We start from the raw sequence: 144,179 nt of genomic DNA on the forward strand, positions 1-144,179 counted from the left end.
GCTTTGCTGGAGGCTCAGGGTCTCTCCAGGGAGAGCCCAGGTCTGCTGAATCAGTTGCATGTTTTGCACTGTCCTGCAGTAGACTCATGCTGGCCTTTATTACAGGAAAATGCATAAAATATTTGGAAGGCTATTAATGGCTCCCAAAGATATGTCCACATCCCAGTTCCCAAACTTGTGAATGTTACCTTCATTTGAAAACAGTATTTATGCAGATGTGATTAAGGGCCCTGAGATGACACTATCCTCCAGAACGAGGGTTAAGCCCTAAATGCCAAAACTGTCCTTATAAAAGACAGAAGTTGGAGATGACACACAGGGAAGAGACAAAGATGGTGGCAGAGATCAGTGCTGTGGCGTGACGCCAAGGAATGGGCTCTCTCCTAGGGTCTCCAACTGAGCACAGCCCTAACTGCACTTTGATTTTGGACTTGAACCCAGTTAACAATAAATAAGAATTTATTTCCTTAATATTTTGAAATAAAGCACCAAAATGACATTTATGAAAAATGAGAGAAACGTTTACATTATGGAGAAGGTATGTGGAGAAACCTTGGAAAGGCACGTATGTATCTGAAAGATGACTTGTAACCAGGCGTGGTGCGCACCTGTGGTCCCAGCTACTTGGGAGCTGAGGTGAGAATCGCTTAAGCCCAGGAGTTTGAGTTTGCTGTGAGCTGTGACACTACGGCACTCTACCCAGGGCGACAGCTTGAGACTCTGTCAAAAAAAAAAAGATGACTTGCGGCCTTGGTGCACCTGGATTTGAATACAAGTTTGCCACCTTGACTCTGAAACAGCCTTCATAGCTGCTGCACAGATATATACAGACCCATTAATTAGAAAATGGTATTTCCATAATTATCCTATTTCCTTAGACTAGTAGCCAATTCCTTACCAAGATGAACATAGAGATGGTAATAAACTGTGACGTATTAGAGAATGAAATCACCGTGCGCCTACAGCAGACAAGAACAGGACTTTGCTCCTCACCATCAAGGATGCTTACTCTCAACTGCTGCACAACTATTTGCCTTGTTTTCTGCCCAGATCTCTGTAATAGTGATTCTTTGCACTCAGCCCTTCTCTTTCCCATCCCAACCCTGCTTAGACCAGGCTTTTCTCTTTTTTCTCCACTCTTGTCACTCTGGTAGAGTGCTGTGGCCCCAGCCTAGCAGACAGCAACCTCAAATTCTTGGGCTCAAGAGACCCTCCCGAGTAGCTAGGACTATAGGGCCCACCACACCAGGCTAATTTTTTCTATTTTTAGTAGATACAGTCTCACTTTTGCTCAGGCTGGTCTTAACTCCTGAGCTCAAGTGATCCACCAGCTCTGCCTCCCAGAGTGGTAGGATTATAAGCGTGGTTCTCCAGATTAATTCTTACATAATTTCATTTACATTCAAGGTTTCAGTTGCCTTTTTTTTTTTTTTTGAGACAGTCTCACTATGTCGCCCTCAGTAGAGTGCCATGGCGTCACAGCTCATAGCAACCTCGAACTCTTAAGGCTTAAGTGATTCTCTTGCCTCAGACTCCCAAGTAGCTGGGACTACAGGCACCCACAACAATGTCCGGCTATTCTGTTGTTGTAGTTATCATGGTTGTTTAGCAGGCCAAGGCCAGGTTTGAACGGGCCAGCTCCGGCACCCTAACCACTGAGCTATGGACGCCAAGCCTCAGTTGCCTCTTGTATGTCAGCAACACCAAGACTCAACCATTCACATACGGCTATCCACAGAAGATTCCTCTTCAAAGCCAGCTGACAAACTGGTTCAGTTAATTTCACCTCTAACATCGCCTCTCCCTGGGATATCTTTCACGTAGCCATCCAACCTGTTGCTTTAGTTATGTTTTAATACTTATTATTAGTCCCATTTGGAACAGTAGAGGGCTTCTCGGTAACTACCCACTCTACCACAGCCATCTGATTGTATTGCATCCCCTGTTTTTTTCCATCATTGGTTAATTTGCTCAGGGAATCTTTTTACAGAGTCTGAGTCTTACTCTGTTGCCCTCAGTAGAGTGCCATGGCATCACAGCTCACAGCAACCTCCAGCTTAATTGATTCTCTTGCCTCAGCCTACTGAGTAGCTGGGACTATAGGCGCCTACGTCTATTTTTTTTTTGTTGTTGTTGTTGCAGTTTGGCCAGGGCCGGGTTCGAACCCACCACCCTTGGAATATGGGGCCGACGCCCTACTCACCCTACTTTCCTGAGACAGTCTCACTTTGTGCCCGGCCTTACTCAGGGAATCTAATGAACTAAATTTAATAGTCCACCTATTTTAATGCAAAATACAATTTTTACTATCAGTCACTTGCATCAGTATGGATAACAGAACATGGGCTAAGATTAGATCTAAGTTTAAGATGTTAGAGATGCCTGGTCTTCACCACCACCGGCCAGTTAAACGCCTGGCCAGCAGGAGCCGGGCTTATTTACTCCTTCCTACTCCTCTGTCCCAAGCCTGGCACGCTGAAGTTCGACAGTAATGAAGTTTACTGTTCTGACATTAGCGCTCACAAGGGACACAAACCACCACACTATACACAGAAATCTGACTGGGCAATAGTGGCCCATCACGGGAACATTAAAGGGCTTTGATTGCTGTGTGTTTAAAACTGGTGTAACCGTTTGACTTAAGTGAATATATTATCCCCATAAAATTCCTATAACATCTGTGCTGTTTAGTTTTCAGGAAAAAACCTGCTCTTCGACCCAAATGCTGAATGTGAATAATTATTTATGTCACTCTGTAAGGAAAATCAAGTTAAAGTAGGTTCATAATAAAACAAAATGTTAAAAGTTCTCTCCACACCTTCTGGAGACATCAGAATAATTACTGCCTATGATACAAATTGTTCAGCAGTCTGTTACCAACAGGGTTTTGTTCACTAATCTGGTAGATACCCTTAATTTTTGATAAAACTTTTAATTTCTAAGGTCAGCAACCCACAGACCACTAATGGATGTTTTAAGGAAACACAAACTATGTGTAACATCTGGAACACTTAAAACTACATTTAGAATACAGACCTATTTGGCAATAAGCATTTTATTTCCACTTTTCAAACATAAACTAAAAAGTGTCTACAGCCTTAGCTGTTCTGCTAATAGGGTTAGCAGTCAGTTCTGGCACGTATTCCAAGACCCATGCATTTTTCTCTCAGTATTAAGGAAACACACATGAACTAAATTCTATTTTCAATCTACTACTGTTCTCTTGTATTCATGAAATACCACATGTACGGATAACAATATAATTATAGAACACATTTATTTTTCAAAAAAATTGAGTTCTGTAAATCACAATGTTAAGACTCAATGATAGTTGAGGCACGCCTGCAAATACTTTAAGATTTCTAAGTTAAAGTAGTACGAGTATTAATTGTAAGACACTAGAACTCCTTTATACATTTACATTTAAAAGAAAGGAGAATAATAGATGGAGATTAAACTCAGTGAAGACACAGGTTAAGTATAAGAAAAAAATGCTGCGATGATGAGTTTTGATTCCAAGTTTGCTGCCCCACATCTAAGATGAAATAATTTAAAAAAGCAAAATTAATTCCATAAACAAAACTAAAACTTTCTATTCATAATGTCCACATATGGTAAAGATTATTACACTTAAGAAAAAAACCTGAATTGGGCGGCGCCTGTGGCTCAGTTGGTAAGGCGCCAGCCCCATATACTGAGGGTGGCGGGTTCAAACCTGGCCCCGGCTGAACTGCAACCAAAAAATAGCTGGGCACTGTGGCGGGCGCCTGTAGTCCCAGCTACTTAGGAGGCTGAGGCAGGAGAATCGCTTAAGCCCAGGAGTTGGAGGTTGCTGTGAGCTGTGTGAGGCCACGGCACTCTACCGAGGGCCATAAAGTGAGACTCTGTCTCTACAAAAAAAAAAAAAAAAAAAGAAAAAAACCTGAATCAACAGTAAAGTCAAACAGGATTTTATACTTTTTAGAAAAATGTAAGTGAAATATCACTACATCACTGATTTTTCCCTAAAATTCAAGTTTCTCCCTATATCCTTGAGGACATGAAAAGGAACTCATGCTTTTTCTGACTGAATTATTTCAGCATTTTTCTATTGAAGTACCAAAAAAAATGTATCTATATAGGATATGCATCACTGAACTGCAGTTACTATTTTATATGGCAGAAAATGGTACTTTTGCAAATGACAGTCCTATCTCTATTAGCAACACAATTTGCTTCCTTCTCTAACTCCTATTAAAGTAGGTGCTATCATCATCTCCATTTTACAGACAAGGGAAAGCAAGGTACCTTACTGAGGTTACATGTTAGGAAGTGTCAGAGCTGGGATTAGAAACCCAGGAAGTTTGGAGCCAGAGCCACACTATTCTTATTCTCTACACTAAACTATCCATCTTTTGACACTCACCTATAACTAATATGTTGTTTCCCACCAGACCAGTATAGGTCTCAACCAGGTGATTTTGATTCTACCTCCAGGTCTGCTCGCCCAACCCTCAGCAGTCCAACCCAACTGGAACATCTAGCAATGTCTGGGACTTTTTTTTTTTAAGAGACAGTCTCACAATTCTTTGCCTAGGCTGGACTGCAGTGGTCCAATCATAACTCATTGCAGGCTTAAGCAATCCCCTCGTGTTGGCCTCACAAGTAGTTGGGACTAGGGGCATGTGCTACTCTGCCTGGCTAACTTTTAAGATTTTTGTAGAGATGGGGTCTCACTATACTGCCCAGGTTCCTGGCCTCAGTCTTCCAAAGTGCTGGAATTAAGAGGCGTGAGTCATCACATCCAGCTTGGAGACATTTTTGACTGTCACGACTTGGAGGTGTTGTTACTGGTGTCAGGTGGGCAGAGACCAGGATGCTACTAAAACTCCCATAATGCACAGCCCCAAGCTACATTGCCCAACTCAAAACATCAACAGCGCCTACAACAGAGCAGACTCCAGGAGGCAGTCTCATAGCTGGTCGGTTGCTGTTGCACCCTTAGGCCCAGAGAGTAAACAAACTACTTTGAGTTGAAAACACATTCCAGGGTGAGGAAGGGGTCAGCATCCATGAGTGGAGAAAGACAGTATTTAGCTGTTCTTAAAGAGCCTAGAACTGAGCCCAGTATGTTGCTGGTAGGCAGCATTTATTAAAAATAATTAAATTGGGCTGGGCGTGTTGGCTCAGGCCTATAATCCTACCACTCTTGAGAGGCTTAGATGGACGGACTGCTAGAGCTCAGAAATTCCAGACCAGCTTGAGCGAGACCCCATCTCTACTAAAAATAAAAAAATCAGCCAGGCATAGTGGCTGGCACCTGTAGTCCCAGCTACTCAGGAGGCTGAAGCAGGAGGATCACTTGAAACCAGGAGTGTGAGGTTGCTGTAAGCTAGGATTAGGCCATAGCACTTGCTTGGGTGACACAGTGAGAGTGTATTAAAGAAAAAAAAAAATAAAGAAAAAATTAAATTAGTGGTGGTGCCCTCAATGGATCTAACAGGACATAGTAACTAGAAGAGATTTTAATGCTCCACCGGAGCCCCTTTTTTGGGCTTAATTTTCTTCCAAATGACTATAATAAAATCAAACTCTGCCAAAACACTTACTGACGTGGGGCTTCTAAAGAACACTTTTTTCTTTAGACCTTTTAACACATGAAATTCTGTGAGTTAGACCTTTTAATACATGAAATTCTGTGAGTTAAGTACATAAGGAATAAGAATTACTTTTCCTTGTTAAAATGGAAGGCTTTAAATGTCTCATTCAAATAGCATGTATTTAGGGCATTAGCAGCTACCCCTAAATTACACAGTATCACAAATTTAACTGATCCAATGACTTGCAGATATCTTGAAAGAATTCTAAGAGGTTCTTTACAAATTTCACAGAAGGATTGAATCATAGCACACAGAAGACAAAGACCTGTTCCCTTAAGAAAAGTAGTACTTGAGTCTGTTATTCAAAGATTTTATAACCATAATATTCTAAGTATAACTTCATCCTATATAAAAAAATCCAAAGTGTAACATCTGTCAAAGCATTTTCAATCCTTTCTCTTTTACCTCCAAGAACTACTGAAAATTACCCAAAGGCATCTACTTGTAAGTAATATTGCTTGATTTACAAAATTCTTTCTCTAGGAAAAGCTGAAAAGGTCATTATGTAGATATTCAAACAACACTAGGAAAAACCTGACATATTTCACTCATCGTTCCTGCATCTGGCTTGCCTACATGTTAAATTATGAAACCACAACACACTGTGTAAAATGTACCTATTACATTTAAAAAGAAAGTTAACATATTTATTTACTAGCACTGTTAAAACATTACACAAACACATTCAAAGTGGCAAGTAATTATAATGCAAGCCCTTGCATGGCAATCCAAATTTATTGAACTACTGATGCTAAGTTATACAAAATTGCACCACTTTAATTAAGGCTTTTAGTTTACATTTGGCCACCTCAAAGTAGTTGTAACATCAGGTTGGTCAATTTAAATACTGTGGCTCCCTGTTGGATAGACACACAATCTTTACATCCAAACGTTAATGCATACAAAGCAACAAGGCATTGTTAAATAAAACAGCAATAGTTACTGCAAATTAGGCCTTGTGACCAATTACACATGATTAAAATTACTTCCCACATTCACATCCACAGTACTCGTCCACCATTTAACATCGCAACCAAAACGTTACACGTGTGAAACAATCACTAACAGGCAAAAATACTAAACCTGTATATTTGGTATTGCAAATACACTTATGCATGAGCAAGCAAGGGATTCACAGTGAGAATCTACAGCTGCAGAAGCCTGGAAATGATTTACAAAAATTGTGAAATCATTAAAAAATTGTTTGAAAATATACACTTCTTGTTGTAGACCCCCACTGTACACACAACTATAAACATTGTTCCCTATGTAAACAAAAAAGGAAACATAATAAGAGATTTGAAAAGTCTGGACATTTCCTTCCCAACAGATATTAAAGGCAACGTCTTTAATCTAAGACATTATACTGAAAGGACTATATTTTAAAGACAAGATCACTGTCTCCACAGGTTTTTTTAAAAATTAAAAAAACTATACAGCTGTGTTAATCAAAGCGCTTATTTTGTACAATACAATGATAATGACCTTGAATTTCTTAAAAAAAATTACAATAAGCTACAAGTATCAAAGAAGCGAAGTTATCTGGAGTAGTCTATATAGGAGCTCTTTGGACTTTCTTTTATTATGCTAAAATAGTGGTGCTTTCAGGATTTACATTATTGTACTCTCCAATACAAAGTATGGGGCATGTTAAAGTATACAGTACACCATTTTCATACATGTACAACATTGGTGGATGAAGAATGTCTCTTAGCAGTAATACTGGGTGTAGCGTCTGGTTTTACCAGCTGCATACTCAAGGACTATTATATAAGTAAAAATCTCTTGTGATACTGGAAAGTGATTAGAATGTGCAAACTGATATAGTAGCTTTCATCCGCCTCTTAAAGGGTACCACCACAGGAAAGTCCATTTAAGATGTTGGTAGGTTTAACAAAGTTGGAATGCTGGCACTGTTGAATTGGGCAACAGTTCTTCAGACCTGTCAAAAGGAAAAAGATATGTTAATTGAAAACACGGGTTGGAAACGGTACACCAAAGAGCCAAAGGGAAAAGTAAGGTAACAGTCTTTTTTTTTTTTTTTTTTTGTGGTTTTTGGCCGGGGCTGGGTTTGAACCCTCCACCTCCGGCATATGGGACCGGCGCCCTACTCCTTGAGCCACAGGCGCCGCCCAAGGTAACAGTCTTGAAGCGCTTGTGCTCAGGGTCTTGTTGGGTCTTGTTTCAGTTGTTACATTAACAGAAATGTACCACAATTCACAGCAGACAAAATAACAAGGGACCTTTGTGCAAGTATTTGTGCATTAATTTCCAAAGATTAAAGAGAAAAAAAAATTAACTTTAAGACAGATGCCTGTAGCTTCCTGAGTAGGGCGCCAGTCCCATATACTGAGGGTGGTGGGTTTGAACCCAGTCCCAGCCAAACTGCAATAACAACAACAACAAAATAGCCGGGCGTTGTGGCAGGCGCTCATAGTCCCAGCTATTCAGGAGGCTGAGGCAACAGAATCACCTAAACCTAAAAGCTGGAGTTACCTGTGAGCTGTGACGCCACGGCATTCTACTGAGGGTGACAAACTGAGACTCTGTCTCTTAAAAAAAAAAAGATGTCAGAAAAAGATGGTAACATGCTAAAAATCACATACAATGTAAAAAAATTGTAATATAAAAGATAAAATCAAAACTGTCTATTAAATATTCATTTACTATGGATAATTTTCAGCATACATGACTGAGCTAAAAAGTTTCCTTTTTTACTGTTTTTCTGGGGATCAGACTTGTTATAAGCTCTAGACTCACGCCCCAATTATACAAGGTGTTAGCATAAATATGGCTGCTGAAATAATTTTCACAAATGCCTAGAACTTCAGGTCCTCATTCTGAGTCTGAATGAGGTTCATAATCTAGTTTTCTACATCCTAGCAGACTAAATGTAGCAAATTGGGAAGAACAGATGGAGTCTGTGAGCTCAGGCACATGTGTGCTGCTAAGCATGGGCACGTGGTCAGGAATGAGAGGACATAAGGATGAAAGGACATAAACAGCAAGTCCCAAGTAGAGGGTAGGGACAAAAGCTCTAAACAGATACAGAATCACAGTGCGAGGATGGGGTCATTCAACATATGAGGAAGCAGAGTCACAAATGTCAGAAGTTCTCAAGGTTAAGGGCACAATAAATGCGTGGTCTATTTTATTTTTTTGCGATAGTCTTACTTTGTCACCCTCAGTACAGTGCCATGGTGTCATAGCTCCCAACAGATGGGCTCAAGTGATCCTCTTGCCTCAGCCTCTCAAGTAGCTGGGACTATAGGTGCCCACCACAATACTTGGCTATTTTTAGAGACAGGGTCTTGGTCTTGCTCTTGCTCAGGCTGGTCTCAAATCCCAAAGCGCAGGCGATTTATCAGCCTTGGCCTCCCTGAGTGCTGGGATTACAGGTGTGAGCTGCCATAACTGGCCCAAATGCATGGTTTAATAACTGAATCAGAAACTATTATCACTGGCAAACACAGCAGCTGAGTGTTTATGAGGTACCAGACACTGATCTAACTGCTTGATAAGTACTGACCTCATTTAATGACTGTTTTCATAACCTATGTAAAAATGTATGTTCAGTTCTCCTTTGCTATCTCTGGGTTGTATTTGTGGTTCTCCCTGCCTGAAATTCTTCATCCCCAACATAGGCTAATTTCTATTTGTCCCTCATATCTCAGCTTACATATCTTTTACTCTGACACATTCCCTAAATCCTCAGTGCATGATTGGCAGGTCTGTTGCCCCAATTACCTGTTCCTACAACATCCATGATGGCACAGTGGTTAAGCATGGTCTCCCTATTCAAATCCTGGCTTTCCTTTACTAATTGCAGGGCTTGAACAAATAAAAATCTTTCTGTAACAGTCATCTCATTTATAATATAAGAATAATAATAGTTCTTGCCTCACAGGCTTGTGTGGGAATCCAATTAATATACAGACAGTATTAAGATTTCCTGGCACATGGTAAATATGTAAGAGGTTTTCATTATCAGCACCATGTTGGATTTGTCCTATCATACCAGCCATCACTTTCTGCAGTCTAGTGTGCATCTATTTCTTTCAAGTACACTTCAATTAGCTTCAGGTAATTAAAAGGCAAGGACAAAAGGTTCTTGTCCACTACTGTACTGCCAGCACCAACCAATGTACCATTAGGGCGTAAGTTATATAATGAATGAACTTAGAGAGTATTCACTTGTGTGGAATACCTTATGATGACAGGTAAATGAAATTATTATTTTAATAGGGGTATCATACTAAGCCACAGATACACTGAAAAGAGGGTAACCACTTTTTTTTTTAGAATTAACCAAAAAAGTTCTATGCTTGCTTTCATGACAATGTCACTAATAAAGTTGTTAGAGGAAAGATTCATTAACATACCTGGCTCAGAGCTACAATGCATTTAGTATATTAAAGCAGCTGACATGATGACTTTTTGCGAGGCTTCCCAGGCACTGGAGTTTTTCTGTTAATTTGCCGCACTAGGTCATAAAAGATCTGCAAACATATTCATTTTTTAAAAAATTTATGGTGAAAAGAATTTGAAAAGCAAAGAATGAAGAAAATGAAAAACTAGTGATTTCCATGTATATAAATTATGAATTCCCAGAAAGCAACTCTTCTGTCCAGATAATGAACAAGTAAAATCAGGTGTTTTACTGACACTTGCCAAGTGCTTTTTTGCGGGATGATTAAAATTGTTCTTAAATATGCAGTTGAAAGAACTGCAGAGATCTTATCTTAGTTCAATTAGAATATTTACCATCACACAAAGAAAAAAATCCTTTACTCTTTTCCACATCTTTTTATGTTTTTATTCTATAAAATGACTTTAAGCCCCTTCAAGAACCATGCATGCCTTTTGAATTTCAGTCCCTTTTATTATGCTTTTTATTATACTTTGGATTCCTGAGGACTTTATCTATCTTCTCTAACCCTATCTTTTCTGTTCAGTCTTCCTTTTCCATGGTAAATTTCACTGTACTAGCTACAGTACTGTCACTTATTTGCTACATGCATGTAGTTAACATTAAGATTTTTTTTCTTGCCTATAAGATCAACGTATCACTCTGAGTACATATTAACTTGGGGTTATTTTAACACGTAAACATTTTTTCCAATGACTTTGAATGTTGTATTCCAAATGAAGAGCTATGTTAAGTATATGCAACCATACCTCATTAACATTTATTTTTGATTTCGCAGAAGACTCTAAGAATGCACAGTTGTTCCACTGTCTTGCTAGATTTTGACCTTGTTCCTTTCCTACAACTCTTTCATCTTCCAAGTCACACTTATTACCGACCAGAATCATTGGAACCTAAAAATACATTTGTGAGAGTAAAAATAAATAAGTAAATATGCTATACAAATTCAAATCAAAACATTTTAAGAGGCAAGCCTAAGGATTACTTTTTATATATAATGCCAAATAAAAATACTAAATCAATAGTGTGTAATAAAATTTAGTTAAAACATGAAAGCCTTAATAGCATGAATTTGTATAACAGAAAGCATTGACTCTCGAGTCAGGTCCACTGCCACCTGTCTCCACTGCCTTCTCTTCTCAGGCAGATGTCAGATGACAAAAAAGATACCAAGCTATGACCTCTACTCATGAAAGAGTGGAAAAAACCTTACAATTATATAGAATGGACTTACAACTAATTATACTAAATAAAACATATAACCTTTTAAAAAGGAAGTATGACAGGGTGGTAGTGTGAAAAGCCAATATACTTCAACATTTAAAAATGTTTCTCTAAAGGGTGTGAATCAACCTCAAGTTTTCTCATTTCTTGATATTCATTTATCAAATAAGCATTCTTAACTGCACAACACGAATAAGAGAAATTTGGGAGGTACCCACAGTAGAATATTAAACTTCTCTTGTATTAAAAAGCTAAAAAATTAAATCAGATTTACTAAGATCAAGAACACTTATTAATGGCATCATGTAGGTGAATTACACCAAGTTCATAATTCATAATTTTAAGTAAAAGAATACTACGGGGGGGGCAGTGCCTGTGGCTCAGTGGGTAGGGCACCGGCCCCATATACCAAGGGTGGCGGGTTCGAACCCGGCCCCAGCTGAACTGTAACAAAAAAATAGCTAGGCATTGTGGCAGGCACCTGTGGTCCCAGCTACTTGGGAGGCTGAGGCAAGAGAGTTGCCTAAGCCCAGGAGCTGGAGGTTGCTGTGAGCTATGTGACACCAGAGCATTCTACTGAGGGTGACAAAGTGAGACTGTCTCTACGAAAAAAAAAAAAAAAAAAAAAGAGAATACTATAGGGAAAAACAAAACTTATTTTATAAAAACCAGTATTAACCACCGACTAATTGGCTTTCTGAAGCATTTTTGGAAAACATCCAAAACTGGAAAAGAATTTTGTCTTGATATAGAGTTCATGAGGCATTTAATAAAAATTCCTTTAATGCAATTGATAGAAGAAAACAATGGCAGTTACTAGAGACAACACAAAACAGATTTACTAACTAAAAAATGCTCGCTCTGGGCTGGGTGCGGTGGCTCATGCCTGTAATGATAGCACTCTGTGGGAGGCCGAGGCAGTGGATAGCTTGAGCTCACGGGTTCGAGACCAGCCTGAGCAAGAGCAAGACTCTGTTTCCAAAAAAATAGCCAGGCATTGTAGCAGGAGCCTGTAGTCCCAGCTACTTGGGAGACCGAGGAAAGAGGATTGCTTGAGCCTAAGAGTTTGGGGTTGCTGTGAGCTATGATGCCACAGCACTCTACACAGGGTGACAAAGTGAAACTCTGTCTAAAAAAAAAAAAGGAAAGAGAGAAAGAAAGAAAACTCACTCGGGGTGTTGGACCCAGAAATCTGTTTTAACCAGGTGATTTTGTTGCAAGATTAATTTTGAGAACCACTGTTATAGATAGTATGATAAGAAATTATCTTTTTGGGGCGGCGCCTGTGGCTCAAGGAGTAGGGTGCCGGTCCCATATGCCGGAGGTGGCGGGTTCAAAGCCAGCCCCAGCCAAAAGCCACAAAAAAAAAAAAAAAGAAATTATCTTTTTGATGTTTCATATAGGATTAAAACCCACTATGGTATACTCTAAAGGGACACCTAAATGAAAGTTAGAATCTAATGTTTTTGATGCCTTATTTTTAAAATTATTATGCTCTGTCATAGCTCCTTGATATATGTACATTTAAATGGCTGATTCTTATTAAAAAGATTCTTAAATCTACCAGAAATGTGGCCCAGAATACCATTCTATTAGTACCATTTGCCTCCACATCCCTCCTCCTCCTCCACCAAATGCATAATTTAAAAACAGGAAGGGTGTAACATTTAATTTTCATATGAAAATTCAATGAAAAGGAGGGAATTTCTCACCTTCCACATGATTTATATTTGAAAACATGTAGAAGTGTTGAAGATACATTTTTGACTGAAGGAAAAAGCTTTTGCCCCCCCATCTGCCCAAATACATGAACTTTAAAACTGAGTTTAAATTTAAACTTTAAAACTGATTTAATAAATGTTTTGAATTACAATGTATTTGTTAGAGAGCAAGCTCACATCATCAGTGTCTTTAACTCGAAGAATCTGTTCTCTCAGATCTTGTAAGTCATTAAATGTGGACTGTGCTGTGATTGAATAAACTAATGCAAAGCCTTGTCCATTCTTCATGTACAAATCCCTCATTGCTGTAAATTGTTCCTATAAAAGGAATATTAAAAAACAAGAAATGTTTTAGCAGTTAATTGACCATTTTCAGAGTTTATAATACTTATGGCTCAATGAAGAATACTATAGTATTACGGAACACTTCTTAAAATACGGTCCATAATCCATGGGAAGATACTATTTGAAAAACTGATGTTTTAAGAAATAAGATTTAAAAATAATACAAAGTAGATTTATTTACAATAAATACATATACTTCAATGGAACAGAAATATTGTTCCCAAAGCTACTCAAAAGCAGTTTTTAAATACATCATAATATGTAAAGCACCCGACTGTCTCCTCAGGTCCCAGTCAGCTCACAGGCACAGCTCCCCAGGGCCCAGCAGCTGCACCCGCACATCAGGTCACTTTCTCCTCCCTCACTGGGCCATGAGCATTGGAGGGTAAGAACATAAGGTCTGGCATATATCAGGTACTCAAATATTAGCTGATAAATAACACATACCCAGAATAAATCTCCCTTTCACCTTTAACAAATCTAGTTTGTTTATTACTACTCCGAAGGGGAAAATAATAAAAAAAACTTTACAGCTGCAAAGGAAAGAATGTATGCTCAAGTATTCTCCACATAATTTGAAATATGGTAATATGTTGTTTCAAAAGTACCAGTGAAGTTGAAATTTTTTCCAACAAATTTTCTAATTAATTTTTCAATAACTGACCCACTGCAATGGTAAAGGACAATATAAAAATGGTAGAATTCAAGAGAATAAGAAAAATTCTTTTAAGACTTAATGCAAACTTAAATAAGCTTCCCTACTACTTGTTTATAGAGCACTAGCATTTATTGAGTTGCTATTATACAAACTACACACGCTTGGTACTTTGCTTTACGTACCGTTCCTGCAGTATCCAAGATCTCAAGCATACACTGCTGTGCATCTACTTCAACTTGCTGCAAGAAAAATTAAAATATACCTGCGTTTTTTATGTGCTTAAGATACCTTAATATACGCAAAAGCTAATATATTATAAACAGGTATAGATTATAGTAACTTTAAAAGCTATTACCAAGCCATACTTTTATAAAACGGGGAAAAACATCTAAGCAAGCACAGTGTACAGACCCCCACATTGTATTGTGTCTACTAGGCTCAAAATCCCTGTGTTCTTGAGTCAACACAAGGACACCTGTAAGACCCAATCTCAATACAAATCACACAGCACTTGTATCTAGAGAGAAATAATTTCAAAATTGCTGAAATAAACAAAACCAGCAATAGTTCTAACAATATCAGAAGTAATCTTGCTTATCTCAACTTTTCCATAATACTTCAGATAGATCTCATTTCTCTAGATAACTATACATCCCAGCACCATACTGGAACAAGATTTCTGGTAGCAAGCAAGCAGTGCCACAGCTATTAAATAAATTTTACACATATCTCTGTTACTACCCCTTTTCACCTAATATTTCCTAGGGAAACAAGTTATTTAGAATTCAGAAAAAGATTAATATTGCCTCACAGCTGGGGTGTTTCCAGTTTTCCTGAGGGACTGTGGACAGGAGGGAGGAGTGGAACAGTATTTGTACAACCACAGGGTTAGGCAGGCTCTACATCAGGTGGGAAGGCAGCTCTCTCCCTACTGCACATTCTTTTAATGTCATACGCCGTCAGTGGACACAGGAACTAAACTTTCTGCAGGATGAGGAGCCCTCATCTAAAAATCACAAATCTGAAAATGCTCCAAAATCTGAAGGCATTTGAGCCACATGTGGAATATGATGCCACAAGTGTAAAATTTCACACCTAAGCTCACATAACAGGTAGAAGTCAAAATGCAGTCAAAACTTTGTTTCATGCACAAAATTATTAAAAGTGTAGCATATAAGTGCATGCAGTGTATACGAAACATAAATGGATTCTGTGTTTAGATTTAATGATTGTGGTTTCATCCCCAAGCTATCTCATTATGTATATGCAAATATTCCAGAAGTTAAAAAAAAAAAAAATCCAAAATCTGAAATACTTCTGGTTCCAAGCATTTCAGATAGAGGATTTTTAACCTGTATTGTAAACAGAGACACATTCTCCAGGGGCTAATACATCGAAAGTTTAGGAAGACCTTGTATGTCTACCTCTAGGCTGAAGAACGAAGTTTGAGATTAGTCTTTCTAGGGAGAAGCATGAGGCTACCACATGAAAGTCCGTGAGTGTGCATGTATTTATGATTTTCCTAAATTGGTAAACATGCAATCCCAGACAATCATTAAGTATAAACTCTCCCCACTGATTGATTAGCTAAAAATCACAAGAGAAAAGGCCTTCTAAAATACATACCTTTCTATAAGAATCTTCTATCGTAGGATCATATTTTTCAACAAAAATCCCTTGAACAAATTGTACAGTCTGAAAAAAAAATCAACACACCTTTATACTCTAAAGAAAAGAACAAATTCAAATTTGTACCTTTTAAACTACCTATTTCGCATAGGTCATTATACCATTGATGAATTATACCACATTTGAATGTATGTATTTGGTGAGATTACCTCAGAAAGCCTGTTTTTCTTTTCTTTTCTTTTTTTTTTTTCAGACAGAGTCTTACTGTGTCGCCCTGGGTAGAATGCCATGGCATCATAGCTCACAGCAACCTCAAACTCTTGGGCTTAATGGACTCTCTTGCCTCAGCCTCCCAAGTAGCTGGGACTACAGGTGCCCACCACAATGCGTGGCTATTTTTTGTTGTAGTTGTCATGGTTATTTAGTAGGCCCAGGCCAGGTTCGAACCCACCAGCCTCAGTGTATGTGACTGATACCCTAACCACTGAACTACTGAGCCAAAAAGCCTGTTTTTCTTAAAAAAGAAAAAAAGAAAATAGTCACTACGCTCCTTATTTAATTCTAAGTTTAAGAATTTATTGTTCCAGTCTTCAGGGCTCAAACTTGATTTTAACTAGATGGCACTCTAGTGGCCAGGTAAGATAGTTTGTCTCACTAGAGAAAAAGTGAAGGTCAATCTATCGGTACCTTCTTGTGGGGCTTTGCTAAATTGAATGATTCATTAAGTTATTTTTCCCTAAATGTCTCCCCTTCTGCTATCCCATTCCTTGATGCAGAAAACATGAGCATTTAGATAATGTAATACTGGACAGTAAAAGATAGTATTAAAAAAGAGATCTTATAAGCTTTGATATTTTCTAACATAAAATATATAGTAAAAGCTGATTCACAGGAAGACCAAAATTCATTCCTATGTGGTTCTGAAATGCAGACACATATTCATATACTCTTATTCTCTGTGCTCAGTTCAAACTATATTCTGGCATACCTCACGCCAGTCCAGAACCAATGTTGCAGGGAGAACACAATCCACCCAGATACAATTAAAAGTTAAGTGAAATTACAAGAAAAATATGGTATTGCTTCTAAAATCATTATGGGATTTCACTTTAACCAAGACAATAATCAAAAACCTAAAACTCAACAGAAAAAGAATGTTTTGGGGTGAAAAACTTAGGTATAGTAAGAATGACTTACCAGAGCAGACTTTCCAACACCTCCTGAGCCAAGAACGACTAGCTTATACTCACGCATGATGCAAATTTGTCAATACTTAGTACCTTATTAGAGAGAAAAAAAAAAATTCTAAGTAACATCTCTGTGTTCATGTGCTTACTTCTTCTACAAACAAGACACTCAGGCAAGTAGATTTATTTAAAATGATTACTATATAACTCTAACATAGAACATTCTGTAAATAGACTAACGGATGCTCCGAGGTCAAAGGAAACTAGAGAATTACAGACATGACTTTCAACCCTATCCTAACTTCAATAAGAATATTAACAAAAACTGGGGAGTTGAAAAACATCACAAAGGGTATTCTAGTGGTCCTAAGATGACAGTGACAGACACACCTTCTTCTTGCTCAGAAACTACCCCAAATAAGAACAGGAAACAAATATAAATATCCTGATGTACCATATGGCACTACGAGCCATAAGCAGCTGAATGATTACTGAGTGTAGGACATATACCCAATGAACAAAACAGACAAAAATCTCCACCCCTAATTGAGCTTGTGTCCTAGAAAAATGAACAAGATAGGATAGGGCTATTAAAATTCATATCTGACCTATCAGCTTTTGTTACGTAAGTTTTACTGAAACACAGCCATACCCATTAACTCACGTATTGTCTGTGCTTCCTCTGTACTCTAATAGCAAAGCAGTTACAACAGAGGCCATCTGGTCCACAAAGCCTAACTACTTACTATCTGGACAACCCCTGGATAAATGAATGGCAAATGTAAATAGCTGGCAGAGGAAGGAAACAGAAGATCAAATATCTATTCCTGAAATCGGGGGGAGGTAGAGATAAAGAGACTGAAAATGATCTTGAATCAGAACTGAAGAATATGAGTCCCAAGACTGAGTAAGTCTAGTTAGTGTTAAATATGATGAAATCGTAGAAATAGAATAAAATGGAATAAAAAAGAAAAAACTCACACCAAGGCTTATGAAATTTCACTAATATATATACAAGGTCCTAAAGGTTTCCAGCATAGGGGATTGCATGAGAATAAAAAGTCCTATAGTCCTAGAAAAAGCTAAATGGCCAGTAGCCCTGGTGCAAAAGTAACGACCAGAATATGTTTTAAACCTTCTTAAGAAATGACGGTTTTTAAGTCATGTAACAACTGCTAGAACTGGTTTAAATGAATTTTATCAGCCAATAACAATTCGCTTCAGTGAATATGCTGTTGCAAACTAACCAATTACTGATGGCTCCTTATTTTCGAAAGCTGACCAATCAAGAATTGGACTCACATTAATGAACACACACATCTGAATGCCAACTAATCAACAACTGACTCACTTGAGTGAAAATGTTTCTATAGCTAAAGTAACTTCATTCCTGACATTAAAAATTTGCAAATCTTTGAACTTTTAGTTCCCCAAAACTCTATAAAGCCAGGGGTTTGTCGTGTTCAGGGGAGGCTCTATCCAATCAAGACAGCTTTTTCTATACATAATCAGGAACTTCAGCTTCCTGGGGTTTTCCAGATATTAAATGTTATTTTGTCATACTCTCACAATCTCACCTACGACTCTCATCAAATGGGTATACTGAATGGTTTCCTTGTTGTAATTTCTGTTTATTCTTTGCATTTGCTATCAAGTCAATCAGTCTTAATGATGGCCGTGCCAATTTGGTTTCTTGAGCTCCCATTGCTAAATTAAAATTGTTTTCTTTTTTGAGTCAGAACCTCAAGCAATAGCCCTGGGTAGAGCCCCCTGGCGTCACAGCTCACAGCAACCTCAAACTCTTGGGCTTAAGTGATTCTCGTGCTTTAGCCTCCCCAGTAGCTGGGACTACAGGTGCCTGCCAGAACGCCCGGCTATTATTTTTGTTGTTGCAGCTGTCACTGTTGTTTAGCAGGTCCCAGTCAAGTTGGAACCCTCCAGCCTTGGTGTATGTGGCTGGTGTCCTACCCACTGAGCTACAGGTGCTGCCCAAATTAATTTTGTTAACCTAGAATATGTAAGCAAGCAGATCTTTGTATAAAGTCCTTTGATTTGGATTTAAAGTTGTACTATTTGGTAAATATTTTTGCTAATATTAGTTTAATTCCTGAGCTACTTGCTTGGCTTTGTTAATCTACTTGTGAAAAGTTTTGCCAGATGATTAACATTTAGATTGTTTCCAGTTTGGAGATGTTATAAACAATGCTTATCAATTTGTTTTTATTTTAATAATTCAACTGAGGATTATTTAATACAAAGCCCAATGGTCAAAAGAAATTTAAGATATTTTAAATTTTGAAGTAGAGAAATATGATAAGGACACAATAAAGACTTTCCACCCATAAAAATATAGTGACAAAATACATCTGATTTACCCCCAGTAAGAAACCTTGTAACAAGGAACACTAATAAGACAGCAATACAACCGAATCATTATCTTTCACCAATCTTTTATCAATACTTCCTTACACAGACCAAACAACCAAAATATCTTTATTCTGATAAAATACCAATGCCATCGAGTATTCTGTATCCTTAAAAAACAAAGCAAAAAACTCCAACAGTATAATAGTCAAAATTTGAACCAAAATCTATTATTTTTCAACTCTGTGCTTTTTACTATACCAGCCTTGAAAAACAGTTTAAAGATTAAAGGACTAGAATAACGATTTTATTGTGAATGCCAACTGTGACTGGCAATACCATTAGTAGTTGTTTCGAGGACTGTGTGCTTACATATAGTTTTAGCAGAAAAGGTAACTGTTCAATTAGCAATGGTACTGGCTGTGTATGTGTATGTGAGAAGATGGCAGACAGTGGAGGCACCTGTGTACTTGAGTGCTCTGGGCATGATCTTCCCTGTTCAAGTGTTCTTATGCCTACAGCCTTGGTTCAGGTTAAGAACGAGCACTTTACCATTTAAGACACTGAGACTAATTGTTCTTCTTCAAGAAACTCCCAACAGGGACAATTTTGATGACACAGCATGGTGGTTAATGGTACCTAAGTTCTGAATCCTGGTTTTGTATAACACTGGTTAATTCGTGAAACCTTTCAGTCTCACTTTCCTTCCAGGTAAAATGGAAATAGTCATATTTTAAGGATGTGAGATGGATGACAAAGTACGTAGGGATTTGTCTGTTTTATTCACTGTTATATTCCCAGAACCTGACACAGTGCCTGGAAAACAGTGTAGTATGTGCTTGAAAAATGAAGGAAAGAAAATGTATCAATTTTTTAAAGTGCCTTTAGTACCTTGCACATAGTAACTGTCAATAATAAGACAGCTTTTAAAATATAGAACCTCCAACTCCTTCAGCTGACCTAATTTTCATCGACCAGACACCCATCCCATGTCCAAACAGGCCTAATTCCTGAGGCTGACCAGTCTGTTACAGTCCCTTGGGTGGTCAACTTACAGAGGTTCTACTATACTGTAATATTCAATGTCATGAAGCACAGCTGTTCTCTCAGTTGAGAATCACTGCTCTACCCTTTCATCTACCAGACGTAGAACATGTAAGAATGCAAATGAGGGACTGTCCAATTGTGGGCAAAAAGATATAAAAACTACTTTCTAAATATACATAGGTCAGTAACTCTCCATGTCAATACAAACAGCAAAAAGCTGAGCATACATCAGTAGTTTTAATTATTTAAAAATGTAGTTCAAAAACATAGAGTGTGAAATAACTCTATTTAGTATTTAAAAAAGACAAATCCTATAATACTGGCATTATCTCTGCCTCCCAATATTAACAAACTTCATTGTATCTAAAGTTATACTTTTGACAGCCTGGGGGAATTTCAATATAACTACCGTAATTCAAGGATACTGAGAAAATCTTGATGTAATAGAAAATGAATTTCAATTCCCTGGAGTTTTAAACATAGGTGAGTGACAAGGTAGTAGGGTGGGTGATTGCTTTTCTTCTCCTTTTGTTTATGCTTTTTCTGATAGTTCTATTATGAATAAACAAGACAAAATTATAAAACACACAAGTGAAAATTAAAGCAAAATCTGAAAGTAGAAGAGCTGTGGAGTTTAATTCCTCAATGTCACTACAATTTAAGAATGTTGACAATTGTTGGCATTTTCAAAAGGCAGCCATTAGAAAACTTGAAAATACTAAGTTTAGCCACTCAACTCTTGAGTAATTATAAAACCTAACAGGCATTAAAGAATCAGATTTCCTTTAATCCTATTTTTAAACCTTAATTACTAGTATGTTTCTACTCACAAGGGGCTTATCGTTAACTATTGAAAATTACAAAATTAAACATCTTAAGTGCTTGATGGAAAAAGAAATGCTTTAAACAACAGAAATACTGATAATTTAGACGTGCTTCTCTTTTACATGAAATTAGTAAGCCAAAAAGTTTATCTAGAAAGAAAAGATAAATAGGTAGCAAAGGAGTTAAATTCTAAGTACTTTAACTGGCATGCCACAGTAAACGATTTATTTGTAAAACTGGAAGCAATTTGAAGTTGTGAGTTAACAATAAAATGTCTATGTTTAAATTAGTCTGCAAATTCAGTATGCTTGCACTGAGCTTTAATCTATGAAATAGACAATTATATTAACTAATGAGAAACTCCCAGATACTCACTTTCCTTGGTTTGTTAAATAGGAAAGAATGTAGCATATATGCAAAATTAATTGAGGAGTGTTATCAACAGTGCCATTATAAGACACATATTAATATTTGATCAGCAAAAAAGTACAACTTCTGCAATAAGCAGGCACTTACACAAGTATAAATACAAAGCATGACTCACATCGTCTCTCCAACACAATGGAAGATTACAGATGAGAATCAATTACATTTCTAAAGAAAACCATTAAAACACTACAAATTCCACTACTGTTAAAACTTGAAGTATTTTCTACACCAATTTTTCAAAAGCATAAATATTTCCGCCATTTATCTTTGAATAAAAATTTTGGTGTAATATCATTTACATTTAAAGATTCCTCATTTACAGGCATGGGGGCTCATGTCTGTAATCCTAGAATTCTGGGAGTCCGAGACAGGTAGATTGCCTGAGCTCACAGGTTTGAGACCAGCACGAGCCAGAGTAAGATTCTGTCTCTAAAAAAATAGCGGGCGTTGTGGTGGGCACCTGTAGTCCCAGCTACTTGGGAGGCTGAGGCAAGAGAATCACTAGAGCCCTGGAGTTTGAGATAGTTGTGAGCTATGATCCCACAGCATTCTATTAAGGGCAACAAAAAGAGACTTTGTCTCAAAAACAAAAACAAAAGAACAACAAAAAAAGAAAAGATTCCTCATTTAAATTACTTATGTAAATCACCTAAATTCTGTGCAATTACAACCAACCTGATCAACGAAAAGCAACTGACAGCTCTCAATATGTTGCTATTATTTCTTGCAAGATACCTGGATACCCACTTTTATTTGTTTAAAAGTTTACTTATTACTTTTACAACTTCCTGTAGCTTTGCTTACATTTTTATCAATTTAAAAGTTAATTTCAGTTTCAGAGTAAACCATAGAAAAGACATGGAAAGATAAAAAACCAAGCCTCCTGGGGCTCCTTACAAAGTCAGGTTTCAGTGGCTGCTTCACAAATGCTTGAAAGCAAAAGTGTAGGAAAACAGACAATCATACTCCAAGTTCAGTAAATTTATTTAAGACAGTATTTCATCAATCAGATATTAACTGGCATTTCCACAAAACTACAAAACAATAATGAATGCTATAGTTATAAGGTAGCAAAAAACCCTGAAGATTTATGGATCAAAGAAAATAAAAATTTATTAATGTTTCAGTCTAAATATGTCCAATATAGTAAAGGACACATCCAAATGCAAACAACTGATTTAATTATCCACCATTCTGGATTGCCTATAACATTCTTCATTAACAAGACCTAAATAAGAGGGCGGCACCTGTGGCTCAGTGAGTAGGGCGCTGGCCTCATATACTGAGGGTGGCGGGTTCGAATCTGACCCCGGCCAAACTGCAACAAAAAATAGCCGGCTGTTGTGGTGGGCGCCTGTAGTCTCAGCTACTCGGGAGGCTGAGGCAAGAGAATTGCCTAACCCCAGGAGTCGGAGGTTGGTGTGAGCTGTGTCGCCACGGCACTCTACCGAGGGTGACATAGTGAGACTATTTAGTGTTGACATTTACTGAGGACATGCTCCATTCTAAGAACTATGCTAGAATCTGATAATCAGAAAACAAAATCTAAGAAATGACAACTTCCACCAAGACTACTATAAATACGTACTGTGTCAGGCACTACTCTGGACAGTGGAAACAGAGCGGTGGATAAAAGACTATCCTTAGAATTTATAATCTAGAAGTGGAAAACAAAATCAATATAAAGTGTGTCAGGTGCAATGAGCAGTATAAAGGAAAAAATGAAGCAAATTAAAGGAGATGGAGTAACAGATGGATTGTTTTATATGGGGTGGTTATGAAGGACTTCTGTTACTAAGGTGAAAATAGTTCAGTAGCCAAAGAGGCCTGTCAATGGACTGATATTAAATCCTGTTTTCAACAGAAGACTTTACCACTGGGCTTTGTTCTGCTGAGCATTTTAAAATCATCTTTGGTGGGGTAAGATGTCAATTAATTTGTGGCTGAAGTTAAATTTAGATTTGGCAATTGAAGACTTATCTAGGATCCACTGGAAAACTTGTGGCTTGGATGCCCCCCCTTCTTCCTCTGCAAACAGGGATATAAATGGGATTTCTGAAGGAGTCTATGTAATGGGTATAGTACTATTCAATGTAAAAAAAATGACCTTCAGAGACTTCTTTTACCAGTGCTTTATAAGAGGGTATTTATGTCCCCCCATCCCCCACATAGCACGGATACAACAAAGATGTGGATCGGGTATTCCAGAGCAGCAGATATACTCAGGATTCACTTCTTAGAAAGGCAGTGGCATGGAAACCTCTCTGAAGTATTCTTGCACTATCTCAGCCATTCTCATTTCTGATGAGCTGTACTAAATACTTTAGGATTTCAAGATACACTATCTTTAACTGTTCTCCAAGAGGAGACAAAAAGCTGTGGAAAGTAACATCTTGGGAGTTAAGAGGCTCTATTTAAAAAGTTGCATATCTTGAGGCAAATCACTTAATTCTTTTTTTTTTTATTAAATCATAACTGTATACAATGATATGATTATGGGGCATCATACACTCACTTCATAAACCATTTGACACATTTTTATCACAGTGGTTAACATAGCCTTTCCGGCGTTATCTCAGTTACTGTGCCAAAACATTTACATTCTACATTTACCAAGTTTCGCAAATACCCCTAAATCACTTAATTCTTTTCTAGGTTCCTTGTGAATAAAGTGACAGAATGAGGAAAGGAGAAATAGCAAACATTCAGATGCCTTTTAACAGCCAGGTGTTGTTAGGTAATAGGTGGCGTATACTCAAATAGAGAGTGAGCGCTATACAGGTGAGTCATCTGAATTCTAAAATTTACCTGAGTACTGTAGAAACCAACAACATCAATTTGAGAGATGGTGGTTTGGCCTCTGGACCAGCAGTTTTTGACTTTTGAACTAAATGATTCTAAACGTCTCTTTTAAAATTAAAATGTACTATTACAATATTGGTGCATGTAGCAGCTTTTGAAGAATATGGATAGAATTTTAAAAACATTTTAATGTTATATTCCTGTTCCTTAATTACTGCAAAAAAGATATAAAACTCTGCTTTGGTAATAAAATTTAATGATAACATATTCTTTCTCAAACTTCATGACAGTAGCTTGATATTTTATCTATCTTACAATCATTATCTTTTAAAAATAGCTTGACAAAAGGGGTTAAAATGAATTTAAGACAACGTCCCCATTCACAGCCTGTGCACAACTGAGAAAACCCATTAAGAATACTGGGTACTCGATGAAGGCAAGATTCAAAATCCTTCCTTTTCTTCCACCTTCTGGCAAGTCCAGGACACTTCATGCAGTGAAAGCTTTCTTTCTAACTAATTTAGGATTAGGGCAGGGGCATGAAGTTTTCTCTCAGAAAATATACTTCTCCAAATGATCACTCCAAATAGACTGACTATATAAGAGATTACACAAAATTATGGGGATTGAGAATGGGAAGTAAAACAAAAGAAGTTAAAGTAGCTTCAAAGAAAACGGTTATATACCAAATATGCAAAAAGGGTAGATTTGGGAATCAAATGTCACTGACAGTACTATGTAACATTAAAGCCAGAGGGGCGCAGCAGCTTTGCTTGTAATCCTAGCACTTCTGAAGGCTGAAGCAGTAGGATTACTTGAGGCCAGGTGTTCAAAACCAGCTCGGGCAACATCTCTATAAAAGTCAAAAAAAGTTAGCTGGGTGTGGTGGTGTGTACCTACAGTCCTAGCTACTCAAGAGCAGGAGGACATTAGACAGGAGGGCTGCTTGAGCCCAGGAGTTCAAGGTTTACAGCTAGCTATGATTGTGCCACTACACTCCAGCCTGAGTGTCAGAACTAAACTGTCTCTAAAAACAAACAAATTAAAGCCAACAAAAGATTATCTTTAAAGACTACTTCAATCCTGCCAAGGATAAAATCTAACATAGCAGACTGAAAGCATTAAGAAAACTTTGTATTAATCTAGTACCAAAATTTAAACCCAAGGTTACTCTAAAAAACTCTTGAGTCTAAGATTATCTCGAAAAGCAAGTAAGTTCATTCATCTTTAAAGAAGATGGACCTATTATTTTAAGAAGATGAAACCAAACAAACAACTGTCACTGTTAGACTTCCTTAACCTAGTGAGGCCAGTCTGTCATCATCAAATATAGAAGTCATGTGGCTAGTTTGAGGACCAAGCTTAGTCTTCCCTTATACACATACAAGTAAATACTATACCCATCTTTGCAATTCGGGGTGGCAAAATATGAAATCTGGAAATAAGGAGACCCAGAACTGGGTTTTGATATAATTTACCAGAAGGTGGTCACTTACTTCTAGACTGGCACCTTAAGGTGTAAAATATGGACAATGATAATACATATTACACAGGGCTGATAGCTGAGGCGATAGGATCACTTGACCCAAGCATTTGAGATTACAGCAAGTTGTGGTTGGGCCACTAAGGGTCCAACTCTAAAAAAAATTTCATTTCCACTGAATGGAGCTGAAACACATTCTCTTTAGCAAAGTATCCCAAGAATGGAAAATCAAATACCAATGTACTTGATACTAATATGAACCCAGTAGTCGATAAAACACATGCCCATGTAAGAGAAAAACTCAATTCAAGTTGTGTGTGTGTGGGGGGAAGGGGGGGGACAAGGGATGGGAGAGGAGGGGACTGGTGTGCTCCTACTTAATGGGCACACTGTAAGGGTACATGGCACACCTGTGGGTGCGGGACACAAGAGGGACTCTACCTAACAAATGTAAACACTATAACTAATGGGTACTTTCACATTAACCTGAAAAAAAATTTCATTTTCAGCAAAACAACAAAAAAACCACTAACAAGCCACCTTTTATGGGTAAATTACCATTTAAAATCACGTCAATTATTGACAAGATGTCATGAATCCCAACTGAAGACAAACCACATAAATCTTGGTATTTTAAGAAACAGTTCTTACACTTGCCCTCTAGGAATTATAGTTCAGTAGAAATGATAATGACTGTCCCAGACTAGGAATAGTGTTGAAAAAACCAACAACATATGGGCTCCAGAGACAAATGCGCTTAACTTTATAATCTGCTTTATTCTTTACACCTATCTCATTAACAAATATAAAAAGTAGGTTAGGTTATGGTAAGAATCACATCTTTGAAAAGTGATAAGCAACATTTAAAAAGCATAATTTCTTTCCATTAAAATGTGGCTCAGTCGGTAAGGCGCCAGCCCCATATACCGAGGGTGGCGGGTTCAAACCCGGCCCCGGCCAAACTGCAACCAAAAAATAGCCAGGCTTTGTGGCGGGCGCCTGTAGTCCCAGCTACTCGGGAGGCTGAGGCAAGAGAATCGCTTAAGCCCAGGAGTTGGAGGTTGCTGTGAGCTGTGTGATGCCATGGCACTCTACCGAGGGCCATAAAGTGAGACTCTGTCTCTACAAAAAAAAAAAAAAAAAAAAAAGTCAAAGGGTTTCCACATAGCTACTGTCAACATAGAAATTTTCCAGATAAGTAATTCTCCTATTCTCAAGTTGTTTAGCTACAGCACTCATCACCACCAACCCATACTCCCCATTTGAAATTCTGTGATCTTAAATTACAAGAAAGGGCTAAGTAAAAACACTTAAGTACTGGTTCCAGAAGTCAAGTGACATTACTTCTCTCCCACTGAACACTTTCTGGAAGAGAAGATACTAGCTTTCTCCTTTTTGACTCCAACTCCACAAGTATTATTTTAATAGCTAAAGAGGATTACTATGTCCTCTTTTCACTTTCAAATAACATTAATTAATTTAACTGTCAGAAGGACCTGGAACTAATCTGTTGGATGAAACAACAGAATTCAAAACATCTGAGTGTATTTAAGAATTATTTTTCAGGGAGGTGCCTGTGGCTCAATGAGTAGGACACCAGCCACATATACCGAGGGTGGTGGGTTCAAACCCAGCCCTGGCCAAACTGCAACAAAAAATAGCTGGGCGTTGTGGCGGATGCCTGTAGCCCCAGCAACTTGGGAGGCTGAGGCAAGAGAACTGCCTAAGCCCAAGAGCCCAAGGTTGCTGTGAGCTATGACACCACAGCACTCTACCAAGGGCAACAAAATGAGACTCTGTCTTTAAAAAAATAATTATTTTTCAAGGAAAAGAAATGAGGCTCAAACACTATCTCTCATATCCTCTTTCAAACATAAATCTTTTAACTACAAAATAAACAGAATACCATTTATATTTACTTTGAATTGGCTGCCTCTCTTATATGAGGACAAATAAAAAATGTTCCCAGTCTTAGTAACTCATTCTGCCAAGAAAGGTCTTCTCTGTGAACAGGATTTCTAAATCTAGACAGATTATCAAATTGTTTATGGTGTTTTTAGCACTATGACCATATGTATAACACCCTTTTAAGTAGGGAAAAATTCTTCTCTTGCCCTTTTCATGAACTAATATTGCAAGTAAATAAAGTTTATTTCAATTAATCATGCCAAGTCTTTCACTAAAATTTTCAATAACATAATTTGACATGTAAATTAAGGTCACGTTTTACAGTTTTATTTCTTTAGTTACCTTTCAGTTCAGTATTTGATTAAGTATGAGAGTGTAGTATCTACACCAGTGTTTTTCAACCTTTCTTATCTCACAGCACACTTGAACCTATAAACTACCCTGGCACACTTAAATTATGTTGATCAAAAAAAAAAAAAAGTAGATAAACCACTGGCCAGACTAACGAGGAATAAAAAAGTAAAATCTCTAGTAACCTCAATCAGAAATGATAAAGGGGAAATAACAACTGATCCCACAGAGATACAAGAGATCATCTTTGAATACTACCAGAAACTCTATGCCCAGAAATTTGACAATGTGAAGGAAATGGATCAATATTTGGAATCACATCCTCTCCCTAGACTCAGCCAGGAAGAAATAGAGCTCCTGAACAGACCAATTTCAAGCACTGAGATTAAAGAAACAATAAAAAATCATCCAACCAAAAAATGCCCTGGTCCAGGTGGCTTCACTCCAGAATTCTATCAAACCTTCAAGAAGAGCTTATTCCTGTACTGCAGAAATTATTCCAAAAAATTGAGGAAGAAGGAATCTTCCCCAACACATTCTATGAAGCAAACATCACCCTGATACCAAAACCAGGAAAAGACCCAAACAAAAAGGAGAATTTCAGACCAATCTCACTCATGAACATAGACGCAAAAATTCTCAACAAAATCCTAGCCAAAAGATTACAGCTTATCATCAAAAAAGTCATTCATCATGATCAAGTAGGCTTCATCCCAGGGATGCAAGGCTGGTTTAACATACGCAAGTCCATAAACATTATCCACCATATTAACGGAGGCAAAAATAAAGATCACATGATCCTCTCAAGAGATGCAGAAAAAGCATTTGATAAAATCCAGCATCCTTTTCTAATTAGAACACTGAAGAGTATAGGCATAGGTGGCACATTTCTAAAACTGATTGAAGCTATCTATGACAAACCCACAGCCAACATTTTACCGAATGGAGTAAAACTGAAAGCTTTTCCTCTTAGAACTGGAACCAGACAAGGTTATCCTCTGTCACCTTAAACATAGTGCCGGAAGTTCTAACCAATACAATTGGGCAAGACAAGGAAATAAAGGGAATCCAAATGGGAGCAGAGGAGGTCAAACTCTCCCTCTTTGCTGATGACATGATCTTATACTTAGAGAACCCCAAAGACTCAACCACAAGACTCCTAGAAGTCATCGAAAAATACAGTAACGTTTCAGGATATAAAATCAATGTCCACAAGTCAGTAGCCTTTGTGTACACCAATAACAGTCAAGATGAGAAGCTAATTAAGGACACAACTCCCTTCACCATAGTCTCAAAGAAAATGAAATACCTAGGAATATACCTAACGAAGGAGGTAAAGGACCTCTATAAAGAAAACTATGAAATCCTCAGAAAGGAAATAGCAGAGGATATTAACAAATGGAAGAACATACCATGCTCATGGATGGGAAGAATCAACACTGTTAAAATGTCTATACTCCCCAAAGCAATCTACCTATTCAATGCCATTCCTATCAAAATACCAACATCGTACTTTCAAGATTTGGAAAAAATGATTCTGCGTTTTGTATGGAACCGGAAAAAACCCCGTATAGCTAAGGCAGTTCTTAGTAACAAAAATAAAGCTGGGGACATCAGCATACCAGATTTTAGTCTGTACTACAAAGCCATAGTGCTCAAGACAGCATGGTACTGGCACAAAAACAGAGACATAGACACTTGGAATCGAATTGAAAACCAAGAAATGAAACTTAACATCTTACAACCACCTAATCTTCGATAAACCAAACAAGAACATACCTTAGGGGAAAGACTCTCTATTCAATAAATGGTGTTGGGAGAACTGGATGTCTACATGTAAAAGACTGAAACTGGACCCACACCTTTCCCCACTCACAAAAATTGATTCAAGATGGATAAAGGACTTAAATTTAAGGCATGAAACAATAAAAATCCTCCAAGAAAGCATAGGAAAAACACTGGAAGATATTAGCCTGGGGAAAGACTTCATGAAGAAGACTGCCATGGCAATTGCAACAACAACAAAAATAAACAAATGGGACTTCATTAAACTGAAAAGCTTCTGTACAGCCAAGGAGACAACAACCAAAGCAAAGAGACAACCTACACAATGGGAAAGGATATTTGCATATTTTCAATCAGACAAAAGCTTGATAACTAGGATCTATAGAGAACTCCAATTAATCCACATGAAAAAAGCCAACAATCCCATGTATCAATGGGCAAGAGACATGAATAGAACCTTCTCTAAAGAAGACAGACGAATGGCTAACAAACATATGAAAAAATGTTCATCATCTCTATACATTAGAGAAATGCAAATCAAAACCACCCTGAGATACCATCTAACCCCAGTGAGAATGGCCCACATCACAAAATCTCGAAACTGCAGATGCTGGTGTGGATGTGGAGAGAAGGGAACACTTTTACACTGCTGGTGGGACTGCAAACTAGTACCACCTTTCTGGAAGGAAGTATGGAGAAACCTCAAAGCACTCAAGCTAGACTTCTCATTTGATCCTACAATCCCATTACTGGGCATCTACCCAGAAGGAAAAAAATCCTTTTATCATAAGGACACTTGTACTAGACTGTTTATTGCAGCTCAATTTACAATCGCCAAAATGTGGAAACAGCCTAAATGCCCACCAACCCAGGAATGGATTATGTATACCATGGAATACTATTCAGCCATTAAAAAAAATGGAGACTTTACATCATTCGTATTAACCTGGATGGAAGTGGAAGACATTATTCTTAGTAAAGCATCACAAGAATGGAGAAGCAGGAATCCTATGTACTCAATTTTGATATGAGGACAATTAATGACAATTAAGATTATGGGGAGGAAGCAGAAAGAGGGACGGAGGGAAGGGGGTGGGTCCTTGGTGTGTGTCACACTTTATGGGGGCAAGACAAGATTGCAAGAGGGACTTTACCTAACAATTGCAATCAGTGTAAACTGGCTTATTGTACCCTCAATGAATCCCCAACAATAAAAAAAAAAAAAAAAGAGTAAAAGAAAGAATATACTCACTGTGCTTTGAGTTTCTTTTGAAAAGAAATTAATGACCTTTAAAAATTTTGGCAGCACCCCTAAGATCCTCTCAAGGCACAGTGGTTGAAAATCACTGATCCAGAGTGTAACAGTTCATCATAATCTGACAAATGCAGAAGAACTCGTTTCTTTCTTTCTTTCTTTTTTTTTTTTTTTGAGACAGAGCCTCAAGCTGTCACCCTGGGTACAGTGCAGTGGCATCACAGCTCACAGCAACCTCCAACTCCTGGGCTCAAGCCATTCTCCTGCCTCCGCCTCCCAAGTAGCTGGGACTGCAGGCGCCGCAACACCCGGCTATTTTTTGGTTGCAGTAGTCATTGTTTGGCAGGCCCGGGCTGGATTCAAACCCGGTATGTGGCTGGTGCCTTAGCTGTTTGAGCCACAGGCGCCAAGAACTTGTTTCTTAATAGATTTCCCAGTTGAGTCAATAGATGACAAGGTTATCAAAAAATGGAGACCAACAATATTTTAAAAGAAGAAATAATGTGGGCTCAAAATTACCTTATTAGTTTCTATAAAATAATTCCAAATAGGTTGTATTTGTGTAGAACACTCTTCTGTTCCCCAGAATTCTCTGGATGTGACATAAAAAATGTCAGTTTTTTCCCCTCTCATTTGAACTAGCTGTAAATTCTACAGGCATGTGTGCTAATTCCGCATGGGCTTTAGATCTGCTCCTCTGAGTTGGAAGAATTAGCTGAGTGACCTTGGTCATGTTATTTTAACCTCTCTGTGCCTCATTTCCTACTCTGAAAATGGGAATAAGAGTGTCTTTGAATTTCTTTGAGTTTTTAAGATTCAAATGAAATATCCTATGTAAAATAATTAGCACAATGAATAACACATAGTAGTCAGTAAATGTTTATTTGTTATTTTAACAAATCACATGTAGCTATTTACAATGCTTAAAATACCATGTCATTTCAATAGCACACTATTTTAATAGGAAACTGTATACCTGGGAGTTGTCACTGATTCTTTTTACCCCATTACCAAGTGTCATCCATTCCACTTTGGTTATTTCTGCAATCAATCCTTCTCTCTTCTACACCATCTTATGACAGCTGTCTTTATTTCTCACAGGAGACAAATACGAAGGGAAAACATTAATTTGTTATACACTTTAATTTCAACAACTAGGTCAGAGATGTTAGTTTGTGACCAAGAGGTGGGGCGTCCCAGAAATTTGAGGAAAAACAAACACAACTATATTTTGGTGGCCTTTAAAGCCCATACATTAAAATGTCTTAAAAAACCAAACAAACACAAAAAACAAAAAGGACAGGGTCTTGCTCTGTCTGTCACTCAGACTGTAGAGTAGTGGCACAATTACAGCTCACTGTACCCTTGAACTCCTGGGATCAAGTGATCTTCCTGACTCAGTCTCCTGAGTAGCTGGACTACATGTGCATTCCATCAAGCCTGGCTAATTTTCAGACTGCTTCAGATTTTACTGTATCTAGTGAAGTACATGGAAGTGGAGCATTAATCATCTGACAGATTACACAATTTCTAATTAAAATTTTGAGTAGCAACACTCTCTGAAAAGACCACCAGATGTGTTATACACAAATATATCCCTAAATAGATAGATAAATTGAACAACTAAACTTCTGTACTATATTTTCATTTGAACATTAATTTCATTTGAACATTAATGAAATTAATGTCTAATTAATTAATTTCATTTGAACATTAATGAAATGTCTCATTTTAGACATTAATGAATTAATGTCTCTAAAATGAGACATTTCATTAATGTTCAAATGAAAATACAGTACAGAAGTCTATCAGAAACTGAATAAATAAACAAAAAGCCCAAGTGGCCTCAGTACTACCCTTCAACTAAATAAAACTACCTAGTCACCTGCAGTTACTGTACTTCTTCAAAACTGCACTGAAACAGTGATATGCAATGGAAATGGCTATATCACGAAGGGGATACAGAGTGACCAACAGTCCAGCTTTAAGCACTGCAAGTCTTGTGTCTCAGGAAATCCTGAGTCCTGAAGGTTGACCATTCCAGACGAAATACATCTTGATACAAATTTGCTTCTCTCATGTTTCAAAAATATGAAAGATGAACAAAACATACTTGCTCTCAAGCTTACAGTTTTGTAGGAAAATGTAAGACATAAAAATATAAAAATATTGTGAGAAGCACAAATACTATAGGAATTCAGAATCATCGGAAACAGATCTATGAAGAAGGTGGGAAATCATGAAAAGTTACAGCATTTCTTTTTTTTTTTTTTTTTTTTTGTAGAGACAGAGTCTCACTTTATGGCCCTTGGTAGAGTGCCGTGGCGTCACACAGCTCACAGCAACCTCCAACTCCTAGGCTTAGGCGATTCTCTTGCCTCAGCCTCCAAAGTAGCTGGGATTACAGGCGCCCACCACAACGCCCGGCTACTTTTTTGTTGCAGTTTGGCCGGGGCTGGGCTTGAACCCACCACCCTCGGCATGTGGGGCCGGCGCCCTACCCGCTGAGCCACAGGCGCCGCCCAAGTTACAGCATTTCAACAGCAAAGAACATACCAGGAATAAGAACAGGAGAGCAATGGCACAACAGGCAGCATACCTTGAGAACAGCAGAAAGCAGCCTGACTAGATCACAAGGCACAAAGGAATAGGAAAATGAAAACAGCAAGGGCATCCACAGTTAAGATCTCTAAGTATCAGTCCAAAGCTTTGACTCATTTAGTAAACAAAAGTGTCCTACACTTTGAAGAGAAGCATATCAATGTTGAGAAAACTAAAAGTACTTTTAAATTAACAAAAGGAGTTCTATGGCGGGGGGTGGAGTGGGGGAGGGGGGTGCCTCATGCCTGTAACCCTAGCACTCTTGGGAGGCCAAGGCAGGAGGATCTCTTGAGCTCAGGAGTTCAAGACCAGACTGAGCAAGAGCGAGACCCTGTCAATCTAAAAACAGAAAAGTTAGCTTGGTGTTGTGGGGGGCACCTATATGTTGTATAGTCCCAGCTACTCAGGAGACTGAAGCAGGAAGATTTCTTGAAACCAAGAGTGTGAGGTTACTGTGAGTTAGGCTGATGCCATGGTACTCCAGTCCAGGCCAGGGTGACAGAGAGACTCTGTCTCAAAAAAAAAAAAAAAGAGAGATAGAGTTTTAACAGTTGAGGCTGGATAATACTTCTAGGAATGTTAAGCATTTTATTAAAATATGATTAATATGTGGTCTACTTTTAAAATGCAACAGTTGGTTTATAACAAAACCCTATATTAGCTTTACTCAACAACACTGTATGTCCACTAAGTGTCAGCCAGTGTAGATAAACGGTGCACACATCTTGGATCCCTGTTTTTCTTTTCTTTTTTGCAGTTTTTGGCTGGGGTTGGGTTTGAACCTGCCACCTCCGGCATATGGGGCCAGCGCCCTACTCCTTTGAGCCACAGCCACTGCCCTTGGATCCCTGTTTTCCATTAACAGGACATTAACTAGGACACTATAGCGTCTAATATCTAAAGTACATCGAGGTTAGTTTTAATTATATGATCACCGTAAACACGAAACTTAGGGTATTTACCTAAGATCTCACATTTATTGACAGAGAATGCAGCTGTATGAGGCAGGTCGTATTTTTTCCTCAAGTGCATAAATAAAATATTCAGTTAAGGCTATACCTCATGGCTTGAGACCTATATGTAATGTTCACTGCTGTGTAACCAAAACTTAACTCAGTGCCTGAAAATACAGAAGACAACTATTTGTTAAATTAATCAAAATCAATTTCTTGCCCTAGAGCAGAGGCTGGCAAACTATAGCTCTCAGGCCAAATCTCATCTGTTACCTGTTTCTTAAGTAAAGTTCTGTGGGAACACAGCCACCCTCATGAAATCTTACTAGAACATAGTTCAGTCGCTGTGGATTGTCTGTACTTGCCTTAGGCTACAATGGCAGAGTTGAATGATTATGACAAAGATTATATGGTTTAACAAGACCTAAAATATTTATTATCTGTCCCTTTACAGAAAAAGTTTGGTAACACCTGCCCTAAAGCCTGGAAGAGAAGGACAGATCTTGCCCATTAATTCAGTGGTGAAATGGGTTTCAACTCAGATACCAACTCAAAATATTAGTGGCTACTATAGTGAGTGCAGTGTTGAGAATGACTTTGAGACCAGTCTAGGCTCAAAGGGAAACAGTAGTTTTCAATTACAATGGTTACTGGGGTTAGGGAAGGAGAAACAGGGTTTTAACATTTGAAAACTTCTGCTACAGAGTATTTTAAATATCTAGGTCTGTTGTCTGATAGTTTTACAAAGACGAATAAGCTGCAAAATACATGCAAAACCCCCCCAAAACCCCAAACCAAACCACCTGAAAGGAATTGCTGAGAATGATTCAGCTGAATGCTGTCTACCAAAAATGATAACTTTGGTTCTGGCACAGTTGCTATCATTCATTTTTACAACATTCATTCAACATCTGTATGTGCCAGGCACATTACTTAGCCAACAGACTCAGTTGTTTAAGACTATTCATGAGGATGATACAATAGTATTATTAGAAGAACCTATAGCAAGGATGTACATCCCCAGTATATCAAAAAATTTCATTAAACTTTACAGATAAAATTGAAAAGGACAGTTTGGGTAATGTCTATCTTACATGTAAAATAGCAATCTAGCCAACCATAGTGGCTCACACCTGTAATCCCGATACTTTGGGAAGCTGAGGCAGGAGGATCGCTTGAGGCCAGGAGTTTGAGACCAGCCTGGGCAACAGTGCAAGAGTCCATCTCTACAAAAAATTTTGAAAATTAGCTGGGTATGGTGGGACTACTCGGGAGGTTGAAGTAGGAGGATCACTTGAGCCCAGGAGCTTGAGGACACCATTGGACTCTAGTCTATGTGACAGAGTAAGGCCCTGTCTCTGAAAAAATAATAATACCCCACTCCAGAAACCTTTTAATTCTGCCCATTTTGATTCCTTAGTGGTTGCTATACATAGTATAACATTAAAGCACTCGTGCCATTCAAGTATCTCTTCAGATTATTTTATAAAAATCCTTTGTTAAACTATATAAATATTCCTGATCTGGAACATTTAAAAATATTCTTTTATTTTTGGGAAGTTAAATAACATCTGTATGGTACTTTCAAAAGTTTGTGTAGTCCTTTCACTTATTAAGTTTCACTAAAATATTAAGATCAACACTAAAGATATTTTAAATTTAGATTACTTTAAATTTGCAGAACTTTAAAGTTGCAGTTCTGCAACTTTAGGTTGCAGAACTTTCAGAATACTATAGAATTAGGATTAGAGTCCAGGATAGCACTGTCCAACAGAAAGAACTCTGTGACAACAATGTTCTACACTAACTGCATCTGCACTGTCCAATATAGCAGCACCAGCCACTTTAAAATGGTTAGATAAATTAAATTTTTCTATAGAATTTTTGCTTGTAAAACTATGGAAGAAGGCATCCAGAGCTTCAATATTGATGAAAGCTTTAGACTCACCAACAGCAACATCAAGGCATCTTTATCTTGGGAAACTGCTTTACTTATAGTATCATGCTTGAATTTTCCTCTCACGTGAGGTTACCCCTTTTTTTCCTCACATAAATATGCCTTTGATGAAAAAGTTTTGCTCAAATTGTTAAGGACAGGTCTTACACAGGATTCCTGTTAGAAATAACAGAAATCAAATTTATATGGAAAAAGGTGTCATTAAAAAATATAAAGCAGGGCGGCGCCTGTGGCTCAAAGGAGTAGGCGCCAGCCCCATATACCAGAGGTGGTGGGTTCAAACCTGGCCTGGGCCAAAAACTGCTAAAAAAAAAAACAAAAAAAAACCCAAAAACTCACAAAATGAATGTGGGGACTAGAGAAAGAAGTTGGGTACTACATAGCCACAAACACCCAAAACCCCATTGCAAAATTAGTCAGGTGAGGAAACTGCTGTCACTACTGCTAACGGATCCTACTGTTCCTATCAGTTTATGCAGAAAGAAACTAATGTGGTGTCCATCAACCATCCAAGTGAGAGAAATCTACCATCTCTTCCATCCCAAGCTGAAGTACATAAAATTTTCCAGGGCTTAGGTCAAATGCCCTAGCTGCAAGGGAGGCTAGGAAAACTAGCAGTAGGCATTTAATTTTCTACAAAGCAAGGCTGTTCACCAAGATGTAGGCCTTGTCTTTGCGGCACACTGGGGAGTCCCCTATAGTATACCCACATGATAAAAGACGTTTGTTAGATGTAGTCTGGTTGGTATGGGCCATGTCCACACATGACCGGAAGGAAGGAGCACTGCACGGGGTATTTGAAGGGCAGTAAATCAAGTCACTGGTGGGAATGATGTCAGGTGAGCTCTTATGGTCAGATCCAATTTAACTGCCAAGGCCCAGAAGTCTGAGAGCACTAGATTTTTACAGTGGCTGGCTATCAAACCATTCACACTTTCAACACAAACATCAGTAACATCTTATTATAGTAGGGAATGGATGTATGTCTGTCAGTTTTAAAAAGCACCTTTGAAAAATTCTCAAGAGATTTTCCCTCTTCCTTACAACCCTAAAAGCTATATCCCTAGCAAAGAAAGACCACAGTCTAGCTATCAGAAACCATCTTACTCATTTTTTTTGCCTGCAAATAAATTTCCACCAATTTAGTACAGAAAGGACAGGACTCTATTGTTCCTCAGTTCTCCATAAATCAGATTCTTCAGTGATTTAAATAAACAATTCATACCTTAAGTTCACAAGTCTCGGGGATGGGGTGGGGGAAGAGACTTCACCTACAAAGGGATGACTATTACGGGAAAAAGGTTATCAAAGACAGTTTTTATCTCCAGAATTTAGAGCTACAATTATAAGGTGCTTGAGGCTCGGGTCCGTAGCTCAGTGAGTAGGGTGCCAGCCACATATACCAAGGCTGGCGGGTTTGAGCACAACCTGGGCCTGCTAAACAAAAACGACAATTCCAACCAAAAAATAGCTGGGTGTTGTGGCAGGCATGTGTAGTCCCAGCTACTTGGGAGGATGAGGCAAGAGACTCGCTTAAGTCCAAGAGTTTGAGTTGCTGTGAGCTGTAACACCACGTACTCTACTGAGGACGACATAGTGAGACTCTGTCTCAAAAAAAAAAAAAAAAAGGTGTTTGATAATGTCAGCTCAACACAGACTGAGATAATTACATCAACTACAGAGACATCTTTAGATAAAATATCTACTTTGATAGCGTTTCAAGGAAATTTTATATTAAATATACTTTGTGAGGTGTTGGGGCAGACGTTTGAGAAATAAGAAGCAAAGCACTTCATTAGTAAATTAGAATTCAAGCTAAGGATAAGGACTACAAAAAAGCACAATTACTTTCATGAACATAAAAACACGAAAAATTATTCCCTAAGTGTCTAACTTTTACAATATACCATTGCCTACAAGGATGGGTGAACGTTTTTTAAAATATAATTTTACAGTTTGTTTCAACATAAAGCTGAATTCAGAAACAAACAGAACTAGTGTTTTCTATGACAAGAACAATTGGCTACAAAAATATTACTTCATTTTACTGTTAACCTCATAACTAGGTATCAAGTGACAAAGCTTAATATTATTGCTTCAAATGCATTTAAAACCCTGATAACAACTTGATTTTAGATTGTGGGTTCATAACTTGCATGCTTAGAATACACATTCTAAATGAAACTTAAGGACCAGGATCTTCCTAATGGAAAATTCGTAGTAAATCTGCCAAACGTTCAGAGAACAAAAATTAACCAAGCAACAAAACCCAGCAGAAACATAGATACTTCCTATAATTTTCTCCAATAATTTTAGTACCTAAACAATTTATGCTTGCTGCTTACTTTACACACTGCCTCATGAAACTAATTTTGTTATATAAGTTGCTTTTGACTAATTTAACAGTTTTTCCTTTTATATTTTATTCTCTTTAGTTTATTCTAACATCTATTTTATATCCAGCAAAATAAAGACCACTTCGAAAAATAAAAGGCATACCATTTTCATACATTCCACTGGAAGCCATAAATAATGCCTACATTTGGCTTTTATATCTGAATAATGCATAATTACTTACTTGTATAATTCCTAGGTCAGTAAACACATTAAAGAAAAAATAAAGTAGCTTTGAAAACATGGCTGTCTTGACAATTCTATGAGGTAAGTCAACATACAGAAAAGTTCACATACATACGTTTGCATTCTTGAACAGTATTATATACACCAAACAAATGGATAAAGGCAACAGGAACCAAAGTTTGGGTGCTGGGCTGCTAGAATAAGCAGAGCATAGGAGGAAAACATGGAAAGTGGGCAGCCACTTCCTGTAATTCTGAATTTCAAAGTAACCCCTTTAGATATTTACTTCTTTCCTCATAACTACTGAGTGGCTCCATCAATAATTTATTTATTTTTTACTCTGTTACCCTGGCTGGAGGACAGTAGTGCAACCATAGCTTGCTACATCAGCAAACTTCTGAGCTCAAGAGACTCTCCTGCCTCAGCCTCCCAAGTAGCGGCGACTACAGGGAGAGCCACCATGCCCAGCTAATTTTTAAATGTTTTTACAGAGACAGGGTCTAACCGTGTTGCTCAGGTTAGTATTGAACTCCCGGCTCCAGTCATCCTCCCACCTTGGCTTTCCAAAGTGCTAGTAGTATAGGCACGAGACACTGTGTCCAGTCCAATCAAACAGAGATTATCACAGTTCTTTTCATAATATTCCTATTCTAACTTTTTACTGGATTACTTTATAATTAAATGCATCATATAATTCTTAGAAACTTTATCAATTGGGGTAAAAACTGATGCAAGACTGATTCTCCTATACCCCTGAAGACTCATCACCCTCAGCATAGCATTCCATCCTGAGTCAGTGTCAAAAATAACTCCTTGGCAGAGACTGTTTCTAAGCTAATTGCTTCAAAGTAACATTTTTCAGTCTTCCACAAAGACACACAGTAATGACTAAAACCTTTCCAATCCATTTCAGACTCATTATTCTTACAGAAATTCTGAAATCCTAAAATCTCTGGAAACAAAGTTTATAACTAATTTGGTGGTAAAATCTGACCTGATAAAATATCTTTCAAATAGCAAAACTTCATCTGAATACTGACATGGGGCTATTTTTACCTTTTATTTATCCCATTTAGTATGGATATTGATACTTCACATTAATACCAAGTATTTGATTACTCTTTATACATAAGTAAGAGATTAAGGCCTTATAATTCACTTAATGAGTATCTACTAGAGAAAGCACTTCTTGAATTCACTTCAATTTCTGCATTGTTGTTTATCATGATACAGTGTCCATCAAAAACTGTACACATTCCAGAGCCTAAGGGTTTTCTTACTTCTTTCTCAAAGTCTGTATGCATTCATCCATATTACTTATTTGGGTATTTAGAACTGCTATTTACATTTTATACTGGTTAACTTTTTTTGCTTCTTCAAATCTTTTGAGCAAAATCACTCCATTTAATCCTAACACACAGTAACTAAGAACAATTAGATCTCAAAGACAGGCAGATGAACTAGTCCTCAAGAGACACGTGACCTAAATAAAAAATGAGGGAATTACAGTTGAACACAGATATAACACTTTAAAAAAATTAAGTGGTGGCTCATGATGGGAATCAATGAGAATAAACCACTGCATACTTTATATGTTTTTTCAATTAAAATAACTTGAGCACTTGCCAATTATTGGGGTAACCGTTTGAAATAGTGGTGGAAAAGCGACATGGTGTTGTCCTGTTAAGTAGGGGGAAGAGAGGTAAACAAATGGACAAGTAAAAAACCCCCCAAAAACAAAAACAAAAAACCCAAATGGACAAGTGCAATTACTGACTGTGGTAAGAAGAATGAAGATAATGAAATGGGATTTTTATACAAGGTGATCAGGAAAACTCCTTTTTAAATGTGACTTATAGGCTGAGAGCTAATGGAAAGATCATCACAAAGAGAAAGACGTAGTAAAGCACCAAAATTCAAAGGTGATAAAGGGCTTGTTGGGTCAAGATCAGGAAGAAATACAGTGTAGTTAGAGCTCAGTGAACAATGGAAATGAAATAAAGTAAAGTAAGCAAGAACTGGATTATGCAGGACCTTGTCAGGAAATGCTTTTTATTTTTAGCCACTGAAGGAAAAACTGGGACCAGAGGGTGTTATTATAGGATCTGGCATATGTTTTTTAAAAGATCACTTTGTCTTCTGGAGACTTTGTCCTTCATGGGGAAGGACAAGAAAGGAAACAAGTTAGGAAGCTCCTGGTAGGAGTCTAGACAAGAGGTAACTGGCTTTAAAAAGGGTTGTATCACTAAAACACAGGATTTAAAAGTGGAAAAAGACCTTGCTGCCATTTAGCCAAATTTTCTCTAAGTAATATCCTAACGGAAGAGTTAATTTGTTCAAAGTTTCATAGCTGGTGCCAGAGAGAGAACTCAGACCTGTCACCAGGTCAATGTTATCACCACTAAACCATGGTCTAGAGATCTAGTAACTACTCAAGTACATGTTTATCTTAATGTGCAAAGGAATCAGCTAAAATTTATAAGGACAATGAAATAAATGTCTAATTTGAGCAGTGAAGGTCCAGAGAAAAGTGTACGAAGGTCTGCTGGGGAGCAGAAATAACAAAAGTACTCTCAACTCATACTGCTCAGTGATAAAACTTTAAGACCATTTTTCTAACTGATAGATAATGCCAATTCATCCCCCACAAAGGTGGATAAGATGTATCAATCACCAAAGCATCACAAGTGCCTTTCAAAGTGGGGCTCATGGTTCTTGTTAACCAGAAATGTGAAGTAAACAGCTGCACAGCAGCAGCCCAAGCCGCTCTTTAGCACCACCTCTGCTCTGCTTCCTTCCCTTCTACCTCTTCACTGCCTATCATCACCACCATCACTTTCATCTAAACAATACAGAAATGTTTTGAACGCTTTTCTATCCTTAAAACTTGTAAATCCTGCCTTACTTCTCTCTGAAGGATGATGAGGGAAGCTGAGAGGACTTCTGGAAGAAGAAAAAGCACAAGTATAAAAAGGTTAAAACACAAGAAATTTCACACAATGTTTTCACCTATCAACCAAACTACATAAACAATAGTAATTTAGATGTTCTGGATATAAAATATGATCACAGTATGTTCTCCAATTAAGAACTGCTAGCACATCTGATTAATTATTTATTACAGGGAGCACTAAAACTTCCTATTAAACTCCTCGCCCCTCACTGTTGGATTTCCTCATGTAATCCAACTAGAAGGCAGGAGTTCTACAATGCTCAATCCCTGAAACTACCTGCAGTTATTAGCTTTTTCATATTATTCCTTCACACCCTTTTCCTCTCATGTCAATCCTTTTCTCAAACAGTGGTGTTCAGACTCAATACTCTCTTTATTCACAGAACACACAATTTTATTATATCTAGGGAAATAATTGGCACAAAATTTCCAAGAAACTGTGCACAGTATAAACTATAATGTAACCATCTTTCTTACTGCTTTCATAATCTGAAAGCAATTCCTTGATCAAAACACAGGTTAGCCTAAAAATTCTTTAAAATTTAGAACTGTCCCATGATATGAGGTTTACATAAATAGTTGTTTAACAAAGATGGCTACAAGTGTTTTTAACTAAACATAATAAAGAAACAGCTTTCTCTCAAAAAGTTAGAAAAAAAAAATCAATGTAAAGATGTTTTTACAAAGTATCTACTTAAGGCAGACAACATGCCAAATTCTCAGATTGAAGAGACTTTTTGGACCGGGAGAGACAGGGTCTTGCTCTGTCACCCTGGCTAGAGTGCAGTGTTGTCTCCATTGCTCACTGCAACCACAAACTTCCAGGCTCAAGCCATCCTCCTGTCTCAGCCTCCCAAGTATGTGCCATCATTCCTGGCTAGTTTTTTTCTGTTTTTTTTTTAGTAGAGATGGGGTCTTGCTCTTGCTCAGGCTGGCTTCAAACTCCTGGGCTCAAGAAATCCTTCCTTCTCAGCCTTCCAAAGCGCTCGATTACAAGTGTAAGCCACATTAAACTTGAAATGGGAAAAATCTATAGCTTCATTGTAGGAAACCTACTAAACATCACAAAATTGAGTAAGTCAACTATTAAAAGCCTACTAATATTTATTAAAACTTGGACATGTAGGAATTGTCTATAGATGAATGATAATAAATGTTTAATACTAAAACCAAAAATAGTCTTAAAAATAATAATCTATTACTATGAAGAAAAGCTTCATGGACTGCCCAAAGAAGACAAATTAACTTAACCTAAACAGATTATATATATAAACAGAAGATAATGAGATAATGTACATGAAAGCACTGCCTCATATTTACCTATGGTTTCCATTCTTCTCTCTTTCCAAAATATAAACAGAATAAGACATTAAACACTGAAAGCAAAGTATGGAAAAATGAGTAATACGAGAAAAAATAAATATCAGATAGATAGGAATATTTTAATACAGCCTTTTCAGATATCATGTGGATATCTTTCTTTGATACCACATCAAAACTTGGAAACTGGTTGCAATATGGAATGGGAAACCTTATCAATAAACTTTAGGTTCTCCATAACATTAAAATCCATTTGTCTAGCTAGCACTTTGGAAGAATTTCTTATCCCTACTCAATTTTAATAATATCATACATTGGTCATTTGGAGATTAACAGCTCAGTTAGGAATATCTTCAGATGATGCATATCATTATACATTTTTTAAAATATGTACACATGTCAAGCATTTAAAAATGCTTATTAATATCACCAATATTGATACAAAAATCTTTTAAATACTGTGTAACTATCAAGAACACAGCGGTTGATAGAGGCTTTCTAAAATTCTAATTTCTGCTTAAAAGCTGGAACTTTATCATTTGACCATAAATACTGTCACTATTTTTAAAGGCTGACTGAGAAAATGTTAGCCTAATACATAATAGTGAATAACCATAGTTTGTCAGGCTTTCTCTCAAGTAAAAGTGGTGTTTCATGAAAAAAGTGACTTGCTCAGTTTGCAGCTCCATCATACAAATGCTTCCCCCTAGAGACAACCTTTACACCTCATTTTGCACCTAAAGTGTCTTAAGCATACTTCTCATTTTACAACAGCCTATTTTAAAAGATGTGCACAGGTAAAGGTTTAGTTTAATTTTTTTTTTTTTTTACTTCTTAATCAAGGGCAGTTAAGTGAAACCTTTTTATAAAAATTAATACAATGGTGCTATTGCAGTATGGTGCTCTAACCTGGTTAATTCTAAAATGCCTTACCCACCATCACTTGTGCCAAATGTCAATTGTACCTAGTGAAAAAGGCTAAGAATTCTTAGTATTATTATAAAAATAGTAATTTTTGCACTTGCAGACTTCCTGAAAATGTCTAGGGGATTTCCGGGATCCCTTGGACCACATTTAAAAATCATCGAGCTAGACAATTTGTTAAACTGTTCAAAAATCACAAATATTCTTAGTCCCTATTGATATCTTAATGGGAATCTTAAGCAAGGCTTTGGGGGAATAAAAGCTTTACAGAACAAAAACCAATACTACATTAGTATATTCTTTCATGGCACATAAAGCATTTAGGAATAATACTCCATTTAATCCTTAACAACTCCAAAAAGTATATGCCACCATTCCCACTGAGGAAGCAAGAAGGCTGGAATCCTTCAGAAAGGGAAATAAACATTCTGCCTTAAAAAAAAAAATCATTGTAGGGATGGGATTAGAGGGGATACTAATTTTGTTCTTCACACTTTTCCATACTCTAATCATTTTAATAAGAAAATTTACAAAATAAACATTTGGAAATCCAGTTACTCTTATCAACACAAATTCAATACAATATCTCAAGTTCAGTAACTTCAAGAGCAGTAGGGAGACACTTTATACGCCTCATTCCTATTCCTGTACAGTACAGAATTCAAGATTCCAGAGGGATTCTTGAGTTTTGCTATTGCTACTGAGAAGCTTATTGTTAAGGTACAAATCTTAGAAACGGCAGCTACCAAGACTGTAGGATAAAGCAATACAAGAGTCCACATTCTCACTGCAAATGTAAAATACAAGGTAACAAACAGCTGGGTGCAAGATACATACCACTTGACACCTAAAAACTACTTATTAAATAAAAATAACACATTAATTTTATTGACACCTTCAATTTTATTAACTGAGAAATTAGAAAGTCTCCTAATTTAGTAGAAAGTAACTTTGAAAAATATATTCCAATGTGAAAAGGATAAATTTTAGAAGGCACAAGTTATGATTTTATTTTACTGAGCATTTCCCATTTCCTCTCCAGAAGTTTTCAGCCAAATACTGCTATTGAATGGACAAAGCATTGTTTTTTTTCCCTTCCCACTGGCAAAGAAGAGGAAAACAACAGGCAGAGGTAATCTATCAATGAGGCAATCAGTTTACTGTATGTGTATATGTTCAAAATAGTTACTTAGCATTTCACTAATTTTTATAAGTAAAAAAAGAAGAATGGACTTCTATGCATTTGAGTGTCCTCATGCCCCCGATTAACCTTTTGGGACATAGGACCTAATTGTAATACAGTTCAGCATTCATTTCCACCCCTCAGTATAAATCACATGTGATGCACAGGAATAAAGCTCTCCTTTTCAAATAATTAAAGGTATACATTTACCAAAATAAGCTTCAGAGCAACCACAGAAAAACTCTCGTCAGAAGCTCTGTTATATAGTAAGTAATGCTGAGTCTGTAAATCAGTAAAGTGATCAAAATTATTTAAATGTTTTTAAGGATGCCCCCTTTAACATCTTTATTCAGTCTATCTGTACCACAGCTAAAAAACATTCAATCCCCTGCCACTGGAAAAGATCACCTAGCAAGATATTTCATGACATCAGAATTCAGTTTAAATTTAAAAGGTCTCATTACTATATAACATATACGAAGTAGCATAACTCTAAGAGTAAGCTTTAAGATCCAGTTTACTATAAAACTCAAAACTCAGAGGATTAAATAATTACTCTTTATAGTTTCTTACCCTCTAAGATTCTTAATTTAAAAGTGAAATTATTTTTAATATTCAAGTACATCATATACAATCAAGTAATTTTAAGCTGTATAGTGATATTCCAGTCCAATACTGACCTTCTATATAATAAAAAAAAGATGGAAATTCTGCAATTCATGTTGCAAATATTTTTACTTTAGAGAAGTAATTTAAATATTATTTCAAAACCTGGTACGTTTCCCCTAAACTTAGAAGTTTGAAAGCTCCTTGGCAGGAGTCAAAAATTTTGATTACCTACTAACAGAAAAGAAAAAAATCTTTTTAAATTGCTACTGCAATAATCAGTTGCTCTGTAGGCTCAATTTGACCAACATTAAGAACAAACACAAAAGTTATTAGGAAGTATGTAAAGTACATCTTTTTGTTGGTGACGGATTTTGAAAAGTGATTTTTTTAAGGTAGCACCAAAATTCTCATGACTTTTCTTTTTTACAGTACAAATTCTTGATACTAGGAGACTGGCCTTAAATCCAGTGCTCAAGTAGGTCTGAACAAAGTACAACAGATTATAAACTAAGTCAGTTTTTCCTGCAAGTGGACAAATTCATTCTATTCTTTCTAGCTATTGCTTTTATTGCATTCATGAGATTTATAAAGATTCAGTAAATTAAAAGATTTATGTCCTCAAATGGTACCTTTCAATACCACTGCAAATCATCTACGAATAGTGAAAAACATCCGCTTTCAGCACAAGGGTAAGCTATGGAACAGCACATTCTTGTTCATACAAATAAAAATTTTGTCCCATGTTAAAATGAACTATTGCATCAGCCAAAATGTCTGTTTCTTAACTTATTCTGAAAGAAATTCAATTCGAAAGGCTAATAGTAAAAACTTCAGCCTGATCTCCAAGACCATGGGATCCTCAAAAGTGATGGGGGAGAAATCAAGGCATGTGTTTAGTTACAACCCTGTCTTAGAGAGCTCTATCTTTACCAAAGTTTTCTATAGAGTAAACATATGACATCACTGCTATAAAAGAAAGAACAGCTTTAGAATAGCTAGTTCATAAATATGCAACTATTCCCAGTACCACTCAAATCTTGACACTGCAAATCAACACAAACATACTCAGGAACACATTATTTCGTATTTTTAGGGAAGTGACACAAATCAGTAAAATCTTGATATGCAGTAATAAAACTGTCGATTGAAACTTTTTTGGGAAAAAATGATATTTTTGTAAATTCTGCCAAATTCTCTGTGTTAGATCCAAGTTCACGGATTAATTTCACTTCCTCAATAAATATTTATCAAGTACTTACAAAAAAGGCAAACAAACTTGAACATGAGTTTTTTATTCAGTTCTGAGACTTTGCATTTAAACATGCATAATTAGTTACTAAATTTTAATTATTATGGGAAGATACACTTGAAAAGATCCCCAAATAGATGGATCAAGTTTTTTGTTTTTTTTTTTAATGATTAAAACTTAACCACCCCTTACCAGATCCTGCTTACAGGGTGGCTCTTCCTGTGGCGACTCACTTTTCCACTGTAAAGGATTCTTTTGAGGATAAAAAGTAAAACAATTTGTAAAATAAAAGAGATTCCAAAGCCATGTGGAACTGTTCTCTTCAAACATCCTCTTTGAGTTTGAGCCCTACCTTTAACCCCTAAATTCAAAGGCTAAACATTACATGTGTTCAGGCAAGGTGCTAGAAACTAAGAATCAGCGGAGGATGAATTGGATTCAGTCATTGTCCTCATCGTACTTACATTTAATGAGTGTTGCATCAACGTGCAAGGTATATATGTACAGTGCTTTAATGCATACAAAAGAACAAATACATATTTTGTTGCTGGAGTTTACAATTTAGTGGAACAGATAATAAGTTTATATAATGGTAACAGAAGGTAGAAAATAAGAGACATGACTTTCAGTGGCTTGTGGGGGGTAGTAGGAGAAGGTAAGAGGACAGCAATCATTTTCATGTCCTATATACCACATTGCTGATTAAGCCAGTTTAGTATTGGGCTCTGCAGTCATACAGTGACACTTGGCACACAACAAACAAACAGTCTCTATGTGTTCCATCCATTTATTTGGGGTCTTCCTCAGATAAGGCAGCTTCACAAAACAAGTGAAAACACCTAATGTAGCGCAGAGATTAAAAGCATAGACAGGCTCAAATAAGATCATTCAGGGTTCTGAGTTCTTGAAGTTATTTAATCTGGGTATTAGTTTTCTCTCCTAAAACCTGGGGATGAAACTACTCAAGTGATTCATCTTACTATTTGATTAAGCTGTCTTTTAAAAGTATGATTTAGGAATAACAGTCTCTGCAAAATGTAATTTACTACAAAAATATTGTATTTCGTCCTCCAGGTTGTCCACCACAGACAGACTACTGTCCTAAAAGTCAGGAGACCATTAACTGGTTATCTTATCTATTCTAGGCCTCAGTTTCCTCCTCCATAAAACGACAGGGTGGGACTGGATGATCTAAATAGTCCCTTCCGGCTCTTAAAAAGTCCCATGACTTCAATATGACTCAATAAATACTATTTCAAGAGTCAGCTTTTAAAAGTGATATAAACTCTAAGTTAAACGAATATCTTCCTTTTCTACAAGTTACTTCTAGCTGAGATAAAGGCTTGTTAAAGAGTCCAAACGGCATTCTAATTACAAAACAGAGAGGTGACATTATTAATTTACGAGTCAGAAGCTTTAAGTTATAAGCACTCGGTATACATGAGATGCTACCAGCAAAAGAAAAATTCTATTAGATGCAATTAACTTTAAAAACGAAAAGCACAACCTTCTTTTGGCGTCAACAGCCCGTTAGTGCAATACAGAACAGTTTCAATTCATACCAATCCGAAGTTACAGGGTCAAATCTTTTTTTCTAAATTATTAAAGAGAGTGGGAGGGGGGACAGGCGAAGGGGAAGCCAACCATCTGCTCTCACTCTCAGAGATCATCTCTTCTCCGAAAGGCATCAGTTTTTCTCAAAAAAAGAAAAGAAACCCAAAACATAAACCCCGAGGACTCAGAGTAGTTTTAAATAATATTCATGGCGCTGAGACTTTTAGAATTAAGACACATAAGAGATGGCGAAAAAGAGAAGACGACAAACTTCCTGCATTTTCTCTGCCTGTGTAAAGAGAAAGAGGTTTCCTCTGGCTGCCGAGGGGAAAGGCCCCTTTAACAGTTATGCGCACGGTGGCTGCTGCCAGACTAGGTGGGGCTCCCTCCGCTGCCTTCCTTCAGCCACTTCCCGCAACAAATGAAGCCAGCCAGCCCAGCCCGGCTTCGGGCAAACTTTTTCCCTGACAGGCTCGAGCCTGCGGGGCGCCGGTAAGTGGTTTCCCCCAGAAGCCGCTCGCCCCGGCTCGGGGCTGCTGGAAGCTCGTCTCCGCAAAGGACAACTTTCTGGTTTCCGCTCTAACTTCCACCCAAACCCGGGAGGGAACCACAACGAACGGCACGGGGGCTCCGGGGCGGGGAACGAGCCCTCGCGGGAGCCGGCGGAAACGGGCAGGCAGCCGGCGAGGCGGGCGCGGGCGTGCGGGAAGGTCCTCGGGCTCTCACTCCCTCCGCCATGTTTCAGACATTTGACCCCTTCCGTAAAGCGCTGTTCCTCGCGGCGGCGGTTTGTCCTCGCCCGCCCGGGAAGCAGCGCGCTCGCTGGCCGCGCGCCGGGCCTCGCGCCACCTGCCGCACGCCAAGGGACAGCCGCCGCCCGGGCCCCGGCCGCTCCGCCCGGCCCGGCCCGCGCCGCGCCCCACCAGCTCCCCTCAGCCGGCGCCCGGCCCCCGCCCAGCGCGGCCGCCGCCGCCGCCGCTCCCCTCAGGGGCCACGCACGCACTCCGCGAACCTCTCACGCTGTCACCGGGTCCCCGCAGCCAGCGTCGCCCCGCGCTTCCTCCGGGTCGCTCTTACCGGCGCCACGGCTATCCTGCCGCTACCGCTGCCGCCGCTCCGGCTGCTTTACACGCCTGACTCTGGGCGAGGTTTGGTGGTGTCGCCTTGACGTCAGGCGTTCGGCCTCGCTCTCGCTTCCGCCTGAGGGCGGGGCGCGCGGGTGCGCGGTTCGGGAAGGGGAGGGTCCGTGGGGGCGGGGCTGCCGCGCGCCGGCTCCCGGCCGCGGGCCCCGCGCAGGCTTCTGGCGCCGCCGGAATGCCGGCCGGCCCGGCGTCAGAGGCCTGGCTTCGGTGGCGCCTGTCCCGGGCCTCAGCTGCGGGGTTGGCCTCGCCTGCGCAGTCTGGCGGGGGGCGGAACCACATGTCGGCTTTTCCCCACCTCGGCGCGGTACGGTGGGACGCAGGACTGAGAAACCCTTGGAAACCCAAAACGGGCCTGTTAATGCGAAGTATGACTTGTCATCCACGCGTGGGAACGCGGGCGCGGGCGTCGCCCTCCGCGCGGACGAAGCAAGCGAGGAATAACCGCGAGCTGCGGTTCCACGCCGAGAGGTCTCGCGACGGCGCCTGGGCCAGGGCAGCCTCCCGCTCCTGGAACGGCCTTGCTCTGGGATAGACGAGCATTTCTTCCTCTTAAGCTGGGCGAACCCTTTCCATATTGCCCTGCCTAACGGTCCCTACCCGTTTGTACCCTGAGCTCAAATCGACACTGTTTATGTGAGTAAAATAAATTGCATATGAAAACGCGGGGCTTGGGCGCCTCGGTGGCTCTGCAGGGTCACCCCTAGGTTGGTTTAGGATAGGACCTAGAGCACCAGAAAACATTCTACTGTTCCAAAGGGGTCTTCCTTCCAAAAGGGCAGGAACTTAGGGAACTTGAGTCACACAAGCAGCTAATTTAGAGCTTTTATTGAAGAGTTTTTTTTTTTTTTTGAAACAGTCTTACTTTGGTGCCCTTGGTACAGTGTTGAGGTCACAGCTCACAGCAACCTGAAACTTCAAGCGATTCTCTTGCCTCAGTCTCCGAAGTAGCTGGGACTACAGGCGCACGCCACAACGCCGGGTTAGAGAGGAGGTCTCACTCTTGTTCAGGCTGGTCTCTTAACCTGTGAGCTCAGGCAGTCCGCCTGCCTCCGCCTCGTAAGTGCTGGGATTGCGGGCATTAACTCCTGCGCCAGGCGAAGAGATCTTATAGGCAAACAGATTCAGAGAAAGCAAAGCTCCGGGAAAAGGGGTTGAGGGTCATTGAAGAGTTGCGTAGTTTGCAGTTTAACTAGGCCCCGGGTAAATTAATTCTTGAAATACATCTTCGCAAACTTGATAAATTTGGAAGATAACTAAGCTACCAAGTGAATAAATAAGCATTGGTAATAATTGTCTTAATGGGTTCATGTGTGTCTAGGTGTTTTGCAATTTAGGTTAATTGAATATTTTTCCTATTTAGATAATTTCTACTTCTTTAGACAACCTTTCTTTTTTCAAATTTATTTAAATATTTTAAGATTGACCGATGAAATTCTATGTGTGTATGATGTACAACATGATCTTTTGAAGTAATATGTATATATAGACAGTAAAATATATATACTTTATGTGTATATGTACATATATGTACATATATATATACACACACACACATCATGGAATGTATTAAATCCACATGGTTTAATCTAGCTAATTAACATGCATTACCAACACAAATCATGTTTGTGATGAGAACACTTAACATTCACTCTTTTAAAAAACTCTAAATGGAATTTTCAAAGGCAAATTTAAGAGCACTCTGTTGGAATTGTTATAAATTCTGATAAATAATGACAAATAAATTTGACTTCACTAACTTTCAATTACTGCATGAAAATGTGAGAAGTCTGAAAGCCTAAAAGTTGGAGCTCGTGGACATGATATTATGTGTTACCTAGGAATACTGTGTTTTTTTCCTTTCCTTCCTTTTTTTAAAAAAACTTTCTTTAGCCTTTGGGCAATTGATTTTTTTTTTTTTCAGGAAAAAAATCAGTTTTAGAAGATTGAAGCTAGTATCGGGTATTTATTTATTTATTTTTTTGAGACAGAATCTTACACTGTTGCCCTGGGTAGGGTATCACGGCGTCATAGCTCACAGCAACCTCAAACTCTTGAGTTCAAGGGATCCTCAGCCTCTCCAGTAGCTGGACTACTGGTACCAGGCATAACACCTGGCTAATTTTTTTTCTGTTTAGTAGAGATGGAGTCTTGCTCTTTCTCAGGCTGGTCTCAAATTCCTGAGCTCAAGGGATCCTCTCCACCTTGGCCTCCCAGAGTGTTGGGATTATAGGCGTGAGGCACTGCGCCTGGGCTGAAGCTAGAATCTTTAGAGTTTGAGAGAATGTTTAAAATAATTTATTTAAAATAAATGAATAAGCTATTTTGAATGGTTTATTTAAAATAAATAATTTTCTTCTATTACACCAGAAATCATTGCATTCATATAATATGGTTACCCGTGAGCAGGGAATACTATGATCCGCAGCATTTAGCACTGAATTCACTTTTGAGTTTGAGCCCTTTGTTTCTGTTTTTTTTTTTTTTTAAATGATGGGGATTCATTGAGGGTGTTTCTATTTTCTTGACATCTGCACTAGTATATTCTACTAGCAACTTAACTGGTCAGATGACAAAGATGAACTCAACATCTTTGTCACCAAAGCAGTTTCTTTTCCTTTTCCTTTGTTAATGGTATCATCATCTTTCAAATTACCTAGTCTTTAAGCTGACACTCCTCTCTGCCTTTTCTTGAATAACCCACCAACTGGCACATCTATCAGATAGTAATTTGACAAGGTCTTTCATTGTTTCCTCTTTTTCTTTTCTAAGATAGTACTTAGTGATCTTTACCTGCCAGCTTTAGCCTGGCACAACTTCTCACCTCCTGGACCTCTGCAGCCTGGTGGACCTTTTCAGTCTGTTCCTGCTGTGATCTACTCTACACATTGTTACTGGATGAATTACCTTGAAGCATATGGAGCAAGTAACTCCCTTCCTCAAAGAGCCTCAGCTACTCCCCTGTTCTATCAAAATAAAGTTAAGCTCCTTGTGTCTCACTTTTCCCTTTCCCTTAAAACTGCTTTACATTCAGAGTAGACTGTTTATCTTGCCAATATAAATTGCTTCTCTACCTATTGGTTGTGCACAGACGATTGATCCTCCACCTAAAATGCCTCTTCCCACCCCATCTTGTTCTGTAAATACCTTGCCCATTGCTCAAGGCTTATCTACTTTAAGAAAGAGCATCTTTCCTGATATGAGTAACCTAATGCGGCCTCTTTTCTTTTGAATCTCTGTAACACCTGATTGTTCCTTTCCTTGGTTACTTACATTATTCCTACTAGAATGGGGGTTTTCAGACTTTTTCTGTCAAGGGCAATATAGTAAATATTTTAGGTTTTATGGGCCAGACAGATGGTCTTTGTGGCAGCTGCTCAGCTCTGTAACCACTCAACTCTGCAATGGTAGCACAAAAACAGCCATAGGTACACGAAGAATGAACCTGACTGTATTCTAATAAAACTGTTTATGGACACTATATGAATTTGAATTTCATATAGTTTTTTGTATGTCACAAAATATTTTCTTTTAACCATTTAAAAATGTGAACATAAAAAAAAAAGTGAACATAATTCTTAGTTTATGGCTGCATAAAAAAAGGTGGCAGCCTGGACTTGGCCAGCAGGGCATAGTTTCCAGAGCCCTGTACTCAGGGCCAGCTTCTTGGGCATGTGACCATGTGGTAACCTAGGCCCTTGATTGATGTAATGCTCTAATATCACTATCTGATGTTTTAAATAATTTTTGAACAGGAAACTTGCATTTTTGTTTTGTACTAGGTCCCTCAAATTATGTAGCTGACCCTCAAATTACTAAAAGATAAAATCCAGATCAAGAAGCCTATTTCCTTTCCTTTCTTCTTCTTTTTTTTTTTTTTTTTAGATGGGATCTTGCTCTATTGCCCAGGTTAGAGTTACAGTGGGGTTATCACAGCTCACTGTAGGCTAAAAGTCCTGGGGGCTCAAGCAATCCTCTTGCCTCAGCTTCCTAAGTAGCTTGGGACTATAGGCATGTACCATCATACTCAGATAATTTTTCTGTTTTTTGGTAGAGACGGGGATCTCACTTGTTGCTCAAGTTGGCCTTGAACTCCTAAACTCAAGTGATCCTTTTGCCTTGATTTCCCAAAATGCTAGGATGGCAGGCATGAGCCCCTGCACCTGCCCCAGGGTGTATATTTCTTACATTTGTCTCCGTTAGCACCTGGCATGGTGCTTTCTATGTAATAGTTATTCAAGATATAGTTGTTGAATTTTCTATTCCTAAGATAATGTGGAATAGTGAAAGATATGAGAGTCAGTGCTGAGTCTTAGTTTTCTCATCTATAACATGAGGGTAATAACATCTACCTTACAGAATTGTTGCAAGGTAGTGTGTAGAAAATAGCCATATCTTAGCCTATGGGACAAGAAGAAGCTCAAAGTTAATTTTTCACCTGTTAGAGCAGTAGTTCTCAACCTTCCTAATGCCACAACCCTTTAATACAGTTCCTCATGTTGTGGTGACCCCCAACCATAAAATTATTTTTGTTGCTAGTAAGGGGTCACCACAGTATGAGCAACTGTATTAAAGGGTCGCGGCATTAGGAAGGTTGAGAACCACTGCCTTAGAGAAAGTGATTTAACAGTATTCTCACTCATAACTGGTGCTGTATTTAACCTAATACAATATTTCTTTTCTTTTTTTTTAGAGACAGAGTCTCAGTTTGTCGCCTTCGGTAGAGTGCTGTGGCATCACAGCTCACAGCAACCTCCAGCTCTTGGGCTTAGGTGATTCTCTTGCCTCAGCCTCCCTAGTAGCTGGGACCACAGGCGCCCGCCAAATGCCTGGCTATTTTTTGTTGCAGTTTGGCTAGGGCCAGGTTTAAACCCACCAGCCTTGGTATATGGGGCTGGCGCCCTACTCACTGAGCCACAAGCGCTGCCCAACCTGATACAATATTTCTAGTTTTTCATGTTATTTGCTTTCTCAAAACTTTAAGTAACATCTATGCTTTTTTAGTTTTATTTCAAAAGTTCACATAAGTAGCTGTCTTATTGCAAATCTAAAGTTAGATGGTGAAAAGATCCAAATTGAAAATTTTCCTAAGTGACAGTTAATGTTTACCTGCAGAGTCATGGTATTTAGCTTCCAATTAAGAATGGTTGTCAATAACATTAATATTCATTAACCTTAAATATTATTATATTCACTTACAAATGAATGATACTGAATTTGACCCTTTCAAGGTGCTTTCTCACTGGCGTTCCCTCTGTCGTGTGCGTGTGTGTGTACGCATGTGTGTATGTGAATATATGTATATGGATGTAGTGTGTGGCATATAAACACAGTTCTGCATCTTTGCAACACCATTTGTTGCTGGAGTTGGAGATGGAGGAGGATAGAAAGGCTGCTTGTTGGGTGCAAAAGAGGAAAAACCTTGGCTTAAATTTCTAGGCAGTTTCATTCTGTTTTTTTTTTTTTTTGTCAAATATTGTATTCCAGACTCTATGTACTTATTTTATAAATTTCATTGCTTAATCACACAGGAGACCAGGTAAAAGTATATTGAACTACTGCTATTATGGAAAAACAACTTAGAACTTAACATTCTCCTACAGTAGTTTGTATTCCTCTAATATTGCTGATTTGGAGAAAACATGTACTTATGTATAAGAAAAATGAAGCAGCGTCGCATGTTTCTACTCTGTTATAACTATAATAGCTGCTTATTTGTCTCAAGATACATTTCAAATTCTGTCTGTACTCCATTTTAGCACTTGTGGGCTTGACCACCAAACTTGCTTATACCACATTAAATAAATCTAACAGTTTTATAATTTTGTCATTGCTAATGTCTGTGATGTAAGGAACAGATTACACTTAAATTTTCCCCTTCTGAAGCCTTAGCTGAGAAAAACCATAAAAATGAAATTTCCAGAGCTACCATGAGTGAGTTAAATGCAGAAAACCATTGGAAACGGCAACTTCATAAAATAACCCCATCATAAAATTTTCAAAAGAAATTTTAATTATCAAAAGCTTTTAAATCCATGTACAAGTACTTCCAGAATCTTTCAGGTGGTCCCCAAATCAAAACAGCTCACATGCCTAAGGCATGCAAGAGTCAGACACCCCTGTGACCCCATCGTTAGGATAGTATTTAGTTTCTGGTCCCCCAAGTCCTGTGTATGAATCACATGCCTCAATAAGAATTATCAAATTCTAAAAGGCGAGTCTTAATGGCCCTTTATACAGACAGTGAAATTTGTATTTTGTGTTTATCTGAGTCTTAGCCATTCTTCACGACCTACTGGTCTCTCCCTTTTCTGAATTCCCCTAATAATGGTTTGTAGCCCCAGTTTGGAACTTATCAAATAATAAATAAGTAATTGAATTGCTTTTGTCTTCTCTCAATTCTCAGGTCCTCAGACCTGAAACTATATCCTACACTTCTTTGCACTTACTGTACTGCTTGGTATTATGTGTTGGAATTAAAAAGTAGTTTGAAAGGATCTTGCTAACCTGGGTTAGATTCTCCAAACTGTTTATAATAGATCTGTGACCTTGGGCAGTTGTTTAGCCTTTCCGGGTTTGTTTTTATTAGTCTTTAAAATGAGCATAACAACATTTATAATGTAGGGCTTTAAAAAACATTTTAAATAGGGGATCAGGTATAAAAATGGAAGTATTAGCATGAAATGGTTAAGTGGCCCAGCTTTGGAGTCAGACTACAGGTGTTCAAATACATGCTTTACACAGCTTGAGGCGTTTACTTTCATATTTGAGTTTTCTCATTTGCAAAATAAGTACAATACCTATGTTATGGGGCACTCTGAGGATTAAATGAATTCACAACACAAATAGAATAGCGTTCACCACAAAGCAAGCACACTATGACTGTGAGTTGTCATCACCTAACAGATTCTCAATGTGTGTTGGTTCCTGCTATATCCTCTGGCCTAATAGTACTTTGTGCCCACACAGTAAGAATTCAATAAATGTTTATTAAACTTTCACTTTGCTTTGCTTATGACTATTCTCAATTAAGAATTGGTTATGTTCTAAAGTAAGGATTGGTTGGGTTTATGTCAGTAATTTGTAGCTTAGAAATACTTAGGTGGTGGAAACAGTGCTATAAAGTTTATAGCATAGGTACATTAAAGTATGAATGGATTATTAGGGAAGCTTGAAACAAGTCTGTTTTAATCTGTAAGGACTAAAGCATAGTTCTGAAAGGGCCATTTCAGTTAGTACTGAGCAAATTTGTGAGGCTGTTCCCTTAGTGTTCACAGCAGCTCTTTCTCACGGTTTCCTCCACTCTCTTTGGCCTCTCCTACCTCTTCCTCCTCCTGACCTTTGAGAGTTAGAGTCTTTCTGAGCTTGGTTTGGGGCCCTTTCCTTGTAGGCTTTTTCCTGGGCAGTTTTATATCCTTCCCATGACTTTACATGCCGTCTAAATGCCACTGATTCATTCATCTCATCTGCAGCTCAGACTTCTCTGCTGAGCTCCAGATGCAGAGAGCCACCTGCTTCCTGGAAAGCTTTCCCTGGTTGACCTCCTCAAGCCTGTCCTTCCCCCAGACATCCTCATGTTCATAAATGGCATCAGCTCCCTAAAACAGAAATCTGACACTTCCCTCTACTCCAGCCCACATACCAGAGTCTTCACCAAATCCTATTGATTCTACCTCCAGGTCACTCAGATCTGACCACGCTTCCGTTTACGTTGTTTGGTTGATGTCCTTTTACTTTGTCCCTCTCCACATCTATTTTCTAAGTAGTAGTGTTAATTTTTTAAAATGTTTTATTATGGAAAATTTCAGACATACATAAATACAACAGTTTAATGACCCCCATGTCTTCATCACCCTGTCACAACAGTTCACTCACTTTGCTAATTTTATTTCATCTACCTCTCCCCCAACCCCACTGGGGTAGTTTAAGGAAAATCCAAGACGTCATTGCATTTCATCTATAAATAATTCAGTATACATGTCCCATGGATAACATTTATAACCACAAAGCTATTATCACATCTGACAAAATTAAAGATGATTCCTTAACACAATCTAATATCCAGTCTATATTTAAAATTTCCTGATTGTATCAAAAATGGCTTTTTACTATTGGCTTGTTCAAGTCATGATCCATACAAGTCCAAACATTACATTTATTTGTTGTGGCTCTTAAATTTCTTTAAATATCTGATAGTTTTTCTCCCTTTCTATTTTTCTTTCATGATGTGTCTTTCCTTATTTTTCAGCTTCTGTGCATATGGCACCATTTCAATACTTTCATAAGCCTATTGTGGCAAAAAATCTTGAGACTTTTACATTACACATCTTTATAAATACAAGACTAAGAAAGTATTTCTCTTATACACGTGTATTTTATATTATATGAAGAAAACCTTAATGATATATTAAAAATTAGTCTTCAGGTGAGGAGTGAGAGCAAGATGGCGGCCGAGTAACAGCCTCCTTGCATCTGGGCACCGTGAGTCTGGGGAGATAGGACTCCAGGCATCTCTGGCTGGTGGGATCTACCTATCATCACCCCTGTGAGGATACAGGGAGTCAGCAAGAGACTTCTGGACCCCAAGAGGAGGACTAAAACAGTGGAAAAACGGCAAGTGGTTGCGTGTGTTTAATCGGTCTAAACCTGCCTGCAACTGTAAGTTCAGTAGCCGCGAGAATGCAAACCAGAAAGGCCTTACCTGTGAACTGTTTTGGTGTCTTTGGACTTGGCACTCAGTTGAACTGCCTTGGGGAGAGCCTGAGCTGGAGTGCGGAGAACTTTGGCTGTTGTTAGGGTCCCAGTCTGAGCCGCTGAGCCAGACGGAGCTAATAGTGTTTGGCTGTGGGCCACAGGGAGCCACTGTGAGTGATCTGCCCTGGCAAGCTTCACCCTCAGGGTTGCAGAGCTAGAATCCGGGTGGGAGCTGGTAACCTAGCAACTGAGTAGCCTAAGGGTGAGGCCTGAGCTGCCTTGAAGCCCTAACCCTCAGGGGCAGAGTGAGACTGGTTTTGGCACACTGGGTAAGTGGATAGCCAGTGATTCCAGTGACAAGCACTTTCCTGGGAAAGCTTCTGCTCAGCAAATTTACAAGTTCAACGTGCCTTTTGAGTGGGCTGAAGAGAGATTTAGGGTGTTTACCTGCTGGGGTTTGAGAAATCAGCAGCCTCCAGTAGTATCAGAATTGTGATTAACATCTCATACCCCAGAAGACCACGTGTTGCCCAGACAATATTCAACAACATATACATACTGCTTTGTTTTTGGTTGTGTTTTTTTTTTTTTTCGTTTGGTTGTTTTTTGGTTTATTTTGATGTTGTTGATGTTGTTTTGTTTTTTAATTTCAACCTTTTCCGTACAGATCTTTTTTCTTTCTCAATTTTTCTAGTTTAATTATAATTTCCCATTGCTGCCTTTTTCAATAACTAGAACTTCATTTTTGCTACTGTTTCTACCGCTATTATTTGGTTTTTCACCCACTTTTATCCTGTAACGTTTTCTGTTTGCTTGTTTTGGTTTGGTTTATAGCATTTTTGTCTTTCCTCTCTACTTGGTGGAGGTGGGGTACTGTGTCTGATCAGGTTAGCAAAGAGCAGCTGACCTCAAGGGAACCACCCAACTGGGCACCCCCGGAAGGTGTGTGTTTTTTTTAAGGTTGTGTCAAAGTACCCTACTTACACCTATATTGCTCTGTCTCCCTCTTTCTGTGCCTCTCTTCTTTTTGTCAATATTCCTTTTACCCACCCCCTCTCCTTTATCTATTTTTTTTTTCTTTTCACTCAGTCCTCCTTTCTTTCATCCCTTTCTTGCTCTTCAACCTTCTAACTCTTCTGGTCCTGTACCAAAAGGACTCCTTGAACCCTTACTCCACAGGCACGAGAACTTAAAGAGCAAGAGGAAGTGATAGGAAAATTAGGGCAAGGAAACAGATAAAAGAAATCACTCATGAGGAAAAATCAGCAGAAAACTCCAGGCAACATGAAGAACCAGTCCAGAACAACCCTGCCAAGGGACCATGAGGTAGCTACTGCAGAGGATTCCACCTATAAAGAAATGTTAGGAATGACAGAAAGGGAATTTAGAATACACATGATGAAAACAATGAAAGAAATGATGGAAATAATGAAGGAAATTGCTAATAAAGTGGAAAATAACCAAAAGGAAATACAAAAACAGAATCAAATAAGAGATGAACGATATGAAGAATATAAAAAGGATATAGCAGAGCTGAAGGAACTGAAACAGTCAATTAGGGAACTTAAAGATGCAATGGAAAGTATCAGCAACAGGTTGGATCATGCAGAAGAAAGAATTTCAGAGGTAGAAGACAAGGTTCTTGAGATAACTCAGATAGTAAAAGAGGCAGAAAAGAAGAGAGAGAAAGCAGAACGTTCACTGTCAGAATTATGGGACTTTATGAAGCGTTCCAACATACGAGTTATAGGAATTCCAGAAGGGGAAGAAGAATGCCCCAGAGGAATGGAAGCCATACTAGAGAATATTATTTTTTTTTTTTTTTATTTTTTGTAGAGACAGAGTCTCACTTCATGGCCCTCGGTACAGTGCCGCATACTAGAGAATATTATAAAAGAAAATTTCCCAAATATCACCAAAGATTCTGACACACTGCTTTCAGAGGGCTATCGGACCCCAGGTCGCCTCAACTCTAACCGAGCTTCTCCAAGACACATTGTGATGAACCTGTCCAAAGTCAAGACAAAAGAAAAGATTCTGCAAGCTGCCAGGAGTAAGCGCCAGTTGACCTACAGGGGCAAATCCATCAGAGTGACCGCAGACTTCTCTAATGAAACTTTCCAAGCAAGAAGACAATGGTCATCTACCTTTAATCTACTTAAACAGAACAATTTCCAGCCCAGAATTCTGTACCCTGCTAAGCTAAGCTTCAAAATTGACGGAGAAATCAAATCATTTATGGATATAGAAACATTGAGGAAATACGCCACAACAAGACCAGCTCTACAGGAAATACTTCAACCTGTTCTGCACACTGACCACCACAATGGATCAGCAGCAAAGTAAGAACTCAGAAATTAAAGGACAGAACCTAACCTCCACACTGATGCAAAAGATGAAACTAAGCAATGGACTCTCACGAAATAAGACGAATAGAATACTACCACACTTATCAATTATCTCAATAAATGTTAATGGCTTGAATTCCCCACTGAAGAGACATAGATTGGTTGACTGGATTAAAAAACACAAGCCATCCATTTGCTGTCTGCAAGAAACACACCTGGCTTCAAAAGACAAATTAAAGCTCCGAGTCAAGGGTTGGAAGACAATTTTTCAGGCAAATGGAATTCAGAAGAAAAGGAGTTGCAATCTTATTTTTAGATACATGTGGATTTAAAGCAACTAAAGTCAAAAAAGACAAAGATGGTCACTTTATATTGGTCAAGGGAAAAGTACAACAAGAAGATGTTTCAATTCTAAATATGTATGCATCCAATTTAAATGCTCCCAGATTCTTGAAACAGACCTTACTCAGTCTGAGCAATATGATATCTGATAATACCATATAAGAGGGGACTTTAACATTCCTCTTACAGAGCTAGACAGATCCTGTAAACAGAAATTAAACAAAGATATAAGAGATTTAAATGAGACCCTAGAACAACTGTGCTTGATAGACGCATATAGAACACTCCATCCCAAAGATAAAGAATATACATTCTTCTCATCACCCCATGGAACATTCTCCAAAATTGATCATATACTGGGACACAAAACAAATATCAACAGAATAAAAAGAATTGAAATTTTACCTTTATCTTGTCAGACCATAAGGCACTAAAGGTGGAACTCAACTCTAACAAAAACGTTCAACCCCACACAAAAGCATGGAAATTAAACAATCTTCTGTTGAATAACAGATGGGTGCAGAAAGAAATAAAATAGGAAATCATTAACTTCCTTGAGCATAACAACAATGAAGACACAAGCTACCAAAACCTGTGGGATACTGCAAAAGCTGTTTTGAGAGGAAAATTCATCGCTTTAGATGCCTACATTCGAAAAACAGAGAGTGCATCAACAATCTCACAAGCCATCTTATGGAATTGGAAAAAGAAGAACAATCTAAGCCTAAACTCAGTAGAAGAAAAGAAATATCGAAAATCAAATCAGAGATGAATGAAACTGAAAACAAAAGAATCATTCAGAAAATTAATGAAACAAGGAGTTGGTTTTTTGAAAAAATAAATAAAATAGATAAACCATTGGCCAGACTAACGAGAAATAGAAACGTAAAATCTCACCTGGATGGAAGTGGAAGACATTATTCTTAGTAAAGCATCACAAGAATGGAGAAGCATGAATCCTATGTACTCAATCTTGATATGAGGACAATTAATGACAATTAAGGTTATGGGGGGGGAAGCAGAAAGAGAGAGGGAGGGAGTGGGGTGGGGCCTTAGTGTGTGTCACACTTTATGGGGGCAGGACATGATTGCAAGAGGGACTTTACCTAGCAATTGCAATCAGTGTAACTGGCTTATTGTACCCTCAATGAATCCCCAACAATAAAAAAAAAAAAAAAAAAAAAAAAAAAAAAAGAAAAGTAAAATCTCTAGTAACCTCAATCAGAAATGATAAAGGGGAAATAACAACTGATCCCACAGAGATACAAGAGATCATCTTTGAATACTACCAGAAACTCTATGCCCAGAAATTTGACAATGTGAAGGAAATGGATCAATATTTGGAATCACACCCTCTCCCTAGACTCAGCCAGGAAGAAATAGAGCTCCTGAACAGACCAATTTCAAGCACTGAGGTTAAAGAAACAATAAAACATCTTCCAACCAAAAAATTCCTTGGTCCAGATGGCTTCACACCAGAATTCTATCAATCCTTGAAGGAAGAGCTTATTCCTGTACTGCAGAAATTATTCCAAAAAATTGAGGAAGAATGAATCTTCCCCAACACATTCTATGAAGCAAACATCACTTTGATACCAAAATCAGGAAAAGACCCAAACAAAAAGGAGAATTTCAGACCAATCTCACTCATGAATAGAGATGCAAAAATTCTCAACAAAATCCTAGCCAATAGATTACAGCTTATCATCAAAAAAGTCATTCATCATGATCAAGTAGGCTTCATCCAGGGATGCAAGGCTGGTTTAACATACGCAAGTCCATAAACGTTATCCACCATATTAACAGAGGCAAAAATAAAGATCACATGATCCTCTCAAGAGATGCAGAAAAAGCATTTGATAAAATCCAGCATCCTTTTCTAATTAGAACACTGAAGAGTATAGGCATAGGTGGCACATTTCTAAAACTGATTGAAGCTAACTATGACAAACCCACAGCCAATATTTTACTGAATGGAGTAAAACTGAAAGCTTTTCCTCTTAGAACTGGAACCAGACAAGGTTGTACTCTGTCACCTTTACTATTCAACATAGTGCCGGAAGTTCTAGCCAATACAATTAGACAAGACAAGGAAATAAAGGGAATCCAAATGGGAGCAGAGGAGGTCAAACTCTCCCTCTTTGCTGATGACATGATCTTATACTTAGAGAACCCCAAAGACTCAACCACAAGACCCCTAGAAGTCATCAAAAAATACAGTAATGTTTCAGGATATAAAATCAATGTCCACAAGTCAGTAGCCTTTGTATACACCAATAACAGTCAAGAGCAGAAGCTAATTAAGGACACAACTCCCTTCACCATAGTTTCAAAGAAAATGAAATACCTAGGAATATACCTAACGAAGGAGGTGAAGGACCTCTATAAAGAAAACTATGAAATCCTCAGAAAGGAAATAGCAGAGGATATTAACAAATGGAAGAACATACCATGCTCATGGATGGGAAGAATCAACATTGTTAAAATGTCTATACTTCCCAAAGCAATCTACCTATTCAATGCCATTCCTATCAAAATACCAACATCATACATTCAAGATTTGGAGAAAATGATTCTGCGTTTTGTATGGAAACGGAAAAAACCCCGTATAGCTAAGGCAGTTCTTAGTAATAAAAATAAATCTGGGGGCATCAGCATACCAGATTTTAGTCTGTACTACAAAGCCGTAGTGGTCAAGACAGCATGGTACTGGCACAAAAACAGAGACATAGACACTTGGAATCGAATTGAAAACCAAGAAATGAAACTAACATCTTACAACCACCTAATCTTTGATAAACCAAACAAGAATATACCTTGGGGGAAAGACTCTATTCAATAAATGGTGTTGGGAGAACTGGATGTCTACATGTAAAAGACTGAAACTGGACCCACACCTTTCCCCACTCACAAAAATTGATTCAAGATGGATAAAGGACTTAAATTTAAGGCATGAAACAATAAAAATCCTCCAAGAAAGCATAGGAAAAAACACTGGAAGATATTGGCCTGGGGAAAGACTTCATGAAGAAGACTGCCATGGCAATTGCAACAACAACAAAAATAAACAAATGGGACTTCATTAAACTGAAAAGCTTCTGTACAGCTAAGGAGACAATAACCAAAGCAAAGAGACAACCTACACAATGGGAAAGGATATTTGCATACTTTCAATCAGACAAAAGCTTGATAACTAGAATCTATAGAGAACTCAAATTTATCCACATGAAAAAAGCCAACAATCCCATATATAATCGAACCTTCTCTAAAGATGACGGACAAATGGCTAACAAACACATGAAAAAATGTTCATAATCTCTATATATTAGAGAAATGCAAATCAAAACAACCTTGAGATATCATCTAACCCCAGTGAGAATGGCCCACATCACAAAATCTCAAAACTGCAGATGCTAGCGTGGATGTGGAGAGTAGGGAACAGTTTTACACTGCTGGTGGGACTGCAAACTAGTACAACCTTTCTGGAAGGAAGTCTGGAGAAACCTCAAAGCACTCAAGGTAGACCTCCCATTTGATCCTGCAATCCCATTACTGGGCATCTACCCAGAAGAAAAAAAATCCTTTTATCATAAGGACATTTGTACTGGACTGTTTATTGCAGCTCAATTTACAATTGCCAAAATGTGGAAACAGCCTAAATGCCCACCAACCCAGGAATGGATTAACAAGCTGTGGTATATGTATACCATGGAATACTATTCAGCTATTAAAAAAAATGGAGACTTTACATCCTTCGTATTAACCTGGATGAAAGTGGAAGACATTATTCTTAATAAAGCATCACAAGAATGAAGAAGCATGAATCCTATGTACTCAATTTTGATATGAGGAAATTAATGACAAGGTTATGGGGGGTGAGGAAAAGCAGAAAGGGGGATGGAGGGAGGGAGGTGGGGCCTTGGTGTGTGTCATACTTTATGGGGGCAAGACATGATTGCAAGAGGGACTTTACCTAACAATTGCAATCAGTGTAACCTGGCTTATTGTACCCTCAATGAATCCCCAACAACAACAACAAAAAAATTAATCTTCATTCAAGCCAGTAGTGGTGGCTCACACCTGTAATCCCCGCACTTTGGGAGGCTCAGGAGTTGGAGACCAGGCTGAGCAAGAGTGAGAGACCCCGTCTTTACTAAAAATAGAAAAATTATCTGGGCGTGGTGGCACATGCCTATAGTCCACACCCTGGGTAGGCTGAGGCAAAAGGATCGCTTGAGCCCAGGAGTTTGAGCTCCAATGAAGTTCCATAGGGAACTCTACCCAGGGCTGCAGAGTCTCTAAACAGCAACAAAAAAGGGGAAAAAAATGAAACAAAACAAGCAAACAAAACTATTCTTTATTCATTCCCAAATCCAGAGGAGAAGTGCCATTAGTTACTAAGCCATTTGTATATACAAGGAATTTATCTCATTTGATCCTTTCAAAAATACTTCATGTTGGGTATTTTAATCCTCATTTTCGGATTAGGAAGCAGGTTGAGGAAGACTAAGTTAGAAATATGAGGCTGTCACATCAGCCTGAGGCCCCTTTCTGAGAGCTTCATGGTTTTTCCTTTGTATCTGGTGTGGTATCATAGCAATGAAGAATATAATGAAGTACGGCTTAAACAGGGGTGAAAAAACTACCCAAAGACAATTCTGGTAGTTGCTTTACTAGATTAAAAAAAGAAAGAAAAGGTCCTACTTGGGTGTGTGTCAGGGAGTAGGCTATTTTGGCTTAAGGTGAATATATTTAGGAAAACAATTACTCAGTAGGAGTCTAATAAAAGTGTAACCAAGTTTAACAGGGACAGAAACAGCCTTCTAATGGCATGTATTTTTTGGTGCTCTGCTCTAGCTGATTCTGTCAATTTCTTTTTTTCTCTTTAAAATTACATCTTTTTGCCTTTTTTAAAGACTGACTTTAAATCACTAATGTGTTTATACATTTCCTTTCTGCTTCACAGTAGACCTCAGAACCACAGGATTTTTTCTTTAGGATCCCTTTTCCCCTCAAACTATATCTACATTCTTCAGAGGCTTGCCATTTCCTTACTGCTTAAAAAAGCATGTCAAAAGGCCATGTTAGTCGAGGAGGGAAATTATGTTTAAAATATGTTTGGCCTGAAAAATTTTGTCTGGTTTGCCAGTCTACCGGCATGCACCTACATCACCCATGACCTGAGCCACCCAGCCTCTTCCTGCTGCTCTTTACTGTACTAAAGCTTGAGAAGACATGCAAGCATCTCCCTAGATGTTTGCACATTTGAAATAGCTTCATAAATGGAGATATCCACAAAAAACAAAAGCAAAGAATAACTAGTTAATAGCAAAGAGAAGAAAGGAATTTAAAATACCTTAGTTAATGGATATATACCAAACATAATTGAAAGCAGGTCTGGAACAAATATTTTCACTCCTACATGTATAGCAATACTATACACAACAGCCAAAAGGTGGAAACAGCCCAAGTGCTAACAGACAGATAAATGGATGAACAAAAACTGACATAAAAGCAGGGGAGTACAGTTGTCCTTTCATATCCAGGACCCCAGCAGAAACCAAAGTCCATGGATGCTCAAGTCCCTTATATAAATTCAGGTTTGTGAAGTTTGCTGGAAAGAACAAAGGGATTGGAATAATTATAAAATATTCCGTTGGCTGGGTGTGGTGGCTCATGCTTTTAATCCCAGCATTTTGGGATATTGGGCCAGTAGATCTAGGTCAGCCTGGGCAATATAGTGAGGCTTTGTATCTACTCACCCCCTCCCCCCAAAAAAATTAGTCAGGTGTTGTGGGCACATGTGTAGTCCCAGCTACTCAGGAGGCTGAGGTGGTAGGATTGCTTGAGCCCTAGAGTTGGAGATTACTGTGATCTATGATGATGCCATTGCAGTCTAGCCTGGGTGACACAGGCAGACTCTGTATCTTTTTAAAAAATTCCTTTATATTTGAGAAATGAAATTTTCAGCTGCTTTCTTTCAACTATTTGAGAGCAAATAGCAGAGAAAAAAACATTGATTTTGAAGCTTTAATTTTTTTATTATTTATTTATTTTTTGAAGCTTTAATTTTTTATGGTAGTATTTGCTATGTAATCTACTAGATATTATCCAAGTCTCAAGCACAGGAAAATCATTCTAGCCTAGATCATGCTTTTTAGAAAGCAGGCAGGCTTTAGAGAAGCAATGTAGTATATGAATTATAGGTATCTCTGAAGGAGAAGAAAATAGAGTTAAAAGTATTGGGAATCTATTTGAAGGGATTATTGAGGAAAACTTCCCCAGCATCTCCAGACAGCCTGACACCCAAATACAAGGTGGTCATCAAACACCAGGAAAATTCACAGCAACTAGGCCATCTCCAAGACACATGGTAATAAACCTGGCCAAAGTCAAAATGAAAGGAAAAAAATTCTACAAGAAGCTGGACATAAGCAACAACTAACCTACAAGGGCAAACCCATTCACCAGGTTAGCAGCAGACTTCTCAGTGGAGAAGCCAGGAGGGAGTAGACCTTCATCTTCAATCTTCTTAAATAGAATAACTGGCAGCTTAACATTTTGTATCCTATAAAACTAAATTTCACAATTGATGGAGAAATTAAGACTTTTCCAGACAAGCAAACATTGAGGGAATTTATCACAACCAGACCTGCCCTGCAGGAAATACATGAATCAGCACATAGACCCACCAGGGTAAAATCACCCAACATAGCCAAAGCTCACAACTCTATGAAACAATAATACAAGAAGAAAAAAACAAAGCCACAGAATACAACCTACTACCACTTATTAACAGGACAGCATCACACATATCAATTATATCTCTTAATGTTAATGGCATAAATATGCCACTCAAAAGATATAGGCTAGCTGGATGATTGAAAAAACACAAGCCAAGTGTCTATCTGCTGCCTCCAGAGGCACACCTAAACCACAAGGATATAAATAGGCTCAAAATGAAAGAATGGAAAAAAAAATTCCATGCAAATGGAAACCAAAAGAGAGCAGGCTAGCAATTCTCATATTAGATAAAATTGACTTTAAATCAACAATGGGAAAGAAAAGCAAAGATAGTCATTGCATCTATGGAGGGAGCAATTTAACAAGAAGACATAACAATCCTAAATATTTATGCATCTAACACAGAAGCTCCCAGATATGTAAAACAGATTCTACTAGAGTTAAGCAAGAAAATAAATAATAGCATCATAATTGCTATGAACTTTAATGTCCCAGTATCAGAGCTGGACAGATCATCAAAGCAGAAAATAAATAAGCACAGGACTTAAATGGGAACCTAGAACAAACAGACCTAACAGACATTTATGGAACATTCTACCCCAAATCTACATTCTCGTGGGACATTCTCCAGGACTGATCATATCTTAGGCCACAAAATATGTCTCAACAAACATTAAAAGAATCAAAATCATACCTTGTATATTCTCAGACCATAGTGGATTAAAACTGGAAACAGTCAGTGAGATTCAAGCAGTAATAAAAAGTCTTCTAACAACAACAACAACCAAACCAGATAGATTCACAGCTGAATTCCACCAGAAATCCTCCCTAACTCGTTCTATGAGGGCAGTATCAGATAGATACCAAAGCCATGTAATTGTTCTATCCCTTACGAATATTGATGCAAAAATCCTCAATAAAATACTGGCAAACTGAATTCAATAGCACATCAAAAACATAATCCAGGCTTGGTGTCCGTAGCTCAGTGTAGGGTGCCAGCCACATACACCAGGCTGGGGGGTTCTAGCCGGCCTGGGCCTGCTAAACAATAATGACAACTCCAACCAAAATATAGCCAGGCATTGTGGTGGGCGCCTGCAGACCCAACTACTTGGGAGGCTGAGGCAAGATAATCACTTAAGCCCAAGAGTTTGAGGTTGCTGTGAGCTGTGATGCCACAGCAGTCTATCCAGAGTGACATAGTGAGACTCTGTCTCAAACAAACAAACAACAAAAAACATAATCCAGCATCACCAAGTAGGCTTCACTAGGGATGCAAGGATAGTTCAACATAAGTAGATAAATAATGTGATTAGCCATATAGACAGAAACAAAAACAAAGACCATATGATCATCTCAATAGACACAGGAAAAGCATTTGACAAAATCCAGTCATGATAAAAATCCTCAACAAACTAGGCATACAAGGAACATATCTCAAAAACATAAAGGCCGTATATGACAAACCCACAGCCAACATCATACTGAATGGGAAAAAGTTCGAAGTATTCCCAGTAAGGACAGAGGCAAGACAAGGGTGTCCACTGTCACCACTTAACATTCAACATGCACTGTGGGAAGTCCTGGCCAGAGCAATCAGGCGAGAGAAAAAAATAAAGGATATCCAAATAAAGAAGGAGGAAGTCAAACTATTGCTTTTTGCTGATGATATGGTCTTGTATCTAGAAAACCTCAAAGATGCCACTAAGAGTCTCCAAGAATTAATAAATAAATTCAAAAAATTCTCAAGATATAAAATCAATGTATACAAATCAGTAACATTTCTTTCTACCAATAACAGTTGAACTGAGAGTCAGTTATAGACTCTATATTGTTCACAATAGCTACAAAGAAACTAAAATACCTGGGAGTAAACTTAACCAAGAAGGTGAAATATCTGTGCGAGGAGAACTATGAAGCACTGAGGAAAGAATTGCGGATGACAGAAACAAATGGAAAAACACATCATGCTGATGGATTGGAAGAATCAACCTTGTTGAAATGTCCATATGACCCAAAGTGATTTACAGATTCAATGCAATCCCCATCAAAATGCCAATGGCCTATTTTACAGGTCTAGAAATAATAATACTACACTTTGTTTGGAACCAGAAAAGAGCCCAAATAACCAAAGTAATCCTAAGGAAAAAAAATAAAACGAATCTGGAGGCATCACAGTACCAGACTTCAGTCTATACTCTAATGTGAGGCTATAGTAACCAAACAGCATGGTATTGGCAGAAAAATAGAGACAGAGACCAGTGGAAAAGAATAGAAAACCCAGCTATAAAACCATCTACTTGTCGCCAACTGATCTTTGACCATACAGACAATACACACTGGGGAAAAGGAATCAATAAATGATGCAGGGAAAACTGGATAGTCACATGCAGAAGAATGAAACATAACCCCTATCTCTTGCCATTTTCAAAAATTAATTCAAGATGATTAAAAGTTTGAAATGTAATGTATGAAACCATACAAATTCTAGAAGAAAAGATAGAAAAAAAAAACTCTTCTGGTCATTGATCCTAGGCAAAGAATTTATGACTAAGACCCCAATGGCAATTACAGCAGCAACAAAAATAAATACATGAGACTTGATTAAATTAAAAACTTTCTGATCAGCTAAGGAAGTGATCAACACAGCAAATAAATGCCCTCCAGAGGCCAGGTGTGGTGGCTCAGCCTGAGATCCCAGCACCTGGGGGGCCAAGACCGGTGGATCACTTGAGCTCAAGAGCAGCCTGAGCAAGAGTGAGAGACCCTGTCTCTACTAAAAATAGAAAAACTAGCTGGGCATCATGGTATATAGTCCCAGCTACTCGGAAGCCCGAGGCAAGAGGATTGCTTCAGCCCAAGAGTTTGAGGTTGGTGTGAGCTATGATGACACCATGGCACTCTACCAGGGCAATAGAATGAGATTCTGTTTCAAAAACAAACCAAAAAACCCCCTAAAGAGTAGAAGAAAATATTTATAATCTACACTTCTAATAAAGGGCTAATAATTAGAATCTACAAAGAGCTCAAACAGATCAGGAAGAAAAACATTAATAACCCCATAGAAAGTAAGCAAATGGCACGAAGGGAAGCTTTTCAAAAGAAGATAGACAGATGGCTAAAAACTTGAAACAATGTTCAGTGTCACTAATCATCAGGGAAATGCAAATTAAAACCACAATGAGATATCACCTTACTCCTTCTGTAATAGAATGGCTGTTCTTAAAAACTTTGATAACAATAGGTGCTGGCATGGATGCAGAGAGAAAGGACACTTCTGCCCTGCTGGTGGACAGCAAATCAGTACAATCCCTGTGGAAAACCGTATGGAGATTCCTCAAAGAACCCAAAGTAGACCTACCATTTGATCCAGGAATCCTACTACCAGGTATCCACCCCCCCAACCCCAAGAAGTCGTTTCATCAAAAAGACACCTGCACTGGAATGTTTATTACAGCACAATTCATAGTTGGAAAGATAAGGAACCAACCCAAGTGCCTGTCAATTCACGAGTGGATTATATATATGACGGAGTACTTCTCAGCCACGAAAAGGGGGAATTGATGCCTTTTGCAGCAATTTGGTAGGAACTGGAGACCATTATCCTAAGTGAGGTATCTCAAGAATGGAAAAGCAAACACCACATGTATTGTCTAATAAAATGGAACTAACTGATGGGCACATAAGTGGAAATCAAGCAGGGGAGAGAGGGGAGGAGAGGAAGGGCAAAAACCAACCTAATGGGAGCAATTAACACCACTTGGGTATGGGCACACTTAACAGCCCTGACTTAAGACGTGTAGCAAAAACATCTGTACCACCGTAATAGTTTGAAATAAATGAAAAAATAAATAATGAAATAAAAAGAAAGCTGGCACTGGTATATATCTGCTGACTTGAAGAGTTATAGAACAATAATCATGAAGTGTCTCAATTTTACCCTCAGGAGTATGATTCTTTTGTGAATCATTTTGGTGCATGTGAGAGAGAAACAATAGCAAGAAGTACAGAGTTTCAGCTTTTCAAAAGGGGAAATGTGAATAATACGGGGGAGGCAGTGTGCCAAGCCTCTTACAGACGAAACCCCGAACCTTCAAGGGTGCCTTGTCATCACTTCAAACCACATGCTCCAAACTGGAACTTCGGCTGCTTGTTACTGTTGCTGGAGCTAGTGTCACTTTTGGAGTTGCTGCATGTTCTGAAGTCACCCTTTGGAACTCTTAGTGTCACTGATGGACTGTGGTGGTGGCTCTTTGCTTTCCAGCCTGCACTCTGTCCAGGGAAAGGAGCTGCCACTTAGAGGGTGTGAATCTGAGCAGCCCCATTGAGATACCTACTGCCAGAAACATCACTTCTCCCCTGAAATTACCACCGTCAAAGCCATTCCTAGTTTAGAAAACAGAAGTGCCATTGTTTTCAGAAACCACATTCCAGTGCACAGATGCTACCTGAGAGTAAGAAGCAGGCATTAGCTCTCTCATTAGCACAGTTTAGTCCATCAGATAAGCTAGTTGTCTTCTGGAAGGTCTGAGAAATTATGCCAGAGAAGACAAACTTGACAAGTTAGTGTCACTGGTGTTCAGGGAGGGCCTAGTGAGCTGGTCTGGGCACAGGCCCTGACCCCTGGGTGGTGATGGGGCAGCTTGTGGACCTTGGACAGACAGAACCTCAGCCACAGGCCTGGAGTAGTTGGTTGTAAGAAGCAGATACCAATGTGAGCTTTCTGAAGCAGATGGGGAATGTACTAGAAGGATACAGAGGGGCCTCTGGAATCAGCAGATGTCAGGAGGGAAGGAGCCAAGGAGAGTCCTGGGCTGCAGTAGCGCTTATGGAGGCCCTGACTGGTAGCCGTCCAGTGGCCTGACTTGACTCCGGCTCCAGCCTTGGTCAGACTTCAGGTGAGGATGAGAGTGCTGCACGGGGTAGGCCAATGTTCCCTGTTAGCTGACCCAAGGGCAGGTCACATGACAGGAACAAGAACCCTCTCTGGGCAGACCAAGCAGTTTCAGAGGGAGGGGTTGGGGTGATACCACCTTAGATATCCAGCACACACCACATTGTGCCATTGGGGAAATTGCTTAGATGCAGCCCAGCACAGGAATGAGCAGTGCATGCTTGGAGCTGGGTTGCCAGAGCTCAAACTCCAGCCCTGCCACTTGCCAGCAGCTCGCTTAGGTGTTCTGTGTGCCTATTTGCTCACCTCCCACCAGAATGGCAACAGTAACAGTACCTAGGACTAAAGGAATTAGTACCAGCAAGGAGCTTAAACAAAGGCAAGGGCCCTTGATAAACATCTCTTACTATCTGTCTATGGGGCATCATAATATTTACTGAAATCACCAGATGGGCCAACTGCACTTCAAAAATACCCAGTGGGGCTCTTTTAACATGTAATTTTGTGAAAGACAGAAAAGGGCAATGAAATAAACATTTTATTATGATATACCTATTTCACTTACCTTAGGCCTGAATATAAATGCAGCAAATTAAAAGATATATGGATATAAAACGATTCAGAAAGAAGTAAGGCAAAAAGGAAAATAATATGGATGTAACACTAAAAGCAGAAGCCACAAAAGAAAAAATTGATACATTTGGCTTCATCAAAATTAAAAACTTGCCCTTCAAAAGGTGCAATTAAGAGAATGAAAAGCAAGCCACAAACTAGGAGAAAATATTTGCAAATTATATATCTGATAAAGGACTTGTATCCGGAAAAGACCATTTTATAACTCACTAATAAGACAAACTACCTAATTAAAAAAATGCGCAGAAGATTTGAAAGACATTTCACCAGAACGGTTACACGACTGGCCATGAACACTGTTTATGGCTCTAGCTGATCCCATTCCTGTTTGATACTGGAGAGATCCAAGAAATACTGGAGTGTGAGAAACCATTTTCCAAGGAAACATCTCCAGTGCCGATTTCTGCAGCTGCCTGTTAAGACTCAGGAATTTCTCTTCTCTGTCCTCAAGGCAACGAGGTACTGCCCTAACCTGGGCAGGAAGAAAACAACTTTCAGGTTGAGCGCCACATCAAAAAGCCTTCTCCTCTTACCTCCCCCCGCAAAAAAAAAATCATTTACTTTATAGTCATTTCCTGTGTCAAAACTTTCAGATGCTCCCCTTGACTGCAGCCATCAGGGTTTTTGTTGTTTGCGTCATGGCAACATGTTAACATGAAGTGCCTGGTGGAATAGCACTTATTCATTTACACATTCCTCCCTGCATCCACGTACGTATCCATCAATCTTTTACACAGTTAGCCGTGATTTCTCAGGGACCAGCTATGTACCAGACACCATGTTAGGTGCTAAGGATGGTACATAAAGTAAGAAAGGCAGGGTCTCTATTCTCATAGAGCTTGAAGTCATTTGAGAATAACAGAAAATGGCCAGCAGTGAGGACACATTTTTCTACTTCTCAGGTTTTCTTGCACTGGACTGGGCTCCTCTGCTGGCTGCACCGGTGCCCTCTCTAGTGACATAGTAACCATGTGGTAACTCTGCTAGTAGAGGCCAGGAGCTCTCAGGTGCTGGTAAAGGTTCTGATCCAATGGCATGGTTATTGAGTCAAGCTCCAGAGGGACACAAATTGAAGTGGCTTCAGCTTCAGTGGGCAAGGGCAGACATCTTAGCTGTGGCCACGAGACCTCTGGCTCTGCCTCTGTCAGAGGCGTCTCCAGTACCTCTACTCGTTAAGCAGAGGTCAAATGCAAATTACAACTTTTTTTTTTTAATGAAAATGTACTTGCTTAGAAATACAGCAGCCCTTTCATACCATAATTTTCCCAAGAAAGGAGAATTAATTTGTTTCTCAAATCTTTCATATTGCAGGGACTACAGAGGAAATCAAGACCGCTTTTATTTCTTGCAGCATTTTCAGCTCGGTGCATGTGGTAGCTAAGCAATGACATTAGATAACATTTTTAGAAAGGGAGATTAAAAATAATGTGTTCAGTTGGGACTCCAGAGAGAAAAGAAGACAGTAAGCAACTATCCAGTCTATAACGAGGACCAAAGATATAGCTCCAGCCTTTACTTGTGAATAAAACAAAAACAGACAGCAGGATGACATGTTGGTGACCTCGTGAGTGAAACCTCCAGGAGCCCCTGCCTATGGCAGAGCTCAGCACTTTCTGAGTTACATAATTTGCAGAAGGCCACTCGGCCTGACCTCCTTAGCTGCCTCAGTCTCGAGGGCCTGCCCTCGTAGTTTCTTCTCCCCTGCCGGCCTGGACATCCCTACCGCTGAAAGCACCTCCCGTGAGGGCAGGGATGGCAGACATCCTGCAGACGTGCTTGTTCCTGGAGCTCACCACTTACCCAGTCAGGGATGGTCCCAGCGTCCTCCCAGGCGTGGCATTCCTGGCCCTACTACTGATCAGTTGGAATTGACATGAGATGAAATTTATTTGGCACTTGAAGATTAGGAAATTAAAACAGGGGCATTAAGTCTAAAGATAGTGAAATGAGAATGTTAACTAGCAAGGAAGAGATTGCCTTGACCAACATAAAGAGCTACTGCTAATCGGGTTAATATCTGGCCCTGAAACATCAGTCAGCAGAGAGAGACTGAGTCCTAGGAGGAAGACAAGAATGGCCGGGACCAAATCTGCTGCAGCCTGAGGGCCAGAGGGCAGCACAGAGGGGAAGAGCAGAGGGCAGAGGAGAAGCCTTGGTTTGTTTTGCAGTTTGGGTCTCCTTGGTGGTCCTTTCCTGAGGAGTTTGGTGGGGCACAATTTATTTTTATTTTTATTTTTTTTAATTTTTTTATTAAATCATAACTGTATACAATGATATGATTATGGGACATCATACACTCACTTCATAAACCATTTGACACATTTTTATCACAGTGGTTAACATAGCCTTTCCGGCGTTATCTCAGTTACTGTGCCAAAACATTTATATTCTACATTTACCAAGTTTCGCAAATACCCCTGTAATATGCACCACAGGTGTGATCCCACCGATTCCCCTCCCTCTACCCACCCCCCCCTTTCCCACTTCCCCCTGTTGTTAAGTTGTAGCTGGGTTATAGCTTTCATGTGAGAGTCCCAAATTAGTTTCATAGTAGGGCTGTGTACATTGGGTATTTTTTCTTCCATTCTTGGGATACTTTACTAAGAAGAATATGTTCCAGCTCCATCCATGTAAACATGAAAGAGGTAAAGTCTCCATCTTTCTTTAAGGCTGCATAGTATTCCATGGTATACATATACCACAATTTATTAATCCATTCGTGGATCGATGGGCACTTGGGCTTTTTCCATGACTTAGCAATTATGAATTGGGCTGCAATAAACATTCTGGTACAAATATCTTTGTTATGTTGTGATTTTTGGTCTTCTGGGTATATGCCCAGCAGAGGAATTACAGGATTGAATGGCAGATCTATTTTTAGATCTCTGAGTGTTCTCCATATATCTTTCCAAAAGGAATGTATTAATTTGCATTCCCACCAGCAGTGCAGAAGTGTCCCCTTTTCTCCGCATCCACGCCAGCATCTCTGGTCTAGAGATTTTGTGATATAGGCTAGTCTCATTGGAGTTAGATGATATCTCAAAGTAGTTTTGATTTGCATTTCTCTGATGATTAAAGATGATGAGCATTTTTTCATATGTCTGAAGGCCGTGCGCCTGTCTTCTTCAGAGAAGTTTCTCTTCAAATCCCTTGCCCAGCCTGCGATGGGATCCCTTGTTTTTTTCTTGCTGATGCGTTTGAGTTCTCTGTGGATTCTGGTTATTAAACCTTTGTCAGAGTTATACCCTGCAAATATCTTCTCCCATTCTGAGGACTGTCTGCTTGCTCTGCTTACTGTGTTCTTAGCTGTGCAGAAGCTTTTTAGTTTGATCAAGTCCCAGTAGTGTATTTTTGAAGCTGCTTCAATTGCCCGGGGGGTTCTCCTCATGAAATACTCACCCAGACCAATTTCTTCAAGTGTTTTCCCTGCATTCTCCTCTAGTATTTTTATAGTTTCATGTCTTAAGTTTAAATCTTTAATCCAATGAGAGTCTATCTTAGTTAATGGTGAAAGGTGTGGGTCCAATTTCAGTCTTCTGCAGGTTGCCAGCCAGTTCACCCAGCACCATTTGTTAAATAGGGAATCTTTTCCCCACTGAATGTTTTTAATTGGCTTGTCAAAAATCAAATAGCGGTAAGTAGCTGGATTCATCTCTTGGTTCTCTGTTCTATTCCAGATATCTACTTCTCTGTTTTTGTGCCAATACCATGCTGTTTTGATCACTATCGATTTGTAGTAAAGTCTGAGGTCTGGTAGTGTGATTCCTCCTGTTTTGTTTTTATTTCTGAGTAATGTCTTGGCTATTCGAGGTTTTTTCTGATTCCATACAAAACGAAGTAATGTTTTTTCAAGATCTTTAAAATATGACAGTGGAGCTTTAATAGGGAGTGCGTTGAAATTATATATTGCTTTGGGTAGTATGGACATTTTGATAATGTTGATTCTTCCTAGCCATGAGCATGGTATGTTTTTCCATTTGTTAACATTTTCAGCTATTTCTTTTCTTAGAGTTTCATAGTTCTCTTTATAGAGATCTTTCATGTCTTTTGTTAGGTAAATTCCCAAATATTTCATCTTCTTTGGCACTACTGTGAATGGGATAGAGTCCTTAACTGCTTTTTCAGTTTGACTGTTGTTGGTGTATATAAAGGCTACCGATTTATGAATGTTGATTTTGTAACCTGAGACGCTGCTGTATTCCTTGATCACTTCTAGGAGTTTTGTAGTAGAGTCCCTAGTGTTTTCCAGATACACAATCATATCATCTGCGAAGAGCGAGAGTTTGATCTCTTCTGACCCTATATGGATACCCTTGATCGCCTTTTCTTCCCTAATTGCGGTGGCTAAAACTTCCATTACAATGTTGAAAAGCAATGGAGACAATGGGCAGCCTTGTCTGGTTCCTGATCTGAGTGGAAATGATTCCAATTTAACTCCATTCAATATGATATTGGCTGTGGGTTTGCTGTAGATAGCCTCTATCAGTTTAAGAAAAGTCCCTTCTAGACCAATTTTCTTGAGTGTTCTGATCATGAAGGGATGCTGGATATTATCAAAAGCTTTTTCTGCATCAATTGAGAGAATCATATGGTCTTTGTTTTTTAATTTGTTTATGTGCTGAATTACATTTATAGATTTACGTATATTGAACCAGCCTTGAGACCCTGGGATAAAACCAACTTGGTCATGATGTATAATTTGTTTGATGTGTTGCTGGATTCTGTTTGTTAGGATCTTGTTGAATATTTTTGCATCTATATTCATTAGTGATATTGGTCTATAATTTTCTTTTCTTGTTGGGTCTTTTCCTGGTTTGGGGATCAGGGTGATATTTGCTTCATAGAACGTGTTGGGTAGTCTTCCTTCTTTTTCTACATTTTGGAACAGGTTGAGTAATATAGGTACTAATTCCTCTTTAAAGGTTTGGTAGAATTCTGACGTGAAATCATCTGGTCCCGGGCTTTTCTTTTTAGGGAGGTTTTGTATAGTTGATGCTATTTCTGAACTTGATATGGGTCTGTTCAACATTTCCACTTGATTCTGGTTAAGTCTTGGAAGGTGGCGTGCTTCCAAGTATCGGTCTATTTCCTTCAGATTTTCATATTTCTGAGAATAAAGTTTCTTGTAATATTCATTAAGGATTTTTTGGATTTCTGATGAGTCTGTGGTTATTTTGTCTTTGTTGTTTCTGATTGATGATATTAGAGATTTTACTCTTTTTTTCCTGATTAGGTTGGCCAGAGGTTTATCTATTTTATTGACCTTTTCAAAAAACCAGCTTTTTGATTTATTGATCTGTTGTATTATTCTTTTGTTTTCAATTTCATTTAATTCTGCTCTAATTTTGGTTATTTCTTTTCTTCTACTGGGTTTGGGGTTGGAATGTTCTTCCTTTTCCAGTTGCGTGAGATGTCCCATTAAGTTGTTAACTTCCTCTCTTTCCGTTCTCTTGAGGAAGGCTTGCAGTGCTATAAATTTCCCTCTTAGAACTGCCTTTGCAGTGTCCCAGAGGTTCTGATAGCTTGTGTCTTCATTGTCATTTTGTTCCAAAAAATTGGTGATTTCTTTCTTAATCTCATCTCTGACCCAGCTATCATTCAGCATAAGGTTATTTAACTTCCATGTTTTTGTATGGGTATGCAGATTCCTGTTGTTACTCAATTCAAGTTTTATTCCATGATGGTCCGAGAAGATGCATGGAATAATTTCTATTCCTTTAAATTTACTGAGGTTAGACTTGTGACCTAAAATGTGATCAATTTTGGAGTAAGTTCCGTGGGCTGATGAGAAGTATGTGTATTCAGTTTTGTTGGGATGAAATGTTCTGTAGATGTCTGCTAAATCTAAATATTGGATGGTTAGGTTTAAATCTAAGATTTCTTTGCTCAGCTTCTTTCTGGAGGATCGATCCAACACTGCCAAGGGAGTGTTGAAATCTCCAACGATTGTGGAGCTGGAGGAAATCAAGTTACTCATGTCTGTTAGAGTTTCTCTTATAAATTGAGGTGCATTCTGGTTGGGTGCATAGATATTAATAATTGAGATCTCGTCATATTGAGTATTACCCTTAACAAATATGAAGTGACCATTCTTGTCCTTCCTTACTTTTGATGGTTTAAAGCCTACTGTATCTGCAAATAAAATTGCAACACCTGCTTTTTTCTGTTACCATTTGCCTGAAATATGGATGACCATCCTTTCACCCTGAGTCTGTATTTGTCTTTTAAGTTGAGATGTGACTCTTGTATGCAACAAATATCTGGCTTAAGTTTTTGTATCCAGTCAGCTAACCTATGCCTCTTTAGAGGACAGTTTAAGCCGTTCACATTGATGGAGAGTAAGGATAAGTCTGGTGGAATTTTGGGTATCGAGTTTTTCAAAGGTCCAGTGGACATTTTTAATCCTTTCGCCAGTGTGGAAGTTGGAGTTTGATCCGAAGTTTCTGATTGAGTTTACTTTTGTGGTATAGGATTGGGTTGGTCATTGTGGAGGATAGGTCTGAGAACATCCTGAAGAGCTGGTTTACTTATGGCAAATTTTTTCAACATATGAATGTCATTGAAGTATTTAATTTCTCCATCATAGATGAAACTCAGTTTAGCTGGATACAAGATCCTGGGTTGAAAGTTTTTTTGCTTTAGGAGATTAAAAGTTGATGACCAGCCTCTTCTTGCTTGAAAAGTTTCAGCAGAGAGAGCTGCAGTTATTCTAATATTCTTACCTTTGTACGTTATAGTTTTCTTTCTCCGGGCTGCTTTGAGAATCTTCTCTTTCATGTTAACTTTAGTGAAGCTAATTATGATATGTCTGGGAGATGGCTTATTGGGGTTGAATCGTGCTGGGGTTCTGAAGCTGTCTGCTATCTGAATTTCAGATTCTCTAGGCATGTCTGGAAAATTTTCTTTCATAATTTCATGTAGAAGGGCCTCTGTGCCCTTGGCTGCCACTTCATCAGTCTCCGAAATTCCTATAACTCTTATGTTATTTTTTTTCGAATTATCTGAGAGCTCTCTGAGTGAGTGATCCGTTTTTGCTCTCCATTTCTCTTCCTCTTTGAGAGATTGGGAGCGTTCGAAGACTTTATCTTCAATGTCAGAAATCCTTTCTTCTGCTTGCTCCATTCTGTTACTGAGGGATTCTACTGTATTTTTCATATCTTTGAGGGCTGTAAGTTCTTGCTTCAGTGTGTCTAAGTCTTTGGTGGTTTTGTCTTTAAATTCGTTAAATTCTTGAGACAGTTTTTGAATTTCTCCTCGAATTCCTAATTCCATTTTATTAATCTTGTCTGCAAACCAAATTCTGAATTCGACTTCTGACATCTCAGCCAGTTGTTTATGAATGGGATCTTCAATCACATCTGCCGTATCTTTTCTTGGGGGGGTTGATCTATTCTGGTTATTCATGTTACCAGAGTTTTTCCGCTGATTCCGCCCCATGGTTTACTCCCTTTGGTTTTTCCCCTGGGGTTTTATCGAGGGCCCGTATAGTGTTGTGGCCTGAGAAACTGGGGCCCTGTCTGGTGTGGTGGAGCAAAGTGGTTCTGTCTTGTTTTCAGCTGGTTTCTGTTCGATCCTATTGCAACTTCTACTCTGGCTTGAAGTCTCAGCTTTTGTTTGCGTCCTTGTGATCACAACTTGCCTCAGCGGTGTTGATGTGCGTTCTTCAGCCTTCTCTCTTGGTGAGGCTCAAGTCCACCAGGATACTTACTAAATTCCTGTCCCTTAACTCTCCTTCTGGACGGGAGCCTTTGTTGAAAGCTGGCTTCAGTCCGCCATCTTGTCTCCTGGGGCACAATTTAGATCACAGGTTACTGAAGTTATCAGCGAGTCACCTGCCTCTTCCTGCATAGCCTGGACTTTTTCAGTCTTCTACCCAGTGCTGGTTAGGGTAGCCCGGTCCCATCCCCTGGGACACCTGACTGCATCATACTTGAACCACATCTGGATAAAGAGCAAATCCCTATGCAGATCGCTGTTTGTGAAAATGAAAATTAAGCTTTTAGTAATCTCATAAACTTCACGATGGATGTCTGAAGTCATGTGTGTAACCAGGCAAATCTGGGAACTTAAAGTTCTCTGAAAGTAACTTAGTGATGGGGATGATTTTTTTTTCTTTGAGATGAGATCTTGCTGTGTTGCCCAGGCTCTATCAAACTCCTGGGCTCAAGTCATCCTCCTGCCTCAGCTTCCCCAGGAGCTGGGACTATAAGCACCTGCCACTGCACCTGACATTGATGGGGACAATTGTACTGACCCATTTAATAGAAGGGCAAATTTTATTTTTCTCCTTTACTGTGTTATCTTGGGCAAGTTTTGTTATTTTTCCAATTTCCTTATCTGTAAGGTACGATGGTTTCTTCTTTTTTTGTTGTTTTAAATGGAGGCAGGGGCATGGCGTCTCGCACCTGTAATCCTAGCTCCTTGGGATGCTGAGTCAAGAGGATTGCTTGAGGTCAAGAGTTTGAGACCAGCCTGAGCAAGATGAAGACCCCATCTCTACAAAAAATGGAAAAATTAGCCTGTTGTAGTGGTGCATACCTGTAATCCCAGCTACTGGGGAGGCTGAGGCAGGAGGGATGGCTTAAGCCCAGGAGTTTGAGGTTGCTTTGCTGTGAGCTGTGAGGATACTGCACAGCTGCACTCTAGGGGACAGGAGCAACAGAGTGACATCCTATTGAAAGAAAGGAAGAAAAGAAAAGTAAAGGAAAGAGGCTTGGCACCTGTAGCTCAGCGGCTAGAGCACCAGCCACATACGACGGATCTGGCGGGTTCAAACCCAGCCTGGGCCTGCCGAACAACAATGACAACTACAACCCCTCCATCTCCCACCCACCCCCCAAAATATATATATATATAGCCAGGCATTGTGGCGGGCCCCTGTAGTCCCAGCTACTTGGGAAGCTGAGGCAAGAGTTTGAGGTTGTTGAAAGCTGTGATGCCACGGCATTCTACCAAGGGTGGCATAATGAGACTCAGACTCTGTCTCAAAAAAAAAAAAAGGAAAGAAAGAAAGAAGGAAAAAGAAAGGAAAGAAGAAAAAAAAATGATGGCAAAATTTATTGAATACTGTGTGCAAGGCCTCGAAGGCTGGTTTAGAGTAATCAAAGTTGGAATTACAACGGACAGCACCCCGAAGGAGCTTGTAAGTTAAAGAGCAACAGACCCAAATAGAAAAATAACAATAATACAAGGCAGACAAAGAGATGAGTCTTTAGAGAAATGCAGTAACTAAAGTAGCGAAGAACTGATCACTGAGCACTTATCAGTCCTCTGACTTACTCTGGTCAGAAAGGTTTTCAGTACTGGACAGGTGTCTTTGTTTTTATTCATGGAGAAATAAACGTTCTTCCATTATTCACAGAAGAAAACAAATAATGAGCTTGTAAAAAGTTTGAAATTAATATATATGAGGCAGTGCTGTATGTTTTAAAATTATAAAGAGCTCAACTACAACGCATTAACAAGGGGAAAGGTAAAACTTCCTCTGACATAAACCAGGCGCTTTGGAGCTCACGAAACACAAGTCTCTTGTCTTTGAATAAACTCTGTTTTTTCGAACAAAGATGCCAGTGTGTAACTTTAACATTGTTACTTTTGCAAACATTTGCTCTTTTTGACTGCAAGAAAAGACTGAAAGAAGCACTGGGGAATTTTAGAGCACCAACCTTAAAATAAACTAATCTTCTATGATCCTCCCCATTTCAAGCAGCAGGATTATAACCCAATTAACAAATCCATTCAAATGAAAATAACATTGTGATCAGTTTTGGTTGCTTTCTCCTCCTTTCTGGTTGTTGAATCCCACTGTAATTGGCATTATTTAATACCTTACCTTAGCCAAGAAAATGAAATTGAGGATGTGGGCTGTGTAATTTGCCAGAACTTTTATTTTATTCCTTACAGATACGGTAATTTGCTAGAACCTTTATTTTGTTCCTTCCTAATCCAATGAACATCACATTTCCACAATTTCACACACTTTATTGTCTAGAACATGAAAAATAACTCCAAGAGAGGAGGCCAGTGAGGGAGGGGAGCAAACTGCCATATTTGAAATGCCAAGTCTGTATGTGTAGCCTCAGCTCACCCTAAATACACTGAAACCAAACTAAGTCAAATAGAAATGAAATCAAAACAAGTCACTGCTATGTCATTCAAATTGCTTTTCTAAATTAAGAATTTTATTTTTTTTTAATTTATTTTATTTATTTATTTTTGATACAGTCTCACTATGTCACGCTGGGTGGAGTGCTGTGGAGTCACAGCTACGGCAACCTCAAACTCTTGGACTTAAGTGATTCTCTTGCTTCAGCCTCCCAAGTAGCTGGGACTACAGGTGCCCAACACTCAGCTATTTTTTGGTTGTAGTTGTTATTATCGTTTGGCAGGCCTGGGCTGGGTTTGAACTCACTAGCTCCAGTGTATGTGGCTGGTGCCCTAGCCTCTGAGCTACAGGCGCCAAGCCTAATTAAGAATTTTAAATGCACAGTGCAGCCTAACTGTGGTTGTATCATCATTTCTATTGCATTAAAAGAGTGCAAATAATTTACCCTAAACCACATAGTAACTAAAACAGCAGGGCCGAAATAAAGCCAACAACTGGTGATTTCTTTTTTTTTTTTTTTTGTAGAGGCAGAGTCTCACTTTACTGCCTTCAGTAGAGTGCTATGATGTCACAGGACTCACAGCAACCTCTAGCTCTTGGGCTTCAGCAATTCTCCTGCCTCAGCCTCCTGAGCAGCTGGGACTACAGGTGCCCGCCACAACGCCCGGCTATTTTTTGGTTGCAGTTCAGCCGGGGCTGGGTTTGAACCCGCCACCCTTGGTGTATGGGGCCGGCGCCCTACTCACTGAGCCACAGGCGCCATCCAACAACTGGTGATTTCTAATGAGTAGAGGCACCTTGTGCCCTCCTCTGCACGCTGTCTCCTCACGGGGCTTGTCTAATTTCCACATCCGTGAGTCTGCAGATTCCCTTCCTAGGTCCTCCTGAAGCAATGCATTTTATTTCCAATAAAACCACTTACTTCCTATTCTTATTTGGAGGACTAGAAGGTTTGTTCTTTCATCCCCAGAGATTCAGAATATATACCTTAATTTGCAGATGATGACTGTAAAAGTGGCATTTTCCTTTCTCAGTGGGGGGTTTTATTTCTTTTTGTCTTTAAAGTATCTGAAGGACAGCTTCAAGAGGAATACTCTCCTTATCGACTTGGGTATTGGTGGCTCACCCTTTTGTCTTAGCTTGAAGCTTTCTTCCTCCCTCCTTTCTTCCTTTTCTCCCCTTCCCGTCTATATTTCCTTTGTAAGATTAATATCGTTTGATAAAAATCAAGTAACAAAAAAAATTAGAAATCTAATAAGGATCTCAGATGCCTAAATGTTTTCCCCTAAAATTGTGAATAACCCTGATTGTTTTCAAGCCCAAGAGTCAAGTTCAGACTAAATTATTTGGTATTAAAGACCAACAGCAATAGTTTATTGACCAAATGTCAAAAGGATTAATCTGTGGGATTTCCTCTCTCTCTATCTCATACATACACAGACCCTGTAGCTTCCTTGATAAATGGTTGGTAATTGTTGTGGTAAATACTCCAGGGCATACTATTTTTTATTTTTATTTTTATTTTTGGTTTATTTATTTATTTTTTATTAAATCATACCTGTGTACATTAATGCAATCATGGGGTACAATGTGCTGGTTTTATATACAATTTGAAATATTTTCATCGAACTGGTTAACATAGCCCTCATGGCATTTTCTGGTTTTATTTTTTAAGCCTTGTATTATTTGACTTTTAAAAACTATAATTTCGACATGATTGCAAGAGGGACTTTACCTAACAATTGCAATCAGTGTAACCTGGCTTATTGTACCCTCAATGAATCCCCAACAATAAAAAAAAAAAAAAAAAAGAAAAACAAAACAAACAAAAAAAAAACTATAATTTCATAAACATTTATATGAAACTTATTTAAAATTTAATGATATTATTCCAAAATTAAGTGAATAAATTAGAAAGTGTCCATTACAAATTATTTTTTCAATTCAACATGGCAGAAGGAATGTGCAATATGCAGTAAAGAGTTAACACAGCAGGTCTGACTCTATCTTTTAAAGACCTACTTTCAAGACTGCATACGTCTGGCATCTGGAAACTAGGATTTTGGAAGGCTTCTCACCACCCTAGCTGATAAGAGTGGCTCGCTCACTATGAATAGAAATGATAACAAAATAATTTATATTCTCCAAGATACAGCTTTCTTTCTTTCTTTCTTTTTTTTTAAAATTTATTTATTTTTTTGTAGAGACAGAGTCTCACTTTATTGCCCTGGGTAGAGTGCCGTGGCATCACACAGCTCACCGCAACCTCCAACTGCTGGGTTTAAGTGATTCTCTTGCCTCAGCCTCCCGAGTAGCTGGGACTACAGGCGCCCGCCACGACGCCCGGCTATTTTTTTGTTGCAGTTTGGCCGGGGCCGGGCTTGAACCCACCACCCTCAGCATATGGGGCTGGCACCCTACCCGCTGAGCTACAGGCGCAGCCCTCTTTTTTTTTTTTTTAATTTCTTTTTTTTTTAATTAATTAATTAATTAATTTATTTTCTTTTTTTTTTTTTATTGTTGGGGATTCATTGAGGGTACAATAAGCCAGGTTACACTGATTGCAATTGTTAGGTAAAGTCCCTCTTGCAATCATGTCTTGCCCCCATAAAGTGTGACACACACCAAGGCCCCACCCACCTCCCTCCATCCCTCTTTCTGTTTCCCCCCCCATAGCCATAATTGTCATTAATTGTCCTCATATCAAAATTGAGTACATAGGATTCATGCTTCTCCATTCTTGTGATGCCTTACTAAGAATAATGTCTTCCACGTCCATCCAGGTTAATACAAAGGATGTAAAGTCTCCATATTTTTTAATGGCTGAATAGTATTCCATGGTATACATATACCACAGCTTGTTAATCCATTCCTGGGTTGGTGGGCATTTAGGCTGTTTCCACATTTTGGCGATTGTAAATTGAGGTGCAATAAACAGTCTAGTACAAGTGTCCTTATGATAAAAGGATTTTTTTCCTTCTGGGTAGATGCCCAGTAATGGGATTGCAGGATCAAATGGGAGGTCTAGCTTGAGTGCTTTGAGGTTTCTCCATACTTCCTTCCAGAAAGGTTGTACTAGTTTGCAGTCCCACCAGCAGTGTAAAAGTGTTCCCTTCTCTCCACATCCATGCCAGCATCTGCAGTTTTGAGATTTTTGTGATGTGGGCCATTCTCACTGGGGTTAGATGATATCTCAGGATTGTTTTGATTTGCATTTCTCTAATATATAGAGATGATGAACATTTTTTCATGTGTTTGTTAGCCATTCGTCTGTCGTCTTTAGAGAAAGTTCTATTCATGACTCTTGCCCATTGATATAAGGGATTGTTGGCTTTTTTCATGTGGATGAATTTGAGTTCTCTATAGATCCTAGTTATCAAGCTTTTGTCTGATTGAAAATATGCAAATATCCTTTCCCATTGTGTAGGTTGTCTCTTTGCTTTGGTTATTGTCTCCTTAAATGTACAGAAGCTTTTCAGTTTAATGAAGTCCCATTTGTTTATTTTTGTTGTTGTTGCAATTGCCATGGCAGTCTTCTTCATGAAGTCTTTCCCCAGGCCAATATCTTCCAGTGTTTTTCCTATGCTTTCCTGGAGGATTTTTATTGTTTCATGCCTTAAATTTAAGTCCTTTATCCATCTTGAATCAATTTTTGTGAGTGGGGAAAGGTGTGGGTCCAGTTTCAGTCTTTTACATGTAGACATCCAGTTCTCCCAACACCATTTATTGAATAGGGAGTCTTTCCCCCAAGGTATGTTCTTGTTTGGTTTATCAAAGATTAGATGGTTGTAAAATGTTAGTTTCATTTCTTGATTTTCAATTCGATTCCAAGTGTCTATGTCTCTGTTTTTGTGCCAGTACCATGCTGTCTTGAGCACTATGGCTTTGTAGTACAGAGTAAAATCTGGTATGCTGATGCCCCCAGCTTTATTTTTGTTACAGAGAACTGCCTTAGCTATACGGGGTTTTTTCCGGTTCCATACAAAATGCAGAATCATTTTTTCCAAATCTTGAAAGTACGATGTTAGTATTTTGGTAGGAATGGCATTGAATAGGTAGATTGCTTTGGGAAGTATAGAAATTTTAACAATGTTGATTCTTCCCATCCATGAGCATGGTATGTTCTTCCATTTGTTAATATCCTCTGCTATTTCCTTTCTGAGGATTTCATAGTTTTCTTTATAGAGGTCCTTCACCTCCTTCGTTAGGTATACTCCTAGGTATTTAATTTTCTTTGAAACTATGGTGAACGGAGTTGTGTCCTTAATTAGCTTCTCATCTTGACTGTTATTGGTGTACACAAAGGCTACTGACTTGTGGACATTGATTTTATATCCTGAAACATTACTGTATTTTTTGATGACTTCTAGGGGTCTTGTGGTTGAGTCTTTGGGGTTCTCTAAGTATAAGATCATGTCGTCAGCAAAGAGGGAGAGTTTGACCACCTCTGCTCCCATTTGGATTCCCTTTATTTCCTTGTCTTGCCTAATTGTATTGGCTAGAACTTCCAGCACTATGTTGAATAGTAAAGGTGACAGAGTACAACCTTGTCTGGTTCCAGTTCTAAGAGGAAAAGCTTTCAGTTTTACTCCATTCAGTAAAATATTGGCTGTGGGTTTGTCATAGTTAGCTTCAATCAGTTTTAGAAATGTGCCACCTATGCCTATACTCTTCAGTGTTCTAATTAGAAAAGGATGCTGGATTTTATCAAATGCTTTTTCTGCATCTCTTGAGAGGATCATGTGATCTTTATTTTTGCCTCTGTTAATATGGTGGATAACGTTTATGGACTTGCGTATGTTAAACCAGCCTTGCATCCCTGGGATGAAGCCTACTTGATCATGATGAATGACTTTTTTGATGATAAGCTGTAATCTATTGGCTAGGATTTTGTTGAGAATTTTTGCATCTCTATTCATGAGTGAGATTGGTCTGAAATTCTCCTTTTTGTTTGGGTCTTTTCCTGATTTTGGTATCAAAGTGATGTTTGCTTCATAGAATGTGTTGGGGAAGATTCCTTCTTCCTCAGTTTTTTGGAATAATTTCTGCAGTACAGGAATAAGCTCTTCCTTGAAGGTTTGATACAATTCTGGAGTGAAGCCATCTGGACCAGGGCATTTTTTGGTTGGAAGATTTTTTATTGTTTCTTTGATCTCAGTGCTTGAAATTGGTCTGTTCAGGAGCTCTATTTCTTCCTGGCTGAGTCTAGGGAGAGGGTGTGATTCCAAATATTGATCCATTTCTTTCACATTGTCAAATTTCTGGGCATAGAGTTTCTGGTAGTATTCAGAGATGATCTCTTGTATCTCTGTGGGATCAGTTGTTATTTCCCCTTTATCGTTTCTGATTGAGGTTACTACAGATTTTACTTTTCTATTCCTCGTTAGTCTGGCCAATGGTTTATCTATTTTATTTATTTTTTCAAAAAACCAACTCCTTGTTTCATTAATTTTCTGAATGATTCTTTTGTTTTCAATTTCCTTGATCTCTGATTTGATTTTGGATATTTCTTTTCTTCTACTGAGTTTAGGCTTAGATTGTTCTCCTTTTTCCAATTCCATAAGATGGCTTGTGAGATTGTTGATGCACTCTCTGTTTTTCGAATGTAGGCATCTAAATCAATGAATTTTCCTCTCAAAACTGCTTTTGCAGTGTCCCACAGGTTTTGGTAGCTTGTGTCTTCATTGTTGTTATGCTCAAGGAAGTTAATGATTTCCTGTTTTATTTCTTCCTGCACCCATCTGTTATTCAACAGAAGATTGTTTAATTTCCATGCCTTTGGGTGGGGTCGAGCATTTTTGTTAGAGTTGAGTTCCACCTTTAGTGCCTTATGGTCTGAGAAGATACAAGGTAAAATTTCAATTCTTTTGATTCTGTTGATATTTATTTTGTGTCCCAGGATATGATCAATTTTGTAGAATGTTCCATGGGGTGATGAGAAGAATGTATATTCTTTATCTTTGGGATGGAGTGTTCTATATGCGTCTCTCAAGCACAGTTGTTCTAGGGTCTCATTTAAATCTCTTATATCCTTGTTTAATTTCTGTTTAGAGGATCTGTCCAGCTCTGTAAGAGGAGTGTTAAGGTCCCCTGTTAGTATGGTATTATTGGAAATCATATTGCTCAGACTGAGTAAGGTCTGTTTCAAGAATCTGGGAGCATTTAAATTGGGTGCATAGATATTTAGAATTGAAATGTCTTCTTGTTGTATTTTTCCCTTGACCAATATAAAGTGACCATCTTTCTCTTTTTTTACTTTAGTTGCTTTAAATCCACATGTATCTGAAAATAAGATTGCAACTCCTCTTTTCTTCTGAATTCCATTTGCCTGAAAATTTGTCTTCCAACCCTTGAGTCGGAGCTTTAATTTGTCTTTTGAAGCCAGGTGTGTTTTTTTGCAGACAGCAAATGGATGGCTTGTGTTTTTTAATCCAGTCAACCAATCTATGTCTCTTCAGTGGGGAATTCAAGCCATTAACATTTATTGATATAATTGATAAGTGTGGTAGTATTCTATTCGTCTTATTTTGTGAGAGTCCTTTGCTTAGTTTTATCTTTTGCATCAGTGTGGAGGTTAGGTTCTGTCCTTTAATTTCTGAGTTCTTACTTTGCTGCTGATCCATTGTGGTGGTCAGTGTGCAGAACAGGTTGAAGTATTTCCTGTAGAGCTGGTCTTGTTGTGGCGAATTTCCTCAATGTTTGTATATCCATAAATGATTTGATTTCTGCATCAATTTTGAAGCTTAGCTTAGCAGGGTACAGAATTCTGGGCTGGAAATTGTTCTGTTTAAATAGATTAAAGGTAGATGACCATTGTCTTCTTGCTTGGAAAGTTTCATTAGAGAAGTCTGCGGTCACTCTGATGGATTTGCCCCTGTAGGTCAACTGGCGCTTACTCCTGGCAGCTTGCAGAATCTTTTCTTTTGTCTTGACTTTGGACAGGTTCATCACAATGTGTCTTGGAGAAGCTCGGTTAGAGTTGAGGCGACCTGGGGTCAGATAGCCCTCTGAAAGCAGTGTGTCAGAATCTTTGGTGATATTTGGGAAATTTTCTTTTATAATATTCTCTAGTATGGCTTTCATTCCTCTGGGGCATTCTTCTTCCCCTTCTGGGATTCCTATAACTCGTATGTTGGAACGCTTCATAAAGTCCCATAATTCTGACAGTGAACGTTCTGCTTTCTCTCTCTTCTTTTCTGCCTCTTTTACTATCTGAGTTATCTCAAAAACTTTGTCTTCTACCTCTGAAATTCTTTCTTCTGCATGGTCTAACCTGTTGCTGATACTTTCCATTGCATCTTTAAGTTCCCTGATTGACTGTTTCATTTCCTTCAGCTCTGCTATATCCTTTTTATATTCTTCATATCATTCATCTCTTATTTGATTCTGTTTTTGAATTTCCTTTTGGTTATTTTCCACTTTATTAGCAGTTTCCTTCATTGTTTCCATCATTTCTTTCATTCTTTTCAACATGTGTATTCTAAATTCCCTTTCTGTCATTCCTAACATTTCTGTATAGGTGGAATCCTCTGCAGTAGCTACCTCATGGTCCCTTGGCGGGGTTGTTCTGGACTGGTTCTTCATGTTGCCTGGAGTTTTCTGCTGATTCTTCCTCATGAGTGATTTCTTTTATCTGTTTCCTTGCCCTAATTTTCCTTTCACTTCCTCTTGCTCTTTAAGTTCTTGTGCCTGTGGACTAAGGGTTACAGGACCAGAAGGGTGAGAAGGTTGAAGAGCAAAAAAGGGATGAAAGAAAGGAGGACCGAGTGATAAGAAGAAAAAAAAAAGAAAAATAGAGAAAGGAGAGGGGGTGGGTAAAAGGAATATTGACAAAAAGAAGAGAGGCACAGAAAGAGGGAGACAGAGCAATATAGGTGTACAGTAGGGTACTTTGAAACAACCTTAAAAAAAAAACCACCTTCTGGGGGTGCCTAGTTGGGTGGTTCCCTTGAGGTCAGGAGCTCTTTGCTAACCTGATCAGACACAGTACCCCACCTCCACCAAGTAGAGAGGAAAGACAAAAATGCTATAAATCAACCAATACAAGCAAACAGAAATCTTTACAGGATAAAATTGGCTGGAAAAACCAAATAATAGTGGTAGAAACCCTAACAAAAATGAAGTTCTAATTATTGAAATAGGCAGCAATGGGAAATTATAATTAAACTAGAAAAATTGAGAAAGAAAAAGGATCTGTATGGAAAAGGTTGAACTTAAAAAACAAAACAACAATCTACAACATCAAAATAAACAAAAAAAACCAACCAACCTCCCCGCCCCCCAAAAAAAAACACAACCAAAAACAAAGCAGTGTGTATATGTTATTGAATATTGTCTGGGCAACACGTGGTCTTCCGGGGTATGAGATGTTAATCACAGTTCTGATACGACTGGAGGCTGCTAGTTTCTCAATCCCCAGCAGGTAGACACCCTAAATCTCTCTTCAGCCCACTTGAAAGGCACTTTGCGCTTGTTCACTTGCTGAGCAGAAGCTTTCCCAGGGAAGTGCTTGTCGCTGGAATCACTGCTGAAGTGGCTATCCACTTACCCTGTGTGCCAAAACTGGTCTTCCTCTGCCCCCGAGGGTTAGGGCTGCAAGGCAGCTCAGACCCCGCCCTTAGGCTACTTGGTCGCTGGGTTACCAGCTCCCACCCAATTCCAGCTCTGCGACCCTGAGGACGAAGCTTGCCGGGGCAGATGGCTCACAATGGCTGCCTGTGACCCAGAGCCAAACACTATTAGCTCCTTCTGGCTCAGCGGCTGAGACTGGGGCCCTAGACAAAGGCCAAAGTTCTGCGCACTCCCGCTCAGGCTCTCCCCAAGGCAGTTCAACTGAGTGCCAAGTCCAAAGACACCAAAACAGTTCACAGGTAAGGCCTTTCTGGTTTGCAGTCTCGCTGCTACTGAACTTACAGTTGCGGGCGGGTTTAGACGGATTGAACACACGCGACCACTTGCCGGTTTTCCACTGTTTTAGTCCTCCTGTTGGGGTCCAGAAGTCTCTCGCTGACTCCCTGTATCCTCTCAGGGGTGATGATAGGCAGATCCCAGCAGCCAGAGATGCCTGGAGTCCTATCTCCCCAGACTCACGGTGCCCAGATGCAAGGAAGCTGTTACTCGGCTGCCATTTTGCTCCGCCTCCTCCCAGGGCATACTATTTAAAACAGACCTTACTTAAAGCTTCTTTGCTTGAAATGGGTCATTCTATACTTTCTAACATTCATATACAATATTCCCTACAAAATTTATGAGCTTCAAGATTGGAAATTCAGTTCACCTCAGCAAATAATGTGTTGGCCAGTTCCTTATTACAAATCTTTTAAAACATGTATGGGGTGAAAGAAACACATCCTTATTGAGTTCCTCTCATGCGTCGGGCACTGTTCGTTAGTCCAGCCCTGGAGATGCTCCTGCACGGCTGGGATTAGCGTTGACCTTGCTGTGCCTTAGTTTCCTCATGTAGCAACAATGGCTCATCTGTAGTTGTGAGGACTAATTATATAATATAATATAATCAGGCACACTGCCTGGTCCCTAATCAGCATTCAATAAATGTCAGCTCTTAACTGTTGTAGTTACCTTTGTTTATGGTTAGTCATTATTTCTCCCTGTAAGGATGGAATCATTGCATGTATTTCACCAGTGAGTAAACCCGAAGCCAATGGAGTTTAGTTACCCATCCTCAATCACAGAGCTTTTTACCAGAAGAAAAACTCTGGTACTTCAACTTTATTAGCTCCTAAGAGCATGTACCCTGAGTTCACTTTGCATATACATTATAAATCCTTATAGGCTATTTCTATATAATCTTTCACTTTTAGAATAAATAAGAAAATTTGAATTCTTACAACCAATCAATTCCAGTAACAGGAATCTTTGCCATTCTAAATTTTCATTGTATAAGAAAGAAACAGATGGTTTAAAAATCAATTGGGAGGGAAATTTAGTTAAAAGAAGAAGGAGAAGTGGGAGTAAAAATTTAGAAGAAGGAGGAAGGGGAAATGATGAAAAGATGTGTGCACGCGCGCACACACACACAAATTCCAAGGTGTATTTCACATGTGAAATACCTCATTTACTTATTAAAAGTAATTTGGAGGCATCATGGTGAAGTTAAGGATCACAGACTTTGGAATCAGGCAGAGTCCAGCTCTTTGAATCGCAACTCAGCTGACTTGAGCCTCAGTTTTCTTATGTGTAATATTAGGACAATAGAATCTACTTTATAAGTTTGTTAGGAAGATTAAATGAGACCATATTTGTGAAGTTCTAGGGACAGTGCCCCATTGGGTGGGTGCCCTGTGAATGATAGGCTGTCATAACATAGCATAAGTAGCTTTTATAATAATTTTTGAGGTTGTATAAGTTTAATAAAGGGCCTCCTTCATAATGTTAAAGGGTGCCCAATATTAATGATAACACTGCGGAATTTTAGAGATGGATAACAAATTAGAGAGCTTTCAAGTTCACTAATTTCATCTCATGTTTGTAGAAATCAAGACTGAAAAAGACTAAGGGAATTCCCCCAAATCACACAGCTAATTATAATCAGAGTTGGAACCAGAACTTGGTCTCTTAATTAATGATTTCCGTAATTTTTAAAAAACTGTGAGTGAATGATCATGCCACTTGAGCAATAAATTATGAAATGTAAGTGTCTGTGAACAGAGCTTAGCAGTCTAATCAAGCAACACTTACAAAAAAGTTATACATTTATTTAATGGTAGCCATAATTATTATTGTACAGCATGATTACAAGGCATAAATGGTATTCTATGTTGTAATTATTTTGTGCAACCAAGCTGAAAAATGGGAAAATAAAATGAAGAAGAGCAGGAAACTTCTCTTAGGGCCTTTCTGAAGGCTCTAGAAATGGTCACCTGGGGAGCCCACGTAGCTGTGTTTTCCTAGCAAAAATGGGTGGTTGGGGGGCAATGGAAGAATTAGTCAGTATTCTTTTCTTTCTCTATGAACTTTTTGCTTGGATCTGGTAATTTCAATTACCGGAATCTGATCCTTAACAGACAAAACCAGAGGCAACACCCAGAACAGAATAAGAGAACAGCTTTTCTTTTTTTTTTTTTTTTTTAGCAAAATGAACTCATGTTTTCCATTCTCACTGTTACTTTTTCTAAATTAATTAAAAACATTTATATATATATTTTTTAAAATATGGAACGCTTCACGAATTTGCTTGTCATCCTTGCGCAGGGGCCATGCTAATCTTCTCCGTATTGTTCCAATTTTAGTAGATGTGCTGCCGAAGCAAGCACTTAAAAATAACTTTTTATCGATACATATTAGATGTACATATTTGGGGGCACATGTGATAATCTGATACGTTCACACAGTCAAATCAGGGGAACTGAGAATCACCGTCAAGTACTTCTCTCTTCTTTATGCTAGGACCATTCTAATTACCCAGTTGTTCTGAGTGTATAATCCATTCGTGTTAATGATGGTCTTCCTACTGCTTGTCATTGTGTTCTGATTCCCAGCCCTCTGTGGTCATGGCACCGACACTCGAGGCCTCCGAGAACAGCTGGGCTGTGGAGTAGACCCACCCCAACCATGTGGGCCTACTCGGCCTGCAGGATTCCCTCGGTCTTCTTCAGAGAGAACCCTAGCTTCCCACTTCCTCCTTCCTTTACTCCCAGCAGGAAAGCATGAGAGCTGCCTTACTGTACGCTGGCAGGACTAGCTGAAAGATGGCTGCTGAAGGGAAAGGCCCTGGGCTCAAAGATACTTTTTCTGCAGTCCCTGGTTCCTATCAGATGCTGATCTTGGAGGTCTTCCTAAAGCAGTATATCTTCCACTATGCTTGCTCATATGATCAGTTTAATCAGATGGCTTTTCTAATACTTAAACTGAGGGAAGGGGACTTCTGATGGGGTGGAGGAGTGAGGGAGGAGAAGTATAAATAGGTACATTTCTAGTGGTGGGAGTTTCAAGGGCCCTCTTGGTGGGGCCCTAAACGGGGACCTTTGGTCAGTCAGATAGCAGGGACAAGAGAGCAGATGTGCCCAGGGGAGGGAGGTGCAAGTGGGGCACGATTCTAGTGACAAACTTCAGGTGCACAAGGACACACTTCTTTCCAGGCCCTCCCTGTCCCTTACTTCTGTACCTCAGAGAAAGATGATATTTAAATCTGATCAAGTCCTGAATGGAACTGCTCACTCAGGGATGACCTCGTACCAAGATCTTTGCAGGGATAGGCCCAAGACTACATTGGGTGGTGGGGCTGTCACTCACAGTTGGAGCTGTCACCTCATGCACGTTGAGAGGCCTGCCTTTCTTACTGGGGTCACCCAGTCCAGGTGTGTCTGAGAGGGGGCGGGGAGGGCGAGGCTGGCTGTCACTCAGTTCTGTGCTCTCCGCCTGGCCTGAGCTATGTGGCTTCCACCTGGTGGCGAGTGTAGCTTCCCACAGCTGTTGTAACTCTCTGGCTGCCTTGTTGCTCCTGTCACTCAGGCTGCCATTTCTTCCAGTCTCACTGTATTTTAAATTCCTTTCCTGCTATTGCCAGTGATGCTGTTAGCTCTGGAACTCCAGCTTGGCACTGCTGCTCCCGCTCAGCTGACTCTGGAGTTAAAATCTCACAGAGATTTGCTTCTAGATGGTGGAAGCTTTTTCTATCTGACTTTTGAGAGGGGATGGGATAGGTTTTGGAGCTGAGAAGACTTGGGTTTAAATCTCAGCTTTCCCACTTAGTAACCCTTTGACCATAGGAAAATTACTTTAAATTTGGGAAATTGGAGACAAAATGTCTCACATATAGGACTATTATGAGAAATAGAAGTATTTTATGAAAGAAAGCTGGCATACGGTAAGATCTTAGTCAACAGTGACTGAGACTGTTTTGTAAATGGCCACAGATTTTTGGCCAACACCAGATAGCTCAGAGTTCCTCAGGTAGGTGTGTTAACTAGGACATTCTTCATGACCTTGTTATAGTTGATTGGTGATTTGCAGTTGGTTTCTAGGGTAATTTTTGTTTCCAGGGAATGGAGCTAAGTTTGAGAATTTATTTCTGGGCATTCTAGATAATGACAAGTTATGGAAAAGTTGGATTTCTTCCTTTCTTTTTTAAACCATTAACCAAGTAGCAAATCAATGGATCACTGCATCTTTTCTAATTATCCCAACTTGAGCACAAAAATAGCTGGGCTGGTGGGTATAAGGACCAAAGGCTGTGTGACCTTCTCAGGTATAAGTCAGCCTTGCAGGTGGCAAGGGTCTGGGTATTGCTGAGACATGGCTATATTAGTATAACTGCATGGCCCTGTTGGCTGAACTCAAAGACAATGGCTCTAGATCTGTGGCCATGATGGTACAGGTGTGGAACTGTTATTTGAGGCACGTTTCTAATATTATCGTATGTGCCCTCACCTTCTATAGGACATGGCAGGAAAGGGGTGTCTTAGTGCAGCAATGTCTTGTGGAGGGACTATCTATCCTGGCGTGTATTCCAGGGTAATGTCATACTATAATAAAACCAATATTAATGCCCAAACCAGTGCTGACAGTAGTACTATGTTAATGCTAATACCAGCACCAATTCTTTTTAAAAATTCTTTATTGAATCATAACCGTGTACATTAATGCATTTATGGGGTACAATGCCTGATTTGATATACAATGTGGAATGTACATATCTGTTTGATTAACATAACCGTATCCTTTCTTGTGTTAAAAACATTCATACTCTATTCTTAATAGTTTAGAAATGTACCATTGCATCATGCACATTAGGTGAGGTCCCCCCAAATACCCTCCCTCCTCCGTCCTTCCCCTCCTTCCCCCTCTCTCCTCTTCCCTTCTAATTTCTGGACTATTGTTATGTTTTACCATTTGTATGAGCATGTAGGTTGTTATATATTGATTTCATAGTAGTATTGAGTACATTGGATACTTCCCCCCCCCATTCTTGAGATACTTTACTAAGAAGAATATGTTCCAGCTCCATCCAGGTAAACATAAAAGATGTGAAGGCTCCATCTTTTTTATGGCTGCATAGTATTCCATGGTGTACATATACCACAATTTGTTAATCCATTCATGGGTCAATGGGCACTTGGGCTGTTTCCATGTCTTGGCTTTTGTGAACTGGGCTGCATTAAACATTCTGGTGCAAATGTCTTTGCTGTAAGATGATTTTTGATCATCTGGATATATACTTCATAGAGGAACTGCAGGATCAAATGGTAGGTCTACTTTCAGTTCCTTGAGTATTTTCCAAACTTCTTTCCAAAAAGGTCGTATTACCTTGCATTCCCACCAGCTGTGTAGAAGTGTTCCCTTCTCTCCTCATCCACGCCAACATCTGTAGTTTGGGGATTTTGTGATGTGGGCTAATTTTACTGGAGTTAGATGATATCTCAAAGTGGTTGGTAAATTCTACCAGTAATACTGCTATGATTTCCAGTAGTAGCATTTATTGAGCATATGTCAGACACTTTGCCAAGGATCTCTCTCTCTTTTTTTTTGAAATGGAGTCTCACTCTGTTGCCCAGGCTAGGGTGCCATGGCGCCATAGCTTACGGCAACCTCAAACTTTCTTGAGTTCAAACAATCCTTCTGCTTCAGCTTCTCCAGTAGCTGGGACTCCAGGCACACGCCACAATGCCCAGTTAGTTTTTCTATTTTTAGTAGAGACAGGGTCTCGCTTTTGCTTGGGCTGGTCTCCAACTCCTGAACTCAGGGGATCCACCTGCCTTGGCCTCCCAGAATGCTGGGATTATAGGCATGAGCCGCCACATCTGGCCTTATCTAATAAATCATGCTCAGTGTATACCAGGAACTGTTCTAGATGCTTTACTTAATTCTCATGGCAACCATGAGAGATAGGTATAATTCTTATTCCCATGAATAAGGAAACTGAGGATCAGAGAGGCTACGTAACTTGCCTGTGCTCATAGTTATGTGGCAGAACACGAAGTCAGAACAGGCTTCCCTTCAAAATGGAGAAACATACCATGTTTTTGGAAAAGAACACTCAAGAAAAAAAATCAGGTCTCTCTGACTTTGAATCTGGTAGTATGTGTGCATTTGTGTGTTCACAATTGCCAAGATGTATTTAAAAACTTTCTATATGATTTTTACCTCAGCTAATGCTATTTGTGATAATGAACTGTCTCAATTGAATGAGTCATTTTTGTTAAAAGATAATCTTATCCTGGAATTTTGCTTCACTTAAAAGTATCTTTTATGCTCAGGCTTCTTTTCTTTTCCTTTTCTTTTCACTGAACTGATTTGAAGATAAGCTTCAAAAATGACCCCCCAAAGGTGTGGGGGGGTCCAGTTTCAGTCTTCTGCAGGTTGCTAGCCAGTTCACCCAGCACCATTTGTTAAATAGGGAGTCTTTGAGACAGAGTCTCACTTTGTCGCACCTGGTAGAGTGCTCTGGCATCATAGCTCATGGCAACTTCTAACTCTTGGGCTCAGGTGATTCTCTTGCTTCAGTCTCCTGAGTAGCTGGGACTACAGGCGCCTGCCACAACACCCGGCTATTTTTAGAGATAGGGTCTTGCTCTAGCTCAGGCTGGTTTCGTGAGCTCAGGTGATCTGCCCACCTCAGCCTCCCAAAGTGTGGGGATTACAGGCATTAACCACTGCACCTGGTCTGGAGCTATCTTTTAAAACCTCCTATGAGTCTGAAAATAATTCAAAATATACTCTTTGGGGTTAGTACTTCATATTTTTTTATTAAATCATAACTTTGTACATTGATGCATTATGGGGTTCTGTGTACTGCTTTGATATACAATGTGAAATTCTTACATTGAACTAAGTAACACATCCATCACAATTATACTCATTTCTTAATAGTTTTGAGATATACCATTGCATCATGCACATTAGGTGAGGTCCCCCCAAATGCCCTCCCTCATTCAATATCCCCCCTCCCTTCCTCTCTCTCTCCTCTTCCCTTCTACTTTCTGGACTATAGTTATGTTTTGCCATTCATATGAGTGTGTAGGTGGTTATATATTGATTTCATAGTAGCATTGTGTACATTGGATACTTCCCCCCTCTTCTCAGGATACTTTACTAAAACGAATGTGTTACAGCTCCATCCAGGTAAACATAAAAGATGTGAAGTCTCCATCTTTTTTTATGGCTGCATAGTATTCCATGGTGTACATATACCACACTTTGTTAATCCATTCATGGGTATATGGGCACTTGGGCTATTTCCATGTCTTGGCTATTATGAATTGGGCTGCATTAAACATTCTGGTGCAAATGTCTTTGTTGTAAAATAATTTTTGGTCATCTGGGTATATACCGAGTAGAGGAATTGCAGGTAGGTCTACTTTTAGTTCCTTGAGTTTATGTATCCAGTCAGCCAGCCTGTGCCTCTTTAGAGGACAATTTAAACCATTCACATTAATTGAGAAAATTGATAAGCCTGGTTGTGTTTTGGGTGTCATGATTTTCAGATGTCCTGTGGACATTTTTAATCCTTTCACCACTGTGGAAGTTGGGTTTTGTTCAAAAATTTCTGGGTGAGTTTACTTTGGAGGTAGAGCATTGCACTGGTCATTGTGGAGGATGGGTCTGAAAATATCTTGGAGAGCTGGTTTAGTTATGACAAATTTCTTCAACATATCTATGTCATTATTTGATTTCTCCATCACAAATGAAACTCAGTTTAGCTGGATATAGGATCCTGGGCTGGAAGTTGTTTTGTTTTAGAAGATTAAAGGTTGATGACCATCCTCTTCTGGCTTGGAATGTTTCAGCTGGGAGATCTGCCGTCATTCTGATATTTTTCCTGTTGTAGGTGATGCTTTTCTTATGTCTGGCTGCTTGCAGAATTTTCTCCTTCATCTTAACTTTGGCAAAGTTAATTGCAATGTGTCTAGGAGATGCTTTATTTGAACTGAGTCTTGCTGGGGTTCTGAAACTGTCAACTATCTGGATTTCTGTATCTCTTGCCATGCTTGGGAAATTCTCCTCCATAATCTCTTGGAGTAGATCATCTGTACCTTTAGGATCATCCTCTTCTCCTTCAGGAATTCCTGTAAGATGAATATTTGATCTTTTGGAGTGACCCACAACTCTTTCAGGGAACAATCAGTTTTTGCTCTCCATTCGTCTGCCTCTTTGAGTGTTTGGGAATGTTCAAAAGCTTTGTCTTCAGTTTCAGAGATGCTTTCTTCTGCCTAGTCAAGTCTGTTACTGAGGGATTCTACTGTATTTTGGAGCTCCTCAACTAACTTTTTTGTTTCCTTGAGCTCTTCTATGTCTTTTCTCATTATGTCCATATCTTTGGTGACTTGGGCTTTGACTTCATTAATTTCTTGAGACAACTTAAAACTATTCTTTGCAATTCAATTTCTATCTTTTCTTCCATTCTATTTATCTTATTCACAATCCATACTCTGAGTTAGATTTCTGACATTGCTGCCATTTGTCTATGCATGGCATCTTCAGTTGTATCTCCTTTTTCACTTCTTCGGGGGTTTGATCTACTCTGATTATTCATGTTGCCAGAGTTCTTCTGTTGGATCCATACCACGTTTATTTTCCACTGTTTGGTTATTAGAACTGGTAGGATGAGATTGAATTGGGATTCCCAGGTAGTAGAGATAGCCCCTTGCCAAAGTGCTGGGCTTTGTAATTGTGGCTTATCTCCTACAACCTTACAAAGGCCCCTTTCAGAGTTTTGGCCAGAGAATCTAAGGACCTTCTTGGGGAGATAGCACAAGCTAGCTCTGTTTTAATATCAGCCAACCTCTATCCTATCCTAAGAAGCCACGGTATTAGGTTTAAAATCTCGGCTGTGAAGATATTTAAACAAACAGCTGCAGCGCCCAGCCCCCATCCTTTAGTTCTTTTCCACTACAGAACTTTGAAGGTCAACCTCAGAATGTCCCAGTAGACAGCCCCAGATATGAGTTCCAATTAGTCATCTCAGGCAGTGCAGACCCTGCTCAACAGAGAGAGATTCAAGGGTCTCCAACAGCATAATTGGAGCCAGGGATCCACACTCCCACCCACTCAACTCAGCTTGCCACCTTTGGCTTCATAGAGTCCAGTTATGTCCAGTTTGTCCGCTTCCCCGCTCACAGGCCCAGTTAGAGCCAGAGGCCAAACCCCTGCCCACCAGTCTCAGTCCACACCCAGGTAGTCTCTGCTTGCCAGACCAGTTGGAGTCAGGGGACCATGCCCCCACCTGCCAGGCTCAGTCCACTGCCTGAGGCAAGCCTCCATTCACAGGCTCAGTTGGAGTCAGGACACCACACCCTGCCCTCTGGTCTCAGTCCTCACCCAGTAAGCCTCTGCTGCCTGGCTCTGCTGGAGACAGGGGACCATGCCCTTGCCCTTAGGTCTTGGTTCATACCCAGCAAGCCTCTGCTCGAGGGTTGTGTTGGCATCAGGGGAACATGTCCTTGCTCTCAGATCTCAGTCCACACCTAGCAAGCCTCTGCTCACAGGCCCAGCAGGGTCTAGGGACAAGCCCTGCCTGTTGAACTCAGTCCACACAGGGCAACCACACTCCCACTGTGGGTGCTGTCAGAGCTGGGGGTTCTGTACCCCGTCCCACCAGACACAGCCTGAATTGAGGGTCAACACCACCACTGGCTGGGCACAGTCAAAACCAGGGGACTGTTCTTCCTCCCACCGAGCGTCTCTTTCTTCCCTGTTAGTCACAGATTCCATCATGATGGTTGGCAGTCCACACTATGCCTAGATCTCTCAGGACAAGATAAAACACTCTACGCTCTGCAGGGGGCAGAACTTCAGACCGCCATGTGAGGGGGGATGGGTGGACTGGGAGTTTGGACTTGTGGGGGAAAATATCTGTTCAATTTTATGCCTGATGGGATGGTGTCTAGGTTCACAAGTGGGACTTCCCTGGAGAAAGAGACCTGATGTTTAGCAGATCTCTCCAGTGAGGTAAAACGAGAGGTCTTTTGTTCCCTGCTTGCTCGCAGATAGCCTGCCGTGGGCCTTGGGGGAAGGGTCTACTGTCCCCTAGTCGATAGACTTTGTACCTGTAATCTGTTTTCTTCAATGCTGTTCCTTGGAGTTACAGGTTGCCGAATTTCTTTCTTAGCTCAGCTCCCCACCTTTGGCTTCATAGAGTCCAATTCTGTCCAGTTTTTCTCCCTCTGGTCAGGAGCCTCTGCTGAAGGTTGCTACCAGATGGCCATCTTCCCAGAATTCCAGCACTTCATATTTTATTTGTTCTTGTCTCTTTAACAGCAGACAAAGACACGAGAACTATTTCCTTAAATTGCTCTCGTCAACTGCTACTTTATTGTAGAAACGTCTTTAGCTAAATTTGATTGTGGAGAGATCTTAGAGCTTCGTGTTTATGGGGAATTTTCAAAGGATTTTTATTTTTTTATTATTTTCTCAGTTTCGTGTTCGATTTCAGTGTTCAAAGGGATGAGGCCTTCAAGAACAGTGTTTTATCTGCAGATCAGCCAAAACATATTATGTACTATGTAAATGCATAACCATTTTCTTGGATCTCACTGAGGGGCTAGCTGGTAGTTCATTTTCCCTCTAACTCATGCATTGGCCTGTAACTGTAATATGATGTCATTTGTTATTTGTCATTTGCAGTGGAGTTAGCAACTTACAACACAGGCCTTTCTGGATGACAACTGGAATCAGACACACATTATAGCTTTCACCAGGCTCCTGCACTGAGAAAGGTGCTAAAATCGAGAACCTACCAGATAGACATCTACCCACGTCACACACAGGACTCTTGTGGAGCCTCCGATGGAATGCAGAAGTCATGAGGGCCCTTCTGTGGTTCAAAGCAGGGTTCGTAACCTGGGGTCCACAGGCTGCTAACGCATCTGTGCTTAGACTTGAGGGAGTCCATGAACTTGACTGGAAAAAAAAAATCCCTCATATTTATTTTCATAATCTTTACCTGAAATTAAGTATTTTTTTCCATTATGTATGGAGGCTACGAACCACAATAGAATTAATGTTACCTGTGATTCTGTCTCTAATGGAAATCACAAATATTTTCCTTTCACATTACAATTGCTACTGATGTCTCAAAAACTCACTTATTCTCCTCTCTATTTAAATTATTAGACCTACTGTGACATCCTGACATTAGTGCCTTAATAAAGAAGCATGTATGTTATAATATCAAATTCAAAAAATATTTGGTAACTGTTTTTCAATATAATTGGTTTGCAATCTCATATGTCTTATCTTTTTTTAAAAAAACTCCCCAAGTGGATAAAGGATTATGTGTTTTATCTTATGGATTTAAAAACATTTTTTTATCATCCAGAGTATGTTCCTATAAAAAACAAATAAAAAAAATAAAAATAAAAACATTTTTCTGAAAGGGGTCCACCAGACTGCCCAAAGGATGCATGGCATAATAGGTTAAGAACCCCCAAGAAGTTATTAGTAAGGGGTGGAGACTGAGGTAGCCTCCAAGCCAAACTCTCTGTTTTTTTTGGGGGGGGGTTTTGGCCGGGGCTGGGTTTGAACCCTCCACCTCCGGCATATGGGACCGGCGCCCTACTCCTTCAGCCACAGGTGCCACCCCAAGCCAAACTCTCCATGTGATTAGCCAGAGATCTCATAAAAGAAAGAGAGCCTCATTTGTCCCTCCTGCTTTCAGAAAGCAAGGATGAGTAATCCCCAGTCTAATAGATCTGAATCAGAAATATTAGAACATGATGAACACCAGCCATCCAACAGTCAGGGATGTGAGTATATGCCAGGGGCCAATGGCCACCGGTGCTTCTGTCCCTGATGTGTCCAGTACGTGCCGGCCTGACCGTGGTGTCTCTGCAGACCATGCTAAGTAATACCCATGTGATTTCTGCACAAGGTCACCTATATTACTAAGAACTTCTGGATCCAGTTTTAGGGAAATACATAGCATAGAAAACACATAGACACAATTTAAGTCCTTACTTATGAAAATGTATAGAGGAGAATGTAGCTTTTATGCTTTCACATTTACTGTGGATCTCACAGTATACCCAGAGGTGGGCTGTGATTTGAGACTGCTATTACCTTTAGATAATTACTGCATTCTCTGATTACTCATTGGTGAAAGCATTTATTTTAAAAAGCATAACCTTAAAATAGAAATAATTTGTGAAAATTACATGTATCAGTCGGGAGTAAGATCTACTGCATATAATTGGAAACCCCAAATGACAGTAGATTAAACAAGATATTTATTTTCTCTCATTGAAAAAAAAAAAAAAGAGTCTGGAGGTAAGAAATCCAGGAGTAGCTTGGTATTTCTGTAATGTTGCTGCCCAGGCTTCCTCTTTCTGTGATTCCTATCTTTAAAGTGACATCTAGTCTCTCAGTTGTCTCATGGTTCAGTTTGGCTGATTTTGCTCCTGCCATCATGTCTGGATTCCAAGTAGCAGGAAGGAGGAAACCAAGAAGGATAAAAGAGTTCTTCTCCCAGCTAAGTTAGCTTCTTTTTAGCAGTCTTCTCAGTAGGTTCCACTCAATGCTTCTTTAGAAGTTTACCAGAGCTCAGTCACATGGCTCCATTTAGGGTTACGGGGGAATGGGAAATGTAATCTCATAACTAGGTATATTGTCACCTCTAACAAAACCAGAGTTCTGTTTCTAAAGAAGAGAACAGAATGGACATTGGGTGGCAACTTACAGTCCCCACGACAATATAATCTCATAACTAGGTATGTTGTCACCTCTAACAAAACCAGAGTTCTGTTTCTAAAGAAGAGAACAGAATGGACATTGGGTGGCAACTTACAGTCCCCACGACAGTATATATTGGTACTTCTAATTAAGCATACGCATGTGTCAGAGGAGCACTCAAGAGAGCGCACTGGGCTCGCAGACAGATGGCTGAGGTTCTAATCCTGCCTCTGCCTTTCATCTAGTGTACCTTGAGCAAATTATTTAGCTTCTTTGAAGTTTTGTCCTTTCCTTTTCTTTTTTTTGGCCGGGGCTGGGTTTGACCCTGCCACCTCCGGCATATGGGGCTGGCGCCCTACCCACTTGACCACAGGTGCTGCCCTGTCCTTTCGTTTTCAATATGATGTGATAATTCTTTTCCTTTCTGTTTTTTGATTGTTTGTGACTTGTAACTGAACCAGTGTATGTGAATTCACCTTTAAAATTATTAAAGCATTGCATAAATGCCAAGTACTTCATTTCTTGAGGATAAAAGGTAGCTGTAATCAGAGACTGTCTGTTAAGTTGATCTTCTGGTAAACAGGTCACACAGAAAAACCCTAAGCTAAGAAACAACTCTCATTTCTATATTGACTTATCAACTTCTGATAATGCATTTTCTAGGTTTAGATGGAAATTAAACTATTGTGTTTCAGATCATTAAATGACGCCAGCTGTATGTGCTCTGTGATGTGGGTAAAGAAAGAAATCTTAACTATGATGTCACGTATGATGGCCAGTGTCTTAAATGGAAGTCTTGGTCACTACTGAGAGGACAGAATCAACTCTAGCTGACGCAGAAAGGGACGCATTTCAGGATTTAAAATGGCATGCAGAATCACTGGGGACAGGGAGCTCCTAGGCTGAGCTCCCATAGATAACATCCAGCAGGCCCACCGAATCGCACTGTGGCTCCTGCCGTGATCGAGGAGCTGCCTGTGAAATCAGGAGTCCTGCTACAGGTCTTGGCTCCAGATCCAGCCTGATGCACACCAGCAAAACCAGGCCCCTGTCTCACCCACCCCACTCAGCTATGTTCTGAATACAAGTCCCACATGATTGCATCTGATGGATGAGACATTGTCAACCCAGAATCCTGGCGCCAAGAGAGTATAAGAAATACAGCTTTTGTCTTTATAACTTTTGTTAGAAGTGTGTTGGAATAGATGATGTATGTATCAATCCACAGCATCTACCACAATTTACTTTATTTTATTTTATTTTATCTTATTTCATTTCATTCTTCACCCTGGGTAGAGTGTCATGGTGTCATCACAGTTCACAGGAACCTCAGACTCTTGGGCTCAGGCAATCCTTCTGCCTCAGCCTCCTGAGTGGCTGGGACTTGCCGCCACCATCCTGAGTGGTGGTGCCTGCCACAATGCCCAGCTATTTTTAGTCAAGATGGGGTCTCCTTCTAGCTCAGGCTGGTCTTGAACTCCTGACCTCAAGCAATCCACCCGCCTCTGCCTCCCAGAGTGCTGGATTATAGGTGTGAGCCACCACACCCATCCTGGAATGTATTTTAAGTGTATCTGAATGGAAAGTGCTATTTGAAGTCCAAAAACACTGGCAGTGTGTCTTAGAAACAAAATTATTTCAATGTAGCATAATATAATCATAGCAGAGGAGATCAATACAACTTAAATTTGGATTGACTGAAGAGTCAGAAAATGAAGGAAATGGGAGATGCCTGTGGCTCAGTGGGTAGGACGCTGGCTCCATATACCAAGGGTGGAGGGTTCAAACCCGGCCCCGGCGGAACTGCAAAAAAAAAAAAATAGCCGGGTGTTGTGGCGGGCACCTGTAGTCCCAGCTACTCTGGAGGCTGAGGCAAGAGACTCGCCTAAGCCCAGGAACTGGAGGTTGCTGGGAGCTGTGTGATGCCACAGCACTCTATGGAGGGTGATAAAGTAAGACTCTGTCTCAAAAGAAAAAAAAAAAAAGAAAAGAAAGGAAATACCCTGTGTGCACACTGCAGCTGCGACTCTTCACTGGCACCACCAGGCCAAGTTAGGCAAGCAGATGTTTCCCTAGGAATATTATTTGCTCATCTATATAAATTTCTGTTTGCTTTCATTGATTGGGACCAGAATAATTTATTCATTTGAATGTGTTTACACATCATGACAAAACCACAATAATTAAAGTTCAACATGTGCATAGAGATGATCTAATGAAATGTTATTGACTAGGAAAGTTCCCAATATTCATCTTTCTGCTGAACAAGCTTAGCTAATGAAACATAAGGTATTCAAAAATAACGACAGATTAGGGTCATAGAAAAATAACCAGGGTGCTTGATGATTTAAAAAATATTGTGGAAAATAAAATGTATTCATTAGAGTAAGAGGAAAGTTTCATTTTTGCAGATCAGACCAATTTCTGAAAAGCTCAGACTTCCAACCTGATGATGCAGAATTTCACTGACTCCTTACTGATCAGTGTACTGGAAAGTAAGCAAAGACGGTTAGGGTTCAGAAGTTTTCCGTAAACTGCTTGGGCAGGGCTTACATAAGAGAGAGCAGAGGAGGCCCCACTGGAGGGAAATGCAGTGGGGAGAATATCCCTTTTTCTAAAACCTGGTTTGCCAGCCTGGTGGCGTGGTGGTTCACACCTGTAATCCCAGCACCCTGGGAGGCCAAGGCAGGTGGATTCCTTGAGCTCAGGAGTTTGAGACCAGCCTGAGCAAGAGTGAGACCTGGACTTTACTAAAAATAAAAGCTGAGGCAAGAGCATCTCTTAAGCTCAAGAGTTTAAGGTTGCTGTGAGCGATGATGTCAGGGCATTCTACCAAGGACAAAAAGTAAGACTCTGTCTCAAAAAACAAACAACAAAAAAACCTGATTTGTTTTTCCCTAGGAGAATTGTTCTTAAACTTTTTGGCCTCATGATTCTTTAAACTGTTAAAAATAATTATGGTCCCCAAACAGCTTTTGTTTATATAGATTACATGTACCTATTTATCAATATTTATCATATTCAAAATTAAAACTGAGATGTTTAAAGCGATTTAAAACAACAATAACACACCTATTGCATGTTGACGTAAAGTTAGTTACAATCTGAATCAATATCAATGAATTTTTTTGTACTCCGTTACACTAAAACCAGTTGATTCTTTTTTTTTTTTTTTTTTTGAGACAGTGTCGATCTGTCGTCCAGGCAAGAGTACCATGGCATCAGTCTAGCTCACAGCAACTTCAAACTCCTGGGTTCAAGTGACACTTCTGCCTCAGCTTCCCAAGTAGCTAGGACTACAGGTATGCACAACCATGCCAGGCTAATTTGTCTAATTTTTCTATTTTTAGAAGAGACAGAGTCTTGCTCTTGCTCAGGCTGGTCTCAAATTCCTGAGCTCAAGCAATTCTCCTGCCTTGGCCTCCTAGAGTGCTAGGATTACAGGTGTAAGCCACCATGTTCTGTCTAATTGATCCATCTCATACTTTGCACTAACCTTTACAAGCTTTAATTGTGTAGCACTGCTCATTGGTCATTGGGAAAATATTTTAGTTTTTAATTTTTAAACTTATCAAAATAGTTTATTGATTTATGGAAACATCTCAAAGATTGGCACATTGTATTATACTATACTAAAAAAAAGTCACATTTGTTAATGTTGCCATTGACATCACTGGAAAAGTCTTACGCATCAGGAAGTTGTTAAGCTTAATGTTGTGGATATAAATTTTCCACAATTCTAATTTTCCCTTGAACCTTGATTTCTGTTATTGGCAACAAATATTATTTGTTGCTTTTCTTGAAGTGACAGGCTCACTTTGTTCACTTTTTGAAAAAGTGTTTACCAAATACCTAAATCTGACTCATCAGACTGTTGTTCTTTTAAATAAGAATGACAGTCCATGGAAAGAGTGTTTAATTCAGCTTATAATTAAAACAATTGCAACAAGTGCCTTTTCTAGAGACACCAATTGTACTTTGGCATAAAGAACTCCTTTGTCCCTGTGTGGGGCTCATGCCTATGATCCTAGTACTTTGTGAGGCCACGGCGGGAGGATCACTTGAGGCCAGGGATTTGAAACCAGCCTGGGCAACATAGTGAGACTCTGTACAAAAAATTTAAAAAGTTAGTTGGGAATGGTGGCATGTGCTGATAGTCCTAGGTACCTGGGATGCTGAGAAGGTGGATTACTGAGCCCCAGAGCTTAAGACTGCAGTGAGCTGTGCTTGCATCACTGAACTTTCGTCCTGGCAACAGAGCAAGATTCTGTCCCCTTCCCCAAAAGAAACAAAAACTTTCTGTTTCATCGTACAAAATACAGGGTAGCCATAAAGTTTGTGTGCAATGTAAAATACAGTGCAATTTAACATTGTACACAAATTTTATGGCCACCTTGTATATCTCAGAGTTCGAGATGTAAAAAATACAATCTTTTTACTGCTTTATCAAAGACATTTCTTAAATGAAAACAGCATTATTTTTTTTTCCTATGTATTCCTGGTGGTGACAACTTACTAATGCATTAAAGCTACTTCCTTGGTTTGTGCTAAGATGCCAGTTTGGTCTGTCATTAGTGCAAAAAAGATAAATAATGAAAATTTTAAAAGACAAATTTTAAAGAGATAACATTTGCAAAGACAATAATTTATTTTGTCAATGAAATAATTTGGCTTTCATAGCCCCCTGAGGTTCTGCTGTAGTCAGGTTCGAATTGATGGTCCTAGGCAGGTCCCATTTTGGCTCGTGATAATTTGGTTTGCGGTGAGGAAGCCACTATCTTGGGCTACCTCCACTTCATGAAATACTGAAGGAATCCAAAGGATCCCCCTGTCCAGTCCCTCTCAGGTGCCAAAGTCAGGAACTTGGAAGTGAATTCTAGACCCTCCTCTTATCTCCAGCCCAAGACTCACCAGTGCCCAGGTCTTGCTGTCTTTCTTTTTGTTGCAGTTTGGCCGAGGCGGGTTTGAACCCACCACCCTCGGTATATAGGGCTAGCGCCCTACTCACTGAGCTATGGGTGCTGCCCCTGTCTTTCTTTTCTATCTTGAATCATCCTGCTGTCCTGCCACTCCACGTTTTATCTCTAAATTACTTCTCACTTGACAATGTCACTCCATTTTGAACTTCTGGGTAAGTAACGGCCTCTAGTATCCTCACTGGTTTTTTTGCTTTAGATTTGCCCTACAAAAATCTATCCCTTCTTACAGATCCTACTATTTCTTTTTCCCAAAGTCAAAAATGACTCTATGACTTCTTTGCTAAAAATTCTTAGCTGGCTCCTTCGGGATCACAGAAAAACTCCTGGGCACGGCATACAGGGTGTCTTAGCACCTGGCCTGCCTCTCTCCAGCCTAGACTCCATCATGCCCTGTTCCCCTGGCCGTCATGTTCTACTCACAATTCCTTCAAGGAACCCGATTCTTTTTCACCTTGGTGGTTTTGCTTATGCGTTTCCCTCTGCATTGAAATCCTTTGATTTTCTTTCTTTCTTTTTTTGCAGTTTTGGCTGGGGCTGGGTTTGAACCCACCACCTCCAGCACATGGGGCCAGCGCCCTACTCCTTTGAGCCACAGGCAGCGCCCAAAATCTTTTCATTTTCATTTCTAGTTATATCACTCCTGTTCTTCAGTGTTTAACTTAAGTACTCAGCAAACACACCCCAACCCTTCACTCTGTGGCCTTCAGAGTATCCCCACAACTACCTGTCCTCTCTAGGGTGGACCTTTCACACTGTGTGTTCATCCCAGGTTTGCTTCCTGGACCCCAAGGCATGTGACCTCTTAGTACAGTCTGTCGGGTAATGTCGTCTCTTTCCCCAGTGCCTATCATGGTGGTGGACACCTAGAGAAATTAAAAAAAAAAAAGAACTAATTAAATTGGGTAAAATAATTTTTTAAAAAAGAATAAAAATGTCTAAGTCTTTACATTTCAGAGGAGAGGTACCAGTAGAATCGACATCAGCATCATTAAAGAATGATGGTGGGCTCGGTGCCCGTAGCACAGTGGTTACGTCCTGGCCACATACACGGAGGCTGGCAGGTTTGGACCCAGTCTGGGCCCGCTAACAACAATGATAACTGCAACAACAACGACAACAAAAAATAGCTGGGCATTGTGGCGAGCACCTTTAGTCCCAGCTACTTGGGAGGCTGAGGCAAAAGAATCGCATAAGCCCAAGAGTTTGAGGTTGCTATGAGTTGTGATGCCACAGCACTCTACCCAGGGTGACATAGTGAGACTCTGTCTCAAAAAAAAAAAGAACTGTGGTATAATGGTACTACATTTTTATACAATTTCACAGTTCTTTTCTGTTTTTGATTGGGTTTCAGTTGGTTTCATCTACCTGCCTCCTTTGTGGAAGCAGCATCATAAAATGGTTGCAAAAGGGCTCTTGAGTTAGGATGGGGTCAGTAAGAAAATCTCTTTGCACAAATGTTCTGCTTTTCTACAGGACTGGGTCAAAGTGCTCCTGTGCTGTGGCTCCCAGTGAGTCGAGGCCAGCTGGGTAGGACGAGGTGTGGGCTGGGCAAATCTGGCCAGTGCACTGAATTCTAGAGAGAGGGGGTCTCGAAGGGTGAGGGGAGTCTCCCCGCAGCTTTCGATCACACAAGCCTTTGATCACACCTGATCAAGGCATTCCCTACCAGGAACAGGCTGTTGGATGATTTTCATTCTAGATTTTCTCAGCCCTGGCTGAACATAGATGTTCAGAGGCAGAATCAAGGATTCCACCAGGAATTGGTTAATGTTGTTGGAGCTATACATTTTGGGAAGGCTTCCTGGAGACTCATGAAATTTCTAAAGTGGGTGTATGTTCTGAGAAAGAGTATCATTCGAAGATCGCACAGTCTTGTTTTCTCCTGTGAATTTTTAGAAACACAGAGGCTATTTTTTGTGAAGTCTTCACTATGTCACAGCCAAGTGGTTAGAATTTACTTTAGCAAGTTAGATTTCTCCATCACAAACTCCTGCTGGCAATGAAAGGCCCCTAATGCCAGGCGCAGGAGAATCTGGTTTCCACAAACAATGTTTCTGAATTATCACTGGGAGGGCCTGGTTGTGTTGACTTTGGAAATCTCTTGATATTTCAGAAGGCTCCTTATCATCTTTTCTCTGACCTATTTTTCTTCCTTTTTTTTTTTTTTCCTGTTTTAATCTTGCTCAGGTTGGTAACTCCTTTCCTCACAATTGTGCCACAAGATGACCAAAATGTTTTGCTCTCACCTTTCTTTAGCTGATAGCTGAATACACTATCTTACTGGAAGCTATTTTTTTTCTCCCACAGTAAATACTTATTTTATTCCAGGCTTCTTGATACAAAGTTTCTCTCATTTTTAAGGATTATCAAATTTATTCTTTAATCTTGTGGCTTTCTACATAATACTCTATATTCATTTCTTTCTAAAGTCTCATGTAGTCATGTGTACGCATGTTCTTTCACTTCTTTTATTAGAGAATCTCTAACGAATCTTCATTCTATCAAATGCGTTTCCTATGGTGGTCTTGTGGTTGGTACGATCACTAAATGCAGAATAATGTCTCGTCCCAATAAATCATGTCCCAATAACATTTTTTTTGTAATTTTACCCTAATTTTTCTCTACCTTAATCCCTAAAGGTAGATCCTCATCCCCTAACACATTTGTTTTCTGTACTTATTTATCTCAATTTTTATATTTCTGTATACCGTGTGTTTTACATAACTATTTGAAACAGTGTGATCACAGAATGTCAAACAACATCATGAGAAGAAAATGCATAGAACTAGAGCCTTCTTGCATTTCGCTGTCACTGTTAATGGCACTAACTGTGCTGCTTTTCAAAGCATCCCCAGACATTGCTTCATATTGCTAGGCAGAGAAACTGTCCTTTGGAAAGGAGTAGAGACCATTTTCAGGAAGGCCACAGTCATTACAAAGCAGGTTCTAGCCAGAAGCAAAAGCAAATAAAAGCTGCAAATGAACCAATAAAAAAGAAAAAGAAAAGCCTTTGCAAAATAAACTCCACGATGCAGTTAGGGAAGGGCTGCATGACATTTCCTTTTGCTGTTATGATGGGATGCTATTTGGTTGACCAGCTGGCCAGCGGGCACATATGTGGCTGCTGACCACATATCCTGTTTTCCAAATATAGGACTACAAACGAATGCATCTCCAGTGTTGAACAATGACATTTTGGATCATTTAACTAATTCCTTTACACAGGTTTTTCTCCTTTATCAGCACCATAAAAATGAGACTGATGGCAGCATTTATAGTCGTTGCAAAGAGCAGCCTCATAAGTTGGTGAGCTGTGACCTTGTTCTCTGCTGTTGCCCAGCATTTCTAGCAAAGCTGAAACGTGAAAGAAAAACGAACCACACTTTTTGTAAACAGACAAAGAAACATGGTGATAGGGTAACACTGACGCCACAGAGGTAGGATGACAAATCATCTATAGCCGTAAAAACTTGCTGAATTTTTTCTTCTTAGAAAATTGCCTCATAGACAGTTAACTTCAAGGCATCCTTGTATAGTATTTTAATAAATTAAGGAAGATGATTGGTTAAGTCGTGAAATTAAATCTTTGTATTGCTACTGTTGCAATGTTAGATGAAAGAATCTGGTGACCATGTTCCCATGCTCTGCCATTGATACAGCTCACGTGTCCTCAAGGCTTAGATTGTTGGGTTGGACAACATGGGAGAAATAACTGCATACTTACTAAATTCTGTCCGATGGAATGATGCTTTCAAAGAAACTCAGACCCAACCTTCTTTTTTCCTGAGAGTTGAATGATAAAAGATGAAATCCAAAATACTAAATCTACCTTTTTTTTCTTCTGGTACTAGAAAAAAGTATTGTCTCTTTTTTTTGTTTGTTTGTTTTTTGTTGTTGCAGTTTTTGGCTGGGGCTGGGTTTAAACCCACCACCTCTGGCATATGGGGCCGGTGCCCTACTCCTTTGAGGCACAGGCGCCGCCCTATTGTCTTTTTTTTGCTACTGAATATGATCTTATCATGAGTGGGAGTAATTATATTTGCAAATTACATGAAATTTGGATATTAGGTATGTCATCCTCAGAGGTCATCACACGTAGAGTCTTAGCGACAGGACAGACGCATGGTAGGACTTGAAATGTGCATTTTATTAGTGGATTACATCACCATGAATTAATATTTTAAAGTAAATCCTACAATTATCTTGTGAGTATTACATTGTATTGTGTGTGTGTGTGGAGGGTAGGGTGGGAAAAGTGTTAAAAGCATCACTTTGCCAAATGTTAACATTTATGTAGTTTTTATAACCCCATTCAGGTGTCTCTTCCTTTTTAAATGAGATGAGAAAGGAAGGAAGGAAAGAAAGGAAGGGAGGGAGAGACGGAGGGAATGGCAGGAAGAACGAAGGAAGCTCTTTATTGACTTCTGAGTGACTTTGAGAATAAATATAAAAAAAATGTAAAAACATAAACTATTTTGCCCTGTAAATAATTGTGTAGATTTTTGGAGGGTGGAAGATTCACGGAAAGAGTCTCATCCAGCAATCAAGGAGAAGTTGGAATTGACCAAAAAAGAAAAAAAGAAAAGAATAGAAAAGAAAAAAAGAGAGAAAGGAGGACTAAAAATATTAAAATGTGAACATTAGCTCGCCATGGTTTGAAGAGGAGTTGTCTGCTTTTTGATTATTCAAATAGTGACTGGGACACAGTTTACTCTCCCCTGTTTGAACTGAAAATGACTTCGTTGCGCAAAGCACAAAAGCAGTTATGTTTGGGCCCCAAACAGTTTAGTATTCTCAACTTTAATTCCAGGGAAGCTATTTTCCTTTTGGTAAACTGTTGTATCAATCATCCTGGTTGAAAATTGTAAATGGCAATGTTTTTCTCAGAAGTATTGTCTCCTGTTCTGTGGTCAGTGGTTTCTTTTCTTTTCGTGACCATGTTTCATGTTCTCTTTTACGTCCAGGATATTTTGCTGCTCTGGGACCTGAGTCCAGCCCAGGCTCCCAGCCCTGCCTATCATCTCCTTGCATTCCTCGCGCAGAGAACCTGCTCTGAGTCAGCTGTGGTATTTCACCAGCACTGCAGGACTAAGGTCTTCAAGTGCAATCTCCAGACAAACAGCATCAGTGTCCGCTGGGAACTCGCTAGAAATGCAGTTTGGGGTTCTACCCTGGAAGAATCAGAAACTCTGGTGTGGGGTCTAGCAATTGGTCTTTCGATAGATTATTGCCCTCCAGGTGGTTCCGTTGCACAACATTAAGTGAATAATTTTAATACAGGACAATATCTTAAAGAAATGCATTTTTTTTGGTAGTGGAATTTCATGTTATCAGTGATAAGGGGGAAGTTATTCTAGTGTTCCTTGGATTATACCACTAAGTAACTTTACCTGTGGGTAGAATGTATGCTGTTTTGAGTCCAAATGTTGAAATAAATAGTTTGAAGCTACCATAAATCTAATGGTAGGCAGGTAAGAGTGAACATAGTGACATAGAAATAGACTGGGAAAAGGTTGCTTTCAGTGGATTGAGGCAGAGAAAAGACTGAAAGGAAATTTGTTATTATATTGCAAACGTGGACAAGCTTTGTTTTCACTTTACCTTTTCTATTTGACTTTGAATGATCACAAGAATGACTACAAAGCCTCCAAAAACTAAGAATCATCTTACTACAAAGGAATTTTTGTGCAGTAGCTTTAATGTTGAGCTTGCACTGATCTAGATTACAGACCGCATACTTTTAACTTTTTTTGGTGATTTTATGCAAATGAATTAATTCTATCCAATTTCTTTCTCAGTTGTAGGTGTTTTCAGTGTACAAGTATTGAATAGTATAGTAACCATTCATAAAACTATTAGAAATCATTTTTTCAATACTTTACTTTTTTAAAGATATGATGAGGAATATCAATGTGCAATATTATACTGATGCAACTAGAGCGTATTTTCTTTTTGGCGTATTTACACAGATATCTCTTGTTAACCTAAATGAGATTAGGCAACTGTGAGGAATTATATGAATTGCATACTATTTGAGTCATCATTGTGGTCCAGGATTTAGGCACCATTTTCAGCCCTGGTTGTGTATTGCAACGATATGCGGATAAAAAACACATAAATGCAGGATCTCATAAGAACAAAATGTGTAAGCAACACCGGTGGCTGGCTGTTTCATGGGACCAATTCTCCTCTCCCTTTTTAGTGGAAATATGTGGCTAGCACATACCGGTAGGCTTATGACTTGAATAATTGAGTACTTTATTAAAATAAAAGTAAGTTAAACAGAGAATTTAGTTCATCTTTAGTAATGAATAGGAGTGACATTTGGCTGTATGTTGGAGGGAACAGAAACAAAGGCTCACTGAAGTGATTCACTCTCTGAGGAGCCATGAGGATTCCACACAGACCTGCCAACATCCAATTTGATAGATCCTTGATTGCATTTTTTTTCTTTTTGAGACAGAGCCTCAAGCTGTCACCCTGGGTACAGTGCTGTGACATCACAGCTCACAGCAACCTCCAACTCCTGGGCTCAAGTGAGTCTCCCGTCTCCACCTGCTAAGTAGCTGAGATTACAGGTGCCCGCCACAATGCCCGGCTATTTTTTGGTTGCAGCCGTCATTGTTGTTTGGTGGACCCGGGCTGGATTGGAACCTGCCAGCTCAGGTGTATCTGGCTGGTGCCTTAGTCGCTTGAGCCACAGGCACTGAGCCTTGATTGCACTTTTACATGGTTCTGAAAACATCTTCAGAATTAAATACCAGTATGAGGAGTGGGGAAGAATGAGAAAAGGCCAGGTTTCCCCGAAGCTGGCCAGAGTGACCATGACTGTGGTCACCTCTAATGTCACATTAGAAGCTCTAACCCAGCTGCTTCCTAGAAAAGCCCAAAGCCCCTGACACTGAGGTGATGTAGAGCAGCTGAACCAGTCCAGGTTTATGTCTAGTCCATGGCACAATAATTATTATTTTTTTTAAATGTAACACTTGTCTTCTCATTCTTTGAAAGCACTATGCAAATAATCATTGATTTTCCCAACATCTGATAAAGAGGATGCCAAAAAGATGGATTTAATAAATCACTCGTAGGTGAATGAGTATGGTAGGAAGACATTTAATGACCTCTTATACTCCAGCTCCTCAGGCAGGGATTTTCAACTTGTGCGCCCTGGCACCCTGGTGTGCTGTGAAAGCATCTAGGTGTGCCTCAAAAATTTCTAAAGATCATCAATTCAATTATTTTCAAAAGAAGTTCAAGCACAGTAAGTATATTCTTTTTTTTTTCTCTTCTTTTTGATCAACATAATTTAAGTGCTGTGAGGTAAAAAAGGTGGAGAAGTGGGCGGCACCTGTGGCTCAGTGAGTAGGGTCCTAGCCCCATATACCGGAGGTGGTGGGTTCAAACCCTGCCCCGGCCAAAAACTGCAAAAAAAAAAAAAAAAAAAAAGGTAGAGAAACACGGTATTCAGCCGTGTGGTGCTGCGTGTGTCATGACACACGTGACAGGACCAAGAGTTTGCCTTTCAAGTCAGAGATTGCTGGATCTGTAACCCAGACTAACGACTTACTTATGGTATCATTGGAGAAGTTACTGATCTTTCTGAACCTCAGCTGCTTCATCTGTAAAGCAGGCAGAGTGATGCTAGCTCACTGTGATCATTAAAAATGCTATGTGTGAAATCACGGTTCTTTTGTTGTTAATTTTATTTATTATGTCATAGGAAGGGAAAGGACTCTCCAATCCTGGCCTGGGATTTTGGGCATTTCCTGCTTTCAGTAGAAGTTCTCAGTAGAAGTCTGTGCACTGTAGTCTTGAAGTGATGTTTTTAACCTCATTATACTGAAAAAGTGCAATTTTATCCAGAATGAACTTGTTAATCTGTGGCCAACCTCTTAGCCAGATCTTTTATAGGATTTCTTTGAAAGCCCTGAAAGAAACAATTCATTTAGGATTTACACTTGATCACATAAATTTTATGTATTTCAGGATTAAGCAACATCTGGATTAACCTCTATTTATACAGTTAATGGGTTTAAAAAGCCAGCGAGAGACTCTTTTTGACACTGAGCCTGCAGGGGACTGGCTGCTCTTCCCTCCCGGCCTCCTCCGGTGTTGCAGCCCAGCTGACCTCTGCTGGGCTCCTCCCCAGGGTCAGGCTGCAGCCTGGCCCCCCTCGCTGGCCTCTGGGCTGTCTGCCTTGCTGTGTTTGGCCCCGTCCAACAGCTTCTCATTCACTTCCTGGCCTCAGAGCTTGCAGAGGGCTTGGGAATTCTTCCCAAGTTAGGCCGTGGTCAGCAATCTACCCAGCTGGCAGCTTTCCTGCCGAACGAGTGTCTTCCTCTGGCAATATCTCCCACCTGCCTTCAGCTGTGTCACCTCTGGGCACGTTCCAGCAGGAAGAGCTCAGAGCATGGGTGACACAACCCCAGCCCAAGGTCTGCTCCGGGCCGCAGGGGAGGCCGGCAGCTTCGCCCTTCATTCAGGGCAGTGGAAATCCCCTCCTCGCCCTGGACTGAGAGGAAGCATCCTCCCAGCGCCGGTCCCTGCCTGCCTCTCGCCGCTGCCATTTCCCCAAACGAGAGCGCTGCGAAGGTCAGCAAAACTTGGAACCAGCTACCAGGGTGACATCGTGGAAAACACCAGAGAGCCAGACAGGAAATGGAGGCCACGAGTAGTTTCAGATGACAAAACCCAGGACTGGCGGAGCACCCAGGCTGTGCACGGGCCGAGCTGGCCACCGCCCGCAGCGTTTCTGGGCCCCTTGGGCGTCCCCACAGGCTGCCAGGCCCGGGCCCAGCTCCTGCGTCCTCTTTCCGGCGGCAGCAGGTGCAGCGCCGCGTTCCCCAGCGTTCTGTGCAGCCTGGGCCCCTGAGAGCCCCAGGAGACGCTTCCAGGTTGACGCTCCCCAGGGTCAGGCTGCAGCCGATCCGAGACCCCGAGCGCAGGAGGTCGGCCTTGGGGGCGGCTGCGCCCGGCTCAGTCACTAGCCACAGGTGCTTCTTTCAAGTAACGCGCAGTTACAAGCAGCGACACGAGGGTGTCGGGACACACTGTTCTTGAAACCCACCAAGCACACACCTGCTCTAGCCTTTGCTCTTGCTGCCCCTCTTCCTGGAATTCTCCTTTTACAGAAATGCGAAGGACTTACTCCCTCAATTTATTCAGGTCTTGGCTCAAGACATGTCCCCTCTGACTATCCTGTCACAAGAGCCTTCCCTTTCACTCCAGTCTACTCTCTTTCTTTTTATCCCCTAACTGTGCCTTTTGTTTTGTTTTGTTTTGTTTTGAGACAAGAGTCTCACTCCTGTTACCTACGCTGGAGTGCTGTGGCATCATACCTCACAGCAACCTCAAACTCCTGGGCTCAAGTGATCCTCTTGCCTCAGCAAACCAACTAGCTGGGACTACAGGCATCTGCCACAAGGCCAGCCTCTATTTTTAGTAGAGATGGAGTCTTGGAGTCTCCTTTTGCTCAGGCTGGTCTCAAACTCCTGGGCTCAGGCAATCCTCCTGCCTTGGCCTCCTAGTGTGCTGGGATTACACCATGAACCACAGCACCCAGTCCCTTCCCCTGCTTTGCTATTTTGTCCCTGTAATCTCCTGGCATGACAAATCATTGTGTTTATTTATTTTTTTTTTAGTGTTTAGATAGGATTTTTATTAGACAGAAAGGAATACAGCAATAAAAAGCACCAGAGCTTCTGGAGGGGAAAAGGGGAAAGAAGGAAAGAAATCATTGTGTTTATTATGTAATAATTAATTCATTTTCCATAAACCTGTTGTAATTAAAATGGAAGCTCCTGAGGGCAGAGGCATTGTTTTGCCTCCTGAAGAGTCCCAGCGGTGGAGCAGCGCCTGGGGCAAAGCTGTCACCCCGCAAGGGGAATGAAGCAGTGGGTCCTGGAGCAGAGCAAGGATCTCAAGGCCCAGGCAACAAACCCCAACTCAGGTCTTTCCCTCTCAGCATGGCCATGGACAAATCTCTTTGTCACTTGGACCCTCAATTTCTTTCTGTAATATGAAGAAAAACTACACCCATGTGTCTCATGGGAACAAGAGGGGGACCAAATGAGAGCTGGCCATGATGGTGCTTGTAAGCCAGCAGGGGCTAAACAAATCTAGGTTGTTTATGTATTATTAAATATATGTTTGTTACGCAAATAATAAATACTAAAGATAAAATGCAAAGGAGAAAAGGAAGTTAACTCCCATGGTGAGATCAGATTAGCTAGGAGTATGAGGATAGGTCTGTTTTTTCTTTTTCCTTTTTTTTTGTTTGAGACAGTCTTATTTTGTTGCCCAGCTAGAGTGCCATGGCATCAGTCTAGCTCACAGCAACCTCAAACTCTTGGGCTCAAAAGCACCTCCTGCCTCAGCCTCCCAAGTAGCTGGGACTACAGGTGCCCACCACAATGCGATTTTTGGCTGGTTTTTCTATTTTTAATAGAGATAGGGTCTCACTCTTGCTCAGGCTGGTCCCCAAGTCTGAAGCTCAAGGGATCCCCCTGCCTTGGCCTTCCAGAGTGCTGGGATTACAGGTGTGAGCCACTGTACTCTGCCAGGATAGGTCATTTTTGACAGAAGGAAAGGACAGAGTAGGAACAACCCAGCAGAGGTACTGTGACCTGGAGAAGAAAGACCCCTTGATATTGTTCTTTATTGCAGGGAGAACGGGAGAAATACTTAAGACGAGGAAGGACGATTCACCATCGAGGCTATTAGGGTTATCTAATAGTTACTGCTTCTTGGATGCAATGATATCTCTGACACTTTGACTTTTAAGCAAAGTTCTTGTAATCTATATGGGAGTCCTATAGGGTAAGTGTTGTCTAGGTTTTATTTGTAAGGACACTAAGGCAGAGGTAGTTTCAGTTTTGTACCATACCCAAGGCCATACAGGGAGTGAGAGCCCAGATCTAAAAGCTGCTTGGAGGCCCTCTGACAAGGCAGTCTTGGCTCCCACAGAGCCTACCCGGGTCTGCTCCTGGCCCTGCGTGGAGAAGATGCCGTGACAGTGAGGGCAAAGTCAACCAGGGAACTTCCGTCAGCCTTTCTCAGCTCCCCATCAAAAAAAGGGTTTGTAGTATAAACCTATAGTGGTGCAGGGACCTCGCTGGCGCACAGAGCCATCTACGGGGCTGCTTTTTTAGGGGAGGGGTCCGGGGAGGAAAGAGGAAGGTAGGACATTGTAAGATGCAGCAATGGTTTGACTCTGTCATCTGAAGAAATGTGTGAATGTTCAGAACATGAAAGTTGTTGAGGCCAGGGTGCAGAGACATTGCCCTTAGCCTTGTTTACCTGTATTCTTTTCTTTTCTTTCTTTTTTTTTTTTTTTGAGACAGAGTCTCAGGCTGTCGCCCTGTGGCATCACAGCCCATAGCAACCTCAAACTCTTGGGCTTAAGCGATTCTCTTGCCTCAGCCTCCCAAGTAGCTGGGACTACAGGTGCCTGCCACAAGGCCCGGCTATTTTTTGGTTGTAGTTGTCATTGTCGTTTGCTGGATTCAAACCCGCCAGCTCCGGTGTATGTGGCTGGTGCCCCAGCTGCTTGAGCTCCAGGCGCCAAGACGACTTGTATTATTTTCTTTTCCTAGGGTTTATTTCTTTTTACATCTTCTTTTTCTTTATTTTTTTAATCAGGCATTTATATTTTTGTTTGCATTAACTAATATCTCTGTGTTTCCATCTGAATCAGTCTAAAAATTATAAATGACTTCAGTAACCAAGCTAAGATTTTTCTCTGTGTAACCAATGTTTGGCTAGTCCAGACTTAAATCAACTTGGAAAGGCCAGACATGATGGGTCACGCCTATAATCCCAGCACTCTGGAAGACTAAGGCTAGTGTATTGCTTGAGCCCAGGAGTTTGAGACCAGCCTGAGACTCTGTATCTACTAAAAATAGAGCAGGATGTTGTGGGGGGTGGGTGCCTATAGTCCCAGCTACTTGGGAGGCTGAAGCAGGAGGATTGCTTGAGCCCAAGAATTTGAGCTTGCTGCGAGCTATGATGCTACAGCACTCTACCCAGGATGACAGGATGAGACTCTGTCTCAAAAATAAAAGAATATAAATAAACTGACTTTGAAAACCTTAATTTATTTGGGAATTAAATTCAAAAAAGGCCTCTCATTGATCCTGAGGTATGAAACTCACCCCCATTGAAGACCTTGGGAACTTTGCCCATAAAATAGGAAACATGGTTGAAAATCAAATCTTGGAAATTTTAGAATATGGCACAGTTTAAATCTCTAGAATAACATGGGCATGACTAATACCACTTCTACTCCCCAGAGCTCATTCTCCTTACAGAAGTTGTCAGGGAGTGAGTTTGGGGGGAAGCTTTGAGTATATGTATAAAGTGGCAAATTTAAACAATTATCAGGGCAATTAACCCACCAAAACCTTTCACTAGAAATAAACCAATATTTAGAGGTAAGAATAGGATTGGGGATGTGTTTTTCTCTCAAATTTGTTTTGAATGATACAGTTTTTCCAGTTCAAGTGAATGGACATTGTGTGTTTGTGCCCGTGTGGAAGGGGGAGGGAGGGAAGGAGAAAGGTGGGGGGTTGAAGAGGAGGGAGGAGGGAAGGACAGGCATTGTCTTCAAACATAAAATGTGAGGATAACTGAACAGCTGGATGGGGATTTTGCTCCTTGAAAGGGACTGTGCCAAGTAGTGGTCAAAAGTTTAAGTCAAACATTGAAGATTCAAAGCCAGTGTTGTGTCTTTTCCCAAGGTGGTGTCTGTACCTTGAATAATCCTAATGGTCACCTATTGTGGTTCTATTTATCTTTCAAGGGATCCGGTTTGGATCTTTTGAAGCTTTGTGATATATCAGCCATAATGACTTCTTCCATCTTTTGGAGTCTTACAGCAATTTATTGTCTCGTAAATGTTGTATACACACTTTATCTCGCCTATGCTTTGAGAGCAGACACCCTGCCTTACCAACTTCCTATCTCATACAACTTCAGCCGGTAGTCCCAGCTGAAGCAAGAGGATCGCTTAAGCCCAAGAGTTTGAGGTTGCTATGAGCTGTGATGCCATAGCACTCCACTGAGGAGGACAAACTGAGACTCTGTGTCAAAAAAAAGAAAAGAAAAGAAAAGAAAAACTCAGGAAAGCTTTTGTAATCACAGTTATAAGTAGAAGCCACTGAATTCTAAAATATTAAATATATTTTAGAAATGAAAAAAATGGGCAGCTTATACGTAAAGGATTTGAGTGCAAAGTGCAGTAGGCTTCCTATTAGATATAATCTGTTGTCTTGGAAGCTTTATTAATTTAGTCAGTCATTATTGTTATTTTTTGTTTTTATATGCTGCGTACTATTTCAAATGTGTGGGTTATAAGTTTGAAAAAGACCCAACCTGTGCTCTTAGTTAGCTTACAATTAGTGGGGAATTAAGATTTTTTTTTAAAAGGCAATTATAATATTTTGATTCATGATGATAAATGCCATATAATGGCAAGCTAGGGTGCAGGAGGTTTTGGTCTTGGAAGTCAAGGAAGGTGTATTAAAGAAAGTGATCAAGTTACAAAGATAAGAATAACACCCCCGACATAATTACTGAGCAATACCAGTGCTTATGGATGATGTTAAAATGGGAGGTAGGAATTATAAATTTAGTGCATTCAAAGATGGGCTAATACAGACAGATAAGTTTCAGAGAGGAGGTTTGATTCAAATTAGACACCACCCAATTGACTCAAATTTTTATATGGTTGTGATGGGAGAAAGGAAGAGAGCATCCCAGGTGAAAGTTTCAGAAAATGTGAAGACAAAAAAGTCACTACTTCATACCAGGTGCTAGGGACCCAAAATGAATAAAGTCTGGTCACACTCTAGTACAGTGAGGTGTCCTGACAGCATTAGGAGATGACAAGTCTAAATAAAGCAGAGGTTTGAACTTGGGGAGTAATGGGGGATATGATTGGAGAGATAAAGTGGGGCCAGCTATGTTTTGACAAATGTCTTGTGATCTGTTATTACTTCGGATTTGATGTCACTGACTTTTTAATATAGGAAGTACATTAATAGGAGAAAGAGGACTCTGTGGGTATGGGGAAGTGACTCAAGCCAACTATAGAACAGGCCGAGTTCTGGATAGTTTTCCCATAGTCACATCAACTATCCTGGCTTAACAGGTCTGAGTTGCAGATGCTTCTCAACTGGTCTTCCTAATTCCAGCTTCTTGTCCACCCAAGTAGTTGGCACACTGCTGCCATGCCACCTGTGTTGGGTAACTGATGTTTGGGTTTGGCCACTGGACGGCAGGGAGGTTGATAAGTGCTGTTTTCCAGGTTGTGGGGCGGAGAGGCAGAAGCCTGACTGGTGAGTGTTCCAGAGAGAAACAGGAGTGAAGAAGTAAGTACGGGCAGTGAGTCAAGATAGATTTTAGTTCAGAAAAACTTTGCTGTCATGAGAAACTGAAATAGGGAGGTATCTTAAGGGGCCAAGGTGGTAAAGGGAGGTGTGTTTTTAATAAGATAGGAGATACTACAGCATATTTGATGGTGGTGGGAATGATGAATGATGACCCAGAAAAGAGGGGACATTTGTTGAAGCAGTGTCATTCATGTCCTTAGACAGATGAGAAAGCCTAGGACCCCTCACGCAGTGGAGGGGCTAGCCCTAGATAAAGAGTGTGGACGGTTCACCTGTCGGAACACAAGCACTGGCAGAGCTCATGGAGACGCCTGAGGCTTCCTGGTTGATGTAGTCTTGGAAGGGTTGGAGCAAAACAAAAGACTCTCAGCAGCTGAGGAGAATAGCAAAGATGTTGGGAGTTTGAAGAGCAAGCATAAAGTAAAGAATAGACATTTAAAAGAGCAGCATGTGGTGATGAGAGAAATCTTCAAGCATTGCTATTTGTATCATTTATTACGGTATTCCAAGCTTTTCAAAATTTCTCTTAGCTCTCTCAACTCCCTGGTTCTCTGCTCCCTGTCAGAGAGCACGTTTCTGTTTTAGCATCAGGACGATGGGTGCAATAGGGTGGAATACCTGTAGGTGGGAACTCCAGCGTCAGACTCTTGGAATTTGAATCTTGGTTTCACTATTCTTCATCTTTCTTCTGGCTTTGGCATATTATTTTAACCTCTCTGTCCCAGTTTTCTGATCTTACTTCTTGTGGTTATCATGATGATGATGAAAGATGAAGCAAGTGGGGCATCTAGGACATCGTGAACCCTCAGCCAATGGTAGCCAGGCTCATTTTTGCTACTATTATCCTTTCCATCCTCCAGGAGGATGCTTCTTGAGGGAAAGGACTACTTTACTCACTTGTGACTCTCTTGTTACCTGCGTAAAATGACTGTCTAATGGAATAAAATCCACGTGTAAACAGTACACAGTGCCTTCAGGCTTCTGGACATTAAATCAGCATATTTTCCTATTCAAATCAGCATATTTTCTTTGCAGGTATTGTCAGGTGTCAGGTTGCCTTTTGAATGCTCCACTGCCCTAAAAATAAATTCATGGTCTATTTCTCAAAAGCATGTTATACACATCCCAATGTCACCTTAGCTTTCTGAACATGCACTAGTTAAATTGGCTCTGACTGTGCTGCAGTCTTCCCAGAGAGCCTGACTTCTCTGAAGCTGGTAGGGGTGAGGGTGCATGATGAGGCCACAGGTATGAAAGTCAGACGATTGAAGTTCTCAACAGCCTTGTTGAGAAAACAATCATTCCTGTTTCCCCTGTGTCAAACTTTTATTACCTGCTCTTCCATGCCATGGTCAAACAGGTACAGAAAAAAATTTGATTTGGTAGATCATTTCTATTATTATCTTAAAAAGGCTACCATAAATTGGGCATTTGCTAAGGAGAACTGCTTTAAAAACAGGACCATCTTTTAATGTCTACCTGGAACAAACTACTTGGAGGTCCTGACTGTAGAAATCATTTGGGTCATGCAGATCACGCTTTTGGAGCAGTGTTTCTTGTAGGGAGACTGCGAGAATTGACTGTCTTACTAAGAAACCGTTATGAAACAATGTAATTAGGATTGGTCAGAAGGAAGGACCAAGCAGGAGTCAAGAAAGGATGGAAGGGGAGTTTGATTATGGAAACACAGTTCTGGATGAATCAATTCTAACAGTGTTTGTCTGTAATAATCATGCCTCAATATTTAAATGATAATCACATCCACAAATTATGTTAAAATTATACTCCTCTTAATTGCATAAAAGAGTTTACATACCCAATTACCAGCTGAGCCTAGGAACTGTAATGATGTGAAACCCTAAGAACTCTGTGAAATGTTTCCCTTAAAAATGACAGTCAGCTTTTCCATTACCTGTATTTACTTGTCAATTTCAAAGGCATCAAATTTGATCATAATACATAAATAAAATACCCCGAAGGCACTAGCTCCTACCGTTTCAGGAAGCTATCTATATTTAGAAAATTTCTGTGGCTCCCAGATAAACATATTTCTTTAGAAAAGTAATTCTCACAACTTAACCTAAGTGGGTTGGAGCACTGGTCGTTTCTAATGAAACTAAGGATTGGTGATGTCATCTTGTGTGTGGCGATCCCTCAGTGAAGAGGGGAGGGCTGGAACATGCAAAACCCTGGGGTTATACCGTGCAGTTTAAAAGAAATGTATGAAAGCTCAGTATGCACGGTCACAGCGTGCAGCAAAGTGCAATCCTGTAGGTGGGAGGGACTGCTCGGGTATGCAACTGGGCTCGGGAGCCCCGCGGTGACCATCTGCGGACACAGGTCAGCAGCCCGCGCCCCACACCAGGTCTGAGCCACTCTGGAAAACCACTTGTTAGCTCCTTCCCTCCTCGGCGCTCCTCCCCGGGCTCCACTTGGTTTTAAACTGTTCTATTTCTGGTAGAAGGTGGGTTTACCAGGCTCTGAAATGCACAAAATCTCCTGCTGTCTGTGCCAACACTGGGACGTAGAAACGGGTGCTTCACGAGTATAAGGCGGGGGAGGCTGTTTTATTAACAGGGAGCATCGGAATTCCTCTCGGAAAGGGAAATGTACTTACTTTCAAAGATATCCTGATAAAAGTTGGAGAGTGGAAAAGAGCCAGGAGGGCTTAGGGAGTGGGCGGAAGGGAAGGGAGGGGTGAAAGGGAGAGGGAAGGGGGGAGGGGAAGGAAGGGAGGGCAGGAAGGGTAGGGGGAGGGGAGGAAGGGAGGAGAGGAGAGGGGAGGAGGAGTAGGGGTAGGGGAAGGGGGCTGGGGAGGAGGGAGGGAGAGGGGCAGGGGAGGAGAGGAAAGGGACAGGAGGGAAGAGGAGGAGGAGGGGAGGGGAGGGGAGGGACGGGAGCCTATCAGGGGGTGGAAAAAAACTGCAGCCTCTGCTCACGTGACCCTTCCTCTCCTGCTCCCACGCTGGTAATGTATCAGTTGTTATTTCTACCTTCCAGATCAGGAATGACTGAATCTGGCTAAATACTTGGTGCAAGTAATTTTTTTTTTTTTTTTGATAGGAACTTGAGCAAGGGCTGTGCCTGTGTCTAGATCATCTGAGTAGAAGAGTTACCATGTATGGACCTAACAGTGGAGGCAAACAAAATGAGCTTTTAGGACTTTTCTAGAAACTGTGGCGAGGCCTCTGGGTGGTCACACATCCTGATGGGTTTGCTGAAATCTTTGGGGGGCCTTGGGACCAGGGGACTAGACAGCCTCGGTGTTCTCGTGGGGTGCCAGTTGCTTTAGGGACAGACCACTCCAGTGGTGCTGGGAGCCACTGCAGCGTGCTGATGCTCTTTTGCAGTCTCTGAACCGCCAAACTTCTATATAATGCTAATTTAAGAGGCTGATTGATGGAAAATAATGATTCTTTTCTTTTTTTCTTTCTTTCTTTTTTTTTGTTTTGAGACAGAGTCTCACTCTGTTGCCCTGGGTAGAGTGCTGTGGCATCATCATAGCTCATAGTAACCTCAAACTCTTGGGTTCAGGCGATCCTCTTATCTCAGTTTTCCTATTTTTAGTAGAGTTGGGGTCTCACTCTTGCTCAGGCTGGTCTCAAACTCCTGAGGTCAAGTGGTCCAGCCCCCTGGGCTGCCCAGAGTGCTGGGATTACAGGTGAGCCACTGCACAGCCTACCAAGCAGGGTAGTAAACCCAGGTTTTAGACTTACATCCCCCATCACACATCAGATGTCTTTCTTGATCACTCCTTATAATTTTTTCCCCTGTATATTGCCCTTTGTATTTCTTCACAGCATTTGTCTCTGCAGTGACTCTGTTCATTTATTTTAACCATTGCAGTAGGAGGAGCCTGCTGGGCCTGTCTTTACTGTTTCTCCAGTTGTTGGAGAATGCCTGGCACATAATCAGAGCTCAGTAAATATTTGTTGAATCATTTAATGAATTTCACTCAGCATCTAATCTGTAGAGATTATCAAAATCCTATAGGCCACTACAAATAAAAGAGTGGTTACTTTTATAAAGGAAACATGTGCTGGGGGATTCTATGGCTGGTATTTTGATCTAATTCCCTTTTATTATCAGCCTAATCTTGGATCATGTAAATGATGATCACATTATACCCATCAGAATGCTCTGCAAGAAAAAATTCACCACTGCAGTCTCTCTGCGCTCAAAGCGAATCTGGAGATTCAATTAAATGATATAAAAATAGAGGCCTGTTTCGATAGGGAGAAATGTTCGGATGTTGAATTTTAGTTTCAGCTTAAAAGTATTGTTAGACTATATTCTAGAGTCATTAGAAAGATGTGTTCATTTTTTTTTTTTGAGAGATGGGGTCTCTGCTATGTTGCTCTGGCTCGAGGGCAGTGTCTATTTACAGGTGCAATCATGGCCACTACATCTTTGAACTCCTAGGCTCAAGCAGTTCTCCCGCCTCAGTCTCCTGAGAAGCTGAGACTACAGGCACACACCACAGAGCCTGGATCAACACATGTTTTTTTTTTTTTTGCAGTTTTGGCTGGGGGTGGGCTTGAACCCACCACCTCCAGTATATGGGGCCAACACCTGACTCCTTGAGCCACAGACACCACCCAACACATTTTTTTTTATCTAAGAAAAAATTTATTAGTGGAAGCTAGGTGGTAATATCCATTTATAAGATTTAGCAAGGGCCAGCATGGTGGCTCACACCTGTAATCTCAGCACTTTAGGAAGCCATGGTGGGAGGATGGCTTGAGGCCAGGGATTTGAGACCAGCCTGGGCAAAATAGCAAGACCCTGTCTCTAAAATAAATAAATAAATAAATAAATAAATAAATAAATACATAAATACTCTGGGCACAGTGATGCACCTGCAGTCCTAGCTACACAGCATGCTGAGGCAGGAGGATCATTTCAGCCCAGGAGTTGGAGGCTGCAAAGAGTTATGATCCAGCCACTGCACTCCAGCCTTGCTGACAGAATGAGATCCTGCCTCAAAAACCAAAAATAAACAACAACAAAAAAACCCCAAACACTGTCTGGGTCATGGGCACACTTGTAACTTTGGCTCAAATAGTGCAAAAGCAATTTATGTAATCAAAACGTTTGTACTCCCGTAATATTCTGAAATAAAATAAAAAAGTAAATAAAAAAGATTTAGTGAGATTTAATATTAATTCTGATTTAAGATTCATTCGATAGGGAGCTGGGCATGTTTGGCTCACACCTGTAATTCAAGCACTCTGGGAGGCCAAGGTGAGTGCATCCCTTGAGCTCAGGAGTTTGAGACCAACCTGAGCAAGAGTGAGACCCTGTCTGTACTGAAAATAGAAGAATAAGCCAGGTGTTTTGGTGGGCACCTGTAGTCCCACTTGAAAGGCTGAGGAAAGAGGATCATTTAAGACCAAGAGTTAGAGGTTGCTGTGAACTATGACAGACACCACGGCACTCCACTGAGGGCAACTAAGTGAGACTCTGTCTCAAAAAAAAAAAAAATTCATTTTATACCATAATTATGAATGGAGAATATATGAATAAATGTATTCAAAATGAGAACAAATATGTGTAACTCATGTTCTTTAGCCCTACATTGTAGATAATTAAGAAAAGTTATTTCAGAATTAATATAAATACATTATTTTGGAAAAGTGGAACTTCTTTTCTAGTTGATACCTTATTGCTTTTATTTTTATTCTTTTGGATGATATTATTTGTGATATATTGTCATAGGAGTCTTGTATTATAATGTACTTATACTTGTTAGACATACAAATTATTAATCTGTGGCTTGGCACCTGTAGCTCAGTGAGTAGGGCGCCAGCCACATACACCAAGGCTGATGGGTTCAAGCCTGGCCCAGGCCACCTAAACAACAATGACAACTGCAACCAAAAATAGCCAGGCGTTGTGGTGGGCACCTATAGTCCCAGCTACCTGGGAGGCTGAGGCAAGAGAATCACTTAAGCGCAAGAGTTTGAGGTTGCTGTGAGCTGTGATGTCACAGTACTCTACCCAGCATGACATAGTGAGACTCTGTCTCAAAAAAAAAATTATTAATTTGTCCTGTGTATATTATTTTCTTCATCCTTGTATGAGAAAAACAACAAAAGTGTTGAATTAAATTGAGCGCATAAAAGGAAGTTCCAGAAATTAAAAAAATTTCCTTTATGGAATTATTGAGTATATATTTATTACTGGTGGAGTAAAGAAAAGTTTTCAAATTTTATCTGTGCACAATTGTTTTGTTTCTTTCTCCAAAAAATAATAATAAGTGTATCAGTTATTATTTCTACATAATAAATTGCTGCAAAATTTAGTGGCTTAAAGTAATAATGAATATTTTTTACTAACCTAAAATAATACACATAATGCATTTTTCTTTTCTTTTTTTTTTTGCAGTTTTTGGCTGGGGCCGAGTTTGAACCCGCCACCTCTGGTATATGGGGCTGGTGCTCTACCATAATCACATTCTTTTTTTTTTTTTTGGCCGGGGCTGTGTTTGAACCCGCCACCTCCGGCATATGGGGCTGGCGCCCTACTCCTTTGAGCCACAGGAGCCGCCCAATAATCACATTCTTATAAGTAAACAAACATTATTTATTATTTCCGTGAGGAACGAGGGATCAGTTAGCTGGATGGTTCTGGCTGGAGGCCTCTCATGAGGTTCCAGTCAAGGTGCTGAACAGGGCTCAGTTGCCCGAAGGCTTGACCGGGGCTGGGATCTCCTTCCAGGATGGTGGCAAATGGGGCTTCAGTTATTCACCAGGTGAAGCTCTTCCTAGGGCTGCCTGAGTGTGATTACAACATGGTGGTTGACTTTTCCCAGAGCAAGCAACCAAGTAAGCACCGTGGATGTTACAATGTCAGAAGTCAGGTGCATCACTTCTGTCACATCCTACTAGTCACATGAACCAATCTTCATACAATGTCAGAAGGGACTTAGCCAAGGGCATAATAGCAGTAAGTAAGAATCACTGGGAACATCTTAGAGGCTGATTACCACAGTGGGAAAGATTAGGGTTATCATAAAAGCTGCCACAGTAATGAATTTTGAATTGATTACCAATGTTCACTAAAAAGTGCTTTGATGATTCTTGGATGGTCATGGTGGAAGAATGGAAATAGTATTTTGCAAATAGGCCTAAGAAGTTTGTGAGTAACATTCTTTCCTCTCCAGATATTATGAGCAATGTATATCATCACATTGGATAAAGCAAGTAAGTAAATATTGTCAAATCTGTTTCATGAGATTATAAACATCTGCTTTTGGTGGGGGATGACATCAGATAATTGAAAAGAAAAGAAGAAGAAAAGGTAAAGATCAAGAAAGAAAATAGTAGGGACCAGAGAAAGAACAAGATGTAGAAAAAGAGACAGGAAAGGGGATAAAAGGGACAAGAGGGGACAAATCAGAGGAATAATCGTAGAAGATAAAATACACAAATAACAGGCAAAACAGTGCAGGAAAAAGAGATGATCTGAAAAGAAAGAAGGAAAAAGGAAGAGAACAGGAAAAAAGAAAAGAGAAACAGTAACTTCTTCGTTTCTTTCCTCTACCAATTTTTAGATCTTTTCTACCTCAGTAGAGGCTCGTGGGCCTCTTCCCTGTTTTTTTTTTTTTTTTTTTTTTTTTACTGTGTTTTCCTAACTTTTCTGGGAACTCCCCAGAAGGACGGGTGCTCAGAATCCTGTTGCTCAGACCGGGTTGGGTAAGAGTTTCAGGAGATGAGAGTGGAGCCCCGTTTTATTTATCATCTAACTTGTTCTTCTTAAGTACACATACTCTTGTTAGATAACATTTTTCTAAAAGTATTGAAAAATGTAATTGCTCAGAAAGAAAAAAGAACAGACCTAAGTAAATGATTTAAGGAGAGAATTTCGGTCCTGTAAAAAATTATTACCATATTTGGGTCAATTCCCTTTGTATTTCTGCAGAGGAGTATAGTTCATTTTGGGTTTTTTGATTTCAGGGTTCACTTCAGTTTAAGTTCCTGCTTCAAGTCATGTTTTTGTGGTTGAAATAAAATTCTGGCTAAAAAAATACCCGGCTACTATTTCTTAGCTAATATTTCTTCATCATATTTTTCATATGAGAACATTATATCATCTGTTCTTTGATAATATTTAATTTATAGATTTTAGGAAAATTTGGATAAGTAGCTTTCATACATTAAAATATTAAATTAGCCAAGTCATATCTTTTAAATATATTTTTAGGTTGTATTTGCTTATGTACAAGTTAACTCAACAAAGGTAAATTTAATCAAAAGACCTCATACAATTTGCATCTTTAGACAGTCTCCTGCCTCTGTTTCCTCAATCTGGGTTATTTAAAAAAATATTTATTTACGTTAAAAAATTCAAATACGTAATACACTCACAACATTACAAATTCATCCTGCTTGAGAGTCACTGGACTCTAACTTGTGTTTGGCCTCCCTCATCATTTGGGAAAACCCTCAGCCATTATCTCACATAGTGCCTCATTCTCACTCCTGTTTCCTTCTGAAGCTCTGCTTAGAGGCGTTATGTTCTCAATCTGTCCTCCATCCCTTTTAACCTCTATGTTTTACATCTCTTTGCCTCCCTGTGCTTCCTTCCAGACAAGTTCTTCTGGCCTGCCCTCCAGCTAATTTTTTCTCCAGCTAATACATTGTTAAAACCACCCATTGAGTCAGTTAAGTTTTTTTCGCGATAGAGTCTGCATTGCCCAGGCTGGAGTGGAGGGCTATGCACAGGCCTGATATCACACTACAGCCTCCAATTCCTGGGCTCAAGCCATTGACCTGCTTCAGCTTCCCAAGTAGCGGGGAGTCCAGGTGTGCATCAGCTAAGCCTTTAATTAAAATTATTATAGTTTGCAGTTCTTGAGGTTCTGTTTGATTCTTTAAAAAAATCTGCTTAGTCATGGGCGGTGCCTGTGGTTCCAAGGGGTAGGGCACCGGTTCCATATGCCAGAGGTGGGGGGTTCAAACCCAGGCCCGGCCTGCAAAAAAAAAAAAAAAAAATCTGCTTAGTCACTCTACAGTTTCTTATTATCTGTATTTATTTTCACTCTTGAATTATTGAATAGATAATCATAGTTATTTTGTAACCTGTGTCTGACAATTCCAGCATGAGATTGTTTCTGTTGTGCTTTTGCTTTCTGTTATTTCTGTTCTTGCCCTAATACTTTGTCTCTTTGATGACTATGAGCTACTCATTTTCTTTGGGAAATTATTCATCATTCTTTGAGGCCCTGGATGGTGTGGGTTTTTATTTATAGATTTATGGGGATTTATTGTTTGTTTCAGCAGTGCGCCTGGGAACACTACCAGTTCTTGACTTTTTCTTGGATCATGTGGTTTATATAAATTTGGACTGTAAATCTCCATGAGGGCTAAAAACACAATTTTAACTTCTTAGAGGACTTCTTTCCTTTATTCTCTCTCTCTTTTTTTTTTTTATTAAATCATAGCTGTGTACATTGATATATTCATGGGGCATCATTCACTAGCTTCACAGACCGTTTACCAAGTTTCACATATACCCTTCTTTTATTCTCTTAAGTACCTTTACTTGCAGTCCCCTGGGGCAAGAGTTGTAGGACTAATTTTTTTTTTTTTTTTTTTTTTTTGAGGCAGAGTCTTACTTTGGTGCCCTGGGTAGAGTGCTGTAGCATCACAGCTCACAGCAACCTCAAACTTTTGGGCTTAAGTGACTCTCTTGCCTCAGCCTCCCAAGTAGCTGGGACTATAGGCGCTTGCCACAATGCCCGGCTATTTTTGTTGTTGTTGCAGTTGTCATTGCTGTTTAGGTGGCCTGGGCTGGGTTTGAACCTGCCAGCCTTGGTGCATGTGGCCAGCACTGTAACCCCTGTGTTACAGGCACTGAGCCAGTAGGAGTAATTTGTAATTCACCCTTCCACCAAGCTTCATCCTCGCCCAAGCCTTGGGGATCTGAGTATTCTGTTAGAGTCCCCAAGCAGTTCTGGGCTTTGTCTTCTGTCCCCCCATGTGTCCTGAGGCCATGGAAATCAGGGCTGATATTGGCCAGGTTTGGCAAATGTCCTCGTATCCCACTCACTCTCGGTTTCCATCTTCACTAAGATTTTGGCCTGGTAATTTCTTCCAGACACTTCTTTGATGCATTTATGATTTTACTAATGTTCTATAATATACTGAATTTTCACTTGGAAGGTTGTTTCCATCTACCTATTCTATTAGTGGAAGTAGAAATCCTGGTACTAAATTTAACAGGTACACGGGGTATACAGTAAAATACCTCCTTGTTACTCCTGTCTTCCCAGTCATATCTCAGCAGACAGTCTAGGGGGCCTCTGTCTCCACTTGTATTCCACAATGAACTGGAAGCCCTACAAATGTAATAAGACAAACAGGAGACACGGGAGAAGAAGGTGAAACCCTTTTCTTATGTGCAGAGGATTTGATTGTAGGGACTCTAAAGACCATCTGTTGGAACCAGTAAGGACTTGGTGAGTTTGCTGGCCAAACCAGCATTTCTATATTGGTAATTATTGTTTAGAAAATTAATGAAAAAACATATAATTGATAATAGCAAGAATGCTATAAAATATCTTTGAATAAATCTAATATCTATAAAAATACTTTATAGAGAAAATAGAACATTACTGACTGGCATTAAAGAAGTTCAAAATAGGCTGGGTGTGGTGGCTCCCACATATAACTCCAGCACTTGGAGAGGTTGAGGTGAGAAGATTGCATGAGGCTCGGAGTTCAAGATCAGTGAGACCTTATCTCTATAAAAATTAGAAAAAAAGTTCTAAATAAGTCAAAATACATATCACTCTTTTGAAAGAGAAGATTCAATATTATAATGATTCAGAAGATTCATTTCTCTAAATTAATCTACAAATTCAGTGCTTTTGTGGAACTTGTCAGGCTGAATCTAAAATTCATTAGAAAATGTGTTAAATATATTTCATAGAGTACTACTCAGCAATTAGAGAGAATGAAATAATACCTTTTGCAGCTTTTTTTTTTTTCTGAGACAGAATCTCTGTTGCCCTCGGTAGAGTGCTGTGGCATCAGCCTAGCTCACAGCAACCTCAAACTCTGGGCTCAAGTGATCTTCCTGCCTCAGCCTCCCAAGTAGCTGGCACTACAGGTGCTTGCCATAACACCTGGCTAGTTCTTCTATTTTTAGCAGAGACAGGGTGTCGGTTTGCTCAGGCTGGTCTTGAACTTCTGAGTTTTTAAGGAATTCTTTCTCAGCCTCCCAGAGTGCTAGGATTACAGGTTGAGCCCCCTCATCTAGTGCATAAGATTTGTTTTCTAAACATATAAAGTGGTCCTACAAACATAGAAGAAAAAGACAGTCCAATAAAAAAATGGACAAAGGCAAGAACAAGCTGTTTATGCATGTGGCTAGTGGCTACTGTGCTGGACAGTGAAGATCTGGAGGAAATCTGTACACAAAGAGTTTCTTATAGTAGGTTGGAAACAACTGAGTATCTGTCTGCAGAAGAATGCATGAGAAGTGTAATATATCCATAATGGAATACTATTCTCCTGTGACATTAAACAAACTAGAGCTACACGTACTACTCATTAGAAATATAAAAAGATTTTCAGTCCAAAAAAGCGAGCTGCAGCATAATACAACAATATGATGCAAGCTGTGTACAGGTTGAAAAATACTGAGTTCTCCGTGGGCATTAATAGGACAGACATATCCATGGCAGTGATAAACCTTGAGTTCAGGGGGGTGGTTATCCCTGAGTGGGGAGCAAGGGGAATGGAATCTGGGAGAAGCATAAAAGGCTCTATCAATAAATTTCTATCCCCCCTCCAATTATGCAAATATAGCAAAGTGTTAAGATTCGAGAAATATCAATAGAGAATATACAACTATTTATTTTATTCATTATTAACTGTATATATGAAATAAATTCCTATGTAAATTAAATATACTACATAGATATACTATTGCTCACGCCTGCAATCCTAGCATTTCGGGAGACCAAGGCAGGAGGATTGCTTGAGCTCAGGAATTTGAGATTAGCTTGAGTAAGAATGAGACACTGTCTCTATTAAAAATAGAAAAATGAGGCTGGGTGTTATGGCTGGCACCTGTCATCCCAACTTCTTTGGAGGCTAAGGTAGGAGGATTGCTTGAGCCCAGGAGTTTGAGGTTGCTGTGAGCTAGGCTGAGCCCACAGCACTCTACCCAGGGTGACAGAGTGAGACTCTGTCTCAAAAAAAAAAAAAAAAAGGGAAAATATGTTATTGTAATTCATCACATAAGTAAACTAAATTAGTAAATTAAAGAAAAATGTTGGGTGGCACCTGTGGCTCAGTGAGTAGGGCGCCGGCCCCATATACCGAGGGTAGCGGGTTCAAACCCGGCCTTGGCCAAACTGCAACCAAAAAATAGCCGGGCGTTGTGGCGGGCGCCTGTAGTCCCAGCTGCTCGGGAGGCTGAGGCAAGAGAATTGCGTAAGCCCAAAAGCTGGAGGTTGCTGTGAGCCGTGTGTCGTCATGGCACTCTACGGGTGGCAAAGTGAGACTCTGTCTCTACAAAAAAAAAAAAAAAAAGAAAAGAAAAATGTTTAATTCATATGAAAGCTATAACCCAGTTATAACCTAAGAATATGGGGAAGGGGGAGATGGAGGGGAGGGAGGGGTGAGGGGGGCAGAGGGAGGGTGATTGGTGGGATTACACCTGCGGTGCATCTTACAAGGGTACATGTGAAACTTAGTAAATGTAGAATGTAAATGTCTTAACACAATAACTAAGAAAATGCCAGGAAGGCTATGTTAACCAGTGTGATGAAAATGTGTCAAACGGTCTATAAAACCAGTGTATGGTGCCCCATGATCGCATTAATGTACACAGCTATGATTTAATAAAAAAAAAAAGAAAAATGTTTAAGAAATAATGAGCAGCTCGAGGCGGAGCAAGATGGCAGCCGAGTAACAGCTTCCTTGCATCTGGGCACCGTGAGTCTGGGGATATAGGACTCCAGGCATCTCTGGCTGGTGGGAACTGCCTATCATCACTCCTATGAGGATACAGGGAGTCAGCGAGAGACTTCTGGACCCCAAGAGGAGGACTAAAACCATGGAAAACCGGCAAGTGGTCGCGTGTGTTCAATCCATCTAAACCCACCCACAACTTCCACAGGCACAAGAACTTAAAGAGCAAGAGGAAGTGAAAGGAAAATTAGGGCAAGGAAACAGATAAAAGAAATCACTCATGAGGAAGAATCAGCAGAAAACTCCAGGCAACATGAAGAACCAGTCTAGAACAACCCCACCAAGGGACCATGAGGTAGCTACTGCAGATGATTCCACCAGTATAGAAATGTTAGGAATGACAGAAAGGGAATTTAGAATACACATGTTGAAAACAATGAAAGAAATGATGGAAACAATGAAGGAAATTGCTAATAAAGTGGAAAATAACCAAAAGGAAATCCAAAAACAGAATCAAATAAGAGATGAATGATATGAAGAATATAAAAAGGATATAGCAGACCTGAAGGAACTGAAACAGTCAATTAGGGAACTTAAAGATGCAATGGAAAGTATCAGCAACAGGTTAGACCATGCAGAAGAAAGAATTTCAGAGGTAGAAGACAAAGTTCTTGAGATAACTCAGACAGTAAAAGAGGCAGAAAAGAAGAGAGAGAAAGCAGAACGTTCACTGTCAGAATTATGGGACTTTATGAAGCGTTCCAACATACGAGTTATAGGAATTCCAGAAGGGGAAGAAGAATGCCCCAGAGGAATGGAAGCCATACTAGAGAATATTATAAAAGAAAATTTCCCAAACATCACCAAAGATTCTGACACACTGCTTTCAGAGGGATATCGGACCCCGGGTCGCCTCAACTCTAACCGAGCTTCTCCAAGACACATTGTGATGAACCTGTCCAAAGTCAAGACAAAAGAAAAGATTCTGCAAGCTGCCAGGAGTAAGCGCCAGTTGACCTACAGGGGCAAATCCATCAGAGTGACCGCAGACTTCTCTAATGAAACTTTCCAAGCAAGAAGACAATGGTCATCTACCTTTAATCTACTTAAACAGAACAATTTTCAGCCCAGAATTCTGTACCCTGCTAAGCTAAGCTTCAAAATTGACGGAGAAATCAAATCATTTACGGATATACAAACATTGAGGAAATTCGCCACAACAAGACCAGCTCTACAGGAAATACTTCAACCTGTTCTGCACACTGACCACCACAATGGATCAGCAGCAAAGTAAGAACTCAGAAATCAAAGGACAGAACCTAACCTCCACACTGATGCAAAAGATAAAACTAAGCAATGGACTCTCACCAAATAAGATGAATAGAATACTACCACACTTATCAATTATCTCAATAAATGTTAATGGCTTGAATTCCCCACTGAAGAGACATAGATTGGCTGAATGGATTAAAAAACACAAGCCATCCATTTGCTGTCTGCAAGAAACACACCTGGCTTCAAAAGACAAATTAAAGCTCCGAGTCAAGGGTTGGAAGACAATTTTTCAGGCAAATGGAATTCAGAAGAAAAGAGGAGTTGCAATCTTATTTTCAGATACATGTGGATTTAAAGCAACTAAAGTCAAAAAAGACAAAGATGGTCACTTTTTATTGGTCAAGGGAAAAATACAACAAGAAGACATTTCCATTCTAAATATTTATGCACCCAATTTAAATGCTCCCAGATTCTTGAAGCAGACCTTACTCAGTCTGAGCAACATGATATCTGATAATACCATCATAACAGGGGACTTTAACACACCTCTTACAGAGCTGGACAGATCCTCTAAACAGAAATTAAACAAAGATGTAAGAGATTTAAATGAGACCCTAGAACAACTATGCTTGATAGACGTATATAGAACACTCCACCCCAAAGATAAAGAATATACATTCTTCTCATCACCCCATGGAACATTCTCCAAAATTGATCATATCCTGGGACACAAAACAAATATCAACAGAATCAAAAGAATTGAAATTTTACCTTGTATCTTTTCAGACCATAAGGCACTAAAGATGGAACTCAACTCTAACAAAAATGCTCAACCCCACCCAAAGGCATGGAAATTAAACAATCTTCTGTTGAATAACAGATGGGTGCAGGAAGAAATAAAACAGGAAATCATTAACTTCCTTGAGCATAACAACAATGAAGACACAAGCTACCAAAACCTGTGGGATACTGCAAAAGCAGTTTTGAGAGGAAAATTCATCGCTTTAGATGCCTACATTCGAAAAACAGAAAGAGAGCACATCAACAATCTCCCAAGAGATCTTATGGAATTGGAAAAAGAAGAACAATCTAAGCCTAAACTCAGTAGAAGAAAAGAAATCTCCAAAATCAAATCAGAGATCAATGAAATTGAAAACAAAAGAATCATTCAGAAAATTAATGAAACAAGGAGTTGGTTTTTTGAAAAAATAAATAAAATAGATAAACCATTGGCCAGACTAACTAGAAATAGAAAAGTAAAATCTCTAATAACCTCAATCAGAAACGATAAAGGGGAAATAACAACTGATCCCACAGAGATACAAGAGATCATCTCTGAATACTACCAGAAACTCTATGCCCAGAAATTTGACAATGTGAAGGAAATGGATCAATATTTGGAATCACACCCTCTCCCTAGACTTAGCCAGGAAGAAATAGACCTCCTGAACAGACCAATTTCAAGCACTGAGATCAAAGAAACAATAAAAAAGCTTCCAACCAAAAAATGCCCTGGTCCAGATGGCTTCACTCCAGAATTCTATCAAACCTTCAAGGAAGAGCTTATTCCTGTACTGCAGAAATTATTCCAAAAAATTGAGGAAGAAGGAATCTTCCCCAAAACAGTCTATGAAGCAAACATCACCCTGATACCAAAACCAGGAAAAGACCCAAGCAAAAAGGAGAATTTCAGACCAATCTCACTCATGAATATAGATGGAAAAATTCTCAACAAAATCCTAGCCAATAGATTACAGCTTATCATCAAAAAAGTCATTCATCATGATCAAGTAGGCTTCATCCCAGGGATGCAAGGCTGGTTTAACATACGCAAGTCCATAAACGTTATCCACCATATTAACAGAGGCAAAAATAAAGATCACATGATCCTCTCAATAGATGCAGAAAAAGCATTTGATAAAATCCAGCATCCTTTTCTAATTAGAACACTGAAGAGTATAGGCATAGGTGGCACATTTCTAAAACTGATTGAAGCTATCTATGACAAACCCACAGCCAATATTTTACTGAATGGAGTAAAACTGAAAGCTTTTCCTCTTAGAACTGGAACCAGACAAGGTTGTCCTCTGTCACCTTTACTATTCAACATAGTGCTGGAAGTTCTAGCCAATACAATTAGGCAAGACAAGGAAATAAAGGGAATCCAAATGGGAGCAGAGGAGGTCAAACTCTCCCTCTTTGCTGATGACATGATCTTATACTTAGAGAACCCCAAAGACTCAACCACAAGACTCCTAGAAGTCATCAAAAAATACAGTAATGTTTCAGGATATAAAATCAATGTCCATAAGTCAGTAGCCTTTGTATACACCAATAACAGTCAAGATGAGAAGCTAATTAAGGACACAACTCCCTTCACCATAGTTTCAAAGAAAATGAAATACCTAGGAATATACCTAACGAAGGAGGTGAAGGACCTCTATAAAGAAAACTATGAAATCCTCAGAAAGGAAATAGCAGAGGATATTAACAAATGGAAGAACATACCATGCTCATGGGTGGGAAGAATCAACATTGTTAAAATGTCTATACTTCCCAAAGCAATCTACCTATTCAATGCCATTCCTATCAAAGTACCTACATCGTACTTTCAAGATTTGGAAAAAATGATTCTGTGTTTTGTATGGAACCGGAAAAAACCCCGTATAGCTAAGGCAGTTCTTAGTAACAAAAATAAAGCTGGGGGCATCAGCATACCAGATTTTAGTCTGTACTACAAAACCATAGTGCTCAAGACAGCATGGTACTGGCACAAAAACAGAGACATAGACACTTGGAATCAAATTGAACACCAAGAAATGAAACTAACATCTTACAACCACCTAATCTTTGATAAACCAAACAAGAACATACCTTGGGGGAAAGACTCCCTATTCAATAAATGGTGTTGGGAGAACTGGATGTCTACATGTAAAAGACTGAAACTGGACCCGCACCTTTCCCCACTCACAAAAATTGATTCAAGATGGATAAAGGACTTAAATTTAAGGCATGAAACAATAAAAATCCTCCAAGAAAGCATAGGAAAAACCCTGGAAGATATTGGCCTGGGGGAAGACTTCATGAAGAAGACTGCCATGACAATGGCAACAACAACAAAAATAAACAAATGGGACTTCATTAAACTGAAAAGCTTCTGTACAGCTAAGGACACAATAACCAAAGCAAAGAGACAACCTACACAATGGGAAAGGATATTTGCATATTTTCAATCAGACAAAAGCTTGATAACTAGGATCTATAGAGAACTCAAATTAATCCACATGAAAAAAGCCAACAATCCCTTATATCAATGGGCAAGAGACATGAATAGAACTTTCTCTAAAGATGACAGATGAATGGCTAACAAACACATGAAAAAATGTTCATCATCTCTATATATTAGAGAAATGCAAATCAAAACAACCCTGAGATATCATCTAACCCCAGTGAGAATGGCCCACATCACAAAATCTCAAAACTGCAGATGCTGGCGTGGATGTGGAGAGAAGGGAACACTTTTACACTGCTGGTGGGACTGCAAACTAGTACAACCTTTCTGGAAGGAAGTATGGAGAAACCTCAAAGCACTCAAGCTAGACCTCCCATTCGATCCTGCAATCCCATTACTGGGCATCTACCCAGAAGGAAAAAAATCCTTTTATCATAAGGACACTTGTACTAGACTGTTTATTGCAGCTCAATTTACAATTGCCAAAATGTGGAAACAGCCTAAATGCCCACCAACCCAGGAATGGATTAACAAGCTGTGGTATATGTATACCATGGAATACTATTCAGCCATTAAAAAAAATGGAGACTTTACATCCTTCGTATTAACCTGGATGGAAGTGGAAGACATTATTCTTAGTAAAGCATCACAAAAATGGAGAAGCATGAATCCTATGTACTCAATCTTGATATGAGGACAATTAATGACAATTGAGGTTATGGGGGGGAAGCAGAAAGAGGGATGGAGGGAGGAGGGTGGGGCCTTAGTGTGTGTCACATTTTATGGGGGCAAGACATGATTGCAAGAGGGACTTTACCTAACAATTGCAATCAGTGTAACTGGCTTATTGTACCCTCAATGAATCCCCAACAATAAAAAAAAAAAATAATAATAAAAAAAATAGACATAGAAAAAAAAAAAAGAAATAATGAGCAAGGAATGTGTGTATGATTTACATAGGGAAAAACCATAAAACTAATTAAAGACACAGTATAAAACTGAACAAGTAGAGAAAGGAAGGTATTCCAAAGTAGAATAACTCATACTGTAAAATTATCAGTCCTCTTCAAGGTGATGTGAAGACTTCATATATTCCAGCTGGAACTTCAGCGTTTGGGATATTTCACATCAACAGGGGAAAAGGAAAGGAGGGTGATTGGGTGTCCATTAGGAAAAGCGCAAAGTTGGTCCATCCTACCCAATTTATAAAAATAAAGTTCAAATAGATTAAAGATCCAAATGTTAAAAACAAGTTTATAAAACAATTTGAAGGACATGTGGAAGAATACTTTTAAAATTTTGGAATGAGAATGGCCTTGGAGACTGGCCTTAGAATGAGCATGATATTAGAACCTACAGAATATATAAGGAAAAGACTGATAGATTTAACTGTACAAAAATGAAAAACTTCAGTATGGTGAAAGAAACATAAAAAAAAACAGGGTGGCACCTGTGGCTCAGTAGGTAGGGCGCCGGCCCCATATACCGAGGGTGGCGGGTTCAAATCCAGCCCCGGCCGAACTGCAACAAAAAAATAGCTGAGTGTTGTGGCGGGCGCCTGTAGCCCCAGCTACTCGGGAGGCTGAGGCAAGAGAATCGCTTAAGCCCAGGAGTTGGAGGTTGTTGTGAGCTGTGATGCCTTGGCACTCTACCGAGGGCCATAAAGTGAAACTCTGTCTCTACAAAAAAAAAAAACAAACAAAAAAAACAGGATGGGGAGGCGCCTGTGGCTCAAAGGAGTAGGGCGCAGGCCCCATGTGCTGGAGGTGGCAGGTTCAAACCCAGCCCCGGCCAAAAACTGTAAAAAAAAAAAAAAAAAAAATAATAATGATAATAAAATAAAATAAAAAACAGGATGGAAGAAAACAATCACAGCAGATGAGGGAGTCT

The 144,179-nt window shown here is 39.7% G+C and overlaps 1 protein-coding gene and 1 non-coding gene across 6 annotated transcripts; both read right to left on the reverse strand.

The window, feature by feature from the left end:
* Positions 1-6,340: 6,340 nt before the first annotated feature.
* RAP1B (RAP1B, member of RAS oncogene family) lies at positions 6,341-50,180 on the reverse strand. 5 transcript variants are annotated; one of them, XM_053585529.1, is made up of 8 exons: positions 49,977-50,180; positions 16,843-16,925; positions 15,643-15,711; positions 14,199-14,255; positions 13,191-13,331; positions 10,818-10,961; positions 10,022-10,138; positions 6,341-7,581 (listed from the first exon to the last, which is right to left on the reverse strand). In XM_053585529.1, exons 2-7 carry the CDS (start codon positions 16,897-16,899, stop codon positions 10,052-10,054), a joined length of 555 nt encoding a protein of 184 aa, XP_053441504.1. In that variant the 5' UTR covers positions 16,900-16,925; positions 49,977-50,180; the 3' UTR covers positions 6,341-7,581; positions 10,022-10,051. The 5 variants fall into 5 exon arrangements, with proteins under 5 accessions (XP_053441504.1, XP_053441502.1, XP_053441503.1 ...); XM_053585527.1 differs by having other exon boundaries at positions 13,164-13,331; XM_053585528.1 differs by having other exon boundaries at positions 13,164-13,331; positions 50,042-50,161.
* Positions 50,181-95,029: 44,849 nt separating this feature from the next.
* LOC128582701 (U6 spliceosomal RNA) lies at positions 95,030-95,136 on the reverse strand. The gene has a single exon (XR_008379148.1). It is a non-coding gene; the product is annotated as a U6 spliceosomal RNA (small nuclear RNA).
* Between the last annotated feature and the right edge of the window lie 49,043 nt (positions 95,137-144,179).

This window comes from Nycticebus coucang, chromosome 3, assembly GCF_027406575.1.
Source record: "Nycticebus coucang isolate mNycCou1 chromosome 3, mNycCou1.pri, whole genome shotgun sequence".
In the NCBI taxonomy this organism is placed as follows: domain Eukaryota; kingdom Metazoa; phylum Chordata; class Mammalia; order Primates; family Lorisidae; genus Nycticebus; species Nycticebus coucang.

Excerpts from the sequence above, each read along its gene's own strand:
- RAP1B (XM_053585525.1), bottom strand. The coding sequence starts at position 31,714 with ATGAGAGGGGAAAAAACTGACATTTTTTATGTCACATCCAGAGAATTC. Across the intron at positions 15,712-31,600 it reads ATTTTATAGAAACTAATAAG|ACTGTACAATTTGTTCAAGG; the intron begins GTAATTTTGAGC and ends TTTTTTTTTCAG. Across the intron at positions 13,332-14,198 it reads TCTTGGATACTGCAGGAACG|GAACAATTTACAGCAATGAG; the intron begins GTACGTAAAGCA and ends TTCCTTTTATAG.